General features: G+C 42.2%; 1 pseudogene; it reads left to right on the plus strand.

Annotated features, from left to right (window-relative positions):
* The first annotated feature begins 31846 nt into the window (after window positions 1-31846).
* Window positions 31847-31945, plus strand: LOC140628925 (U6 spliceosomal RNA; annotated as a pseudogene).
* The last annotated feature ends 112234 nt before the right edge of the window (window positions 31946-144179 follow it).

The raw sequence follows: 144179 nt of genomic DNA on the forward strand, positions 1-144179 counted from the left end.
TCCTTCTAGAACTGACAGGTGCTCCCCAACCAGCCCGTCTTCTAGGAGGAGAAAGACAGAACAGACCCTGAAAGACAGAATTTCTCTCTGGGTCTGATTTCATGTGAGCTTATTGCATTGCAGGATGGTCCTGTGTCCAAAAAGCATGACGGTGCATCTCATCTTTGGTGAAACAGTCACATCATGGGTCTGCCTCTCCACAGACCACAGCCGTTTGACCACAAAGATCGTTTTATTCCTACTCATCCTCCAGTCTGCTGTTGGACACCTAAGAGCAGACTCCAGATAAGTCTGTGTCATGACGCTAGATGTAGAGAGAATTCCTGCACCGAGCAGAAGCATTGGTGTTTGCTCCCATGGGGGAAAAAAAGCTCTACTTGTCTCAGCTACTTCTCTCAGACTCGCAGAGGTCTACAGGTATTAGACACCAAAGATTTAAAGGCTTCTATCATAGACTCCACCTGTATAACTGAGTGGTCTCCATTTAATCTTCTGAGTGTTACAACTCAACCCTCCTTTGATCCAACCCAGAGCTCATTCACTCCAGATCTCTGGGGTAAAAAAACAAAAACAAAAACAAAACAACAACAACAACAAAAAAACAAATAAAACTAGTTCCTTAGAAGTCTCCTAAAATGGTGCCAAGACCAATGGACGGGAGGAGGGGAGGAAGCATGCATTTGCACATCTGAAAGGCAAAGGTAACAAAACAGCAGACATGAGATGCACAAAGGTTTTCCTTGTCTTTGGGGTGGGCTCATCTTCCTGATAGAAGATGCTGTGCTCACAGCGAATCATATCATGGGCACAACGTAGGGTTGGCCATTGCGATGGGGAAACTCTAGCAAATGTTTGGGATATTAGTGAATTCCCTGCAAGCATCTTGCATGCGGGAAGGCCTCACCCATACAGGGACACCCAACATCTAGCCGGACGGATGTTCTCAGTCATAAAAAGGCAGTTATTGCTTGTGCTGATTTCATTATTGTGAATCGCTATACCCTACATATTACGAGTTACAAGTCTAGCTTAAAACCCAAGATGATCATTTTTGAAAATGCTCATGTGTGTATAAAGTAGCCTTTTCAAATGTGCAGAAAGAAACACATTTAAGGTAAACCTCTGGTGGTGCGTCCTTCCATCCATCAAACCATTTTTATGTGGTGGGAAGTCAAGGCTCCAATTTGGTTGTTCAAATTTGAACTTCCGCAGGCTGAATTTGTGCGAAGCAGCTAAAATCTAAACAATTAAACAAGACAGTCGATAACAAGGATATTCGTGTGTCCCTTAGAAGACAGCTAATGTGGCATGGACACCATCCCATTGGCATGTCAAGGCTCCTCATAATTATGGAAGCCAATAAAAGGCAAATTGATGGATAAATTTTGTAATTAAATAAAAGGAGAAATTAAAGAAATTAAAATAGATCGGGCACATTGGTCTTCATTACATTCGCAGCCAATAAATCTTCACATGATCGGAGGACAATAGGGAGACCTTGAATAGTGAGATAGTGCCACCAAGAAAAATCCTCACGTGGGTTTTCCGAAGGTGAGTGTCCTGCCTCTCCCACTTCCTCGAATGCTAAAAGCACAAATGTCTGGTCTTTGAAATGAAACCCTTTAGACATTTAAGTCTTGCCATTTCTAAAGGATGGAATAGAAATTTAAATGTAAACATCCAAACCAGACAGCCGCATAAAGAAATTGCCAGATATATCCGTCATGTTCTGCAGAAAAACTGACCTTGAAGGTTCAATGGGATGATGTCAAAAAAAAAAAAAAAAAAACAGAGGAGGGATGCAACATATTATACAATTTTATGCATATAATGATTGGATGTCATTTAGGGATCCTGTTTGGGATTCAGACAGAACAACTCTACACATCGTGGGTATCACTTGGGGGAATTTGAATATGTCCTCAATAATACAAGGAGTGAGTACAATTTACTGTAAATGGAAAGGTGGATATTATTGAATGAAAAACAGAGATCTCAAAACAGAATGGGTGGTATGATCCTCTTTTGGTAAAAAGACATTTATACATAATGAGACCATCTGCAGGGATACTCACTACATTGCTACTTGTAGTAATCCCTGGATGGTATTAAAATTATGTTTTTGTTTCTATATTTTTACCATACTTTTACATTTCCATAAGTAATAGGCACTGATTTTTATAATAAAATGATATTCAACTTTTTTTTAAATGACCAGCATTAGGGATACCTGGGTGGCTCAGGGGTTGAGCATCTGCCTTTGAGTCAGGTCGTGACCCCAGGGTCCTGGGATCAAGTCCCATATCTCCCTCTGCCTGTGTCTGACTCTCTCTCTCTCTGTGTCTCTCATGAATAAATAAATAAAATATTTTTAAAAAGTGACCAGCATTAGATCAGAGAACCCTACACAGGCAGCAGGTGCCATGGACTACACACAGGTTAACAGCTGGGGAGCAGTAGAGGTTTCCAGATGTACTTCACATTTTCCTTTTGGCAGTTTTTAAAAATGCACTTTCCAAACAAACAAAAAAAAATGTGCTTTCCTGCTATGACAACTCAGGCTCGATTTTTCAGTTATTCCCCCTGAATTTAATTCTATCAGCTCTTATAAAAACAGTGCATTTCCACTTGCAATACAGAGCTGTTCTTTGAACATAATGAGCTTGAAAGGCATGGGTCCACTTATATGTGTTTTTTTTTTCTATAAGTACAGTCCAGTCTTGTAAATGTGTTTTCTCTTCCTTATGATTTTCTTACTGATTTTTTTTCTCTAGCTTACTTTAAGAATTCAGTATGTACTCCACAGAACAGAGTATCTGTGAATGAACAGTATATGCTCTCATTAAGGCTACTGGTCAACTGTAGGTGATTAGTAGTTAGGTTTTGGGGAGAGTCAAAACTCATATTCATATTTTAAACTGTGTGGGGGGATTAACACCCCAAATCCTCACATTGTTCAAGGGTCAACCGTATTACTTCTCGTGTTTAGACATTTTATTTTATTTTTTATTTTTTTTAAAGATTTTATTTATCCATTCATGACAGACACAGAATGAGAAGCAGAGACACAGGCAGAGGGAGAAGCAGGCTCCATGCAGGAAGCCCGATGTGGGACTTGATCCCAGGTCTCCAGGATCACACCCTGGGCTGAAGGCAGGCGCTAAACTGCTAAGCCACCCAGGGATCCCGTGTTTAGACATTTTAGAATAGGCGAGAAGCAATTCTTCATATATCTGTGCTAAGGCACAGCTCTGAGTGAAGGTGTCATAAGAAGACCCTTCCTAAACTAAAAATGCCCTAGATATCATGCTTGGTACCTTAGTTTTACCCCTAAAAGCAGTGATATTATAAAATTCCAGCCCCATGAGATCTGTTGTGGGTCTTTAGAATCTTTCTAATTATAATCATATATATTTTGTAATTTATTTATTTTTTTTGCCAGTTATTGTAACCCCTAACAAAAAGTTTAACAGCCGGTCAATTGAAGATCACATTACATCTAATCCTAACCACCAAAGAATATTAGATATTATAATTATTTCCATTTTAGGGACAAAGAAAAATAGGTGCAAAGCATTTACCTAATTCACTCAGAGACTCATAACTCATAATTAATGGTCCTAGCATTTGAACCCAGGGAATCTGACCTCCATGTGTATACATGGCCTTGACTGATGCCGATAATTTTCATCCTGTGGTTTTGTTTGTGAAAATTGGGAGGCTACACTTGTCCTTCTCTTTCAACACTATCCAAACCTCATTTCTGGCTATCTCAGAAATACCCCCCACCTTGAACAGCCACCTCCATCCCATCCTGAGCAGGACCAGCAAAAGTGGGTGGACCGAGCTCCTACTTGCAAGATGTGGCACCAGAAGAAAACTAAACCCCGATCCAGGTGGGCTGCTTACCGGTGGTGTTGGCTCTTCAGATGTTTCCTGAGAAAGGCAGGACCAGAACTGTCAGTGACAGACCGATGCCGGGGGCACCAGAGCAGGGACACGGGATGCAGAGTGGCAGGTGGAGAAAGGAGAAGGATTCCTGAGCTCTCCTGATATTGTGGTGGGAATGCTTTATACCTTTCCAGAACCTTCACCCTGGGTCACGTCAACTCACTTGATACAGCAACAGCAGGGTTTCAAGATACTTGACTCCAATCTTGAAACGAGTTCGACTGTGGGTAAAATGCCATCAAAGAGCATCGCCTACTACTACGGAGAAAGCTTTCATGACGGATGAGCCAAACTTCATTGCCTATTTTTCAGCCACCACCCTGATCACTCAGCAGGCGCGACATCTGGGCAAGACCCTCTGCCTCCAAAAAGACTTTGCTAAAAGCTCGGATGGTAGTTAGCATTTTTTTTTTTTTTTAGCAGTGACATTTTTTAATTAAGGTGCGCACATTGTATTTTTAGACACAGTGCTACTGCACAGTTAATGGACTACAGCACAGTGGAGACATCGCTTTCATATGCGCGGGGAAACCAAACGATTCATGTATCTCCCTTTATGGCAACATTCGCATTAGTGCCTTTGTCTGGAACTGACCCCAAAATATCTTCAAGCCATTGCCTGTACTTGGTCTAGGAGTGGCCCACAAACACTCCCAAAGTCGTCAAACTCTAAGCATTTTGTAGGGTTTTCTTCCAAATCCGTCTCAACAACCCTCTTACCGGCAGACCGAATTCATTATTCTCCTGTCTCTTCTTGTGCAAGACCCCAGCCCTGCATTGCCCTAGATTTGGCTTCTCTGTGCTCGTGTAATCTGTACTCTGGAGACTCCTTAAGAAAATCTGAACTTGGGGCACCTGGGTGGCCCAGTCGGTTGAGCATCTGACTTGGTTTAGTTGTGATCTCAGGGTCATGAGATCAGCATGGAGTGTGCTTGAGAGTGTCTTGTCGTCTCCCTCTGTCCCTCCCACTCATGCTCTCTCTCTCTTAAATAAATAAATACATCTTTAAAAAAAAATCGTTATCACCCAGACTGAGATATAACGACAGAAGCACGTCCACCTACCTTAGCTGCCCTTCAGTGCGACCATGTCAGCTTCTGTTTGGACATCTTCTCTCTTGCCCCACCTCCTACACGTTCCTTCAAACCCCATGTAGTAGCCTCTCCCTAGGATGCTTCACATTCAGCGACATTCCACCCTGCCACGTGCACTTGTTAGAATTGGTTCAATGGTAGATTATGTTCCACAATCCGAGGTCGACCCGGAGATTCAACGTTCCCAACAGATTCTCCATGATGACGCCGTCATGCCCAACTATTTTCCTCGAACTTGTCTCCTTCTTCAGGAATTTCCACACGTCTGACATGAACCCAGCATCTCTCCACCTAAACCGACGTGGCACCTATATGCTCCCCTTGTGTCCATGCACCCATCAGTCCCCCAAGCTGGAAATACCAGCATCATCACACGCCTCTCTCCTCACATCCATCAGCTCCCCACACTCTGCTGATTACAACTTCTAAAATTTCCCAAAAATTGTCCCTCCTCCCCACTATTGTGTTGTCCACTCTCAGCCCCCACCCTCCGTTAACCAGACTATTACAAAGCCGTCTACAGGGGTCTCTGCCCGCAGGTTAACGTCTTCAGACCTGTGCTCCATTCAATTGTAGATGAGTGTGATTATTTAACTCCTTTAGGGATCCCTGGGTGGCACAGCGGTTTAGTGCCTGCCTTTGGCCCAGGGCGCGATCCTGGAGACCCAGGATCGAATCCCACGTCAGGCTCCTGGTGCATGAAGCCTGCTTCTCCCTCTGCCTATGTCTCTGCCTCTCTCTCTCACTGTGTGCCTATCATAAATAAATAAAATTTTAAAAAAATAAATAAATAAATAAACACTTCACTATCCGCCCATCACCTGGAGGATACAAACAAGCTAATTAACACACTAAGTGCAGCTGTGCTGCCCTCATTTCCTGGACTCACTGCTTCTTACTTGACGCTCTGGCCCCTTTGCCCTCCAGGTGTGTTCCCGCTGGAGCAGCACCAACTGCAGCAGGGGGCTCGTTAGCAATGCACAACCAAGGATCCGCCCCGGACCCGCAGAATCAGACTGGGCGCTGGATGGAAGCCCCAGGAGACTTGACAGCATGACCCTGTTAAGAGGCTCCACCCTGGGGGGCCCAGGTGGTTAAACGTCTATCTTCAGCTCAGGTTGTGATCCCAGGGTCCTGGGATCGAGCCCCACATTGGGCTCCTCGCCTCTCCCACTTTTACCCCTCTCCTCCCCCATGTGTTTCCTCTCAAACAAATAAATAAGATCCTTAAAAAAAAAAAAAAAAAAAAAAAGCTCCATCCTAATACTCCATTTCCAAACCTACAGACTCTTCCAGGAGATGCTAATCAATTAATAAAGCAATCAATCCACTTCATTCATTTTTCAGGAGGGGGATAAAAAACGGTTCTGCCTTAGTCCTTAACGTTTTGAGATCAATAAAGCAATTTCTGTTTGTTTCCTTCTTGTGTTTCATGAATTCTCATGCTGATGATTCTTTTGCTGTCTGACACTGTTTACCTCACTTTGCTTTTATTTCCTCAAAACAGCAGCCCCTTAATGGATCGGGAAGTCATTTGTTTCTGCATTATTGCATTTCTTTTTTAAAATTTTTTATTTAAATTCAACATTGCTAACATACCATGCATTATTAGTTTCAGGGGCAGAATTGAGTGCTTCAGCTGTTGTAGATAACATTATTTGTAAAGGTTTTCACCTCTCTGTCTCTTCAATTATATTCTGTGTCCTTTTAAACAAGTTCAGTGGAGTGCTAATCCATTTATTTTTATTAATGTTTGTTTTTTTACCAAAGATACTTAAGCTATGGATTTCCCGGTGAGTTTCCTCTTTTTAGTTGTGAACACAATCTCACAGAGAAACGCGTCCTTTCCCATCCTACGTCCCTCACCTGGGCTATCTCGCTCATCACTGCTAGTGTCCCACCTCCTAATTTCATCCGTCACACCCTCTTGTTGGTAATTTCACCTTTTTTCTGTCCACCTGCTTGCTTTTCCAGAGCAACAATACACATAAGTTTCTTCCAACTTGAAAAAGTTTTGCTCAGCTCATCTAATTATAATATCATCCCTTTTCTTTTTTTTAGATTATTTATTTATTTATTCATGAGAGACACAGAGAGAGAGGCAGGGACAGAAGCAGGCCCCATGCAAAGAGCCTGATATGGGACTCGATCCCGCGTCTCCAGGATCACGCCCTGGGCTGAAGGTGGCGCTAACCGCTGAGCCACCCGGGCTGCCCAATCGTCCCTTTTCTTAAAAACCATACCAAATAATATAACACAGGGTGGTGAGACCCAACTGGAATTTACTTTTTTTTTTTAAGATATTATTTATTTGGGCATCATGTGGTTATGAATGTAATGCAGTTAGATTATATCAAAACAGATAACTGATCCCAGCTGGTCCCAGTGGTAGACCAGAACCCCCACAGCATAATTCCATCATGACTGTTCTAGAGCATGGACTCTCCATCCTGGCATTCCGGACATTTGGGACCAGATATTTCTCCATTGTGAGGGGGCTGGGCTGTGCAGTCTAGGAAGCTCAGCAGCACCCATGGTCCCCACCCAGTTATTGCCAGTCGCACCCCCACACCCATGCGATACCAGAATGTCCCCAAATATTGCCAACTACTGGCCAAAAAGCCCTCAGTTTAGAACCACTGGTCTAGCTATTATAGTCACAAAATACCTCTATTTGTGCTATCGAGTCTTGGTGAAAAAATGTGAATTCCACATGAGGAAATGAATCATAAACTACATTCTGGGATTATACCAGACTCTGCTGAAAGTAACCAGAGGAGGGAATTTAAAGACCCTGCCCTGCAGGAGACCTCCGGAGAGCATTGTCAGGTTCTTCCCCGGATAATATGAAGGGATACCGCATCTGTTAAAGAGCAATAAATACACAGCAGATCTCTTTCAAAGTTGCATTTTTTACTGGAGAAATAGGAATTCATAGTATATCTTGATTTAAGAGTACATGTCAGCATTTTAGTAGGGCATTAAATTCTTCAAAGGTAGTGTTTTAAAGGCTCGCGGTTTTTCAGATCAGCTTGGATGCGGACATTGCTCCAGCACGGAGCTATTTGAATACTGCTATCCAATTAGAGCTACTTGAAATTTGTGCTTTTTCACCCACAAATAAAGTGTGTGACCAGGGACAAATTTATCACCACAGCATCCAAGACACCACTTTTTTTTTTTTTTTTTTTTTGCCCAAAGGGTGGGGAAAAAAGCCATGAAGTTAAAATGACAGAAACGCAACAGCTTTAGGTAACTGACCAGAAACACTTTCTAGGACCTACGACTGATTATGGGAAGCCGTCGTATATATAAAGAATAGTGCAATCCACTAATATCCACAAGCCATATATAATACTTAAAAATATATTTTTATATTTTTATTTTATATTTTATATTACATAAAAATAAGCTGGTTTTCTCTAGTGACCATTAGAGTGTCATCAAAGAATACGATTCTTTCCAATTGGGTCATGAATCTCTACTTTTGATCCACACTTGGCCTCCTTTGGGGAAAACGTAACAGCCAAAAATGTCTTGGCTACCGTGTACGAGTGTGTGCATGTGTTCTTGTCTTCCGATGAGCGAATAATCTGATTCTCTGGGTCTTTCCCCCCAGGTATCATGGGTCTATTAAGCTGTTAAATGCTTCCTGTGAACCTCACCTGGTTCCTTTTATGATGACCTTTTACTGCCATCCTCGTATTACACTGAATGCTGCATCACATTTTCCGTTGCAATTTTCGCTCTTGCGTCGTCTCCGTCTTCCTGTGAAGCGTCTATGAGTCTATCACGCTGCCTTTGAAGAGGAGCCCCCCGCTCCCATGTGGCACACTCGCAGATGCTAACACGCCAGTGGGTCCCTCCAGGAATGCACCGTTTACCTGAAATTCAAACCTAACTGGGCATCCTGTTCCATGGTGGGTGCCATTTTGCTTTTACTTTCTTCCCAAATGATAAAGTCTTTGGAACGTATCTTCTTACTTGTGAGTGACTTTGACCAACACGGAGGTCGGAGGTTTGCAGCCATTTGGAGGTTTCGCTGTGGAACAGACGGGTGAGTTGTCGGGACCCCCGTGAACGGGCAGGAGATGCAGTTATTGACACAATTTGAAGGCAGGTGCGGGATCTGAGGACCCGCCACTAATCATCCCACTGGTAACTGCCCACATGTAGGGCTAGCTCTCCTTCTGTTCTTCTTTTCTTTTTTTTTTCCTCCCTCTGTTCTTAAAGACAGGAGCGAATTTATGAGACCATAACTTACCTCCGTTTTAGGAATAACATCTTAGTGATCTGATTCACTGCACCGGGCTTCATAAAGTTGCAACGTATCTGTTAGAAGAATCTGTCATATTCTGGAAAAAGCTCCAACTCCAAAGGATCAACTATGACAGCCATATGTGCTGCCCACAGGGACTTTGATTTAAGTCTTCCTGTTGAGTCAAGGTGTCCCATATCCACGGACTTAACCTGAAGCCAAAATGACAGCGTCGAAGTATTAAACACTGAATAGGATTAAAAAGCACACTGCAGATGCCCGTGGGTGGAATTCTGCTTCACGTGCGTTTCTCTTCAACATGAACAAAAAGTACTTATGATGTAGTCACAGTGTGGTTTCACACACACACAGAGTTTTGTATTGTACGGCATTTACCCACTGTGATCTATTTTTACAATAAAGCCTCCGTTTCGGTTAGGAAAATAAGGCTTAGGTGCTCACTGTCCAATAAATCTGTCAGGTTATTTATAAAGAAAACCAAATCTAATTACTCATTCTTGCTACTTTAAGCTGTATATTGCTGGTATGAAAAATATAGACACACCAGCTTTAGGAGGAAGATACTTCTCCTTGAATATATGTTCAATTTACACTCGAGATTAATTTTAAAATATGCATCTTTACATACTCACTATGGCATATTTTAATTCACAAGGAAAATTACCTAGGGAAAGATCTTTAGAAATAAGGTTTATTTTATGGCTTTCATCATCATTTGAACTAATAAAGGATAGAAGCTCATATTTCACTTTGCAGCCTCTAAGCATTAATGGAGCATCTTGGGAATTTCCTTGATAATAAATACTAAAAGTGTATCCTCTCCTACTTTACAAAAGCACAGCATGGCTACAACACTTGAATGAGATACCTCTGGCAGATGCATTCATAGCAGGAAAAATCACCTCTTTTCAGAGTTCAGAGAACAAAAATCAGTGGTGATGGTTATTTTTATACAGTAGCACTTTGTTTTTAGCACATTTTCATATTTTGCCCCGTGGTTTTACGCCCAGCAAGAACGGCCTGTCTCCCCTGCCTTGTTATGAAACGCCACACAACACAAGCATCCTCCTTTTCAGAAATACCACTACTTTTGTTTCATTTGTTTAATTGCTTTAATTTCCCCCCGCCTGGTCCAGTGCACGAGTGTATTCTCTTGAACGTCATTACGTCATTCAAGCATTGAACAATGACAGGATTTTGAATGAAACTAGCCGGATCAGAGAAAGGAAATGTTCCGTGCTGCAGAACACAAGCGTGGACCATCAGAAGCCACCAGAGATGCAGAGGTCATTAAGGGTGCCCCCTGACACAGCCTTTTCTGCTCATCAGCCCGGCCTTCTCGGGAAAGTGGTGAGGGATCTGACCGCTAGACCCAACTCTGGTTTGCAAACTGTTGACCATCGCCTTCAAACAAAACCAACACACGACACCCACCAAAGCGTTCCTGAGTGTTCCTTTTACTGGTGAACTGTGGGCCATAGGTGTGGGGCCAGCATCAGGGCAGGACACCCCTAACTCAAACCACATCCTCAACATGTCATCACTCAAAGAGGTGAGCTTGATGACTTGGTGCCGTTAGCTGTCCTTTTCTTCTTTTTTCACATTATTTATTTTGAACCATAGTTTCACATTTTAAAATATCAATACATGACTATTAGAAGTGTTATTTGAATTTTTAAGTGAGATTGTTGTTTTTTTTTTAAAGAAACTTGAAAACATCTGGTATTTTGTTTCTTTTTTTTTTTTTAAGAATTTATTTATTCATTTGACAGAGAGAGAGAGAGAGAGTGCACAAGCAGGGGGAATAGTAGAGGCAGAGGGAGAGGGAGAAGCAGGCTCTCCACTAAGCAGGGAGCCCGATGTGGGGTTGATCCCAGGACCTGAGCCGAAGACAGATGCTCAACCAATTGAGGCATCCAGGTGCCTCTGGCATTTTCAATATAATAAAAGAAAAGAAAAACAGGGAAGCGTAAATTTGCCTGAATAAGTTGCCCAAATAAATGATTGAAATGAATCAATAAGTTGTTACTCAGCAGGCACATTTTTTAGGGATATTTCTTCTATTAGAGTTTTCCATTCATTCCATTTCCACTGTATTATGCAACATTATTCTGAGGCTGAATTTCTTTATTAGTTTAGATCCACTGGTGAAATGTTACAAATAAAAATGCACAGATCTTTCCTTTTTCAGACTTTATGGCCACCCATTTGCACGAGTTCCATCAGATAGAATAATGCACACGCTTGTGGAATTGCTGAGTAGCCATGCAAGTTAGCCACCCAATCACACACTAGACCCCAATTACAGAGCATCGTAGGGGAAGGGAGATGCATGTGGGTTGCAGAAATCACAGCAGGCAGATGTTGAGGGAACATGTTCAAAGATAGACAGGATTTAAATGAGGGTGAGGAAGGGGCAAAGTCATTACAGTTACAGAGAGGAGAGTGGTTTCCAATCAGGGAACAGACCACACAAAAGAACGGTCTCCAGGGATAGAAGGTAACGTGGCAAATGCAAGTCCCACTCACTATAGAAAAGTCACCTGGCTTTGCCTTTTGTGGCCACAACGCTGCTTCTCAATTATTTGTAGTTATCATAATTTATATTCATAATAAAACAATATACCATTATTAGTGATTATTCTATATTATAAGATAGATGTTATTATGAATGTTTATAATAATTTATTATCAAGCCATTGCTTATCTTTTTGTGTATATAATGTCTTAATCCCTTAAGAACGTTTTAGATTTCTGTATGGGGAAGCCTTAGGTCACTCACAATTTTACAGCAGAATACTGATAAAAAGCTTCTTAAATTTTTGAATGGATAAGTGGGAACAGAGATGAAATCATCATCATGAGCATCACCGTAGCCACCATTACCATCATCACCACCATTGCCATCATCGCCATCATCGCCATCCCCGTCATCATCATCCTGATAATCATCATACATCACCACCACCATCACCAACACAGTCACCGCCATCTCTGTTACCACCATCATCTCCATCGCTACCATCACCACTATCATCACCACCATCACCATCACCATCACCACCACCATCATCACCATCATCATCATCACAGATGAGGCGGTTCTGTTTTGTGGAAAGGAAACACGACACAGTGTGTCGTGTGACCTGAGTCACTCGGTAGGAGGGAACAGATTCCAGTTAAAGGTAGAAGCGTTCCATTTTAACTTCCCTTTAGCCACGAGCATTGTTGAGTACTTTCCACGTGCAAAGTCCAAAGAAATAAAGGTTCTTCCAAAAAAAAAAAATAGTAATAAAGCAGACACAGATCCTTATGCTTGGGAGTTCATGTGAATCAATTGCACGTGTTTTTCTGTGTATTTTATGCATTATTCTCTTCATAGACAACATTTGAGCCTTTCATCTGCTCTAAAACTTCCAAGAGATCATCTGCGAAATGTTGCCTTTTACTTTTCTGCGAGTCTGCCGCCTGGTGTTATCAGGAGGAGCTACCCAGTGGCAGCACAGGCTTATGTCATTGCCAACAAATGACTCTTGACACTAGGTAATTAGATTAGGACCAACAGGCTGGAAGATGAAGGCCACCAGATTCCTGGGGCAGAAGAGCACACTTTATTTTATAGCAACTGAAGATTCTCCAGCAGAAATAACCCGAGGCGGGGTGTTAGAAAGTGCTGCAGAGGAGATTCATCAAACTGGTAAAGCATAATTAGACCGCTCAGTCCTTTTCCCCAGCAGCGGGGTTCTCAAGGGGATCTGAGAACTCCAAGCAGAGCATTCTTTCCAAGTAACAGATTAGTTTAGCAAACGTCAGTATTTAACACTGTCTCCCTTTTGTGGATGAAATGAGGTGGAAAGTATGTAATTAACAATAAATGGGAACAATGTGGGCGTCTCAACCACATTGTTCTGGATCTCGCAGTTTCCCCTAAAGACACACAGGTAAAACCATATTGAATAGTCTCAGAATGCAAAACCTCATGTCACTCTCAAGGCCACAGATCCCGGTGGAGGCATTTGTAAATTCATGAGGAATTAAATGAGAACAGCAAGCAGTTCCTCAAACAGGGGCAATGTGTGTTCCTCGGGTAGGGGCGCCAGAAGAAATGTTGCAAGGCCTATATTTATGCTAAATAATTATTCCGTCTTTATCTGAAATTCAGATTTAACTGGGTGTGCTAGTATTTTGATTTGCTAAACATGGCCACGTTATCTTTGTTGGGACGCTTATAGTTTTAGCTGTCAAGATTCAGGGTGGCAGGTGCTACTGGCATCAAATAGGGCATTACTAAACACCCCACAATGCACAGGACAGCCCCACCACCACACAGAATGATCCAGTCCCAAACCATCAGGAGTGCTTGCACTGCAAGAGCCTGATCTCCCGTCTTCTCTGCCCTATGTGAGATTTAGAAATGAGTAACGCAAACTCTAGACTCCTTTTTTTTTTTTTCCAGTTTAGGTGCTCAGACTAACCCAGGAGGTCAATATGATTTTGTGCATTGCCCTCCACAGGCACTCAAAACACTTTTCCAAAAACAAATAGTAATAACAGATAATTTGCAGTCAAAATGCATATGGTGGGCAGCCCGGATGGCTCAGCGGTTTAGCGCCACCTTCAGCCCAGGGTCTAATCCTGGAGACCCGGGATCGAGTCCCATGTTGGGCTCCCTGCATGGAGCCTGCTTCTCCCTCTGCCTCTCTCTCTCTCTTTCTCTGTGTGTCTCTCTCTCATGAATAAATAAATGAAATATTTTTAAAAATGCATATGGTACCCACTTTTTGGGAAATTGGCCTACTCGAATACAAAGTAACACAAAAGCAAAGCCCGTTTGGAGGGGGTATTTGTATATCTTCCTGAGACATACGGTGCAATCGATACAGACCAAACATAAGGCACAATTGCTGAACAGTTAAGGTCAATTTAATGACACAGATGTGCCTTCCACATAAGAAACCTAGCCCTGCTCATCAAACCCGATCATGGGGCTACCTCGGTGGATCCTAGCACCGCAAACTGGCTGCTTGAGGAGGATGAGTGAAAAATGGACGAGTTCTCTTTCAAGTCTGTTTTCACCATGAAAAGTAGCACTCAATATTTTCCACTTTCTTCCTCAAGTTCAAGTATTTTGACGCAAAATTGGAAAATCCAGATCTCTTCTCCCAAGGAGATGAGCATCCGTAGAGCAAACATGGGACCGCCTGCATGGAGAAAGGGAATGCCGATGATCCTCCCAGACCCCAAGGTACAGTTTAGGAGATCACTCTTATTTTCTACCACCCAGAGGACACCCTAATTCAAATGTCCTAAATGCATGACTTACCTTTCCTTGCCAGCTCACCAGTGGTGACACTGGTGCCAATGTAGGTCACCACCACGCACTGTCCACACCAGAAGTATCTTGGAATCATCCCCGAATCTGCTCCTTATGCAGACATCCTATGGGCTGGCACATCCTGTCAATGCCACTTGGTAAATTCTTCTCGACCTTGTGCATTTCCCATGACCCTGGGACCACACCCCCTCCCATGCTTCATCCCCATTATGCAACCGTAATGTTGCAAAGCTCAAAAGAAATAGGTGGATACAAAGAATGCACCCTGGCTCTTCCTACTATCCTGTCTCCCTTCCAAACCAGTTAACAGTGTGTATGCACACTCAGCATCCCCAAACCATAAGCAGACCACATCCCTCTCAAGTGAAACATCTCCACATCACTTGGCCTGTGAATGCTCCATGCTTTCCTTATCTGTGTCTCTGAACACCTGCCGCTGCCATGTCAGGATTCCCACACTACCTGCCTGCCATCATTCCTCTCCTCTCACATGAAGCCATAGTGGACACACCTGTGCTCTGCGAACAGATGGTGTTTCATTATGAACGTAGCTGATAGCTTAGTGATAGCTTCATCTTGGGAATGCAAACTGGTGCAGACACTCTGAAAAACAGTATGGAGGTTCCTCAAAAATTTAATATGCAGCTACCCTACAACCCACAAATTGCACTACTTGGTATTTATTCAAGGGATACAAACATAGTGATTCGAAGAGGCACCTGCACCACCATGTTCATAGCAGCAGTGTCCACAGTAGCCAAACTATGGAAAAAGCTCAGATATCCATCGACAGATGAATGGATAAAAAAGATGTGGTCTATACACAATGGATTATTACTCAGCCATCAGAAAGGATGAAGTCTTTCCATTTGCAATGACATAGATGGAACTAGAGGGTATGATGCTAAGAGAAATAAGTCATTCGGAAAAAGACAATTATATGATTTCACTCATGTGTGGAATTTAACACACAAATAGATGAACATTGGAGAAGGGAATAAAAAATAAAATAAGATGAAATTAGAGACGGATATAACCATAAGAGACTCTGAACTCCAGGAAACAAATAGGGTTGCTGGAGGGGAGGGGGGATGAGGGAACTGGGTGACGGACATGAAGGAGGGCACGTGATGTGATGAGCACTGGGTGTTATAGGCAACTGATGAGTCACTAAGTTCTACCCCTGAAGCTAATGATACACTGTACATTAGGTCCTATAGTCGGGCAAACATTCCCTGACCCACTGGACTGGATCGAGAGCCCTCTGCCATCCCCACCGAATATAGTGTGAAGATGGAGTTCTCATTGTCTCTCTAGACAGCAACGTTTCTGACAACTGAGACTGTCACTCTTACTGACCCCTCTCACCAGCTCCCCCTCGAGTATATGAGAAACCTAGACGCAGTTTCCCTCAGCAATCCGCCTGTGCCTCAAGTCTTCTGAATAATGGCAGTATACATAAAAGCAAAATGAGTTCTGCCCATATGGCCACATTGGGAACGCAGAGCTGTATCGCCGTCAATGGCAAATGCTTCCCATTTCAAACACAGCTCCGAAATTGTTTTGCCCGAAATACTTGACTGTGCTGTCACTTTGGTGTCATGTTTCACTTGCACAGAAAGAGTCTAGAATCAAGAAAGGTTAAAAAAAAATCAGTTAAAACTTTCTATACTAAGCTCCTCATTCATACTTTGAAGTGAGTAAGAGTGTGGTATATGGAGGTGATACCCTAGGATTGATTCACTTCTAATTTGTTGAAGACTAAGTCCCCTATGGGATGATGAACCACATCGGACGCTTTCACCTGATTTTGCTCCGAAAATGAGAGCAGTGGAAAAGATCTTTTCTGGCCCATTGCCCACTTATGTCTTCGAAAATTGTGCATAAAATGGAAAAGGTTAAATCACTCCTTCAATTAACCAATGAATTAATCAATCAACAAGTATCAACTCCTTTAATAAGATTAAATACAGAGATTGACTTTGTCATATTGTCCCGTAACGACTTTGGGTGTGTAATTTGTTGAGTGCATTGAGGAACATCTAATTATAGGACACAACTTGCCATTGGGGACCATACAAAATAACTAGGCTTTCTCAGCCTTGGTGCGGTGATATTTTGATTCCTGTGATGCTTTGCTGTGCATGTGTGCTGTGTATTGTAGAACCTTTACCAGGACCCCAGACCTCTACCCACTACAGGCCAGTAGCTTCCAACCCAAAATCATTCCCAGACTTTGCTAAGTGTCCCACGAGGGACAAAACCATTCCCAAGTGTTGAACCACCTCAGTATAACTTAAATAAATCCGACTACATTTTTTTCCCACCATATTTTAAGCCACGTGCTAAGCATTAAAAATAAGAAGAGTAAGTAAATGAATGAATAAATGAGCAAACACACAAATAATCTGTACCTGCAACATATCTCACAGTGTAAGAGGGAGGTCGATGAGGCGCATAGACAATGAGGGAGTGGTGTGTGCATTTGTAGCAATCAAGTCAGAGACAGGACAAAGGCAAGAAAGATTGCACAGGAATGGATGAAGAAACATAAGAAAAAAACTTCCCAGAGATGGCAACACATATTCAGTGTTTTGATGGATGAGTAAGAGTTCGCCTGGCACCATGGAGGAGCATAGGTATATGCTGAAGGCATGATAAGCATATTACCCATGAGCCGGCAACCAGTTAGAGAAAATACCGTGCTGAGGATAACAAGATTGAAATGTGCAAATTGTGGATACCAGTAATTTCCATAATGTTATTTGACACAAAATCGTACAAACCGCAAGGAGCCTAAGAATTCAAAGAAAGTAATAAAGCAGTAGGCGCATCCAGGCCACAGTTCCAAAGGGGCGTAAGACCCTACGCCCTGATCTTCACTTTCAAATATGAAATGAAAGGCTTCGACCGTGTGTTTGTTTCGGATGGTTTCATAAGCACGTGGGCACCACTGAGCACAGGTGGTCAGTCTACAGTTAAGAATATTTCTGAGCACCCACTGGATGCAGAATGTTGGCTAACAGACCTGAGGAAATGCAGAAAAATCCAGCCTGTGTGGCATCAGGGCACCTTGAGTCGTGCTCAGGCTCCGGACCATGGCCTGTGTCCCGCCTGGACCTGCCTGCTGGACACGCACAACCCTGGGACCCGCCCACACTGACAGAACCGGGGCATCTGCATGTGAGGCCGCGGACTGTGCAGGGTAAAGTCTTCGCCGCGTCCATTCTTGCATTCCCCCGACGTCTGAGAACCGCTAATCGGCTCTCCTGCTCAGAGGAATCTGCCATTTAAATATTTACAGTTGTAATCGGACTAAGTTATGATATGCAGAAAGTACGTACAAAACCAAGACATACGTGTCACCCTGGGGTTTCCCCAGTGGGAAGGGAGGGCGGGTTTTATACAAACAGAATGAGGACACATGACATGAATGGAGAACCACCCGCCCCAAAGTGATGGTGAATACATTAAAATAACTCTTGAAACCCAGATTCTATCCATCATGTGATGTTTCTTCTTACAGCTCATATATTGTTTTATTGACTAAAAGAGATGAGATCTAAGTGGAGATTGGCGATCTTACAGGTGGAGTCGGCATAGCGTTTTTTTTTTGTTTTTTTTGTTTTTTTTTGCATAGCGTTTTAAAAAATGAAAGAAAACACTCGCCGATTTGTATTTCCACAATGATGTCTGAGATTGCTAAAAATACAGCAAAGGGTTGCAGGAGCTTTCCAACGTGCTTTTCCTTCTGGAGAGGAACCATATGACGAACCCATTAAACGCCTGTGCGTTGACTGGGAGGCCACCGCGCTGTGCAAAGCTTTGGCTCCTTGCTGAATGCAGCAGGGCTTTCACCGACGGACAGTAATGGCCTGTGACCAACCTAGTAGCAAGCAAAGGTGTAGCAGGAAGACAGAGCAATGGCCCGAAGGAAGAGAAACTGCAGGAAGGAAGTGGCATTCTATTGCAGAATGAGAGGAGGGGGCTGTACGGGTGCACAGGTTACGGATCGATTCCATGCTCAAAGATGCCGTCGTTCCCTCCCCTGGAGACTTTCAGGGCATGCTGTGACGTTGGCTGCTATGGTTCATACCTGTGCTCCTTTGCACGTTTGCTTCTACCTGCCCTGGAGAGGCCTGGGACGTGACTTCCCAACTCCAGCTGGGGACAACTGCCAGCCAATGCTTAACTGGTGTCGAGGTGGACTAGCTCACCTCCAGGTGCTCTGGGTGAGAAATACCTTTCTGGGGATTTCCGAAGCCTCCCTGAGATCCCACAGGAGAGGATCCCTCACTTCCACATCTGTCCTATCCTATATCCTCTAGTCTCTTACGGGTTCTTCTTGAGGGACCTGATCCATTACCCTGACACAAGAATACTCAACTCACATTCTGATGCTAGAGAATACGCAATAGACAAATGACACTTGCGAAAAAAGTATTTAGGACATGTGATGCTGTAAATTCTATGGACAAATGCTATTTGCAAAAAAAAAAAAATATTTAGGGCACGCGATGCTTTAAATTCTATGGACAAGTGCTATTTGCAAAAATATTTAGGGTAGGGGCACCTGTGTCGCTCAGAGGGTTAAGCATCTGCCTTCAGCTCAGGTCATGATCTCAGGGTCCGGGGATTGAGCCCCACATTGGGCTCCCTGCTCAGCAGGGATTCTGCTTCTTCCTCTCTGCACCCCCTGCTCATGCTCTCTCTCTCAAATAAATAAATAAATAAAATATTTTAAAAAATACTTAGTGTACACGATGCTTTAAGTTCTATGGACAAATGCTATTTGCAAAAAGATTTAGGGTAAACAATGCTTTAAAATCTATAGATAAATGTTATTTGCAAAAATATTTAGGGTAGGGCCACATGGGTGGTTTTATTTTTTTGCAGGAGAGTTTAATGAAGACTTTGGGTGACATCTATGTAAGGAATTCCCCCTTCTTTATCGTCACTGAGGGTTCTTGGGGTAAAGCCTACCCTGTCTGATGTTCATACCAGTTCTCTGCTTCCCCGAGATTAATATGAGCATCGCAGATCCTTTGTATGGTTTTCTTTTAATCCCTTCTGAGATTATATTTACATTTTACTTATTGGGGGAAAGAATGCTGTTGGTTCTTCCTGTCCTGTATATCCCGTCTGACAACCTCTGTGTCGTAACTGGAGTACTAGGTCCTCTACCGCAAAGCAAATATAAGTTTAAGTCTATCATCTGACTAAATGTTTTCTATTCATCTTACATTTCCTACCCCGCCCCATCTTTGCCTTCTCTAGGATGACTGGACTTTTTTAGTTTGTTTTATCTCCCCACTTGCATATTAGTTCTACATTTGACTTTTGAAATCATTTCTGATTTCTCTACCAACGCCACTTTCGTGACCCAAGCTCTTCCCAAAAGCATCGTCTCTAAAAACCATCACATTAAAGGTTGGGATTTCAATATACGGATTTCAGAGGGACACAAATACTCATTCCAAAGCAGTTGAGGATTGGCAAATAGACATATGGATCATCTGAACAAAACAGAGTCCAGAAGTAAATCCACAGAGGTAGAGCCAATTGATTTTCAACAGGGTTACTTAAGGTTATCCAATGGGGAAAAAGAAAAGAGACTTTCCATTAAATCTTTCCTAGTTGTGATGAAACATCTAAATATACACATGCATCTTGACCCTTAGACCACAAATCCTCAAAGTAACTCAAAACTGATCTTCTGCATAAACATAACTAAAACCACAAAACTCCCAGAAGACACCATAGGAAATCTTGTTGACCTCATGATATGCAATGATTTCTCAGGACATAAACAACACAAACCATTAAAAAAAAAAACTGAAATAGTGGAATTCATCAAGACTTAAGGCTTCTCATTTTCTGTAGTTACCATTAAGGTAATGGAAAGGAGGACTCAGATTGCAGACTATTTCAGTGCATAACTGGCATAAAGGATGTGTAGTCCGAATGTATGACCAACATACAACTCAAGAAATCCAAAATTGAATTTCTTTAAACACAGGCAAATACGTTTGAAGAGCCACTTCATGAAATAGGTCATGTCAATGACCAATGAGTACATTAAATGATGCTCAACATCGGTAGATACCAGGAAAATGCAAATTAAAATGACAATTATATACCACTAGACCATTGGAAAGTCTAAAGTCAAGAAACAAATCTGAAGATATCAAGTGTTGGTGAGGATGTGGAGCAACTGAACGTCTTATAGTTTGGGAGTACAATGGGTTGGGGAAGCATTTGACAATTTCTTATGAAATTACCCATTCCTATACTGGATAACCTAGTTCGGTAACTCAGACTAAAAATTCCTAAGAGACATGAAAACATGTGTCCACACGAAGACTTGAACACAAGCATCTGTACCAGCTTCGTCCAGAACACCCCCAGTCTGCACTCTGTTCCTAGAATCATCTATTAATTATCGAACAATAAAAAGGAACATATGCTCACACAGACTATCTGGGACGGGTCTGGCTTCACTTCTGACATTTGACCCATGAGAACCTTCAGACCTGACTACACCCTACTTCCTACTTCCACCCACGCCTACTTCCACCCACGTCTAGGCAAACTCATGAGAACATCCTTCTGCACGTTCTCTGGTACCAGCAGGTAGTTTGAACCATGCAAACCCCAGCCCATGCTGGCTAACAGCAATTTAAAAAACCTTCAAAGTCAGGGGGTACCTGGCTGACTCAGTTGGTAGAGCATGTGAGTCTTGATACTGGGGTCATGAGTTCAAGCCCCACATTGGGTGAAGAGCTTCTGTAAAAGAAAAAAAAAAAAAAGAATAATAAACCCTTTTGAAAAATCCAAAGTCACCATCCCTGCCATTGCTTCAACTGTTCTGCACCAGCTTGTGTGCCCTCTCCCTTCTGCTCTCGTTATAAAAGTCTCATAATGTGAATAATATATTCTTTTGTACCCTCTTGGTGCATATGGTATCATTACTTTAGATATCCTAACCAATTATTTTATTGGGGTAGGAGGTGTTGATTGTACCATCTGCATGGCACCGACAGGACACATCTTAAAACATAACTCTAAGAAAAATAAATCCAGGGGGAGAAAAACAGAATATAAAGTACATAATCCCTGCCTATTAAAATCTAAAAAACAACTACGTGCAAAATTAGATACCAAAAAAAGCATATCCGTTGCTGCCAGGGAGCTGTAGGGAGGGTGGAAGGGAATTGATTTCAAAGAGACACAAGAGAACACTTCACAGTGATAGAAACACTATGTATTTTGGGTTGTTTAAGTGATTAAACTTGGATAAACATTTGTCAAAACACGTCAAACTGTTCACTTTAAGAGGGTGCATTTTGTTATATGTGAATTATACTTTAAAGAAGTTGAGTCTGTTTTGTTTTTAAGGAAAGTGTTAAAATAAACTTCAGAGCTTGATGCTTGTGAAGAATACTTGTAGACGCGGATGTGGAAAACGTGGTTCAACGAGAGGTGAATCAACAGGTTGCCAAATAGCACTGATGATCCAGGTTAGCTTATGGAGCAGGAGCTGATGAGCAAAAATGTTTACCCAGCACTGCCTTTTTTTTTTTTTTTTGCGTTTTCTCCAAAGCGATGAATGGAAAAAGTAATGGTTTTGCTAAGATTGAGGATCAGCAAGGAATTGCCTGGAGGATGACATGGCTCTGGTGTGCTTGCTGAAGGACGTTAAAAGGGTTTGTAGGATACCCCGATCAGAAAACACAACGTCGCAAAGGCAGCTGAGAGACTGGGCTGTTTGGAAAATTTATAGCATAACCCGAGGAATAAAGATTTTCTTTGGGAGGTATCCAGGTGGTATTCACCCCATGAAGAAGAACAGAATTTAAGGTAGCAGCATCGTATTGTGATAGAAGCACATTAAACTGAAGAGTACCATGGCCCTGTTGTTCATGTGTGTGCCCTCACCAACAAGAACAGGAGACAGGAGAGATCGTCATGGGCTTGGGGGCGATAGTGCCACTTGACATTAGCTTTGCAAATTTAGGTGGCGTTGGGTAGAATGGAAGGAGCCTTGGGTAGGAAGCATGGAGGGCAGTCTGACCAGCAGGTGTTCAGGTTTGCTAATATGCATGATTAAATTCGTTTTCTATACCTCATAACAAATGGCCACAAACTTAGAGCCTTCAAACAACCCCAATCTATTGTCTTCCAGTTTCTGGGAGTCAGGAGTCCAGGCATAGCTTATCTGGGCCCTCAGCAAAGCTGAGATCCATGGATGAGGTCTCATTTGTAGGGGCCCTAGTGGGGGAGGGTCCGCTAGCAAACCCTGTTGACAGAATTTGCTTCCAATGCAGCCGTAGGACGCAGAGCAGTTGCATCTTCAAAGCCAGCAAAGACAACAAGATCCTATAGACAGTTTGCTAATAAGATGGAGTCTGGTAGAGTAGGTCATAATGATGGGAGCGACATCTCCTCACTTTTGCCACATTCCCTTGGCAAGAAAATGGTTAGAAGCAAGTTGCAATCCTACCCTCGTTCAAGGGGAGGGGTTCTCCAAAGGCATGAACACCAAGAGGTGGAGATCATGGGGGCCACCATAGCCTGGGCACCCCCACCACCCAAGAGTTCAGCATGAAATCCTTTAGGAGGTCGCCACTCCTCAAAGTCCAGTCGCTCAGAGAAGAGTGACTTTAATTCAACAGAAGGCTCCTCCTGAGAATCTCCTTCCGTCCCCGATGTGCAGTCTTGTGGAGGCCAGAGCCTGCCTCGGTTGAGAATCATGATCAGGGCTTCACACACACCGCCCTCTTACCGGGACACACGAGGCCTGGTTTGTTCAAACAAGGTCTTCAGCAATGAGCGTTTGCATAATCATCTTCACGGCCCGTACCCCCTGCTGGGTCCTGTGTGCCCTTAGAATGGTCAAGAAGTCAACAGGATTCCAAACCTCTTGTCTGTAGGCTCTGAGGGGGTTGAATTTGCTTCCTGGGCTCCCGGGGAAACCCCGGACTTGATGAGTCGCACACGCCGTGGGGAGCTGACTAGTTGTGTAGTCACTGTTGATCTGTGTGGCTTTGCTTCATCATGCAAACTGCCCCCCCCCCCGTGTGGTGGGGAGAAGTCCAAAAGCCACGCTAAAATATCAATATTGGATCCGCTGGGAATAAATAACAACAAGGCACATATATTTGTTTTTGCTTATAGTCCAGCTGAGCCCAGGGAGGCCAAGCTATGTAAAACAAAGGAAACAAAGAGGGACCATTGTGTCCTCCCCTACCCAGGCGCCGTTCTGCGAGGGCCCGCGAACATCCAGGCTCACCATGTGGATTCCATCTTGCTCCTAACATCCCACTTGGCCTCGTATTTGGAATCAAGTGCTTGGCAAATTGCCATATTGTTCGGTGTGGGTATAATGTTCCTGCTTCCCTTTCTTAAAGAGAGAAGGGGGGTGGGTGGGAATCCAACCATGAACTGTCCTTGAAGGGGAAGAAGTGTTTCCTTGTCCCTCCTCTGCAGCAAACGCACCCGTCCACTGGTGTTCTCATTAATATGTCACCCTACAGACGAAGGAAACAACATCTCCATTTCTGCGGCAAGGTAAACCCATCATGTTGTCATCCTGGGTAATCTTCTCATAATTTGATATCCCAATCAGCTCCAATCTGGGTATTTTATGGCCCATATGTGCCCGGTTCTGCCGCGGGAACTCTGATTTAATGCCGCGGCCGCTTCCACACAGCTCAAGAGAAACGGCGTCACGGGAAGAAAAATAGGGTATAGTCCAAACCCGCCTGCCATGCCCCATGCAGGAAAGGGCTCTGTGAAAATATGTTTTTTTTTTAATGTGCACATATCCGAGGGATGGCCCCAGGCCATTTCCAAGAAGTCTGATTCTCAACCAACTGTGCATCTTCCTTCTCTCCAGCCCGATTTCAAAAAGACACAGAATGCCATATTCTGACTTTGAAGCACACTTCTGAAAATTAACGAGGATGAGAAAAACCAACTTCAGGAATAGTATTTTGGTCTTAAGATCTTCTGACATCTTAACTCGATTAACTAGCTGAGGCCAAGGAGATAATTAGTTGAGCGCGAGGTCAGTCGCTTCTATGGAAGAAAAACCAGAACCCTCTGGGGCCTGAATGTGGATATAATTCCTATAATTTATTCACTCCAATTAAGCATTACCCATATGTCTTGTGCATGACAAATAAGACCTTGAATTCACTCTAGGAGCCATAAAGAAAGAGGGAAGGTCAGTAATAGATTTTCTTATCACCTCAGCAGCCGCCGGCATTTTCCCCCCAATAGGTAACATTTTCTCATTTGTTATTAGTGTCTCATTTGAAGCATAGCTGTAGGAAAGAGTCTTCTGTGCTCTGGATAAATGGAGCAGAACATGGATTCCATTACATGTTTTGAAGGTTTCTCCTGCATGATCCATCAAGCATCGTGTTTTTGTGTCATTACCGTTGACCCATGATGAAATGATGGATGTCCAAGACACACACTTGGGCAACACGGCAGACTCAGACGCATGCAGACCAATGAGGAAGGTTGGAGAAAGCCCAATCATGTTGTCTTCCTTCCGAGTCATGCAAGTGTGTCCTTCAGCCCCAGATGTGTTTAAAGCTGATTCCTGGATGTGTTGGACACACAAGAGGGGAAATATGGAACAGACCAGAAAAGCATCCTTAGAATAGCATCGAGCTAATGAGAATCAGCATGGCCAGGTCTCATGCTCAGTCACTGAAGGCAGCTCTTGCTAGACTGTGATGTCCCAAACTCACGTTGTCCATCTTGTCTCCAGGAACTCGTGAGTGAGTCTTGGAGGACACTAGGATAGAGCAGGACACCGCAAATGGGTCCTCCGTGCAAAATACCACAGGAGTCATTGGCATGAACAATCTCTAAGATTCAAGTGTCTCCACTGAGCCAGGACAATACTCATACTGGTAGAGAATAGGTCAGAAGAGAGATTCTCTTCAATTCTGCATGAACCATAGTGTAGCTTTGGCAGATTGAGGCTTCTGAAAAACCCAGCAGAATTCCCTCTCACCCAAGGACGTGCGTGCTCAAGTAGTCTGCAGTTGAGGCAGGGGGCCAGGGAAAGCCAGCTTGCTGCAGGTTCCGAAGGCAATACCACCCACAAGTAATTTTGCATAGAGAGTGGTTATGAGCTGTTCCTGAAGGATTAGTGCGTGAGGAACCTTGAAGTATCTCCTTTGACACATCCTCACACACCCTCTACGGGCGTCAGAGATAGTTTGGACATAGAGGAACTCCTGCAAACAAGCTATGGAAAGGCACTTGACCCCTGGTGATGAGAATCTGTTAAAAAAAAAAAAAAAAAAAAAAAGATCGTTAATATAATAGTGGAGCGTGGAAAACCTAACCACAATGAACTGGAGGAATTCTTCTCCTGAGCCGCTCAGCTTCGCTTGCAGGTGGAGAGGCAGCACAGTGTCATGATTACAGACGCACCGTGAACCCTCCACCTCAAACCGGTCGCTACCAACAGGTAGTACGCGTTAACATGGACATCGTTTGCGTAATGTTCTTAATTCATGCTACACCTTTTGGTATAAGAAAAAAAAAATCCTCAAGAGCACAGCTGACAAAACAAAAGACTCTGAAACCAAGGACATCACAACTCTAATTACAATCTGGGCGACATATGCGATGCTCCTATAATTCCGTAAATTGCATCTCCAGACCCCACAGCCTCTATATAACAAAATAATAAGGTTCGTCCTCTGTTATAATCCAGTCGGGCTTCACCGACAAAATAAATCTGATAACCTAGTTCATCAAATGAGTGCGAGGTCAACGTTGGTGCAAATTTAAATGACCTTTTAATTATTCATAATGTTAGATGCACTATTTAGAGGGGAGAAAAAAAAAACCTATCCACTGGGCAGAAGATTCGTTTGAGGTGAAACAAATAAGGCTAGCATTTAAGAACAGCATTACCGTATTGGCGCCAGCCTTCTCGTGCTGCACTCATTTGTTGGTGCCATACACAGTGGCGATTCCACATCATAATGCTGCCTATCCTTTATCAGGCACGTCGAACATAGGATTTGTTTGTGGTGCTAGAACGCTACATGAAATCAAAGAAGCAAGATCCCCACACATCAGAGGTGAGGACTTGTGATTTGATAGCTCACACGAAGAGTTGGAATCGCATTGCCTTACCTGGGGCTCAGCACTAAATCAAAAAGAAAGGTATTGTCACTTTCTTTCTTTCTTTTTTTCTTTCTTTCTTTCTTTCTTTCTTTCTTTCTTTCTTTCTTTCTTTCTTTTTCTTTCTTTCTTCCTTCTTTCTTCTTTCTGCAGTTGAGGTTTGCCTGAGTGGATTCATTCCAAGTTTGGGTAGATGTAGGGAATGGAATGTGAGTAGTTACTTCAGTTTGCTATTTCTCACCAATCTGTGGTGTATTGTCCCCAACTGGTGAGTGTAGGATCCTGAGAAGGAGCGCATATGGGAATGAAAAAGAATATCACACTCACGGTCGGTGATATGCCTGTGGTTTTTCCGTAGGTCATAGAACACAGACCTCTTAAAGACCCCATTTTGATTAAATGTTGCCATTGGACCGGAGCTCCACTGGGACAAGCCAGACAGAGAATATATATGGCAGGCCATCAATGACTCATGTCTTTATATATCTCTCCACTCTTATGCAGGTGGCACCTGTGAATTGCCTCAAACCAACAGAGCATGGCAATGACATGTCACCTGTATGATTGGGTTATGTGATACGGGACTCTGTCTTAGTCGTCTGAGTAAGAGGTTGTCCTACAGGCTTTGAAGAGTAAGCTACCGTGTTGGCAGCTGCACTTGGACACAACTATGCACCCGAGAATTGAGACACATCTTTAAGACCAACAGAAACCACAAAAATGGGCACCCAAAAAATTAATAATAAAAATTAAAATGTGGACCTCAGCAGTCCTTCAACCTCAAGGAGCTGAATTTTGCCAACACCCCCATAAGCTGGGAAGGAAACCCTGAAATCCAGGAAAAAACACACAGCCTGCATGACACCTCTATTGTAGGTCAGTAAAACTCCAAGTAGAGTACTCAATAATCCATACCCAGACATCTGACCCAGATTAGAATAAATGCATGATAAATGTTTGCTTTCTAGGCTGCTAAGTTTGTGGTGATTTGTTATGAAGCATGGCTAACTGATACAGAATTCTCTCTTTTTAAAAGATTTTATTGGGATCCCTGGGTGGCGCAGCGGTTTGGCGCCTGCCTTTGGCCCAGGGCGTGATCCTGGAGACCCGGGATCGAATCCCATGTCCGGATCCCGGTGCATGGAGCCTGCTTCTCCCTCAGCCTGTGTCTCTGCCTCTCTCTCTCTCTCTCTCTCTCTGTGTGACTATCATAAATAAATAAAAATTAAAAATAATAAAATGTTAAAAAAAAGATTTTATTTATTCATGAGAGACACACAGAAAGAGGCAGACACCTAGGCAGAGGGAGAAGCAGGCTCCCTAGAGGAAGCCCAATGTGGGACTCGATCCCAGGACCCCGGGATCATGCCCTGAGCCACCCAGATGTCCCCGATACAGAATTCTGAAGAAGGAAGTTAACCAGGACATGCCTCAATACCCCCAAAATATGTCATGTAGATGAATTTAATCCTGCTGCAAGTTCTAGTCATTAGTCTAAAAGCTCAAAAATTGAGACTGAATGCAGCATTCAGCAATGGAACGACATTAACCAAACTCATAAGGTGGATGAACGGCCCAGAAATGCTAATTGGCATTTTGTTTCATTTTTTCCCCTTTTCCTGTTTCTCTCTCTTCCCCACATGGGGAATAGAATAATCATACACACTAGAAAATCCACATGAGATTTCCACATAGAAATTTCCCATATGTGGGAAACCAAAGTATAATTAGAAGGTTGCTTTGCAGAACAGAACAAGTCAGGACGCACCTCCCAATATCCAATGACATCATGGTATCTCCTGTCCGGCTGTCACATCCAAGATGCACCATCAGCCATGGTGTCTGCCACTCTTAGAAAGTCCCCTCTCTCCTCCGCAACAGTTTGGTTGGATGCTGATGGGCTCTGCCCTGGGAATCTCCCGTCTCTGATTCCATCAGTGACAATTCCTTTACGCTTAGTAACGTAGCACAATGTAAGTTCAATTTTTATGTACCCCAAAACCAGTGTCTCAGGTGCATGTGCACATGGCTGCTCTGACCCCGTAAGTGTCAGCATTATACTTTAAAACAGAGACTGCTTTCTTCTTTTGTTTGTTTTCTTTCTCAACTTTTTCAAGAGCACCGACGAATTTCACCCAATACCACTTAGGCGCAACAAGTGAAGGGGGACTCTGGAGCTTCGAGAGAGGACACAGTCTGTTTAAGGCCACAGAGCTAGTAAGTAGATGAGCTGAAAACAAACACAACCCGGTGTACTCATGCCCTGTTGCCTACAGAGCCTGTCTGTTCCAAATCCCTGCACAATTCAGGACTGTGTTGGTGCCCACAGAGGGGCTGGATGCCCAGGGCCTGCCCTATTCCTCACTGTAAATCTGAGCTCCATAGAGTTGCAGAAAGATAGAAGCTGAGCCCACTGCTTGTTTCTCCCTAAAGTGTAAGGCACACATGGTTCACTCCCTAATTAGCAATGCTGCAAAGCCAGGAGCTCCCCGAGAGCTTCCTTTCAGCTGGCACAACCCTTCTCCTTCCCCCTGCAGGCAGACTTCCTTGGGGAGGGACAGCACAGGTTAACGATAGAGTTCTCAACAATATTCTGGTTTACAAAAATAACGCTGATCGTTTCCCAACACACACTCTGTTGCGGGGAGCACGCCAGTGTGTCCCATAAGAGACTATATTTCATTCTCACGGCCATTCTCAGGACATGGGTCTGCTGATCCTTGTTTTAATGGCACGTCACCTGAAGTTCAGAAAAGTTGTAACTTCAACAACCCCTAAACCACTTAGCTGGAGTATCAGTCGGGGTTCTCTAGAGAAACAGAACCAGTGAGATGTCTAGAGATGTATATACCATGGGGCTTTACGGTATGATACACGGTATGATACATGGAAGATACCATGGGGCTTTGCGGTATGATACGCGGTAGATACTGTGTTCCCTGGTATCTACCCAACAGAGCTGAAAACTTGCACCTACAGAAAAATCCCGCACATGGATGCTTATGGCAGCTTTGTTTATGGTTGCCGAAACTTGGTGGCAACCAAGATGCCCTTCAGGCGGCTGATGGATAAATAAATTGTGGTCCACTCAGGCAATGGGATATTATTCAGCACTAAAAAGAAGCAATCTATCAGCCCATGACAATACGTGCAGGAAATTAAAATGCGTTGGACTATGAAAAATATGTCAATCTGAAAATGCTACATACTCTATGATTCCAACTCCAGGACATTCTGGAAAAAGAGAAAACAATGGAGACAGTAAAAGGATCAAGAAGTGCCAGGGTTTGGGGAGAAGGAGGGATGAACAGGTGGAGCACAGAGGTGAAGGGCAGTGAAGACATTTTGTATGATACTAAAACAGATGGATCCATGTCATTGCACATTGGACCAAACCCAAAGTTGGACCCCAGGAATGTCCCTCATGTAAAGTATGTGCCTTGGGCGATGCCAGGGTGTCCATGTAGGTTCACTGATTGTAACAAATGCACCCCTCTGCTGATGGATGTTGATTTTTGGGGTGAGCAGAAGGTATATAGTAGGCTCTGTACACTCCTTTCATTTTACTGTGTCCTCAAAAAATAAAGCCCAAATAAGGCATCTGAGAATCAGAAGCCCTGCACACCTTGGTTACTTGTCAGTATCGAAAGGCTAAGTTTTTGGAATGGCAACTAGATCCCTGGCGACAAAATCGAGTGGGAGTGTCAGAAGTTCTGGAATTAAGAAACCCATGACCTTCATGGAGGTGCAATTGGAGAGAAAATTGCACCTGAGAAATACATAATAATGCTCAGGGAAAAGCAAGAGCATGATGCTGGCTCAGAATCCCCCTGGGAGCTTGGTTTTCACTTGGACACAGGTGCCAGCCATGCATATCCTGATTAGAAGAAACCAGACCCAGCCAACCTTAGGCACACATCCTGCTTCACGGGGTTTTTCTTGTCTCTGTCACTGTCCATTGATGAGCGCCGTCATCTGATAGCATCAGGAAGGTTCTGGGTGCAGAAATAGGTACTCCTCCTCGTTTTATTTTGTGATTGCAATTTCATTTTCTGACCATTATCATAGAATGTTCATGAAGACAGATTCTGGAGTGGATTTTAAATGAGTTTTGAGGGAATGATTGCATCTCTCAAAGTAGATTGTAATCGTTTTCATTGGAGCACCGTGTTAACACCATCAATATAGAATATAGGTTTCCACTGGCATCCAAAGTGCTTAGATTTGAAGGAGCATCCCTCAACCTCTTATCAAGAATTGTAAAAGAAAAACAGAGGCAGGTTGGTACTCGCAAAAACATTTTAGCCATGTAGCCAAGATCTGTATATTATAATGTTTAGGTCCCATCATGGGTTTGGATCTTCCATTAGTTCCGTCAAGAACAATCACTCCAACTACATAACAAAATCACTCCAACTACATAACAAAAAGGGGCTTAAGAATCAGAGAATTGCTGGCGTCCATGAACATGTTTGTAGTGAAGAACTGACCTGATCTAAGACAGATCTGGCCTTTTGGCTTCTGGACAGTGCCCCTCCCAAGAGTGCCCACCTTGGCCTCCCACCTTGGACCATGTGGTACAGTCTACAGTATGACTCATGTTGGGGGCTTTGGGCTGTGCCCCCTCGGTTCCAACCCGCATAGGAATTGGAGAACACAGGTATCGGTCCCGGCTCCCGGAGAAGCTGGAGACTCACGGTCAACCAGAGAGGCATTTAATGCAATACAACTTCAGAACCAAGTCTCAGGTGAGCTCCCCCAGTTGGTGATACTGTGCATGTGTTCTCACACATCATATCTGGAAGGACATAACGCTGTCCATGAGTCCACTGGGAGAAGATGACGGAAATCCTAAGTTGGGACCCCTCCAGCTTGCATAAGGTTCTATGAATCCTTCTGGAAAATTTCAAGAATGGGGGATGGTCTTTAAGGTTCACCTTGAAAGGCCCCCTTGAAGTTGCAATCCATGTCAGAGGTAAGGGCAGTTTGGGGGATATGTGCTTTATCCCTTCCCAGTTGGCATACCTCAAGCTCGTCTGGGCAGCAAATATGCTAAAATTGGAATAATACAGAGAAAATTCACATGGCCTTTGCCCAAGGAAGATCCAACTGGCAAAACTCAATTTCCAAAGAAATGTAAAAACAACAACAACAACAACAACATCAACAAACCCAAAACACTGTAGAGTGATGTGGGATTATGTTGCTCTTCAGTGGAATTATCCATCCCACAAGTGTGTATGCTCCATATATAAATGGTCAACAGTTGTATGAGCTGTATTGGTCATACAGCAATGCATCATCAGTATGCACACATCTGGACCATATCGTTTCAAGTATTACTATTTCCAGCTCATGGAAGAAGTTTACAGAAGCTCGGATGGTTCTGGCAACTCTTACAAGATGGCATAGGTCATGCAATGGGCCATATTCACAGGTCCAGGGGTTTCAGATTTGGACATCATTGGTGGACATCATTCTGCCTCCCACATGAAGCATTTTTGCTTTATTAAGACTTCCCTGAATATATCTGTATGTATATATACTGAAATACAATTTCCCCTCTTCAAATCCCTCTGTAAGGTCTCAGTGTCTTTAATCCTCTATTTATGTTGCCCGCAAACTCCACGTGTTCTGCTCAGGGGCTCCAAATGCAGCCAGTATTACGTGTTACGTCAAGAAACTTTCACAATAAGAAAAGTACCTATTTATTATGCCCTGCCTTGAAAACATTTTCCTAGAACTCAATCAATCAAACAAAAAATTAAGTTTCTCTTATCTTTCAGAAGCAAAAATACCCATCATTTATGGAAAATCTTAGCCAGAAATACATCAACATTCCACATATAATTTTAAAATAGATTGAGATTCCTTGTTTTATCTCCAGTTTTTATCGTGATTTTCCATGGGAATCAGGGGCAGCCTTAACTGACCTCTTATTTATTTATTTATTTATTTATTTATTATTTACTTACTTTTCTGACCTCTCCTTCAAAAAGCTCATTATGCACATCAATTTCCGTGCAATTTCTGACGGTGGTTGGTCTCCCTGAATTTCCTCCCTTGGTTCACTGTTGGGCTCCAGGAAGTCCCCCACAGACAACAGGGGTCTATAGAAGTGATGGAGTAGAGTTTAGATAGTCTGAGAAGTCCGTGGAGTTAGCAAAGCATGGTTTGCATTCCCTGCTACCTGGGCGTATTGCCTGCTGGGGAGAAAGGCACAATCCCCAGGGAAAATACTGTTTATCTCATCGTTTGTATCACTCTGCACAGGACACAGTTTTCAAAAGACACTTCCCGTCAGCTCATGGAGGCCACATCTCCAAAGCAATCTGTCGGTGTCCAGTTGTCATTTTCAGGGTATTCATTCCGGACAGAGTCCAGGATTCTGCACTCGAGAGCCACCATGAGCAGAAGCTGTCACCTTCCCATAAGAATCGGAACTATCGTCTTGCAGAAACGTGAAGTGTCACCATCATTAGTGTGGGCAGATGCGTTAGGAAAAGCGGTCCTGTCTAGACAGCAATCTCCTCCGGGAACTTCTTCTCCATTGTCACTACAGAAAAAGAACTAAACAAAACAACAAACAAACAAACAAACAAAACACCCACAAATGTCCAGAGACCCACAGCATGCAAACTCTCATTGAAAGCTTAAAACTTCAATTTTGGCAGGTATAGAAGTACTTTCACCGAAACTCATAAATACAAACCGAAAGCAGCCACAGGAATGAAAACCAGTGTGAAATGGATTCTACCTAGGAAAGGATGCTGGGTTAGGTTAAAGCAGTTTCAATGACGTGGATGCATCCCAACTTGGGATCCATCTGTGTGTGGTTAAAGTCAATCCAGACGTGTTAAGCAAGATATGCATTAACTCGCTAAATAACATATGCTGACCAATACTCATCATCTACTACAAAGAAGCAGAATATGCACAAAGGGAAAGGAAGACTGTCTCCCTTTTTGCTTGCAGAGAAACCAGCATTTCCTGGAGAAACATTTGGAGCCAATAGAGCCATGGATGCTTAGAACGTGGTAAAACCATCGATTCCATACCAGGCAGACAGCTGGTCTGACCACCTTTTCTCTCCCATTTGCAATAATACTAAGCTTTGAGTCTCAATACGATCCAAAATAAGAACACTGTGGTAATTTAGCTGGATTGCAGAGTAAAAATATTAATGCCACCCTCTGACCCCCAAAAAGGAGTCAAATCTGAAATACAACGATGATAGTCATTGGTGAAATAGGCATCCGAGACATTTTCTTTCATTACAGAGAACGGAATTAAGTAGTATTGATTGTCCCCTCTATGTGAACACTTAGATGCATAGGGATAGAAAGAGTATAAGCAATTGTAAGTTAGAATATCTTTCCATCATTATCTATACACTGTGAATAAAATAGAATAAATTGCACACATGCTACGAAGATGTGTGTCATTATCTCTTTACCTTTCGGTTCTGCCATATTTTGCGATGCATCAGATCCCTTAAAACAATATCAATCTATATCTTGAGCTATACCTGGATATTTAACATTTTCATTTGAAAGCGCATTACTGGAACAATTATAGTAAGAAGCACCCCTGCGGGTGCTGACAGTCCTGACCATAATCTTTTGCAATAAAAAAAGAAAAGAAATCGAATGCAAACATTTGTGAGGATAGTGCTTTATTTTATCTAAAATTCCCTGCCTGGCTAAACAATCAGGATGGTGATCCATTTTTATACAGTAAGCAGCTTTTTTTTTTGCTTGGGTCTTATTGCAATACAATTGACACATCACATTGTATACCTGTCAGGTGTTCAGTGGGGTGAGTTGATACAAGAATATGTTCCAACTGTTGGCGGGAATGCAAAGCGATGCAGCAGCTCTGGAAAACAGTATGGAGGTCCCTCAAAGTTTAAAAATAGAATTAACCTATGATCCAGCAATTGCACTGCTAGGTATTACCCAAAGGATACAAATGTAATGATCTGAAGGGGCATATGTGCCCCAATGTTCATAGCAGCAACGTTCAACTATGGAAAGAGTCCAGGTGTCCATGGACAGATGAATAGGTAAATAAGATGTGGTGTATATATACAGCTGAATATTACTCAGCCATCAGAAAGGATGAAATCTTGCCATTTGGAACTAGAGGGTATTATGCTAAGTGAAATAAGTCAGTTAGAGAAATACAACTATCATATAATTTCACTCATATGTGGAATTTAAGAAATAAAACAGCACAATATAGAGGAAAGGAAGGAAAAATAAAATAAGCTGAAATCAGAGAGGGAGACAAACTATAAGACACTCTTAACTCTGGGAACCTAATAGGGTTACTGGAGGGAAGGTGGGCGGGGAGATGGGGTAACTGGGTGACCGGCATGAGGAGAACACGTGATGAGATGAGCACTGGGTGTTGTATGCAACTGATGAATCACTAAATTCTATACCTGAAACTAATGATATACTATATGGTAACTAAATTTAATCTAAATTTTAAAAAGATTGGGAAGCCTCGATGGCTCAGCGGCCCAGGGTGTGATCCTGGAGACCGGGGAGTGAGTCCCACATCGGGCTCCCTGCAAGGTGCCTGCTTTTCCTTCTGCCTATGTCTCTGCCTCTCTCTCTCTCTCTGTGTGTCTCTCATGAATAAATAAATAAAATCTTTAAAAAAATTTTTTTAAAGATTTTTAAGAAGTATCTGTTGCAAAACAATTACCAGAATAAGATCAGCTAACACTCCCATCATCTCCCATGACAGTCCGTTTCTTTCCTTTTCCTTTCTTAATGAGAACATTTAAAATACAGACTCCAGGCAGCTTTCACATATATAACGTGGTATTTTTAAGTGCAGTCACCATGCTGTTCAGAAGATCCCCAGACTGTAGTGCGTCATCTCCTAGCTGGGAGTTAGTACTGCTTGTGGTGACTCTGCAGTGTCTGGATTGGATTCTTGGTCCCACTCTGTCTCTGGGCCACCATGCATGCCCCGGTCGGCTGTCACGGCCCTTGGGAGTTCTCCTCTGAGCTGGGGGCTGGGCAAAGTGTGCCCATCTGCTCATCTGTCTCCTTCCCTTCCAATAAAATGCCAAGTTTCCCTTCCCTGTGGGGCTGTCGGCCTACAAATGTCACCTGGTGACTTTGTGGAGAAGGAGTCCATAAGCCACGACAAACCAGTAAAATCAATAATTTTGGGTGAAATGACGTTTTCTTGAGCCCTTTAATTCCTACCAAAATTTTTTAACTTTCTCCATAGACAGCATAGAGTTCCTCTTATCCACCATTTTTCAATATATAAAATTGTTTTAAATAATTTAATTTTGCCTGTATGATAACAGTTCATTGTTATTTAAGGATTACAGAGGCCAGTTCTCCTTTATATGTATGCTTATCAATGCACTACCTGCTTCTGTGTTTTTTTAGGTCCTCGCCATCTATAATCAGACACAGTAATCACCTATATAATTATGTCACGGGACAAAGCAACGTCTTAATGTTACCTCTCAGAAGAAAGGACATTTTTCTGATATCTATAAATGCAGCATTATGTATTTCCAAGGGCTCTGCCAATTTTCATCATTTTGTCTCTAAGAAAGCAAGTGTAAACATATTAATAAAAACGCATTGCTCTATTAAATGCTCATCAGGCTTAATTAATTCTCATCAAAAATCTAAAAGAATTAAATGGACAGAAGAAGCGTGAAAAAATTATAAATCAATTAATAACTATTCATAGTCTTCCTCCAATATCTGCATTTGAGGAATTAGAAAGAAGCATAAGGAAAAAAAAATAAAGCCAATCATGAGGTTAACCAGAAATATTTCTTGGGTACAGGTGCACGTCTCATCCATGAGTCTGGTCCAAAAGTGGTTTTCCCATGACAAGTGGGAGCACGCAGGGATGGGCTGTGGGGTCCCCACGTGTGCTGCCTGTATTTAACAGGTGTGTCTCTTTCCAGAGGTAGGACTTAGATGAGTTCCTCATCTCCACGAGGTCCAGAGAGACTATAATAAAGAAAACTCCCCTAATGTGAACTTACAAAATGAATAATCTTCAAGATGAGATCAGAACCAGGCAATCAGTGCGTTCCAGTAATGATACTAGTGTCCTCTGGCAAAATTTAGAATCTTGGGACCATTATGGCCGCCATTTTACTTCTGAATATATGGCAAAAAGAAGTGAGAGCAAGAGAAAGGAAAATGCTATGATTTCACAAAACTGCGGTCCCTGGAGGAGTCACATCCATAGAGACAGAATGTGGGATAGAGGGTGTCAGGGGCTGCGGGAGAACAAGAGTTAGTGTTTGTTGAGGACAGAGCTTCAGTCTGTTAGGGTGGAAATGCTCGAGAGGTGGATGCACAATATTGTGAGTGTCCTTCACGTAACCCAACTGTATGCTTGAAAATGGTCAAAACGGTCACTTTTCCGAAATTTTTTTGAATCACAATTAAGAATAAAAAGATAAAGAAGCAAATTAACATAATAAATGATATAACGTATATATAACTACACAGAAATATAATGCAAACACTGAGTAACATTCAATGCAACATTCAAAGAAATTAAATTGTAAAATATAAAATTCAAAAAAAAATCCATGATAAAAACAGTATCACTATCTTTAATAATAAAAGTATCACTGTTATTGATTTTTCCAGGGGCTTTTGCTACAGTTATGACTCAGCACGGCTTCTTGTAAAAGCCCCCCTGTTGTCCAATAGCAGGTCAGCTTAGTTCTAGCTCAGCAGTTACCACATAGGGACAACTCTGTCCTCCAGGGGGCACTTAGCAATATCTGGGGACATCTTTGGTTGTGGCAAGGGTGCAACTGGCATGTGGTGGGTGGAGACCGGGGATGTTGCCCAATGTGCTACAGTGCACAGGGTGCCCCCATGTAACATAGAAAGATCCATCCCCGAATATCACTATTGCTGAGGTCACTCTTGTTGCCTTAGCTATCTGTCCATCCATCTATCCATCTGTCATATCTAGCTATCGATCTATCTATCCATCCATCGTATCGATCCATCCATGCCTATATCTATTTATCCATCTACCCATCAATCCAACATAACTATCATCTATCAATCTATCCATCATAAAGATCCATCCATCCTTATATCTATCTACCCATCCATCCATCCATGCATGCATGCATCCATCCATCCTTATGTCTGTCTATCCAGCCAGATAGCCAGCCCTCCATCTATGTCAATTATTTGCAGTTGAGGTGATTTTATCCCTACGGGACACTTGGCAAAGTCCAGAAACATTTCTGGTTGTCAAGCCTTAGCATGAGGTGCTCCTGCCATCTGGTGGGTGGAGACCAGAGATGCTGCTCAACACCTTACAGTGCCCAGGTCACCCCATATCAAACAGCCATCTAACACCAAATGCTCACAGTGCCAAGGTGAAGAACCTTGATTGGTTGACCACATTATACTCAAGAGTCCATTTCTACATCAGCCTCCTCAATCAGATTGGAGTCTCTGGCATGTTAGGTTCCTGTCTCATTAGTTTGCAGCCTCCATGCTTCCTCTCTGCTCTGCCTGGACCAGGGAGGCAGCTGTGGGGTCCTGAACGCTCCTTAGCAAATTGAAGTCGATCCTCGTGAAACAGAACTTGCCAGCGTCCCCTGAGCAAGGCCTCTAGCCCTCCACAGTCTCCACACAGACCATTCTAACCTGCAAAACCAATACCTACATTTGTTATTCCCATTCCCGCCCCCCCAAAAAAGAAAATAGATCTTGCCACCTAATGTCTATTCATGACAAACATTGTCTAGACTCCAAGAGGGAATGAGATCCACTGCATGCTCTTTGGCCGTTCCCCGCAGTGATCTACAGATAGAAAAGTTTCAAAGACTGATTTTGATGTCAATCTCTGTGAACCATCGACGACACAACCTTCATCCAGCCTTGCCGCCTCTATGCTCATCTTCATGGCGTTTATCATAAAGTTCAGTGTAAATGTTGCAAAAATGTCTCTCCCTGTATCTGGCTTCCCCTTTGTGAGGAGAAACACATGCATAGAGCAGTGTGCAGGCCAATTCTCTGCTTTAGAAAACATAGCTCAATGAAAGCAGAGAGAGGCATTCATCTTGAGATCCCAAGTGTCTATCACTGCCAGGCCTGTGATGGCTGATACTATTAGACCAGTGTCTGTTTCGTAACCCACAAATGGAAAAGATCGAGCTGCCAAAGTAACACGCAGACCACGGCCACTCGGCTCTCTCTTCTCAGGACGGCCAAATAGTCGGTTTATCAGTTATAAACATAACCCATAAACTTATTATCTCAAATTAAACTCTTGGCTTCTTATACCTGAGTAAATTGCAGCAAAAACCCATTACGCAGTGAACAATAAAAACTTCAGTTATATCTAATATCAAGGGAAAAAAGTGACATTGCAAAACATTGGTCGGAGATTTTAATTAGGTTTATATTTGGCTATAATTTTAAGCCAAGACAATTTACCTAGGCAATACTTACTGCCTTTGGGAACCCTTAATAGTGGACATAAAGCAGTTTATTTAGCATGGCTAATTTCTCAGAAGGGACAAACGATAAAATCGAGAAGAGCTCCAAAGAGTGCAACAAGCAATGTTAGGGGGCACCTCGGTGGTGTGCAGTCGGTGAAGCATCTGACTCTTGGTTTCCGCTCAGGTCATGATCTAAGGGTCATGAGATGGAGCTCAAGAGTCTGCTTGAGATTCTCTCTCCCTCTCCTTCTGTCCCTCCTGCTTGTGCTTTCTCTCTCTCTCTCTCTCTCTCTCTCTCTCTCTCTCTCTAATATAAATAAATAAATCTTTAAAAAAATAGTAATTTGACAATGCCAGCTGAAGCTCCTCAAAATGAGGAGCTATGCTTTGATTCTCATTAGAATATACAGCCTCTCTTTAGAAGTTAAGAATCGGCTTGGATTCATAAGCTCGTCGTTGAAAGCCCGATCCACACATCTTGCTGGGCGTGCAGCAGCCAGTGCACAAGGATGAATGGAGTCATCATCGTCAGCAGGTAAAGGATGAAGATAAAGAAAGTCAGTGGCTGAGCCACTCAAGAAACACTTCTGATTTGGATAAAATAGGTATTCAGGCTCTGCAGAGAAACAGCAATAATACGTACAGATAGTCGTAGAAAGGGATTTATTCTGGGAATTGACTCACATACTAATGGAGCCTGAGCAGTCCTCGATATGCTACCTATAAGCTGGAGACCCAGGGGTGCCGATGGTGTCAATTCCAGTCTGAGTTCAAAGGGCTGAGATCTGAGAAAGCCAACTGTGTAAGTCCCAGTCCAAGGGCAGGAGAAGATCGATGTCCAAGCTCAAGCCAACCAGCAGACAACAAATCCTCCCTTCTTCCACCATTTTTATTTTATCCATACCCTCAAAGACTTCGCCAAGGCCAAGGCCACTCACGCTGAGGAGGGCCATCCGCTCCACCAGGTCTGCCCATTGAAATGCTAATCTCATCCAGAAACACTCTCGGGGACACACCGAGAAATCGTGTTTGGCCAACTATCTGGGCGCCTCATGACCCAGACACATAAAATGAACCATCACAGCAACGTACCGAGAAAGCTATGCTCGGAGCCCCTGGCTGGCTCAGTGGGTAGAGCATGCAACGCTTGGTCTTAGGGTTGTGAATTCAAGCCCCACGTTGGGTATGGAGCTTACTTTAAAAAAAAAAAAAAAAAGGAACAGCTACACTCAATGTGGATGGAAACGGACACCCAAACCTTGAAATACATACGCAGTGCTCAGAGTTTCCAAACCTCAGTGCTATGACATTGCAAGACTCACAGTCCCTGGTGGTGGTGGCTGCCCTGTGCATTGCAGGGTGTAGAGCACCTTCCCGGGGTCCCCCGACTATATGGCAGGGGCAGCCCCACACACCCCTTTCATCCTAAGGGCAATTCAGCAGGATGACACTATGAGTGCTTAATTTTGTGCACCGTTTCTGAATGATTATGCAACCACTGCTTAATTGTTTCACAACCGTCCTGAGTAGGAAACCTGCCTGTTGACTCCTACAACTTCCTACAGAATGCTCCCCGTTTCAGTTCCCTGGGGCTCGAGACCACTTTGGATCCAAATCCCTGGCGTTTCTTCTTCTTCTTTTTTTTTTTTTTTCACCAACTCAGAGGTCTTCACCTGCTTGATCCCAGCTGATCAATCATGTTCCCATAATGGTGATAACGACAATCACTTTGCCAAGGACAGTGCTTTGCAGTCCCTGGGTTTCTACACCTGTGTTTGAGCATTGCAGGAAAATGGTGAAGAACGGAGTTTAGGGAAACCCAGAGAGAGAATGAACATGAGGCAGCACACTCACAGAGCAGCTTAGGAGAAAGATGGGATGGAAGCGCAAATCGTAATCTAAATAGGAGACCTTACAGGATTTGCCTTACCATTCGCTGTGGCTTCCAGAATCTTCCCTTCGCTTCAAGAAACAGAAGAGGAACACGTTCGGTTACGCAGCCTGCAGGTACGCGGCTTGCATTTCTCTTTCTAAACAGAATTCTTTTTGTCCATGGCTTCATTAAGGCACCCAAGGCTCTGCTGCTGGCTTGTAATCAATACTCTGGGTCAGTGTGAGATGAAATTCTCGTTGACTCATTTCTGGAGCAGCCACTTCAAGCGTGGTACTGGCTTCTAAAAGACTTTATAGAGGTTTGCTTCTGGTTTTATTTTGGTTTTCAAAGAAAAGGAGGAAGATGAAGGAGGAGGAGGAACAAGGGGATGAAGAGGAGAGGAGGGGGATGAAGGGGAGTGGGAGAAGGAGGAAACGGAGGAGGAGGTTGAAGGGGAGGAGGGAGAGGAGGCAATGAAGGGGGAGGAGGGGATCAGGAGGGATGAAGAAGAGGAGGAGGGGGAGGAGGTGGTGAAGGGGAGAGGAGGAGAAGGAGGGGAGTGGGGAAGGGGAGGAAGAGGAGGGAGAAGGGGGATGAAGGGTAGGAGGAGGGGGGAAAGGATGAAAAGGAGAGGACAGGAAGAGGGGGAGGAGGAGGGGGAGGAGAGGAGAAGGAGGGGGATGGGGAAGGGGAGGAAGAGGAGAGGGAAGAGGGATGAAGGGTAGGAGGAGGGGGAGGGAGAGGGATGAAGAGGAGGAAGAAGGGGGATGAAGAGCAGAGCAGGAAGATGAAGGGAAGCGGGAGAAGAGGAAAGGAAGGAGGAGGGTTGAAGGGGAGGAGGGAGAGGAGGTAATGAAGGGGAAGGAGGAAGACCAAGAGGGATGAAGAAGAGGAGGAGGGGGAGGAGGTGGTGAAGGGGAAGGAAGGAGAAGGAGGGGATGGGGAAGAGGAGGAAGAGGAGGGGAAAGGGGATGAAGGGTAGGAGGAAAGGGAGGAGGAGGAAGGGGAAGGGGGATGAAGGATAGGAGGAGGGGGGAGAGGATGAAGGGGAGAGGACAGGAGGAGGGGGAGGAGGAGAAGGGATGAAGGGCAGGGGTAGGGGGAGGGACAGGGATGAAGAGGAGGAAGAAGGGGGTGAAGGAGGAAAAGGAGAATGGGGAGGAGGGGGAGGAGGAGGAAAGGAAGATGGGGAGGAAGGAGAGGAGGAAGAGAGGGGAATAAAAAGGAGAGGGAGAGGGAGAAGGAGGAGGGGGAGGAGGATGAGGAGGGAAGGATGAAGGAGAGGAGGAAGATGGGGGGAGGAGGGGAAGGAGAAGGAGGGGAAGGGGGAAGAGGACCGCGGATTCTTCATGCGAGTTTCCTCTACCAGCTACCGCAATGTTGGCCGCGTGTGGACGTATTGTCCGTCATCTCAGTGACACCTTGCTGACCCTGGTGGGCGGGTCCCCAATTCCTAGACCGTGCACCTGGCTGTGCCTGGGGTGGGGGGCTGGGGGAGGAGGGCGAGCATGTGTTGCAGCGGGCTGGTTGGAAGAGTCGGAGGGTGTTGCAGGGGCCAGAGGGCCTGAGCCACGTCCCCAGGACATCAGAGGAGGAGCTCTGGGTGACGGGTGGGGACGGGCGGCCACACTCACCTCCGTGACAGGCTCTAAAGCACTCACAGCGGGTCGTGGGCCGGATCCAGCCCCCCTGCCCTCGCCACTCACTGCCGGGGAGCTGGGGTGCTTCTGCTGGGACATGGCATTTGTAAGTCAGGCCTGCCTTTCAGGGCGTCCACACAAGACTAGCATTGCCCACCCCCCGCACCACCACCTATGGATCAGACGTGAGGATGCACTTATTTCATAGTCATTCAAAGGTCTTTTGGGGGAAATGCAAACTGTACAGTGGTCACCTGCTTCTGCAGACCTGGATGGTTAAGCTTCCCAACCTGCTTTTGCAGTCAGGCGCACGATATGAAAGAGATCCTGTCCTGATTCTCTTGGGGGAAATTTTTAGAACTGCACCCTTGGGCCGCTGGACAGCTCCCCCTGGGGCTCTTCCTCAGGTTCTCTTGTGACCTCATCACGTTGTCGTGTAATTGCACCCCATAAACCAGGCGCGGAAAGCGTGCCTAAAATCTCTTCCACGGGGACGAGGAAGAGGAGCCTTAGCATGCCCTTGGCTTCCTTCTCGCCTTCGGTCTCTGCGGCCGACTGTTCTGTGCTGGACAAATGTCACCCAGCCCATGGGGAGCAGCTGGCCCTCCCAGGCTGGAGCGCTCTCTATTATTTAAGATCACTCCAAGATTGTCTTTTCACCTGCCATCTTCCGGTGAGAATCCTCAAAGCCGAACCTGAAAAGAACAGCTGCCAGCCTCTGTTCACCAGGGAGCATCATTGGTGAAGTGACTTTTAGCTTCCTCCAACGGGACCCCGACCGGGAGCCTCTGATATCACAATAGCACAAATGTGGGCTTGCTGAGAATTTTCAAAGTCGCCTCTCCCCGGCAGCACAGTGACCAATCCACCAAGGAGGGAGGGAGGAGAAACCAGAACAACAAAAGCAAACCCTGCGTCAAAATCACTTACAGAGTGAGTGATGCCTTTATGCTGCGTTGCTAATCCTGAACAATGGTTTGGGGCGATATAAAACTACGTGATTATTTGTTCAGGATTCCATTTCAAGTGGAAATGAAAACGTCTTTCATGAATTCAAGCAAATGGGACCCTCCAATGGCTCCCACATGGGGGACATTATCAAGCTGGTTGGACTCTTTGGTATAATCCGGTGCTTCAAGACAGATAGGAAATTAATCCTACGAGAAGCCACTGGGGTGGAAAGGAGGGTTATGTGTGCAGGGTGACAAGGGCACTTCAGTAGGGAGACCTCATCGCAGCGTGAAGGATCGGAAGACTTTCCCCAGAATAAGTGGCGTCTGTTCCAAAACCAAAAGGAACGTCCAGAAGACGGTCAGGAGAAGGCTCCGAGAGAACTTGGTAGAAGAAATAGGTGCCTAGAGGCATGAGACAAGCAAACCCTGGGAGTTTGGTGTGGTTGGAGCATGTGAAAACGGGACATGCAACCACTCAGACACATCAAGATCCACCCTCCTAAAGCTATCAAGAGACCGTCGATAAAGATTATGAATTATTCCGTTGGCCGTATCGAGCTTCCAGACACAGGCTCACAGCATGGAGACCACAGTCGGACTTGTGCATCTTAGGGCGATGGCCATGCATCCAGTTGGCACCATTGATAAGATGGCGTTGAGCAGATGAGCAGAACATTCAGGCTGCCTTTTCCTGCATTTACTCTTTTTCTCTACATCTCTCTGAAAGAAAAAACAAAGAAAGAGAGAGAGAAAGAGAGGAAAGAAAGAAAGAAAGAAAGAAAGAAAGAAAGAAAGAAAGAGCCAAACCCAACTATTTAACGATAATGTTAAACAATATATCAAGCAGTGCCCTGTCGGGGAAAGTGCAAAGGGCGCTGTTGGTATTTCTACAACAGGTGATGCAATCGTGACATCTCAAGATGCATTTCTTCCAAAGCTGGCGAGCCATCTCGCTTTGTAAGACTTTTTATATAGAAACCACCTCGCGTCGAGCCTCATGTGGTGTGATGCTAGCATCTATCTGAAGTTTTGACACCACGTAGAGTAGGCAAAGCGGCACAATCCAAGAGGAGTAAACTCAGACATTCTGGTTTTTGAAATGTCAGATTTTAAAGAAGTAGGGGAAAAAAGCCAAGTGACACCCACAGACTTCCAACCCCTGACTCGCTTTGTAGGAATCACTGTGCGCCAAACAAGAAAAGGCCTGTTGATATTTACCCTATTTCTTAACGGTTTAGATACTGCTCCATGGACCACAACCCAGCAAGTGCAGACTGGGGAGCTTATACCCTGCTCTGCCAAACACCGATGAGATTTGACCCTCTGACAAAGTAACTGGGGTTGTTTATGGAACTGGATTTCATCTCCAGGGGCTGCTCACCAGGTATGTCTGCCCGACTACCTGATGGGGATGCAAAGACACCAAACACAGGGAGTCAGGTGTCCACGTTGCATTGACTTTATCAGGGAAAGTTTGATCTTCTCTGATACAAGGATGCCACATTGGGATCCACTAAAAATAATAAAATAGATATGGCCAAAAGAAGTGAAACCTGGGGCACCCGGATAGTTCCGTGGTTGAGCGTCTGCCTTTGGCTCATGGCATGCGTTTGCCTTTGGCTCATGGCATGATCCTGGGGTGCTGGGATTGAATCGCACATTGGGCTCCCTGCAGGGAGCCTGCTTCTCCTCCACCCTGTGTCCCTCTCTCTGTGTCTCTCATGAATAAATAAATAAAATCTTAAAAAAATAAAAAAGAAGTAAAACAAGATACTCCAATACATGTGCACAATCAGCAGTGTGATTTAGAGTCATCAAAAAAGTGGAAATGACTCAGTGCCCGTCAACGGATGGTTGGATAAAGAAAATGCAGTATTGGGATCCCTGGGTGGTGCAGCGGTTTGGCGCCTGCCTTTGGCCCAGGGCGCGATCCTGGAGACCCAGGATCGAATCCCACATCGGGCTCCTGGTGCATGGAGCCTGCTTCTCTCTTTGCCTGTGTCTCTGCCTCTCTCTCTCTCTGTCTGTGACTTAAATAAATAAATAATAAATTAAAAAATATATATATATAAAAAAAAAGAAAATGCGGTATGTCCACACTGGAATATCATTCCCCAAATAAAAAGGAGTGACGCATTGACATGTGTTATGACAAGGGTGGGCCTTGAAAACATGATGCTCGATGAAGGGAGCTCGACACAAAGGACCACGTCGTGTTATTCTATTTATGTAAAATGTCCAGAATCCACAAATCCAGAGAGATGGAAAGTAGACCAGTGTTTGCCAGGGACTGAGAGCAATGACTCCTTAATGGGTATGGGCTCGAGTTTGAGGAGATAAAAATATTTTGAAACTACATAGACACACAGGTTGCCCAACTTTATGGATGTATGAAACACCACTGGGTTGTGTATTTAAATGGCTAATTATACGTTATATAATACACGTTATATAATATACGTACGTATATGCGTAATTATACGTTTCAGCATACGTTATGCTGAAATTCACCCCATGACACCTATAGCGTGAATCCCTAAATTCCTTTCAGCCCCAAACATCTGGGACGATGTAAAGTTATACCGTTGACCGTGGCCAAGCTATTTAAATTCACCTCTCCGACCTCAGAGAAGATGGTAATCGTAGTAAGACGCTGAAGAAAGTAGTACAAGTGACTGACCGAAGTCAATCGCCCAAGGAGGATCCTACTGCAGAGCCTTGCTGCGCAAAGTGAGTTCTGGGACCAGTTGACACCCCACAGCAGATGCGAGCTGCGGAATCTCAAGCTCTGCCCCAAACGCCCTGATTCAGAACCTGCACTTTCACGAGATCCCCAGATGGTAGCAGGTGCATTAACAGGTGTTCATTTGACAAGTGTTGGTCTACATGCATTTGGTGTATCGGCTCTGCTAAGGATTCACAAGGGAGATGCTCACACGTAGAGTTGATTCATCGTTTCATAATTATTTTTCTGCTCTAATTTAATTCCCTCGATAACCTTCTTCTATCGTTGTCTTATGACTTCTTAAGGTGTAAACAAACTCTTGTGGAGGACGTATGTTACTCCTGAAATACATAGAGCCCCTGATCAACACTAAGGCAAATCCAATGAGAGTGAATATCTTTCCTGATAACTGTACATTTCATTCATGGCGGAGAGATTGTACATCCTCTCACGAAATATAGAGGTAGATAGACAAATAAATGGGTAGACGGACAGGTAGATGGGCAAATAGAGTATATCCGCACGGAGGAAATATCTTTTTTTTTTTTTTTATCCTGTGTTAACTCATCTTCAACGTTTGTTTACATCATTCAAAACAGTCTTTTTAATTCACAAAAGAATTACTTGAATGTCGTTTGACGCCGTCTCCCAAATAATTAACTGATTTAATTTCCTTTTTGCTTTCCCTCTGCATTCTAAAAAACGTTCGGTACCATTTCCTTGAGAGGGAAATTCACTAATAAGCTTTACATTTCTTAGCATCAAGCGAAAGTGAAGACAACAAAAACCAGGGACGTATTCAATCTTTGATGTTGAGGAAATGCTCTCCTAGAACGCTCAGAGAGGATGAGGCTATGAATAATGGAAATGCTACATAAAACCCTCTCTCACACACTTTGCAACCAGGCGTGATGAGACCCTTTCTTACCCAGCTCTACAAACTGCAAAATGAAATTGACAATGAGAAGAGGAGACCTGTGGGAGTCTGAGAAATTAGGTGCTGATGTCTTGACCTAAAATGGATTACCACCCATTTTGGAAACCAATATGGCACCATCTACTGGGTTCAAAGAGGCATCTGCAGTCCAGGCATTGTGAGGGCTTCAGGAGATACCGGTGAGACTTTTTCACCAAAAACACTATGTGTACTGAGATAACAGGAAGAACACAAATTTCCATCAATGCCCAGACAGACAAAGATGTCGTGTAGACTGTTGAATTGGGTTCCCTGTATGGGGTTTCCTATCACCTAACAATGTGGCTTTGCGTGAACAAACACTTTGCACAGGAAAGGTGAGTTTCATTCTCACAGAGAATTATTCTATGTCTATAAACTCAAAGGCACAAAATACTATGTTGTGTGTTGATACACAGGCACGGGGTTACACTCTAAATAAGCTAAGGTGATTAAAAATTTGAGCTCAGTAGACTGCCTCCTTCTGTAGGCGAAGAGAAGCTAATGGAAACAGGAAGTCAAACATAAGAGCATTATTCTCTTTAAAAATGGTCACCGGAAAAAAAAAATGGTGACTGGTTCATGGATGTCCCATGTATCTTGAAACGCTGTATTTATATTTTATAAAGTGTTCTTGTCTATCTGGGTACACAATTTTCAAATGTCCATCAAAATAAAACAGAGAGAATCTAGAGTACTTGGAAATTCAACAGAGACTAAATAATTCTTTTGAATATATTCATAAAATTCAGCTGCCTACCAGAATATAAGAGAAATTGCAATGCATCTTTTTTATATTTTATTTATTTATTTCAGAGAGAGAGCAAGTGGCAGAGGAGAAGCAGGCAGAGGGAGAGAGAAGTAGGCTCCCTGCTGAGCAAGAAGCCCGATGCAGGACTCGATCCCAGGACCCTGGGATCATGACCTGAGCCTAAGGTAGATGCTTCACTGACTGAGCCCCTCAATGCATTTAATATAATCAAGAACATAAAAATTCCCTCTCTGATCGCAGCAAGTAAATGAGACAGCAGCAAGAAAAAACATATTTTTTAAAGCAGATTGTACATTTGGAATACAAAAAAAGAAATATAAAAATATATATTTAACAAAATATGCTATTGTAATTAATCCTTGGTGTGCAAAGAAAATCAGTGGTCAATTTCTGCTCACAAAAGAAGCTACTTGAAACACTGATGGTTTTACCTGTCTATTTTTCTAGTGGTCGGCAGGTAGGGCTGGTTTCAGATGGGCAGTCTTCCTTTGGGTTCCTCAGGGGCCTGCCACCATTTGGCTGGGGGGCAGGATGAAGTCACGGTGCAGGATTCTTCTCAACTGGTCTCAGACCCCAAGCAGACGAAAGAGGGAGCTGCAAGGTCTCTGCCCAGGGCTTCCACTTGGCTTAACGGCTAACAATTTCTTGGTCAAAGTAAATTGTGGGGCAAGACCAGATTCAAGGAGATGAAGAAATCAAATCCATCCCTCAGTGGAAAGAGGATCACAGTGAAAAAGGGAATAACACTTGGAATGGGAGGAATTTCTGGCTAGATTTTTGCTGTCTGCTCCATCAAACAGAGGTTTAATTACCACATATTTATATATTGAGGATGCTCTGGTAATAGAGAAATTTGGGGATAGATGTAGATTGAGATAGAGAAGTATAGATGTAGACACATGGGTTGATAGATTGATAGATCAATAGATCAATCAATAGATGGATGGATAGATGGGTGGATAGAAAGATGGATGGTTGTATAGATGGATGGGTTTATAGATGGATGTATAGATGGATGGATGGATAGAAGGATGGATAGATGATAGAAAGAAAGATGATGTATGGTTAGATGATGGATGAATACATGAATGGGTGGATAGATGGATGTATGGATAGATGATAGATGAATCGATAGATGGATGATAGATAGATGATGATAGATAGATAGATAGATAGATAGATAGATGATAGATAGATGATAGATCTCCCAAAAGATATATAAATTCATAGACATCGATTAGTTTTTTGAAGTAACTTAAAAGTTCAGTTACAGAAATCAGTAACAGAACACTAGAGGAATCCCCCCAAAGTTTAAGGAAAACAATAAAAATCAGAAGAAAAACTAACGAAGTAGAAATGAAGCATATCACAGGGAGAAATCAGTACATCCTCATATCCCTACAAGCAAGTTTATCTTAATCAAGCGGATGGAATAAATGAAAATCCTAAGCCCCACCCCGAACGTGGTTCATGTGGGATGTTGGTGGCACAGTCAGGCCGACTTGGTTTGATCCCACAGCAGCTCAGACGCGTCGCGGTCCAAGCTTGCTGCATCGACGTGAGGGTCACCCACCGAATGCGACTTTTAAAACCATGGGCCTGCAGGAGACCACCCAGAAGCACTGAACAGAGAAAGGAAAGAGAATCCCCCTTAAGTTGCTTTGCAAACACGCCTCGATGATGCATCCCCTGGCTCCCCTTCCTCCAGAATCTCCTACAGTCGCAGTAATTGTTATTTGAGATTAAATATCCTTAGTAATCAGTATTTTATTCCAACCTCAAAGTCATCCACAGATCACCTGCAAGGTTTCTTCAGGGCAGGGTGACATAATATTTTTCAGTGACCATTACTCCAGGAGCTGATTAAGCACAATTCTCCCCTTAATTTTGCAACTCAGCATTTAAGCTCTGTCTGAAGACCTTTATCACTCCAGCTGTGGCTAAAATGCATATTTCACAATTCACAGCAAAACCTAGAGCTAGAAGCCAAAGGCTGGCCTACCTCAAATAAAAGAAAGTGGCTTCTGAGAAAAAAAAAAAAGAAAAAAACAATACTTAAAGTCATAGGAGAAAAAATCAAAATGCAGATCTCATGCTGTCAGAGAGGTGACCCTGCTTCAGCGACTGTCTTTAGATACACAGGATGTTCAATCAACGTTATTTTCCTTTGAAAACATTTCTGTCCTAAGACAGATGTAGGAATATTTTTCAATCATCTCTTGAAGTTCCAAGTATTTCCCACATTTATTCCAACCTTCAAGAGACTCCGTGTGCATATTACACCCTCTGTACTGTCAGATTTGGATTTGACCGTCTGCTTCTTTAAGATTTAATTTAATTTTTAAAATTAAATTATATTGAAAGAAAATTAAATTAAAGAACAACAGCAAAAACATACAGCATGCACAATGCAAGAGTGTAAAATTTTCCAAGGACTGATAGGAGGCAACTGTCCCCAGCTCGTATGTACAACCAGGTCTGTTGGAACCGTGATTCTCCTGGTCCACCAAAGATATAAGACCTATTTTGCATTTCAATTGCATTGACTCCACAGCCCATCTCAATTTTTTATTATGTTTTTTTCCCCCAAACGTCCTTCTGACTGTGAGAGAATATTCATTATCATGTTTGGCAGCATTTTAATAAAAAAACAAAAAGTTTGAGATGGAGGTCGGAAGAAGAGCCAAAATATTCTTGTATTTTGTGCTTGAATTGTGATGTTCCTTCTAATAAGTGGAGATTTTTTCATTCTGTTTTTTTTTTTTAGTAATAATCATATGAAATTTACAAACCCTAAATCCATAGATTTAGATCAATGGTTCTCAATTAAGAGTTCTTTTTGACAATCCTCTGAAATATGAGGGTTTACATCTGGAAACTTGTTTGAGTATCTGAGATCGAAAGTCTGTGAAAAGCCACTGGCATTTAATGGGCAGAGGCCAGGGATGCCGCTAACATCCCACAGGCACTGAACAACCCCACCTCAAAGAATTACTTATTCCCATCTCTCAACAGCGCCGAGGCTCAAAAGCTCTGGCTCAGTAAGAGAAAAATAAAATTTTGCACCAAAAAAAAAAAAAGGTGAACAATTTAAGTACCAATGACAGTAAGATCGGTTCCCCACTTTGCTTACAACCTGATTGTGCACCATTTTTACAGTAGTTTCTCAACGGCTTAAAATACTTGTGCATGTGGATGACCACATAGTAGACAAGTGGATTTAAACTGACTTTATGAAACAATGAAGCAGAAAACAGGTAGAACACATGAGAACAGGAGGTGAGTCAGTATGAAGCTATGTTCTGAGCATCATGCATGATGGGATGGGAGCATATAGTGATTGGCTTTTATTAACCTAAAGAAAAATGTGTCCAGGAGCCTTGAAAACACCACGCAAGGTACAGGAAGTCGAGAACAAAACACCACACAGTATGTAACTCCATTTATGCAAAGTGTCCACAATAGGATGCCCAGAGGAACAGAAGGCAGACTGCAGGTGGCCAGGTGTTGGGGCAGGTTGGGGGACGGAGCGTGAAGAGGTCACGGTCTCCTTCTGGGGTGATGAAAATGTCCTGCAGCTAGGTCACAATGCGAGGCTGCGCAATGTTGGGAATGTATTAAATGGACCTGAATCATTCCCTTTAAAATGATGACTCTTATGTTTTATGTATTTTATCCCAATTAAAAAAAAAGAATTAATTTGAATGAGTGCTGTTTACCAGGGGCTGGGATGTGGGGGAATGGGGAGATGTTGCCCAAAGGTCACACACTTGAGGTTAGAAAACGAGTACGGTCTGGAGATCCAATGCACAACATTGTGATGATCGTTACCAATGCTTCAAAGTCGCTAAGAGACTAGATCTTAAATATTTTTCAAGACACGCACACAAATGGCAACGATGTAACATGGCAGAGGTGTCACCTAGCACTGCGGTGGTGATCATATTCAAACATATAAGTGTATCCATGGGGCGCCCGGGTGGCTCAGTGGTTGAGCGTCTGCCTTCAGCTCAGGGCATGATCCTGGGGTCCTAGGATCGAGTCCCGCATCCAGCTCGCTGCTCAGCGTGGAGTCTGATTCTCCCTCTGCCCCTGCTCATGTTCTCTCTCTCTCTCTCTCTCAAATAACTACATAAAATCTTTTTAAGACAAAGAAGCAAAAAAAAAAAAAAAAAGTAAGTGTATCCAATCAACACATTGGACCCCTTACACTGATGCAATCTCTGTGTCAATTATATCTCAATAAAAATTTTGCAATACGTTAAACAGCACACATGAGTAAATAAGTTATGTGAGAAAAGATTATAAGCGTACACACATGCACACAGGCAAAGATTTCTTCTAGTTTACCAAAAGTGAGACACTACATTGTTTCACTTGAGAGCAATCTGCTACCATCTCACAATGTACTATGCGGAAAGAACCACACAAAGGACATCTTGTTGCTATTTTAGCAAAGGAACTGAATATTTCTCAAGTGCATGCTTCTTGTATAGATCGATTTGTTGAGATCATAGCTCTTGTGGCGATGTTCAGGGATGTTTAACATTTTCATCTTGTGTTTTCATTATTTAAGCTCTCATTTGCCGAGATGCGCCTATAGGCTAAAAAGAAGATTATGTGACATGTTTGATCAGAGTTATCTTTTTAAATTTATTTTTTATTTTTTTAAAAATATTTCATTTATTTATCCATGAGAGACACACAGAGAGAGGCAGAGACACAGGTAGAGGGAGAAGCAGGCTCCCTGCGAGACTTGATCCTGGGACTCTGGGATCATGCCCTGAGCCCAAGGCAGATGCTCAACCACTGAACCACCCACGTGCCCTTTCTTTCTTTCTTTCTTTCTTTCTTTCTTTCTTTCTTTCTTTCTTTCTTTCTTTCTTTCTTTCCTTCTTTCTTCTTTCTTTCTTCTTTCTTTCTTTCTTTCTTTCTTTCTTTCTTTCTTTCTTTTTTTTTGTCTTTTTTTTTCCCCAGGTGCCCTTTCTAGAAAAAAAAATTAAATTATACGGGATCATTAGTTTCAGATGTATTTTCAATAATTCATCAGCTGTGTATAACACCCAGTGCTTATCACAAGAATTATCTTATAGAACCCCTGTGTTCTGTTGGTCCAAGTCTCCCAAAATGCTAGCAAAGGCGGATTGATCCTTTGCACATATATTGGGAGAACTCTAGAGAGGAAAAATGGGGAGAAAGCCAGAGAAGGCTTGACATGACAGTGATATGGATCTGACCCTATGAAGGAGATGGTGGGGTTGGGGAGGAAGTGAGGACAGGTGGAGACAGCAGTGTGAGTGTCCTGATGTTTCTCCAAGACTGCTGGGGAGTCGTCCAGCCAAAACCATCTGTCAGAGGATGCCTCGTCTCCCTGCATGGTCCTCACCTCACTTGTCACTGAGTTGGAGCAATCAGAGGATGTGTGACTTCCCAGCAAACAGAGGTTGGGCTCAGGAATGAGGTAGCTTGATCATCAATGACACTCCTGCCACCAGTCTCAGACAGGCACATCCAGGATTGAAGATGTGGTCTTCTTTGGGATAATCTTTAAAGTTTTGGGATAGTCAGCATTCCGGCATTTCCATGATTTATTTAAATATTCTCCCGTGGACGGAGACAGAGCGCTTGCCTTCCTTACCAACAGTCCTGAAAAAGAGACACCATCTTGGAGCTGATGAAGCTTTCCATCCCACCTCTCAACACAGAGGGGGATCTTGTATGGCATTCTCGAGGCCAGTGTCTGCAAGATGATGGTGAAGAGGCGACGACTTACAGGAGAGCCAGGGATAGTCCATCCTCTGGATTCATGACCCAAGTAACCCATCCTCTCCTCCAGGGGCGTCCTTGGGAATAATGTCCCATCTGGAGGACTGCTTTCTTGAGGAAATTATGATTAAGACAATGACGAAGTAAGGTCAACACGGGTGTGGGAGGGGACAGATGCTGGACCCCCTTGGGTCAAGCCTCAAAAATTGGGGCAGGAGTCACACACTGCCCCAGTGGGCCCTGGGCTCGCTCCCCCCTTCTCCATGCAGAAGAACACGATGCATTCGTCAAAATCGGTGCGTTCCTTTATACGCACCACGAGCTCCAGGGAGCTTTTCTTAGCACTTGCAACCTGCGAACCAAAGCATGAAGACAAATTGTTCTTAATAAACGTGTACCCCAGACATTGTAACAATCCACTTTAAGCCACAGTAGAATTATTTTTAGGACTTAAAGGGGCTTAATTCTGAATAAACCACATGTTATGGGAAAATATATATATATCTCATAAGGTAACTCTCTTTATAATAATATTTTAACTGAAATTAAGTGGAACTAAATGCTTGATTTATTTTTAGGGAATGTATTTGTGTTCGGTACCCCCATCTCATTCCACACGGATTTCAGACGGCTCATTAGTTGGTTGATAACCAATTCTGTGCATGAAGGCACACACATGATTTCTGGAGGTGAAATCATTGATACCTTTCTCTTCATTCAGAATCGGTGTCATGTAAGCACACATTGTATGAGCAATGTGTAAAAAATAAGGCAAAGAAAATCAATGACTGTGTTTCTACATTGCAGAATTGAAATTTCAATTTACATTTGGCATTCTTTTAGAAAGTAAAAAGCTTTTGGGGGGAAACTCTGGCAATTCCCACCTGAGCTAAGAAGACCCATAGGAAATAGTGGGGGTTTTTTCCCCCTCTCAAGTCTTGAGGTATCAGCTTCTACAAAGACCCTGCATTATGTGGCATTGATGGACAAAACAGTCCACACGAAGTTGCCATAACCCAAAGGTAGTGATGAAACTCAGGGGAAGGTCAGCAAGCACACAGCCTTCCCTACAGGTGGATCTCTCTCCTGCAATGGCATCTTGCACAGAATAAGAGAGACAATTCTTTATATCAGGGCAACAGGGGATCCATGAAGGCACTGGAGAGAGGTCCTGGTGGACCAATCCAACCTCTATGGAGACAGGACCTGAACCTCTGTCATCAAAGAAGATGGGGAGATGGAGTGGCTTGAGGCACTGGACATCATGTCTTTGTAGAACCCACTTGAATTATGCAGCATCTTAAAAATCCCATTAAGGGCAGCCCGGGTGGCTCAGTGGTTTAGCACCGCCTTCAGCCCAAGGCCTGATCCTGGAGACTGGGGATCGAGTCCCACATCAGGCTCCCTGCATGGAACTTGCTTCCCCCTCTGCCTGTGTCTCTGCCCCTCTCTCTCTCTCTCTCTGTCTCTCATGAATAAATAAAAATAAAATCTTTTTAAAAATCCCATTAAGACATCGCATATTCTTGCATATTCTTTTGTCATCTATTAATTGACCGGACAAGCATAGATTCATTTCTGGGCTCTCTATTCTTTCCCTTGGTCTCCGCTTCTACACCAGAAACGAATACAACACTGTATGTTGATTATACTTCAATAATAATAATAATAATAAAGAAACAAAATCCCATTAAGACAACCCACACTCCTTTGTTTTTACGTTTAAATACTTTGCCCAAAGTGTCACCAGCAAAGATCGGAAGGCTGGTCTCTGCCTCACTCTGAAGACTGTCTCCTTTTCCGACACCTCATCTCCCTGCCAGCTGCCCAGTGTTAGGTAAGCAGACATTATCAAGAGTCCCCTGAACACCTGTGTAGAATAAGAAAGGTCCTCATGCCTGTGGAATCCGAGGAAAAGTGAAAAATACCGAAAGGTTCCAAAACAAATGCAGTAACTCAACAAGGTCACAATTTTGAGTTCACCTAAGAAGGTTGTCTTTTCCTATTCCCGGTGCACGGGAGCAACGTTGGCTGCAGATTGTCTGACATACATCATCAAGTCCACCAAGATAAGAACTTTTATGCAAAATTGCCCATTTGTCTTCATTTCCATCTTTAAAAGTGCATCCACGGAGCAGATGCATCCATAGCTTAAAAATTACTTCATGGTGACATGAATAGAAAACCGTAATGCCTCATTTAATTAGCAACAGAATTAAAATGCGGGAATGCACCAGAACAAAGCTAAGTGTTTCTCAAGTGAAGGGTCCAAGTTTCAATTTAAAAAAAAAAACAAAACCCTATAGAAATCCCTCTTTTGCCAAATGTTATCATTATCATGCATTTGCCCCACTGGAGTTAGATATCTACATTCTCATGAAATGACTTATTGTCCACACAACGTCTTATCACGCAAAATTTTCCAGAAAAAATTAATGTGGTGCCGAAGGCTTTGCAATATACGGAAAATAGATGGGGGAAATAAGTGGGATATTGCATTAGGGTTCTCCAGAGAAGCAGACCCATAGGGTGGGTGTGTAAACCCAGAGAGAGGAGGATACATGTGGAGAGAAGCATGGAATGGATCCCTCCCCTCAGCCCTCAGAAGGAACCCCACAGTGCCACACTTTCATGTCAGAAGTAAGACCTGCAGGAGTGTCGGGCAAGGCCCTTTAGTGTGGCCCTCTGTTATGACAACCCTAGTCAACTACTACTTCTGAGTAGAAAATTAGAAGACTCAAGATTACAGGCATCTTTATGGTTTATGCTCACCTCCAGATTGGTCTGATTAAAGCAATAATGGAACATATGTCACAAATTTGCTTTTGAAAGAAAAGGAAACAAGCCTGGCAACCATTTTCATTCTATTTCTCTCATGAGCCCATTCCTTTGGCTTCTGGATGCCATCTACTCCCCGTGTCCTCCCGTGCTCTTCTCTCCGTGTCCTCATCTCTTCTTATCCGGAGACAGGCCCTATTGGAGTAAGGTGCATCCTAATTATCTTATTTTTCCTTTAATTACCTCTTAAAGACCATATATCCAAATACAGTTACATTCTGAATTACCGGGAGTTAGAATTTGAAGGTATGCATTTGTGGGGGCCGCCAATCAGGCCGTATGATAACCTGATCCTCAGCTACCCAAATCATACCACTGGAGAGTGACACGTAAATCTCCACAAGCCCCAGAAAGGAAACCCTACAGCACCTTAGGTATATCCATGGAGAATAATAAATATGGCAGATCCTCCCTATGGGCAGAACAAAAATAGTTGCATTTAGGGAATGAGGCTGAGCTCCCCTTTCTTGGAGAATGAATCCCATAAGGTGGGTCTCCATACATGATCTCCGTGTTCCCCTTTCCCAAATGTTTCTTTATACTAAAGTTGTCATGTTTTCCCTCTGCTTACTAGGCTTTGGGTGAGTTGAGGTTGAACAAACGTTGCTTGGCCATGGGTTGCCAGGACACGTGGAGGAATTGCTCAACCCCAGGGGGTCTGAAGTCGGAGCTGCATGAAGAGCCCAGATATGCATGAGCAGTCTGGCCCATGCTCTTGTTTTCAGGCATCGAGAACCCCCAGCCCCGCTTTGGGAACTAACACTTCCCTATGTAATCTACGGTTGTCCACCAAACCTCTCCCTTCCACCCCTTCCGATGAGCCAATGACCCAGCCTTGGCGAAATATCTCACTTTGTCCTGGGACACTTGGGGGAGACAACAGAGCTCGACTGGCAAAACGGAACATCGTTGGGGTCGCCTAGAAGACTTGTTACAACACAGACTGGTGGACTCCACGCCCACAGGTTCTGATTTTGTAGGTTGAGGGTGGGACCCAAGCATTTGCACGTCTAACATGTTCCCAAACTGATCTCCATGCCTCTGGTTCAGAGGTGACACTTTGGAAACCACTGTACCAGGTCACATTAGGATCAAAATTCTTCCATGGATAACTGAGAGAGAACAACAAAAAAAAAGGAAGATGCTTTATTAGTTTCTTCCCATTGGCAATGTGAACACGGGCTCTACACGACCATCTTCTCTGGGGCGAGGAGAAACTCTGCGTGCCACTTGAACTAGTCTGGGAAGGACGGAAAGCCAGAACATGGGGAAAGAATCAGAGCGTCGACTGTACCATTTGAGCCATTCTATGCAGGTATGTCTGGTCCAAACCTAAACCAGCCAAAAGCAAATGCTTCCACTTTTATTTTAAGCTGATAGAAGTTTGATCTCTGTCCCTTGCGGCAGAAAGGGACTTTATGAGTCTGACAAGTCTTTTAAAGGGATAGAAAAAAATTAAATAGATAAGGTACTAATACAAAAGGGCATTTTATGCACAAAAATCTGTTAAGATAGTTGACTCAAAACCATGCCAGTAAAAGGATGCTAAGACATTGACTTGCAAGGGTCATGGGATTTGCATGCGATGAATACACCACCTCATTCCCATGCTGTGTGGTTGATGTTGTTTGTTGGGAGCGGGTGGAAACAAAAACTACATGGCAGATGTAAGACTGCAAAAACCCCCAGTAATTTCCTTTTTTTTTTAAAAAAAAAAAAAAAAAAGCTTGAGTTTTCTCCCACTACATTTTACTACATGTAAATAAAAGAATACTAACATTTAGCAAATGTTCACCTCCTTTCCTTCTCCTCAATCAATCATGCATCAAAACAAGAGTAGAAAAATGCAGCACACATCACAAAAGCAGCCAAAAAACAGAAAAAAAACAAAAACAAAAACAAAATGGCACATGGCATATAAGGTTAAAAAAAAACCCTAATTCTATTTGAAGCGATTATCTACATGTTCATTTTGCTGGGTGGATTTTTAAATAACACGTTTTTTTTTTTTTGTTTGTTTTATTTTGTTTTTTTTTTTTTTTTTTTTTTTAGCAAGAAGGAAGCTGGATACTGAATTTTTATACAAAATAAAGTCTGCCAATCATGACACGTTTTATGAGATAATAATTCAAGAGTGGGATTGGGTGTCATATAATTTTGAGCTTACATGCCTACTTGGGCACTTTAATAGGTATATGATTCTGAACTTTATTTTCCTTATCTGTGAAGTGGAGAAAAAGTCATCTCCAGCTGACAGAGTTGCCCTGGAGGAGTAGGTGATGGAGCTGAAGCTTAGTAACACAATGATCTAGAAGCTACTATAATGCTCACACACACACACACACACACACACATTAAATAATAGTAATCATCCACATTGTTGAAATGATTGATGGTCTTGAAAGACAACACAATATCACAAAGACGGTCTGGATTGTTTCTCATCTCCCTGGAGGAGAGGGAATTAGCTCTGGCCCTTGGCGACCTTCTCAGTCTCTGAGCACGATAGAAAGTTACCCCCTAACTGGGAGGAGTTCTAAACTTCTCTATTTAGGTGGACATTTCTTACAGTGCATTGACGGAAACCGTTGACGTGTTTATCGTAGATGATACAGCTTCGTGCAATGAGGTGAAGGATCATCAGCGTTACCTCAACATGACCCTTCCCCTGCGTATGACAGCAACAAAGGTTGTCACAATGTCTAGAAGGCGATAATAGGTATAGTCATCTGCAATATAATTATAATTTTATTTATATTCATAATCTCCATCAATCAGTAGATTGTAGGCATGGCCAACATCAATGTCATAGTGTCATGTCATTTTTGGATGGAGTGGTTAGGACTCTGATACGGTGATAAAGCCTTATGGGGTCAAATTCTGGCCCGTGCCTTATTTAACCCACCTGTGCCTCCATTTCTCAGTCTGTAAAATGGGGATAATACCTTTGGCCCAGAAGCATATGATGATAAAATTAACTGCATGCTCACATCAATGGCTGACGCATCATAAATACTCAATAAGCCTGGAATGTGTTATAATTTTGCCACAGCCCCCTGGATGGTTTGCTTCAATTATCTAGAATCTTTGTATGACAAAGAGAAGCAGATGAGCCTCTAAGGTTGTGAATACACACGAGTTGGGATGGGGCAGCTCTTCATCCTTTTCTGAGAACAATCGCTGTACCTGTGATGGCTTCCAACAACACAAAGGTATGCTCCTACAGTTCTGGGGCTTGCAAGTGTGCCATCGATTTCCCTGGGCTAAAATCCACCTGTTCCTTCTGGAGACTCTAGAGGGGAATCTACATTCTGGCCTCTTCCAGCTTCTGGAGGCACCCGCATTCCACGGGTTGTGGCCCATCATCTATCTTCAAGCCAGCGATGCCCTTCCCACACGGTGTCACTTTTATCAACTCTAAGGACCCCCTGTCATTACCATTAGAGATCACCGGAGAATCCAAGATCATCTCCTCATGTCAAGGTCTTGAACTTAATCACATGTGCAGAGTCCCTTTTGTCATCTGAGGTGCTAGGGATTAGGAGGTGAACATCCCTAATATTGGGGGTGGGGGCCTGTTATTCTGTGTCCTTGAGTGTGGACTCAAAAGGTAGTCACCCCACATACGTTTGCTGTTATTTCAATGCTTACCATGTACCACACTAGGGCGAGGACCTTTATATATATTATCTTATCTCTTACTCCTACTCTGAGGCATGAGGAACCTGAAGCTAGGACGGATTCTCCAAATTGTTTTCTTTTTTTTTTTTTAAAGTCTCCAAGTTCACAAGGGATGATGCAACAAGACCAAAGTATGGATTCTGGTCTCCCCACTAAAAAAAAAAAAAGGGGGGGGCTCTGATCTGCTCAGCTGTCATACCCCTCACTCACAGCACTACAGCTTCCACAGGGTCCTTCAGATTTAGGACATCTTCCTAAGGAATCCTCACTCCTCAAGTCCTGCAGAGGGCCATGTTGAATTTATGTCCTGGGTAGTCTATCCTGGATGCCCCGAGGCTGGGCCGATCTCAAGAGCAAGAGTCCCCACGCCAGAAAAGTCTCTGACTAAAGGCGAGACCTTCCGAAGTGAAGTAAAACATCTCACTTTATTTAATTAAGATGCACCACTTGATTACTGTCTAGCCATTTAATAATTTTGTTTTTGCCATTAAATGGATTTTTACTTCCATGTAATTGCTTTAATTTGTTTTGCAATACGCTTTCAGACACATCAATAATGCCTTCAGCCAGAACAAACGCTCGGACTCCTAAATCAAGTCAACGCAGACCTAATGTGACAATGCTTTTCCTTCACTACCAAATGAAGAAAGTAACTTGGGAGAGATTTGTCAAAACCATAAATAAGTCTTCAGGGGGGGAAAAAAAGCATAAACGGCAGCCAGAGGAGTGGCAAATTTCCAATATACTTTCTTAATTTTAGGCTACCCATGCTAATACATACCCTCAGGTGATAGAAACCTCATTCCTGGTTTGATGTTGGTGGTTTGAAAAACAAAATAAACTGAAGAAAAATGATCCCATCCCATCCTGAATCGTGCACATCACTCAGAGAATAAGCACAGAAAAAAATCACAGGTTCTCTGATTCTTCTATTAGCTGAAAAACTACTAATTGAGAATAATTCATACCTGCTCTTCTAGGAAAATCCACATAATGGGGTTTTTTTTTTTGAGTCTGAAAACCCATTTATGCATCGATTGAAATATATATTCATAATTATTGAGTATATATTTTGTGCCAACCCCTGTTTGGGAAATAAAGCTGAAATTATTATTTTTTTTAAATTTAAATTCGATTTAACCTACATTCACTGTGCTATTAGTTTCAGAGGTAATTTAGTGATTTCATCAGTTGTGCATATAACACCCAGGTGCTCATTCCATCACATGTCCTTCTTCACGCCCGTCACCCAGTTACCCCATCACCTTACCCATGAAGCTGCAATTAATCAAGCTCATGGCTTCATGAAGCTTCTTTTCTACCATGAGAGTCAGAGTGTAGATGGAGACGGGGGCAGATTACAAATGTGTCACGTAGAGACAGAGAGGACACAGGCAAACAATAAAACAGAGACACAAGATTACACGATAATCCAGGCACACTTCTCCACGTTGGAGAAACTCACAGTAACCAAATTCAACCACACACACCTCTGCCTTTACCCCTTCCTGCAGGGGTGACTCTCCTAATCCTCTCCCGATTCCAGCTGAGTTCTTCCTCTGCCGTTTTCCCCCCAGGATTTCATATTCAGAACGAAGCAGAAAATCCAAATGTCTCCCTAATGCCTTCTCATTGTCTTTGACATCAGAACACCATCCTTTTCTTTTTCCAGACAAAATGGTGGTCAGAGTTTGAGTCTTCATCGTTGCCTTCCTTCCGTCCACTTCTTCCACACACACACACACACACACACACACACACATTGACATTAGATCATCTCTAAAGTATGATCGTTTAGAGCACAAAAAGCTACCTGATATTTGGGTTCACCCTCAACACTGACCTATCTCCATTTTCCACTTGAGACAGGTGCGGGTTGCTTCGAACCCCATTCCCAGGTGCAGAATTGAGAATCTGGAGAAGGGACACTCTCCTGGCAGCACAGAACTAGCGAGTGCAAAGCGGGGACCCAAATCTGCTTCTCCCATAGTTAATGTCTTCCAGAAAGTTTCCACCAACTGTCTCTTACTGACACAGCAAGAAGGACACACTAGACCAGTGATTTTATCTGGTGGGCCTCCAATAGTGAGTCCATGTAATTTAGGGCTGCTTACATCCTGGGGAAATGATAGGAACTAAACCAAAGGCTTATATGCAGAAAGTATATGTTTTAAACACTTAAACGAAAAAAAACACAAAACAAAAAACAAAAATAGTAAATACTTAAATGACTGCCTTCGAACTGAGCGCCCACCTAAAAGGAGCATAAACTAGCCACGTGATCCCAACGCAAAGTGGTAGAAAATAATGCTCTTCCTCTTCCTTCTTCTGCTCTGCAAGTTCAAAGAAGAAGAAATGGAGGACACAATTATATATATAGAAAAAGTTGTTCAGTTTGGATTCCTTTCATTAGGAGGGTGTGAGAACATCTGGGTGCTTGGGCGGCCTTTATCTTTAGCACTTCTCTATAAAAAATAGATGAGTTTCCTAGGGCCATCAAAATGAATGACCACAAATTGGATGTCTTAAAGCAAAAAGAAATTTGCTTTGTCTTCCAGCTCTGGAGAGCAGAGTCTAGAGATCCAGGTGAGGCCGGGCTGTGCTCCCTCCAGAGCCTTCAGGGAGGGTCCTTTCTGCCTCTTCCAACTTCTAGAGTTCCAGGTGTCCATCCCATGTCCCCCTCCATCTTCAGATGGCTTCTCCTCTGCGTTTCGTCTTCTATTTTAAAGATCCACGTCATGTTGGATTAGTGCCCACCCTAATGACCTCATTTGAACCCATCTGCAAAAATCCTATTTCCAAATAATGCTACATTCACAGATACCTGGTGTTAGGACTTCAACATATCTTTTGGGGAACTCAATTCAATCCATAAAAAAAGATAAGAAGAAACTGAGAGACACAGAAGCGTTGAATAGATGGTCCATTGAAAATGTCCTAGAAGTAAAAAGAAAAATAGAAATTGGACACCTTCCTGGGTCATGTGTTCAGTTTTACAGCTGTGGGTCACATCCCAGACTCTCTGCACCCAGCGTTTAAACCTCCAGAGGTTGTGTAGACCCAAGAAAGAGTTCGATTAGCAAGGGACGTGGGCCATTGCATTCCAGAAGCACCTGCCAGAATGAGGACACAAGTCTCCAGTCGCGGACATAGACGTGAGCTATGTGGATAGGACCACCATGTCCCCAGCTGCCTCCAGGCCAGCGGGAGCTCAAAACAGCTCCCTACGCAGCACACAACGAGGAGAAAGCTGAGACCACTCACTCTCTCTCCTCCCCACTTGGGCCATCCCTCCAGCTGTCACACAAAAGCTACCCTGAAGAAGAACACAAGGAGAAGAAACCCGAGACACAGAGTCAAGATGCATGCCATTTTGGAATCAGGCTGAGATTCTGAGCTCAACCACACCTGCAGCTCCTAAGGATGACCAGCACAGTTCCAAAACACTAAAGATCGGGGCTGTTCTTGGGCTATGTGTGCAGTGTGAGCACATGCACATGCATAATGAATGGATGTCAGGAGATGTCGCCCTTGCTGCCCTTCCAGGGACTCACTAGTTCCTCTTCCTTGGATGCCACTTGTACACTTCTCTATATTGAATGTGACTTTCTACAAAGGACTTTTATTTTTTTTTTTAGATTTTATTTATTTATTCATATGAGACACAGATTGAGACAGAGACACAGGCAGAGGGAGAAGCAGGCTCCATGCAGGGAGCCCGACGTGAGACTCGATCCTGGGTCTCCAGGATCACGCCCTGGGCTGAAGGCCGTGCTAAACCGCTGAGCCACCCGGGCTGCCCAGGACTTCTACTTAAAGAGCTCTCAATAATGCATCCCTTTGACATGCACAGGAATGAAATCACTCGCACCCTCAGAGCTCAAAGAGAAACTAATGATGGTTTGGATTTCTGCATCCGTGTCCTGATGGGAGATCAACTGGATCTCCCGTCATCAATTTATCAAGGTTTTCAGTGTTTCTTCCACTGAAACATTTGTAAATGATAATTGCCTGCAATCGTTCTGCCATGCAAGATTTGTGAATAATTATTCTGTGTACTTGTTACACTGTAAGAGCAAGGGCTTTATACCTGCAACCTCGCGATTCCGAAACGTTATCACACGGACCGAAAGACCAAAATACGTTTTACGATTTCATCTCCCAGTTGCAGCGTACAAAACAGTTATGGTTTGTTTTACTTTTTTGAACTTGTTTACCTTTCACTTTGTTTATATACTTATTAAATAACACACTGTGGCCTTAAAAGGTACACATAAGAAACACTTCAAATGCACCTACAATGACTGTATATTTTGCTCGATGTCCAAAAACTTATTAAACAATATGCCTTTCAGTCCTGAGGCAAAGAAGAGCTTGACAAATTTATTAACAAACACAAGTTCATTAAAATGATCCTGTGGCTACATAATTTATGAAGTAATTAATTCTGATTTAAACAATTATTTACTTGAAACTCAAATTTGCTCTGAAACCCAAAGTAATGTTTCGTTGGCACCACATAATAAAGTTCTTATGTAATTACTAATTAGTCTCAAGCATGACAAATGTTTTAATTAAAATCTCCGAAACAGTTAAGCATTTAGCACTTTTTTCCCGCTGTTCTCCCACTTTATTTGCTTCAGATTCACTGTTTAATGGTCCCCGAGAGCCCACACATAACACGGACACCCGTTCACCAGTGGCATGATTTTTCTGGTATTTATGCCATTTGAGGAAGAGAAAGGAATATTTTGCAAACTGTGTTTGAAGCCTGCAAGAAGGGTTGAGAAGCTCCCTGAGTTCCAGAAAGGCACGTTGCACTTTGCCATTATTGCTCAAGAACGCCCAATAGGTGATCTCCAGTGCAGTGAGGCGGCCAGAGCCACTGAGAACTTGTCTTGGAGAGCAGCTAACTCTTCTTTTCCACAAGTTTTATCTATTTATTTCAGAGAGAGCACAAGCACGAACAGGGGCAGAGGGAGAGGGAGAAGCAGTCGCCTCACCGAGCAGGAAACCTGATGACGACGTGGGGCTGGATCCCGGGAGCCCAAGATCATGACCTGAGCTGAAGGCAGATGCTCAACCGACTGAGCCCCCAGGTGCCCTGGAGAGCATCTAACTCTTGCATTCCCCGTCAAGACCTAGACCCACCAAGTCTTGCATGATGTGGAAAGTCTCTGCTCACCACATCTGGGCTGGTTGGGGAGTAGGGGGCCACCAAGGGTCCTTAGCTATTTGAGAGAGTCTGCGTCCATGAGGTGTGTCAATGACAGACTCATGAAGGCTCCAAACGCCAACAAGGGCACTCCGACTGGTGAACTGGTGGTCTATGGGCATAAACGATGTGCCTATTGGGTCCTCGTTAAACACCAACCCAACCCCAGTGGAGACCAAACACCCACCCATGCAGCCGGCCAGATACCCCCTCTTATTCCCTGGTCTTCTTCATCCCTCCCAACCCCCCAGCTCCCCAGTTTAGTTGCACTGCTCGTCTTGGCTGTTTTCATTTTTCTTTTCCTTTTTGACTTCTTTTTTTCCCCCCCAACTTGAAAATGAACAACATAAGGCACTAGTTATTCTGGTCTGTGTGATTTCACTGTGTTTTGTCAGGACACCTGTCTAGCCATCGCAACGCACATGAAAAAAAAAGGGTGGTAAGCATATATCTAAATTGCAGTATTCACAGGGAAAAGACTAGCATGTGCTCGGGTTGTTTGGGGCTTTTTCTTTCTTGGTTTCTTAACTCACTGATAGAGATGCTGTTTCCGAACGATTATCTCAACATCAAGTTTCACATTTTAGGCAATTTGCTATACACAGCAAAATTGTGTTGCTTGGTTTTTTCCATGTTTTTCCCCACCCACCCACCAGTTTCTCCCTTGATGCATATGTAATTTCCTTGAAAAAAAAAAAAAAGCAACGCCTGTTCATTCCATGCAATGATGCTCTCTGTTTCTGGGGGCAGGACGACACTAGAGCCCTGCTGCCTTGGAGATTTAGGAACACCTGCTGGTGAGCTCAGGCTCCCATTTAACCCTTGATGTGCCACATGTCACTTTGACCTGGTCCCGCTCCATAGCGTACGCTGCTAGTGGCCTTCGGTAGCTCCTCTGGAGTTAGTAATCTATTTCCTGGAATCTTAGGCTTTTGTAAATGTTCGAATGGGTAACTACAACAAAAAAAAGGAAACTTTAGACTTTTTCACAGCTGTCACTTCAAAATTTAGGGATGACCTGTTAAAAAAGTAATGATCAATGAAGCAGAGAACTCATGTTTCCAGGGCATAGAGGAAAGAGCCAATAACACCCAAACTCTACTTAAGCACTGATTTTTTTTTTTCAACATCTAAGTATACCTTTGGAGTTTAATTTTATCACATATTGACTGTCTCAATGAGTGCCCCAACCCCATTAACTGGTTTATTTACTGTCTGCTATCTCTGCTGTTTATAGAATTGGCCTACAGATAAGAACTCAGGAGGAAGGAAAACAATCAATACAATTATAAATTCTGCCTCTGAGACACACACACATACAGGCTTCCACCTTCTGTGGGAACACAGTTGATAGACTTCACAGTGACTCCAAGGTGTTGCTCATGGAATGAAAAATTCTCCCGGTATTCATTCACCCTCACCTGTCACAGATCCCTGAATGTGATTGAACTCACGTTCTTCTAGGGTATTGATAAGCAAACGTGATGTACTGATATATCAAGAATGCGGTACAATCCAGAGGCCGTAAGTTTGTGTTTTGATCACGGCAAGTGTTCCTTTGTGTTGGATTCAGAGCTTGAGTGGCGAGAAGCCTCCATATCTCCTTTGATCATAAAAACCTCCTGCCTATGGATTCCATCTGTGTCCTTTTCTACCTTATATACCTGTGCCATCCTCCCCTTCTCCACCTTCTTGGCCACCAGGATGCTTCTGCCTTCATCAGCTCATTTATTTCTTCTCTTCTTTGCTCTGCGGTTGCACACAGTCCATACTGACTTTAAAATGGTGACACTGAACATTTCCATTTGTTTCCCATCGTCTTTTCTTCTTTGAAAATAATTCCCTCCCCACAAATAGATTTGTTGTCATTAATATGATTTTCATCCCTTATATGTTGAATGTTTTTTGTTTTTGCTAACATAGCTCATGTGCAGAGTGAATGCACTGCATGCTAGGTCTAAGGGACTCCCTGTGTTGTGTCAACATGACAGTGGTAGCATTAGCTGTAGCTTTATTTGTCACATGGGAAGACAGATTTGTTTCCTTGCTTTTTAAAAAACACAGTAGTAACCTCTGCTTTAATAAGTCCTAGCTGCTCTTTTAACATTGGGTAAGTGATATGAGTCTTTTCCAGTAAATGACTACGCCAGTAAACACCAAGCGGGTGTTTTGGAAACTGAACATAATTCTTGATTTGTTTTTTATCTATCTATCTATCTATCTATCTATCTATCTATCTATCTATCATCTATCATCTATCTATCTCTCCATCTGTCCATCCATCCATCCATCCATCCATCCTAATCATCATGTTTGTCTATCATCTATCTATCATCTATCTATCTATCTATCTATCTATCTATCTATCTATCTATCTATCAATTATTCTATCCATCCATAAAATCATCATGTTTATCATCTATTCATCCAATAATCCTATCAATGTATCTATGTATCTATGTATCTATCTATCCATCTATCCATCCATCCATCCATCTATCCATCCATCCACCCACTCACCTACCCATCTGTCTCCCTGTCTATCATATCTATCTATGTACCTGTCTATCATCTATCTATCTAATCTATGTATTTTTGGTTTGCTCATCTATTTAGATTTGGGGAAGAGAAAGTTTCTGCAATTGTGGGTCTCAAGCACCAATTCTCCTAACAATCCCCTGGATGTCTCATTAGGTTTTGCCTCTCTTTACCCATATTTTCATGATTTGTGCTTCTTTCATGTCTGGAAAAGGAGGAGGAGAAGCAGGAGAAAGAGGAGGAGGAGAAAAGAGAAGGAGGAAAAAACATTAGGAGGAAGACAAGGAAAAAGAGATGGAATTAAATGGATACTATAATAGTAGAAGAATAGCCAATGTCAGATTTAATGTGTAAAATTAATAAAAATGGAATTTAATCTAAATTTTCCCCAAACTCCTGGAGAAGGACATGCTTTTCTCCCTACTGTGTGCTCATGTATTTTAAACTGATTCCCATAAGTCTAGGAAGAGTTAAGATTCACTAGTCTTTCCTTTTGTTCTTTGCCCCCAACTCATTCACTGGAGATTTTTAGTCCTTGCCCAACAAATTCATCTACATGTCCCGGAGGAAATTAGAGCTTTAATTAAGCTTACAAGAGCCTGCAGTCCTATAAAAACTAAATAATTAAAAGATCTTCAGAACCAGAGGCAGCAAGGATGCGATTTTATGAACACGCACCTGTCCATTTTGCAGAGCCAACATAAGGTGTTCATGTTCTACAGGGAACAGGTTTATCCTGAGAAAGGGAGAAAGAACAGAGAAGCTTCTAGATAATGGTCATCACTAATTACTAAGATCTTCTAAGATAAATCTCTCATAACAGTTAATCACATCTATCACCTGTGAATGTGTCTGATGCTGATCCGGTAACAACCCCAAAGTAAAGAAAACACAGACTCAGCATTTCAACCCCTCCTTGGCTTTGACCTCCTGTTGTTCTTGTTCTGTCTTCACCAAATCTCTGCAGAGGGCCCCATGGCTCTGTAGGTCCAACCAGCTGGCCGTGAACATGAAATGCACATGCTCATCTTTTTGTGATTCTGGCCTCCTGACTTAACAGAGAAATAATCTCTCAGTTTGACCTCTTGCATGCACATACGCCAAGCCCTTTCATCAAACCACTCCAGACATTCACGCCTATTATTCACAACTGTTTTCAACAACTCTGAAATACAGAGGCATCCACTGGGGTCTTTGAAAATGTGTAACCAAATCAAGAACACAAAGGGATACTTTACAAAATATTATTCAATAACCTATTTCTTCAAATGGGGCTTTTCATGAGTAGAAAGAGGAAGATGAGTGAACAGGTGTATATAGATCATTGGATACCACCAGTTCAGCTACATATGTATCGCCAGGTGTCCCTTAACCTAGACCAGATCCAGCTCATTCTGATGACCCATCTCTGACCATTTAGCCACTGCACACCCTTCACCCAGGATTGATTTACCAGTCACTTCCTTCCGTCCTGAGACAGATTACCAAAAATAATTATTTGTAGATAGATAGTCTTGTGGATGGCCTTAATAGGTAGGTGCTTGTCACAATATTCCAAATTTTAAGCATTGTACCTCAATTCCAAAACGCCCTACACAGAGTGTGACTATCTTATGGCAGCTGAGCCATAAAAACACATTTTTTAAAAACTTAGAACATGAGATAGAAAACATCCTGGTTTCATGTGCTTATCGTGTTGCTTTGAATTTGAGGCAGTGACAGAAAAGGACTACGAGTATTGAGGACTTGGTTCCCATCATGGTTTTATTATACTGCCATCTGGAATGGGAATATTGTGTGATGACTAACATGTCATCTGCCTGGGATAATGCAACTGGCATTTCCAATTTAGACAAAAGGGCTCTTCTCTTACACAAAAGACTAATTCTGACAGATAAGTTATGAACGAGAGGTACGTTTCGTTCACATTCACAAACACTATAAAACTGATAACAAACATCACTGAAGGTTACCCGAATTACAGAGGTTATAAAATTAACCCTTAAGCAACATGAGTTCAAATTTTTACGTAATAAATATTTTTTAAAATAAATACAGTGCACTAGTGGAAATGTATTTTCTCTTCATGATTTTTTTAAGTCACTTTTTCTTCTCTCTACCTTACTTTATTGTAAGAATATAGTACCCAATTCTCACATGAGAATGGTTTGATTGACTATTTATATTATTGGTAAGGTTTACATTATTGCTAAGACTGACATTTCCAAGTAGGCTATGAGTAGTTAAGTTTTTGGGGAGTCAAAATTTATATGAATTTTTGATGCATAGTAGGTTGGCATCCCTAATCCCTACATTGTCCAAGCCTCAGCTGTATATTTATACTCTATATGAAAAAGGGAATCCTTTCCAAATAGAATCTTTCCTCATGTAAGGCTACCCCATGTGATCTTTTGTAGAAAAATACGAATTTCTTGGGGTGCCTGGGAGACACAGTCGGTGAAGCATCTGTTTTCAGCCCTGCATTGGGCTCCCTGCCCAAAGGGGGTGTCTGCTTCTCTCTCTCCCTCTGCCTCTCCACCTGCTTGTGCTCTCCCTCTCTCTTGTCAAACAAATAAATAAAATCTTTTTTAAAAAAAGAAAGAAAAATACCAATTTCTTGACCACAGTACTTTGAGAGGGCAATGAATAAAATTGAAACAAAAGTGATGAATATAAATGTAAATTTTGAAGCCAATCTTCAAAATACTATGTCCGAGAATTATTTTTTAAAACACAAAAGCCCGGGATCCCTGGGTGGCGCAGCGATTTGGCGCCTGCCTTTGGCCCGGGGCGTGATCCTGGAGACCTGGGATCGAATCCCACGTCGGGCTCCCGGTGCATGGAGCCTGCTTCTCCCTCTGCCTATGTCTCTGCCTCTCTCTCTCTCTCTCTCTGTGTGACTATCATAAATAAATAAAAATTTAAAAAAATGAAACACAAAAGCCCAGCATCCACCTATGGAAAACAGGAAGCAAAGTTTAAGTAATCCCTAGCTCTCAATGGGCGCTGACCGATGGGGATAAAAGTAGGGACACACTCTCACTTTGACTCACCATCTGGACTTGCAATAATATGTAAACCACATTAAATATCAAAAGTTCATGGAAAAAAATGTAAAGCAATTGACAAGACTATCTAAAATTCTAACATGGCATCACTTCATGCATAGTGCTGACATTGCAACAAGCATTGAATTGGACCCTATGAGGTGGGTTCTCTTGCTCACCAGACTGGAAGCTTTAAGAGGGCAGAGCTGGGTCTCATGGAATCATTGTTTTATCCCCAGCAAATCATTGAATTGTACCTGACTCAAAAGTTGCTCTTGAAATATTTATTGTAGTCGACATAAAATCCGAATTATATAGAATTAACCACTTCATTTTATTTTTTTAAAGATCTTATATTTATTCATGAGAGACACAGAGAGAGAGAGAGGCAGAGACACAGACAGAGGAGCAGCAGGCTCCATGCAGGGAGCCCGACGCGGGACTCGATTCCGGGTCTCCAGGATCATGCTCTGGGCTGAAGGCAAGCACCAAACAGCTGAGCCACCCAGAAATCCCCTGGAATTAAGCATTTTAAGGTGAACCATCTAGAGGCATTTAGGATCTTCATAATCTTGGCCAACCATCGTCACCAGCTCCAAGATATTTTCATTACCCCAAGAGGAAACTTCATACCCTATTAATTACTCACTCTCCATTCTTTCGTCTCCACAACCCCTGGCAATCATTGATCTACTTTGTGTTTCTATAGATTTAACCACTTTAGATATTTTGCATACATGGAATCATATAATATGGGACCTTTTGTGTCTGACATTTAACTGAGCATAAAGTTCCGAAGATTCATTCATAGTATATAGCAGGTATTAATTCTCCATTCCTTTTTAAGGCAGAAGAATATCCCACCATATGGATAGACCACAGTTTATTTACCCATTCATCCATTAATGAATATTTGGATCCTTTCCATCTTTCAGCTGCTATAACTAGTGTGTCTATGAATATTTGTCTCCAAGAATTGGTTTTGAACTCTCCCAACGTATTGACTCGTTAGGTAAACAAGATATACCCATTAGACTGTCATTTCCAAGAGCGTATTTATCAAAATATTACCCTGGTAACCATTTTCCATGATTAAACGATTTATTACTTAAATTTACTTTGAAGTATGTTGCACATTATGTCCTCCTTCTCGGGGATTTTCAACACACATTCCGAGAGTGGGGCATTTTACAGAGAGTCTGCAGAGAAAACGTTATAATGTTGTCAAGCCCATTGCTTCCCAAACTCATTTGTTCGGACTCACCCACGTTTCCTTACTGTAGTTCTTATTAGCAATCTGTTGAATCCAATTTATGTGTCATGCAACCCAGTAAACTGGAACGAGAAAGCCAATGTTTGTCCTTCTTAATTACATAACATGTCCAGTAACTGCCCAGGGTGCCTATGAGATTTTTCCTCCCCCTCAGAAACTTTGCCTTTATGTTTTGAATGAAAAAGGAACTTATGCAAAAGGCTGTGTCAGTGTTGACTTCCAGGAACCGTGGAATAACACTGTCTTCCAAGGATAGAGGACCCAGGGTAGAAAGTTTGAAAAATGAGTTGGAACTAGAGCCAATGCTTAGTTAACTTTTATTGGAAATATCAGTGATTTCAAAGGTTGGGATGAATACGGTTAGTTGTGGAAGTATGGCGGGGGGGGGATATTCGCAGAGAGAAGAGGCCACAGCAATGCTCAGCAGATGCGCCCTGCTGAACTCAGCAGGCCTTTCTAGTGTCTCTCCGTGTGCTGGCTAGGCATGGGTACTGCACGCAGGGGAGAATAAGACGTTCCTGGTTTCCATGGAGCTTGCAACGTCTCCTCTCCCCTTAATGCTCATGACAAACAGCTGCATGAATAGCTGGGAGTAGCTATTATCTTCCCTACAGCAAATTCATCCAAACACATTAGGAAGCGAAAACTTTTTTGTTAATTTCCAGCAAAAGCTTATCTAGCTATGTAAAGTTAAAATTGTCTTATTGATAGGCTACAAATGAAATTCACTAGAACAAAGGGGTTATTTAAAATAACAAAATTGCAGTGCGAGGCATTAGAGATTTGCAGATTGAACCAGACGCAATCCCTACATCCCTTGCCAGGGCTGACAGGGTCAGGAAAGGGTGTTAAACGCCATTAAGAAAATTTGATTTAATGATGTGCTAGGAGATCTAATAATGAGATTTTTTTCAAAAACATATTAGATTTCAATTTGCAGATAACTCCCTGAATATCACTTATCCTACAAAATCAGCCTGATTATGCTGTCAGAGTTGTTTGGATTCTTGCTCTCAAGATACATTTTAAAATAAAATACATGCATTTCTGTGTATATATGTACATGTAATACATGTGTATATATAATAGATAGATATTCTTTCTATTTCTAATTTTCCCTAACTTTCAACTTTCTCTTTTTCTGAGGAATTCTCATGACAGATATGGATATATTGAAATATATATGATATATTTGTATACTTTTAATATATTATCCATATAAATATATATGATATATAGATATATAATGAGATCATATTAACTGGCTTGTAAATGCCAAGACAAATTTCTTGTTGAAACCTGGAAGGATGCTAACAAGGCAGGGTTACATTCATTTACTTATTTATTTATTTATTTTGTTTATTTTGAGAAAGAGAGAGAAGGAGAACATGGGCCAAGGGTAGAAGCAGAGGGAGAGTCTCTTTCAAGCAGACTCCCCGCTGAGCGTGGAGCCCCACATGGGGCTCGATCCCACAACCCATGAGATCCTGACTGAGCTGCAATCAAGAGTTGGATGCTTAGCCAACTGAGCCATCCAGGCACCTCCGGGGTTACACCTATATCCTTCTTCTCTTAATGAGAACCCACTGATACAGTGTGCCATGAAATCCACTCTATTCTCCCTGTTGTGAGCCGGTGTTGTATTGGAAGGGAGCTACCATCCTCTCTGCCTAAAACCTAGCAGACTACTAGAAGTCTCCTACTGAAATGAATCAAAGCCCCTTGGCAAGTCATGGCTGGCTTGGATTCCTCTCTCATGTAGATCTCGTACAGAGACACGCACATGTGGACAAAGATGGGTGTCACATTCAGAAAGTCGGCAGACCGCTATGAACAACAGAGATGCCGAGCCAATTCAAGGAACAACATGAATCGTGCAAAAATCAGCCTGTATCACACACACGGGCGATGCTGATTCTCTGGGCACTGAGATGAAGAAGCGAGATAGTCTTTCCATTGGTATAGAAAGCAAACCATCATCTGTGTGCACCTTTGCTGTCATGACTTAACTGACGCAAAACAGATAGTCTCAAAGGACAGTGGTGGTTTGATGAGGGCTCCAGAAGAGGAGGCATAATGACCTTGCCGGCGGTCACTGTACCTTAGGTAGTGATTCATTTCTGAGCAAAACACTTTGAAATTTAAAAAAAAAAAATTATGAAAGGCAAATGACCATGTGACCATTGCATTAAAAAAAAGCACTCTGCCAATATTTAGTTCAAGAAGAAAAGATATATACAAGTCACTCTTCTCAAACATAAGAAAGATGACTTAAATGGAGCAAGATTTGGTTTGGGATACTTCAGGAAGAGGAATTAAAACTAGCCCCAAAGTAAATAAGTAGACATTCAAACCATTACAGAGAAGTATAAACAATAAGCTAAAGAACAAAAAAAAAAAAAAATTGCAGGGAGCACCTGAGTGGCTCAGTGTTGAGCATCAGCCTTTGGCTCACATTGTGATCCTGGGGTCTCGGGATTGAGTCCCACATGGGGCTCTGCCCAGGGAGCCTGCTTCTCCCTCTGCCTGTGTCTCTGCCTCTCTCTGTGTGTCTCTCATGAATAAATAAATAAAATCTTAAAAAAAAAAAAAAAGGATATGCTTCTTGGAGGGCATGCTCCATTTCTTACAACATTTGGAACTGGCAACATTCCAAACGGCTCACTCCATTGTGCATAGAATACTTAAATTTAGTGGGTATCCAGTGACTCATTAATGAACTAGCCAGGCGCTCAATATTATATGCAGACTTTAAACCAGGGCTTCCCAACCTCAGAAATATTGACATTTGGGGTTGGAAACTTCTGTGTTGCGGAAGGTCCCTTTTGCTTTCATCTACTTACCCAATCGACATCAGATAAGCTGTTGATATTCCGGCCTGTGAGTGTCCAAAGATTGGTCACAAGTTCAAAGATCCTGTATGAGTTTTAAAGGAATTGGAAACACTTCACCCTTTTGTGTGTGTGTGTGTGAGTGTGTGTGTGTGTGTGTTGTGAATCCAGTAATAATATTAGATGGATGCTGGAGGTTGGCTAAATATATGTTAAAGAGACACGTGCACAGACAACATACGTTCTTGCAGACATAAGGTGCTTTACTGCAGACCACGCCTTCCATTCCTGAGGCCTTCTGCAGTGTACAAGTCACATTTTCCTCATCTCACTGAATCTTTGTTACCACCGTGTCTGAGCAGATATAACTCTTTATTTCCGAGACAACGCCATGGAAGCCAAGAGAAGTTAACTGCCATGTCCAAATTCCCAGGTAGAGAGAGATGAAGCCAAGATCTAAATGGAGATATTTTGACTTCCAGCTCCATGCTCTTTCTCCTCTAGGAAATGTGTTTATTTGAGTCTCAGTGATTCAATTTGAAAACCATTGATGTATACAGCAAATCCTGAACTAGAAAGCTTTTATAAAATGGATTTTTGCAGCCTTTGCTCAAACGCCAATAACGTTTCTGCTTTGCAAATTTAAGAATATGCCCTGTGTTCCTCACCATTACTACCTTTGCTTCTTTTAAAATTTAAACAGCTTTGATTTTGTCGAGTTAAGAGAAAGACAAACAAGAGTGGTGAGATACAGCGGCCCTAAAGTACAAAATGAATAATAAATAACACGGTGAGAATAACTAAACGCCCCTCTACTTCAGTCCCAGTTTAGAACATGCTGCGGTATCTTAAAAGTTCAGAATGTAAATGATTCAAGATAAAAAAAAAAAAAAAGAGTCACATCTTTTGGGACTTCAACCAGTTTCTATTATTATAGCATTAGAACTTAATAGGCTTCCCTGGATGGTGATTCTCAAACCCTCCATTTCTTGGTGTCTGTCTTTCTCACTGTGGAGAGCAGAGAAGAGGCACACATATGTTTACCCCTGATGACCTATTATTTTGGGGAGATAGCCCCTCATATTTTGTAATATCAGAATCTAAGCACCCTACTTACACTTCTAGTCCTTAAAACCCAGTGACCACAATGTGTCAATTTTTTGGCTCGAAGGTAGAGCTTATCAAAAAAGGGAAGTGAAGCATGAATTCCCTGTACATACTCAAGGCTGGCTGGCATAAATACCATGACACCTGGATCTTCCTTTGAAGGAAAGATGGAAGCCGTCGAGAGGCGCCCCTTGCACAGAAAAGATGCAAGTCAGTCAGGCATCACGGAATGACTCTCTGGTTTGGGAACAAAGTCTTCTTAAATCAGGACATTTTTGGGTTTTATTTAATTGAATATTCTGGAATGATTTTTGTATTCTTGTACTCAGGCTGCCTTAACAAAGTATCACAGACCAGGGAAATTAAATAACAGGTATTTGTTGATCCCAGTCCTGGAGGCTGGGAGTCTGAGGTCCAGGCAAAGCCAAGGCTGGTCCCCCTGAGGGCTCTCTCCTGGATGTGTAGACCCCGTGCTCTCCCCGTGTCCTCAAGTGGCATCCCTTTGTGCGTGTCTGTATCCTCATCCCCTCTTCTTATAAGGACCTCAGTCCTACAGGATTAAGGCTCACTTTAATGATCTCATCTTACCTTAATCCCCTTTTTAAAGATCCCACCTCCAAAACAGCCACATCTGAGGTCCTGGGAGTACAATTTATGGATTTGAGGAGCACACAATTCAGTCCATAGCAATTTCTCATCATAAACTCAAGAAAATATGTATATACTCTGGTGGGTACTCACTATAACATAGAGGCACCATTCGAGAAGGTTTGTTAAGTCAACAACAAAGGGATTCAAGTTTCTCTGTTTTCAGTCAAATGAGGAGAAATGACAAGGAATCAAATCTCACGCATCTTCCAAAGATCTCTGATGCAATCTTCTCAAATCATCTTGCCTTCCAGCTGTTGTTGAGCTAAGATCTGTCCTCTGGAATTCATGATGTTTTATGAGTCTTTCAGAAAGTATCGACATGTCTGTAGTTTTAAAAAGGTGGTCTTGGAACAAGACACGATCTCCAATTTACCATCCTCTGACCATCGTCCTGCAGCTTTTAGTTTTGAGAATTTTGCAAAGATGATATGCAGAGCCATTTTTTTGTATACGTATTTCCACAATTTCATATTCTTTCTCATACAATCTCATCAATCATTCAGTGCCTGTAAACACATTATGTTAAAAAGTATCACGTATTTTATGTTTTTATATACTGTGTTTCTGAGAAAATTTTCTTTTCTAGTAAGAGAAGATCAGCCTAATGAAATTGAAACTCAAAAAGATACAAGGAAATGAAACCACTTAGCACAGAACACCTCCATTGATTGTACTAAGAGCTTCTTGAGAAATGTCACGGTTGTACCGGCGGCTTTAATTACCGTCTCTATCAATCATGTCATATTCCTGCAGGAAGTCGGATGTAAAATATTAAAGATATTCCAAAACACTTAAAATGTTAAATCTTTACAGTAATTTCTCAGCACAGAAGTAACAGCCCCATTTTGAAGACGAGCATGGCGGCACTTGCCTGCAGTTTCACAAAAGCTGCAAACTGTTACAGGTGCATGACCCCTCCCTAGCAGACAGCTGTCCTTCCCCACTCAAACCCCCTTCATCTCACCTTCAGTTCGAGCATGCCCATACCTGCCATCATTCATTTTCACATGGCCAACGGCCCGTGAAACCAGAGTTCAAGAGTATATTGCAGATGGCCTCCAGACCTTCAATGGTGGAGCCAAGAGGAGTCTGTCCTTTCTCAAAGCCAGAGGGAAGCTGCCTTGGCCTGGTCTTCGGTTATCCTTTTGGAGGAAGAAAAGTGTCCCAGAGCCAAATCAACAAATCGATACAAGGTAGCCTAGAACTCCTGAAAAAAAGAAACAGCACAACGAGACCACCACCCGGAACGTGAGATGCCCACCAGCACTTAGACACACGTGCTATTCCCCGGAGAACAAACAATCCATCAGTCCTTGGTTATCTGGTGGGTTCTACTTCTGTTGCTTGGTGCCTTAGAGCTTAGCTATCTTGGCTGTGCCCCATCTTATGCTTCACTTGTCCTGCTAGGAAAGGGCAAATTTCTATCTGCTCTTGACCATCATAGCAAACATTCAACTGATGTGTGTTGAATGAAGAAATGAAGGATTATAAGAGATTTCTCCAAAGCAGAAAAGGCAGCACATTTGCATGAATTTCTTGTGGATGCTATAACAAACTACTACTAACATGGTGGCTTAAAACAACAGTTTTTTATGCACTTAGAGTAATAGAGGCGGGAAGACTCACTAGTCTAAAATCCAAGTGTCAGCAAACCTAGTTGCTTCTGGAGGCTGTAGGGGGAATCCCTTTCCTGGCCTCTGTACACTGTATATGTGATGTTTTATATTACATTATCGTGTGTTATATGTTGTATAATATATAATACATAGGTTTTAGAGCACATGGTCACAGCTTAAATACTCGGTTTTCTAACATTTAGAATAATAAATAAGAAAAAGCCTATATGTTATACATTTTATATTACATGTTATATTATATTAGAGATATGTTATATTATACTATGTTATATTAGAGATATTGTATCTTACATTAGAGATATATTATAGATAGTATGTCTTACAGTAGAGATGCATATTATACTATATTATATTGTATTAGAGATACACTGTTATAAACGTTTATATTTGCATACATAAAAGTAATATATAAATATATTATATCTAATGTAGTATCATATACATAAAATTTAAATTTATATCTTTAACTTATCGCATTTATATATAATTATATACCTATAGAATTTTCTATGTAGTATGCAAAAATATATATACACATAGATATATATATTGCATATATAATGTATATGTACTTGTACATGTAATCTATATTTTTATGTATTTATAGCTGTATAAATATAAAATTTTACGTATAGTATATTCAATATGCATATATGTGTGTCTACATACATACATATATGTACACGTATGTGTATTTACATATACATATATAACAGAGTGGCTAGCTTTGTGCACTGGTAAAAATTTGAACTGCAAGTCCGACAAATCCTGCTTCTGCCCCTCACTAGATGTGGGAACCGGAGAAATCTCTTGAATCTCACTCAATGTTCTTGGGCATTTGAAACACAGGACGGAACTTTTATGTTGTAAAAGGAGGATAAAAAGCACAGATGATCAGTTTGAATTAAACGGAATGCCAAACACCTCCTTATAAATAATAGTTTAGGCCATCTGACACCTGTCAAGGCTGACGGGAGCAATTAAATGTAGAGAAAAGTGAAATTTACCTGAGACTGCACGGTGCTCAGATCAAAGACACGACGTTAATCTTTATTCTTTGAAAACCAGACTCAACAACCTTCTGAAGGAAAAATAATGAAACCTGAGAGGGACCAGGAATAATTTTGTCCCTGGGTCCCTGTTCACCCAGGTGCATTTCTGCACGGGGCACACAAGAGAAAAGACATCTAATTTTCTAGGTGAGGTGGGACCTCCCTTTACATGGGAAGCAGCATGCTTCCTTCTCTGGTTTCTATGACATGGACCCAACACAGCACCTGATGCTTCGACAATTGATAAACACGCATTGATAGAGCAAACCCGACAATTGATAAACACGCATTGATAGAGCAAACCCAGCATAGAGCAGAGGGAGAGAGCAGGATACTCAAATGGCAGAGAGAGCAGGGTCCCAATGGCCAATGCCGGGAAACTCCCCTGTACCACAGCATCTACCTCTGCTCATACATCCCCCTCCCTCAGGCCAACTTAGCCCACCCTAAAGATTTCTGTGTGCACAGTGCTAGATGATAAAGCACAGGACTGTCACAACCTGACACTCACCCTGCAATTAGGCAGGCGTCAGGCAGTGCACAAGGATGCCCGCTACCTGCCATGCTTGACTCTTTTCCCCACAGCCCGAGCATGCCCTTCTTGCTACCTGGCTACAGAGAGTGAGCAACACAGAGAGTGAGCGACCTCTTCCCTGCAGAGAGGGAAAACCTCTCTGAATCTCTACATTTCCAAACCAGGGAAACAACCGATCGTGTATGCTTCCCTGTGGTTCCTTTTAAAAATCATAGTTTGCCAAGACATGAAGGCAACCCAGGTAAACCAAATTCACAAAAGCCAGATGAAAAGAAACAGAAACTTTTTTAATAATGAAAGGAAATTAAATCAAAGCTACCGTTTACCCATTTTACATCCTCTGCAAGAATTTAAGAGACATTGTCTCTTTTGGTGAAAAGCCAAGTAATTAGTGACTGCAATCCTGTGTTGGTTTTTTTTTTTTTTTTTAAGAAAAAGAAAATGTGGTGTTCTTGATTGTTAACATGCATAAGCTGGGACCCAGGATTCTGCTTCTAGGGCTCATTCTGTAAAGTCAGGAGAATCAGCTTTATGCCACAACACAGAGATGAAGGAAGGCAACCCCACACATACAGTGAACCCCAGTAAAGCCTCTGTGCCTTTGTTCCCCTTCCGCTCAATCTGTATGATTCTTATTTCTTCTTAGGGTTGAGCTTAATTATATTACTTCCAGACAGTCCATCACATATCCAGAGTCCAGGATCCGCCCCCCAAATTACGTGCTATTACAAGGACTCTGTGAAACTAAATCACAGAAACGTTGACATTAAATTGTCTCCCTCAGACGTGTAAGTTTCTTTGCTACTCTGATATGTTTGCTAATGAAGCAAATTTTATTTTCAATAAAATCTCATTTTAATTTCATTATTCAACAAAATGGCTATAGATGTTATCATGTGAGTATTGATATTTAAAATGCAGCTGGTGCAGCCACTCTGGAAAACAGTGTGGAAGTTCCTCAAAAAGTTGAAAATATAGTTATTCTATGTCCCAGCAACTATACTACTAGGGATTTACCCCAAAGATGCAAATGTAATGATCCTAAGGGGCACCTGCACCCCAATGTTCACAGCAGCAATGTCCACAATAACCAAATTATGGAAAGAGCCCAGATGCTCATTGACAGATGAATGGATAAAGAAGATGTGGTCTATATATACAATGGACTATTACTCAGCCATCAGAGTATGAAATCTTGCCATTTGCAATGATTTGGATGGAACTAGAGGATATTATGCTGAACAAAATAAGTCAATCAGAGAAAGACAAATACCATATGAGTTCACTGATGTGTGGAATTTAAGAAACAAAACAGGATTATAGGGGAAGGGAAGGAAAAATAAAAGGAGATGAAAACAGAGAGGAAGACAAATCATAAGAGATTCTTAACTCCAGGAAACAAATAGGGTTGCTGGAGGGGAGGTGGATGGGGAGATGGGGTAACTGGGTGATGGGCATGAAGGAGCACACATGACGAGATGAACACTGGGTGTTACATGCAACTGATGAATCACTAGATCCTACCTCTGAAACTAATGATACACTGTATGTTAACTAATCGAATTTAAATTAAACTTTTAAAAAATAGAAAATAAAATACAGCTGTGTTTTTTAAACATCCTTTGAAGGGTACAATTTATGTATTTATCCGACCTTTCTGTAGTTTTCAGAACTCAGTTCTAAAAGAAAATCCCACAATACTGATGCTTTTCTGCATCCTGCAAAAACAACAACAACAAAAAAATGACTTATTGGCCTTTTCAAACAGCTATGTTTTGGTTGCACTAACATATTTCAAAGAGGCAGTTTGTGGCAAACAACAGATTCCCTGTGACAGCTGACCTCTGGGAAGTTTTTCCGACGTCTCAGACTCAGTCCTGGCAGCTGATGAGAAGGTCAGAAAAGCACATCATAACATCGCCGACGCCGAGGGTTTGTAGTATTTCTGTGATCCCTTTAGGAGGACTCTACTTCCCGTTGTGATACCAAATGCCCCATCTTGTGGGGGAGAATATGAAAACGCCAATCTGAATGGACCCGTGTAAGCAAACAGAGCTCTTCTGCAATAAGTGCTGAGGTCTGAGCTGGAAGCCCACAGCCCGTCTGCAAATGGTGTGCAGGAGAAATCAGAGATTGCCATTAGGCACGGTGCTTGTCAGTCCTCCATCTCGATTCTGTTAGTGGGGGCGACACGGGCTTTGTCACAGTGAGGGCGTGGGTGCCTGGGAACACGGTAGGAGAAATTCATCCAACAGATGCATCATATTCTCGCTCTGGGAGCCACACAAAACGCCCTGATAGAGACTCTGTTGGTTTCCTGGGGTTGTTCTAACAAAGAGCCAGGAACTGACTGTTTCAGAACCATGAGAATTCATCCTCCTCCAGCTCTGGAGACCAGAAGTCTGAGATCCAAGTGGGACAGGACCACTGAGACCCAGACAGGACAGGGCTGCTAAGACCCAGGCAGGGCAGGGCTGTGCTTCCTCCCAAGGCTCCAGGGGAAGGTCCTTCCTCTCTCTTCCAGTTCCCGGGGCTCCAGGCCTCCTTGGGATTATGGCCACATCCTTCCATCTCTGCCTCTGTGTTCACGTAGGTCCTCCTCTGTGTCTGTCTCTCTTCTCCTGTCTCTTCCAAGGACCCCTGTCATTGGATTTGGGGTCTAATCCAAGATGACCTCATCTTGAGATCCTTAACCACATCTGGAAAGACCCTATTTCCAAGTAAGTTGTCACTTACAGGTTCTGGGTTTCTCGGGGGAGCCATCATTCAACCCTGTCCATAGACCAAGACCTAGAGCATAGCTGTCTAGAAGTATCCCTGCCCCTCATTTCCTCTGTGAGCTTGGGCCTACACCACCCAGTTTCCAAGATCTATTTTCTTTGCCAAATTATGAGACTCAGGCCAACTGATGTCCACACTTCTTTCCAGATGCACAATTTAATTTCCTTTCTGTGTTCCCACTGAAACCTTAGAGTGACCATCTAAAAAAAAAATGGTGATTGGAAGTAACTTATTATAAGCCTAAATTGGCAATAGTTGGAGATACATGCCACATCTGTTCAGGTGAGAAAGACGTGTGAACATTCACCAGCACAGACTCATCCTATTTCAAAACAAACACCACGTATTTCAAGGCAATAACTTAAGATTCCCCAAAAGAAATTAACCAGTAATCAATGTAGACTAATAGGCCCACCTACCTATTGGCTTCTGCTGTGACACCCCTGCCTCAGTTTGTACCTCTGTGTAACAGACCCAACTCCTTTATTTTCTTCATGGGAACGTTCTATGAAGAAATGTGGAAGGTTCTCTGTAGAGGAACATATAGTGCGCACATATGTGTAATATTTATACGTTTTTTGTTTGTTTGTTATACATGTACGTTTTTGATGGTTAATTTTACTTGTCAACTTGACCAGCCAGGGGGAGTGCCCACATTAAACACTACTTCCAACTGTGTCCATGAGGGTGTTTGTGGATGAGGTTGGCGTTTGAATCAGTAGACAGACTAAAGCGGATTTCCTTCCTCAGTGTGGACCATGTGGAGAAAGGAGAATTTGCACCCCCTCTTCTTCTTTTCTGCCTCACTGTTGAGCTGAGATATATCATCTTATCTTCTTCTGCCTTTGAACTCAGATTAGCACCAGTAGTCCCCTGGTTCTCAGGCCTTTGGACTTGGACTGAATGATACCACCAGACTTCCCAGGTCTACAGCTTGCAGAGAGTGGACTGTGGGATTCCTCAGCTGAAGAATTAGCTCAGTTCCTCATAATTAATGTCTGTCTCTCCCTCTCCCTCTCCTCCCGACTCATGTACATAGACTCACTGATATAAATCATGTCCTAGAGTATTCTTTTCACATCAATACATCCCATACACATAAACCACGTGTCCACAGGCCTCCTAAATTGGAGGCATGGTCTTTACAGAGCTTCCCATAAAATTCCTCCCCATTTGCCCAAGGCCATCTTAGCACACATCTCCGGCAGCAGTCAACGATGGGCATCTTCCTGCTTCATTTTCCACTCTGCCTCCTGTGCTGTGTTCAAGTGTTAATCATACTCGGTACCCAGACTCATGTCCTCATCAATCCCTCAGGCCTTAGCCGAAAACCTCAGACCACATCAGCCACTTTCTCCTCTGAATTCTTACAATGCTTATATCCACACCAGTAAATTGGCACATAGATATAAATGAGCGTTGTTCACTTATTTAAATAAGTCTTGTGGATATCTTTGGTCCCTTTTATTTGGGGCAGCATCAAAATCTTATCCCTTATACCCCAACACAGCAAAGAGTGCAGATGGTGGTGGTGGGGATCAGTACATCAGTTGGAGATCTAACCTAGTGGCAATTAGGTCTTCAAAATAATCACTGAAATGTCAGACAGTCCTGATACTTAAAGTCTAACCCTATATCATTCCATTTCATGCATGCTTTGTCACTCAATTGGGAACATTCCCATGGGAAATTAACTAAACCTGTTTATTTTGAAATTTGAGACTTGGAAAATCCAGAGTTCTATTTTTTTTTATGCTATGAGAGGTTTACCATCAAAATTCTTCTGTCTGTACACACCAATAAGCTATTTCTTATAATTACAAAAATGTCTAATTCACTATTCTATGATTCTCCCCATTTCTTCCATGATAAGTTACACTTTCAAAAGCATGCTTATATCCCTCATCACATACATTTGATTATTTTCTTAGAGACTAGAGCTTCCCAAATCTTATGGTATCAAACCAGAACCTAACACAACACCTACTGATGACAGAAACACAAGCGTTTTATTTAAATCATTAAGTATTCTTTTCGGGAAAAAAAACCCCACAAAAACACTAAACGAGAAAGAGGAGAAAGAGAGGGACACCTGGGTGGCTCATCGGTTGAGCATTTGCCTTTGGCTCAGGGTGTGATCCTGGAGATCCAGAATCTAGTCCCACATCAGGTTCCTTGCAGGGAACCTGCTTCTCCCTCTGCCTGTGTCTCTGCCTCTCTCTCTCTTTCTGTGTCTCTCATGAATAAATAAATAAAATCTTTAAAAAATAAATGGGAAAGAGAATTACAAATATCCTATATGACCCTGTGATACTGAAATCTAGATTTAACACCTGTGAAATTTCAAGGAAATCTACTCTCAAAGAAGTGGCATTCAAGCAGGTATCTTATTCATTCAGCATTTGTCAGATCCTAAAAATGAATGAGACATGAGATAGATCCCTTTTGAATTATTGGGAACAGCCAAAAGTACCCTATAGAGCTCAACCCCTAATTAGAATGAGTATTCCTGGGGAAACGGGAAGAAAGGTGTTTGTGTGGACCATTGTTCCAGGATTATGACGCAAAACCAAGGGAGAAATACAGAAATAAAGGCAGGATCCTATACAGAAAATGAAAGGACACGTATAAAAGCCATCTAGCTCTCTAGATATAATAATAGCTCATGGGTTTGAGAACAGCCACACTATCTGTCTGATCTGAATGAGCAGTGATGGAGAATGTGCTTTTCTCACTCAATTATATGGGATTACTGGATAGGTTTGACAAAGTGTGGCTTCTTTCTCCCTTGGTGTACACTGTTGAGTACCGACTGCTGTCCTAGGGATGACCTTCTAATATTCTCTTGTACTGGGGTGCGTGGAAAGTCAAAATTACCCTGAGTAATTAAGCCAGAGCAAAGACTCCTCCAGGATGACTTGAAACCCAATCACCGGTGAAATGCCAGGTGATGATGACTGTTTTTTTTCTTCCTCTTGTGACAAACTTTTTCACTCATACTCTTGCTAGAATCAAGCTTCCTCATTGTCTCCCTGGAATGATTGTTGAAACACTCAGAAGTGTAGGGAAATGGAGACCCCCAAAATACTCCAAGAGGCAGATCATGGGGTCAAACACCACTCTGGGGTCAAGCGAGACAACGTGGGAATTGCCATCCCAGGATTGGCCCCCGTTGAGCTCATTCTTTATCTTAACCAGAACCACTTCCACTACTGAGGTGATGTCCAGGCAGGGCAGGGTTGAAGGCATGAGGAACCAGGGTCAGCAATCCTATGTGGCCCTACATAGCCCTGTGAACCCAAAGGAGACCAGAGACTCACACAGACTCTCTACTTTCTGCAATTTCATTGTAAAACAGCTAGATGTTCAAGTCCAAGAGGAGGATGCTCTTTCAAAGCATCAAGGCTCAGGGTTGAATCAGAGAAAAATCTGAGGCCCATGGGTTTCATCCAAAGCACTGAAGGCCTATGTCTCATGCATGTGCTATTACAAGGACCTTTTGTAGTTATATTGGTGCTCCATGTCTTGATTTTAATATTTTGGTTATTTGAGAGTATATCCTTATTCCAGGAAATACATTGAAGTATTTGGGGGTAAGATGATACTGTCTTCTACCTACTATCAGATGGTTCAGAATAAAGTGTGTGGGTGTGTGTATATACACATAAAAAGCTGATACGATTTTGGTGATACCCATCTCATGTAACATCTCAGTACATTTTATTTTGGGAGACCACCCTATTTTATTTATATGGACAATGTTCATGTTGTGTGGGATGCCTTGACGTCTAGCAATATTGCATCCACCAGGAACCTAGAATTCTCTGAGCACCCTGGACCTACAAGGCCAACCCCGTGCTTATGGGGTCTTGGTCTTTCCAGTTTCAGGAAGAATTTTTGCACAAGTACAGAGGCTCCACCCTAAAGAATATTTTAGCCCGTACATGAACACAAATTACTGCTCTTAACATTGGTGATATGCATTTGAGCAATTCAGTATTAAAGGAGAAAGGACGATAGAAGAACTCTATTAAAACGAGTCTTTAATAATAAATGCCGTTCTCTTAAAGAGAGAAACTTCATTATGTTTCCATCATGACTGTTTAAAGAGAAATCATTTTAAATATAAATTTCTAATTTCCCCCACGGTTCTGTTTCCTAATATTGTATCCCTTTGTGAAATAGCCTTCAGCTATCTGTTTTTTTTTTCCCCTGTTTCAATTCTGTGGGTAAAGGTAACCATGTTCATCCAGAGAAAGTTTCAATCCCTAGATAATGAGCCTGTAGCTTTCACCATACACAAAATAACATAGCTGATGGCTAATTTTGTTTTTTTCCAAACGCAGTTAATTTTTTTTTTTTTTTTGAGTCATTGGGAAGAATTTCCAGGGAAAGTTTCAAAGAGCTCTGAGTGCATTAAAAAGTAAAATTTCAAAACCAGTTTCTACATAATCAGAAGATCTTTAATACATCAAATCATGCTGTCTTATTCTCTACAAGGTTGCTTTTCTTATAAAAAAAGAAAAAGAAAATGCTTTGGATATTGAACTATCTAAATTCCAAGAAATGGAGTACAGATTGCCAAATTTTTGCTGTTTTAGAGATTATCATTTTGTACAGGGTTTCAGCCTGTAGAGAAAGTCATGTTTTATGCTCTTTCTCACCTATAAAACTTTAGAAATTAGCCTTTCTGCTCATTTCCCAATACATCTGTCCAAGCTGTCATGGATAAAATATCCATCTGACTTTGAAGTTTGGCCCTAGGTCCTGGACTTACAGGACGGGCGAGGCATAATTTAAATAACCAGACGCAGGCTTCATAAAAGATGGAAGAGCCACAGGCTTGTCCTCCTCCTCAATTTGTTGGTGTCGCCTGAAGCCACAATGCCTTTGATGCTGACATTTGCCCTCTCGCTTCCTTTTTCCTTCTTCCAACTTTCTGGCAACTCTTGCAAAATAACTCTGCTGAGCCCCATATATATATATATACATATATATATATATATATATATATATTTTTTTTTTTTTTTCCCCAGAAAGTAAGGCAGTTTCAATCAGGACAATGACACAACCAGAACAGTGGAGGTGGTGCAAATGTGACCCTCTGCACCCCTGCCTGTGAATGAATTCCCTTTGTCCCCTCAACCCAACACTCTTCAGCACAGATGTGGGCTGTTCCCCTTGTGTTTTAAAAGAGGTGAATAAAAAGATGCTCTTGTTTCCATATGTAGAACCCAGATGCCCATTGACAGATGACTGAATAGAGAAGATGTGGTATATACAGACAATGGAATACTACTCAGCCATCAAAACTGACATCTTGCCATTTGCAACGGCTTGGATGGAACTACAGGGTATTATGCTGAGTGAAACAAGTCAGTCAGAGAAAGACAATTATGATTTCACACATATGTGGAATTTAAGACACAAAACAGAAGAGCATAAGGAAAGGAAAGGAAAAATAAAACAAGATGAAATCATACAGGGAGACAAACTATAAGAGACTCGTAACTCCAGGAAACAAATAAAATTGCTGAAGGGGAGGTTGGTGGAGAGATGGGGTTACTGAGTGATGGGCATGAAGGAGGGCATGTGATGTAATGAGCACTGGATGTTCTACGCAACTAATGAGTCACCAAATTCTACCCCTGAAACTAATAATATATGTTAATTAAATTGAATTTAAACAATTTCTTTAAGTTGCTCTTGTTCCTCCTAAGAGATCCAGATGCTCAAAATATCCTCACCCCCCCATCAAAGTTGCCGCTGGGGGAGCAAACCCCAGTGAAACTGAAGAAATATCTCATGAATCCAAAAGAACATGAAACCCAGCCCGTAAAGATTCCCAGGAAAGGAATTGAACAGCAGGCACTGCAAAATACAAGTTTGTACCTTGAAAAGGTGAAAACGGTAAATGCCTGGGGTTAATTGAGGAAGAAACGAAAAACAAAATGAGGAGAAATTGGCTTCATGTGGGAAAAATGTTCCTGGGGAGGTGGGAGGTGGGAGAAATGAAAAAAAAAAATCCCTTTCCTGGAATTGGATACACAATTAATACAGCCCTCTTTTTATTTGGCAATAGAGACAGCCAGACTATTATTTTCTTCAATTCTAAGCCTTTTTCAAATGGAAATTGAAGCTCCCTTGAAGGTATTAATAGCCAACAGTAGGAAATATATAGAATATGTACGGTCTCTCTATTTGCAAAATCTGAATTAAACTTCCTTTTACTATTCTTGGAAGACTCATGAGAAGGACTTGTAGGGTTTACGGAAAGTGAGGTTTTATGAAGTGGTTCAGATTCTCACTCCCCATGGAAAATGGTGGCTTACAATATGGTTTTACTCCTTTTTTAATCTGGGGATGCACACAATCTGCTAGGAAGAGACAAGGAAGAGGACACTGGCCTCTGCCTGCCTGCAATGCCTGCCAGGACTCATTTGGAATTAGGGTAGATCACACCACCCAGGGCATATTCAAATGCAAATGTAGAGATTTTGGAATCTGAAACCCCAAGGCTCATGGAAGATTCCAGATAGCATATAAATACCTCTTTACAAGCCATTTTACAAGCAGTTTTATTTTGCGTTGGGGAAGCCAAGCCCTTTTACATGGCTCATTCAAATTCTGATTTAAACTCAGAACCGTCATATTGTGGTTGTTGCAATCGTAATGGTTTAAACCACTGGGGTTTCTGTGAAGGTCTGAGATCAACATAGGTTGGGGGGGGGGGGGTCAATGCAGCGTCCTTGTTCTGTGTGTGTGTGTGTATGTGTGTGTAACCTGGCCATTATCCTGAGGCCTCCAGGTGTGCTCCCCGGTTGGGGGGGGGGGGGGTGTCTGCAGGTGTGTTCCCAAAGGAGGTCCCCAGGTATGCTCCCAGGGGAGATCACCAGGTGTGTTCCCAGGGGAGGTCTCAGGTCTGTTCCCAGGGGAGGTCCCCAGGTGTGCTCCCACAGGAGATCCCCAGGTGTGCTCCAGGGATAGGGGTGCTGCAGGTGTGTTCCTAGGGAGGTTCTCCAGGTGTGCTCCCAAAGGAGGTTCCCAAGTGTGTTCCCGGGGGAGGTCCCAAGTGTGTTCCCATAGGTGGTCCCCAGGTGTGCTCCCATAGGTGGTCCCCAGGTGTGCTCCCAAAGGAGGTCCCCAGGTGTGCTCTCAGGGTAGAGGGTCTCTGTGATCAAGTGGTACCGGGTAACGAAAAACAGGAACTCCTGAGAAAATCATGAGCCCCAAATCCCAAAATCAGCGTTCCAGATCTGCAGCGAGAAGCAAAGCAGTCCCTGTGAGCAAAATGAGGTCTGGTCCACTTTCCCTGGACGACTGAGGGACGTGGGCAAGCAGATCCGCACACTTGCGCCGTCACAGAGGAAAAGGTCAGTTGGCGTGTTATGTATCGGTCAGATTCTCATAAAATAAAGCTCCCACAAGCAACAGTACTTCTCATTCTAAACAATGTACTTCTCCGTGAGTACTTCTGCAATTCCACCTGCCCGTAAGCACTGGTTCTGTGTATGCCACGGAATTGTTGAGTGATCATAATATCTGACGATGTAATTGAACGCTTTTAACGTGCGGAGGCCGCTGTACGAACTGGCTGTATTATGTAATTTAACTCACGTGAATTCTTTGATCTAACAGACAGGCTAGTTTTCTCCAGCTGTCTATACGTCTTTTTACATTTTGGGTGTGTTTGTAAGTGCTGTGGATTTAAAATCGGCGTCGTATGGAAGGGGAGCTAATTCAACAGGGCTTTTTGAAATTGTTTGTCATCCATGGGTCTCCCATTCTTGACTTTGTCTCCTTCTGTTATTTTCAAATACCGGCCTTAGGTCTCAGAAGTTGATTTCACTTCTTTGGACTAGATTCTTTCTAAGCCAACAACAGCTCCCATGGTTCCCACATCTCTCATTTCCTGACAATCAGCCTTTCCCCCCATCCTTGTTGAAATCATTCAAGCATTATTTAGCTCATCCACTTGAATAAATGATCATGCAATCATTGCCGGATGTTAGGTCTTCAGAGCTGTCTGTCTGACACAGTAACTTGTTTGAGCCCAAAGGCCACCTACTGATGAGTGGTGTCTGGCGTTGATAGATGCTCGGGGAATGGAACCCATTACCCCAAGAGCTCAGATTCTGCATTGTGCGATAAGAATACACACCACAAATCCCTCCTTTGTCTTCAGATCAAATTGTAAATGTGAGTCCATAGGTATCTCCCTCTGTGTGCACTTGTCCTCCTATAATAAATCAAAGCAGCAATTCATGCACATTAGTTGGATATTAGAGCCAAAGGAAAGATGGTTTCTGTGAATCCGCCTTTCTGTGGCTAAGCTTGAGATCAATCAAGTGAGTCATGTAATACAAAGGGAAAGAACGAGGATAGATATAAAATTGTTTGCTACCACCGTGGGTGAGCGATGATAAAAGGAAATATCGAGGAGCACCTGTTTCTTCCAAGGGGGTGGGGGAGAGATCTACTGAGGTCACTTGGAGCTTCACTAAGGGAAGGGACGGAGACAGCAGAGTGCAGGCCACCTGGCAAGCTGAAGACATCAGCACCAGTTACAAAGCATGGCAGTGACTTTCCATTGGTTGTTTGCTCGGTTAGTGTCTTGCCACCTTACCAACAAACTACCTGGTTGATTTTATCAAAAGAATCTCAGCATTATCACTTGCATATTCATGCTTTTATATATAAATGGAGCATCCACAACAGAATTCAAATAAGAAGTAAATTTTTTTTGTTTTAAAACATGGGAGTTTGGGGGACACTTGTTACCGCAGCTTAACTCAGCCTAGGCTAACAGATACAGAATTTAATACATAGAACTTATACAGTGAAATTCTGATCCCCCAAAGAAGGCACTTGAAGAAATACATTAATTTTTTTTTCTTATTTCAAGGCATAAATAGGATCTTCCACTAGTTTAAAACCCCACTGTTCAGAAGTACTGGAAATGCTACCGTCTCCCCTTAAATTACACACACAGAGACACACACACGATGAGTAAAAACTGCCTGGCAATAATCATTTCTGCCAATCTGCAATTTCTTAAGCGAAGTGGTGTTGAATGTACATATGATTAAATGGAGCAATGATGCATTCAACAGCCAATAATCCACATAAAATCAATATTGAGTTTGCCTGGGGGCAGGGGGTTAAAATCACCACCATGCTTATCCATGTGGATTAAGTGAGTCTCGGAGTAATAAAAATATAACAAGACTCTTAACCATTCCTCTGGGTCTACAAATTGATATATGCCTAAATATTTAAAAAAAAAAAAAAAAACAGGAGCAAACTCACCACCTATTACCCAAGTGCAAAAGATCAGTAAATAGATTGCATTCCTTATGTCAAAGGACGTCTGGATGGGAGTGAATCGTGATGAGGATAAGGTCAGGGATTTTATCTCTATTTACCTACTCACCTCAACCACGCATATAATATTCAAGACGTCAAAAGGAGAATATATTCTTATCAGAATGAATGCATTTGATTCACAAAAATAAGGAAGTGACTCCAACCTCATGAGATCGTCAAGAAAATTAAACTTAGAAGACATGAAGAATGCCTTATATTATAAAGCACTCTAGAAAATGCTATTGCAAGTCTTTGTCCTTGAGTTCAGGGACTCGTTAAACAGTTTTGCCTTCACAGAGCCCAATAAGCAATTTGGTTACGTCTTTCATAAACCAGGAAAATTTATCTACTCAAAACATAGACTCTCAACATAAATTGAGAGATGAGAAAATAGAGCAAAGAACTTCCCGCCAATTCCTCACCATCGCTCCTTTGGTGACCGGGGTTATGAGAGACACACCACCACCGAACGTGCTCATCGTTTTTCATTCATTATTTGCGGCTGCAAGAAAGCCGGGTCTTCGGACAATGAGCTCTGTGCAGCACACAGATCAGAAGTTTCTCTTTATCGGACAGCTAACTAAAGTGTCATTTTATTTATTTTTTAAGAGATTCTATTTCAGAGAGAGTAGAGAGTACAAGTGGGGATATGGGCAGATGGAGAAGCAGACTCCTTACTGAGCAGGGAGCCTGACGTGAGACTAGATCCCAGGACTCTGAGATCATGACCTGAGCCAAAGTTAGACGCTTCAGTGACGGAACCGCCCAGGTGCCCTTAAACTGTGATTTCGAGCCCTGCGACAGGCTCCCTGCCCAGCAGAGAGTCTGCTTCTCCCTCTCCTTGTTCACACTCTTTATCTCTGTTGCTATCTCTTTCACTCTCTCTCTCTCTCAAATAAATATAATAAAAAAAAAAAACTCTGGACACCATCTTTAAATTTCCAGCTACTTGGAGATGGTGGATGAGCTGTGACGTCACCTTGAGGTGACTGCATCACCTTGAAAGCCCATCGTTACATTTTCGTCCTTCCCTACAACACCCCTAGGCTTGCACTTAAATACAGATGTGGAAACCCTTCCCTCACCTGTGAAATGCTTATGTTTTCCCCCAGAGAAGCTCCTCCTGGCCAGTTGCTGTGCCGGAACTGTTGTGATGTGTACACAACTTATCTGCATGCCAGGGCATGAACGCAAACCTACTCAAGACCAATAACGAGGGTGCAATCTACTTTTTTTGTATTGATTTGAATAAATATTTCAGATCCATTAACATGTGTCTATCATTTTGTCTGGCTTTTATGTACTTTTACATAAAGAAGATGTATATTTTTCAACATCTCTCAGCTTCCCAAATTATGCATTTCTTGTGCTGGCTTTGACATTTTCTCAATGACTTAAATTTCCATCTATTTTTCTTTCCCCATAAACTTTCCTGTGAGTATTGGGAGAAAAAAATTAAACGTAGGTCCAAAATTCATTGGCCTTATGGAAAGCCATTTGTACAATCCTTTGTCCTCACTTCGTATTGTAAATATTAAAGCGTTGATCCTCCAACTTCTAAGGACATTGACCTTGGTTCTTATTCAAATAATTCAAACAGCTGAAGAGGCTATAGGATCTGCAAACTCATTTTCAAAGGGCCAAGAATTGGGGCGCTTGGGTGGCTCAGTGGTTGAGCATCTGCCTTCTGCTCAGATCGTGACCCCAAGGTCCCGGGATTGAGTCCCCCATCAGGCTCCCTGCGAGGAGGCTTCTTCTCCCTCTGCCTGTGTCTCGCCTCTTTCTCTGTGTGTGTCTCTCATGAATAAATAAATAAAATCTTTAAAAGCAAACAAACAAAACAACAACGACAACAACAACAACAACAAAAACAAAGGGCCAAGAATTGCCAGGCACAGATGGGTGACAACAGAAGGAAAAGCAATCATCGCTAACACAGCAGCTCGTAGCTTCCAGCCTGGCAGGTGCATGGTACCCTCACCTGCCTGGCTTTCTGAATCTCCACAGGTGGACACGCACACGGGAAGCCCTAAAACCGAGACATACGGCCATCCCATGCCCCTCCTGTCTGTCTCCAGAGAAGCTGCAGTGCCCAAGAAAGGCATTAGCATGCATTCTTGACAACGGACCAAGGCTTTGCTCTATCAATGGATTTGCTCCACCACAGTTTCTAAAAGCCTTGGACAAATATTTCCAAAAGGAAAACCATCCATCCGTAGCGAGTGGGTTCTTCTCTAAAACCTAATTAGAGCCATTTACCCAGATTTCTCTTATATTATTGGACAAATGACATTCTAAAGAGCCGCTACCCGCAACCTGCACATCAGCCAACGGGAAATTATATTTGGATTGTATTAAGAGTCTGGAGTGGATCATCCACCTGCAATTTTCACAAAGTTCTGTTGAGCTTTTTTGGAGAGTCCTCCTACTTGGAGTTGACACTGCCAGCATCCTGAAGGATGCTCCTTTTTTTTTTCCCCCCTGTATTTCTCTTGGACGTCCCAATTTAAATGCAAGCCTGTGGACTTTACAAGGAATGAAGGGATTCAGACAAATCCAATTGGGCTGCGGACCCTCTTGAGTGTAAACATGTTGATACAGCTTGGCCAGAGGTATTAGGGCTCTCAAATATTGTAACGAGACTCTAGCCCACAATAATCTAAAATGTCAACTGTGTAAGAGGCCAGCTCTCCTCTGAAGCCTGCACACTGGCAGGAAACCAAGGCTCCCTGAGCTCCTCACAGCTCTGTGTGCATTAAACGTGCTCAGCAAACAGCGTTTCCTTTGCTACGCTCGGAAGCCTCTTAAAGATAAAGATGTATTAGAAGCCAGATTGGGGTCAATGGGCTAAAAATTGGGGACGAGCTACATGGGAGGGTTTCGCAAGCCACCACGCCTTCTTGTGCGCTTGCTTCAAGTTGCCGTGTCTTATTGCTTGACTCATGAGAGGGATAGCGTCCCTGGGCCTCTGAGATCGCCGCCGACGGGGTTGGCTTCTGGGGTGAGATGCAAGATGAAAAGACGCCTTTCTTCATGGAACGGTTGCTCCCCCCCTAATGCTCCCTCTGCATGCTCAGAATCCCAATTACAGGTCCGAAGCCTGATGAATCGACTTCAAGAATATTAATTTAATGCTTGAAATGCCAGCAAATAGAGTGCGGGTATTATTTGAGGCACAGTTTCCTGGAGTCTCCGTTGGAGAGATTGTGCTTAAAGGCCGGCTCTCAATGGAAAGGCGCCTTGGGAACCGAAGCCAAGTGCAGCGCTGAGCCGCAGAACAAAGTGAGCTGGGTTAATCCAACCTTTCAAAGCTCAGCCAGACGCTAAATGGTTGCGTTAGATAGAAGAAGCAAGCGAAGGGTGGGGCGATCGAGACGCTAGGAAATACTGAGGGCCGTCTCAGCGATTTCAGGAAGCTTCTGCAAAACCGAGTTCTGCTTTACTTTTGCTCTTGTTAGGAGAGAGATTTGTATTGCAAGGGGCTCTCCGATTAGAATGCAGACCATTGAGTTGTACCACAGCGGAATATACGTGTCACTAGAGAGGAAAGTATTTCCCTTCACACAGAGGCATTTACAGGCGCTCACAGTCTCCGATCCTTAGCTTAGACCTTCCTGCTTGGCGGTTTTGTCTGCCCAATGCTTCTTTTCTCAGAAGACTCCATGCTAACTTAGACCCCGAGACTTTTTATACTGTAACCTTCCCTCTGCCATCTGCGTCCTGAGCTGGTCCCAAATGACTCGAGTGTTCTCATGAGGGTTCCAGATCCCCTTGCCAATGCCCTAAGATTATTGTGCACTGAGACACAAAATAACCGATTCTTTCCCAGTTGACAGTTAAGGACCCTGCATGTACTTGCAATGAGCACAAACGTGCACAGGTGCCAATGTATGCACACGTACACCTGTCCTAGGGGCTGCCAGGATGCCAGTGGTTGAGCTTCCTGGTCGAATCTCCTTGATGTAATATCACATTCCATGTCCTACATGTATATGCGTCATCTGCATCCCTTGTCTCCATTTTATCTTCCTCAACTTGCTATTTCAAGAGCGTTTTACCCTGGAAAAGTTACAGCACAGTGGTATTGGTCAAAGAACTTCACATTTGCTAACAGATTCTACAAGCATTATTGTTGCCGCCTATAACAAAATGAAAGCAGGTACATGTGCATGGCCGCACCTTATCTATTTTCTCAGTGCTGTTGGTTCATCCCATGGGTCCCTTCCCATAATGCGAACCATTGAGGGGCAGGCTGCACCAGATGTCCCCAACATGACACTCACATTCAATGATCTGCAAGGAGGACTCCCAGAGATTAGAAGAGCTGTCACACTTGTGGTCGTGTTCTATTACAGTGAAATGATACAGATGAAAATCAGCGTCCAAAGCACATAGAGAAGAATCCGGGAGAAACCAGACACCATCTTCCAGTTCTCTTCTCGCCAACACACAGGATGTGTGACAACATATATGGAGTGTGGTCAACGAGGGAAGATCATCTGAGCCTTGGTGTTCCATTTTTGGTGACCTTACTTTGACCGACCCGTTACTCATCCTTTAATTTTCTCCCCCACAGTTTAAACTGACAAAGGGTGGCCCAGGTCCTGAGCCAAAGAAAAGTATGGGCTCAACATAGATGGCGTGGTTAAACTACCCCACAGGGCCAAAGCCCTCAGGTACGCAAAGGCACTCTTATTAGGCAGGATACCCCTTGAGTCATCGGTTTTCTCTCAAGTGCCCGTCAAGAACCAGCTCTGTCCTTGGCATAGGCAGGGTGGGAAGACCCCAGATCTGCTGAGTTAACCCTTTACTGTGCCTGCAAGGATGACCCAAGCATTTGGAACTCCTAGAATCTGTTCAAATCCACAGAAAACAATCAAGCTTTCCAACTGCGACTTCTAGTTCTTTCAACTCCATGACTGAACACTTGGAAGACACAAAATACTCAAAGACCGTTCAAGCTCATCTATTCATTTCCACTGACTTCTCTCCCTCCACACCCCCCTCTCCAGATCTGTGCTCTGAAGTCAAGGAATTTCAAAAGTACTTATGACCATACAACCTTGTCTTGTATGATAAGTGATTGGAATTAGAGACAATGAACCCTCAAAAAAACCCCAAAAACTCACTACAGGCAGAGTTTGGGATAAATCTGTATTATAATGGATTGACTTTAGGATTTTTAAAAAAAGATTTTATTTATTCATTAGAGATACAGAGAGAGAGAGAGAGGAGAGAGAGAGAGGCAGAGACACAGGCAGAGGGAGAGGCAGGCTCCATGCAGGGAGCCCGATGTGGGACTCGATCCCAGGACTCCGGGATCCAAGGCAGAAGCTCAACCACTGAGCCACCCAGATGCCTCCTGTCTTTAGGATTCTTTAACTACTGAGCTAACACAGAACTAATCTGGCCCATGGAAGACTATCATGCCCAAGAAACCCTATAACATCTTATTCAAAATAGCAGTTGGGGAAACTCAATCATAAAACCATCCAGTTTACAGGAGTTTATTGTATAAAACCATATTTTAATGCCTCCATTGTTCCTCAGAAGAGAGTCTTCTCTATTGCTTAAAAATATCAAAGTACAACTCCTACAGGGAGTTTTCTCCCTATGCCCTATTGGGGCAATCAAAACTAGTGATGCATTTTATTGCATTGCTGCTTCTTGAAGATACACATGTTTTACTGTCACATTTCATAGAGATCCCCTGCTGGAGATGTTAAAAAAAAATCGAGATCTAATAAAGTTTAGCAATGAGCCTTTCTGAAATAGATGAGAGTTAAAAAATTAAAAACGGGAGAGAGGAGAGTGACATGAGCTTTGACTTTCCAACAGTCCATTTCAAATCGAACTCAGAGAAAGAGAATGGCAAATAAATGCGTTCTTGCCTTTCACTCTTGGGACACCCCTTCCCTGCCAACCAAAGGCAAACCCGTTGTTGGAACGCCCCAGGGTTGAAATCTAAGGAAGTTGATTGGCACATCTTTGGTGTCATATCCTCAGATGAAGACACAGGAAAAGTCCACAGTGTTTATAGATTGGAGGTGCGTGTATTCACCCAACAATCCATTCTGAGCAGACCTGGTATAGGGTAACTTCTGCAGGTAGGAGTGAGCACAAGAAAATCACTGTCACTCGGTCCCTTTCCTCAAGCAGCCCACGTACTGGGGGGAAGAATGAAGTCAGTCTTGGAAGAAAGACAAGGACAATAAAGTGGGTGCCAATATATTAAAAAGATTACATGCCATACTGAATGAGTTGTCATGAACAACTGGTCCAACAGTAGAGGTGGCCTTGGAATATAGTTTCAATGATGACACCTGGTTTAATCCCTTTGACAGACAATATGGGTTAATGATCAGTTCCCTGCTAAGGTGCAACGTCCCGAGAAGAAAAATGAGAAAGAAGTGTACTATGTCTTAATAAATAAAATACATTTGGGTAGAGTGTGAGTTTCTCATTGTTGCTGTTAATAAATGATCATAAACCAAGGGTTTAACACAACACAGATTCATCCTCCACCAGCTCTGGAGACCAGACGTCTGAGGTTCAGGGGGTGCTGGACCACTGAGATCCAGAGGCTGGGGTGGGGGGTGGTCCTTCCTGCCTCTTCTAGCTTCTGGGGCTCCAGGTGTCCCTGGGCTGGTGGCCACATACCTCCTGTCTCTGCACCTGTCCTCACATGGACTTCTCTTCTGTGTCTGTGTCTCCATGTCTCCTCTTCTGTCCCTTCTAAAGACACCTGTCATTGCATTTAGGGCCACCCTCATCCAGGACAAGCTCATCTCAAATCTTTCACTCATCACATCTGCAAAGACTGATTTCCAAACAAGTTCCCGCTTGGAGGCTCCAGATATTATGACAGGGACATATGTGTTTTTGGAGGCCACCATCCAACCATTACATGTGGGGACAATGTCATATTCTCCTTTGTGTCTTGTTCCTCACTCACTGATTCAGCCCATGTCCACTGACTGCCCAGTGGCTAGGGATAAAGGATGAGTGAGTAGAAATACCAACTCTGTCTCCCTGCAGCTTACAGTTGACACAGGAAGGTTGACACTGGGGATATAATCACACAAATAAACACAGGATTACCAGCGGTGAAAGATGCTACAAAGGAAAATTCACGCCACACCATAAGAATGCAGAGAAAGGGACCCAACCGGGACTTCAGAGTCTTTCTCTAAGAAACTGTCATTGGTGTTCAGATCTATCACAAGACAACAAAGTCACTAGACAAAGAAATGCAGGATCGGGGGGTGGGGGTTGGGAGGAACATGTTGAGATGCCCTTTGCAGGAAGGGAGTTTGATGCTTTTGAGGATCCAGAGGAGGAGGACAGAGAGGCTAACAGGCATTAAGTAAGATAATAGGGCAGAAGGAAAGCCCCTTCTCCCTAAGCTGGCCACACCCATGCTTTTTCCAAGTCTTGTATCCTCATATCCCCAGGATTAAACAATAATTTTGAGCAGGATATAAACTGTGAGACGGTCCCCAAACTCTGTAAGCAAGAATCAGGAAGGTAATTAAATGCAAGGAAAGATGATATCATTGCATTAATATCATGTTGAACCTTTGAAGATTAGTTCTATTGGTGGGGCAGCGTAATCTAAGGAGGGATCTCAAAGGATCCTATTTCTATGTTGCCATGAATTGGACATATGATCTTGGGCATATGGCCACTTAACTGCCATGTACTCAGTTTTATCCAGTTCTTAGCTGTGGGCACGGTTTCCCCCAAGAGATGTTAGTTGTATCTGCAAAGCGGAAGGGATGCTCCCTGCATGTGGTGGGTGGACACCAGAGACACTGTTCAATGCCCTACAGTGCCCAGGATGACCCCCCTCTTCTGAGAGCCACCCAGCCCCAGATGTCCACAGTGCCGAGGGTCAGACACCCTGCCTTAAAGAGGTGAGGATGTTATCTTACACCTGCCTCTCCATGCCTGCAAGGTGACACATAACAATGTCTATGCAAAAAATATGTTGCAAAACACAAGGACTACAAGACAGTGGCCACATGACATGTGTAAGCCACTGATATGCCATATATTTTTTTGATATGTAACCTAACTGCTGAGTCTAATTTACCTAAAGGAACTAAACCAATCCCGGTGCTTTCTGCCTCCCCAAAATTGCTATGTGGATAAAGCCATGGAGAACACTTGAGAAAGTTCTCTGGAAATGTAAACATGAGGTAATAGTGCCTTTGCTGCCTGGCGTCGTCATTATCGTAAGATCAGAGGATCACATCCACATTTCAAATGCTTCTTGGCTGGTATCAGAAGCTAATTTTTATTTTTTATTTTTTTAAGATTTTATTTGTTTATTCATGAGAGACACAGAGAGAGAGAGAGAGAGACAGAGACACAGGCAGAGGGAGAAGCAGGCTTCATGCAGGGAGCCCGATGTGGGACTCGATCCCGGGTCTCCAGGATCACACCCCAGGCCGAAGGTGACGCTAAACCACTGAGCCACCAGGGCTGCCCCAGAAGCCAATTTTTAAACATCAGAGAATTGAAAGCAAACCTTGGCATTCTGCAATGCATGTTGACTGACTTCCCGGGCATTTGACCACATTAACACCTGTGTCACTTGACCTCTCTGGGCCTCATCTTCTTCCTAGAATCTCCCTAAAATCTTGTAAAATGAAGATTAGGAAGGTACTTATTTCCCAGGGTTGTTGTAAGGACTAACGATGAAACGGGCATCAGGTGTTTAGGATCATGCAAACACACTACAAAGTCCTAGACCCTGATTCACAATTATCATTCAGCAGGTAAGAGAACGTGACACTTGTCAGGAATGATTCTGCACGTCGGACTTATTTTTTTTAATTTTTATTTATTTATGATAGTCACAGAGAGAGAGAGAGAGAGAGAGAGGCAGAGACACAGGCAGAGGAAGAAGCAGGCTCCATGCACCGGGAGCCCGATGTGGGATTCGATCTCGGGTCTCCAGGATCACGCCCTGGGCCAGAGGGAGGCGCCAAACTGCTGCGCCACCCAGGGATCCCTGCACGTCGGACTTATTAAGAATAAGTGATACTCAAGAAAAAAAGAGTAAGTGATACTCATAATACTTATAATACAATATGTCATAGGTAATCATAAAATACATTGCAAAAAATATTTAAATAATTGTTAACAAGCCACCACATAATTCGCTGCCAATGACTTAGTATGCAGAAATTATAATCACAGTAAATGATACGTCTTCAAGGGTGCTAAGATATAGATATACGGTGCTAAAGAATAAGTGATACTTGTCATGATGCAATTTCACATAACCCATGAGTAAATGAACATAGAGCATGCATAGTATTCAATGTACATAATGTCGTAACGACATGCTAATAATTCCTTGCAAACGACTCATTACAAATAAGCGATATTTATAAAAATACATAGGAATACAATAGCAAAATGTAATAATGTTTCATAAATACATAACACAGTATATAAATAAGATACAATGATCAAAGTGACATAATATATAACAATGTATTACATAGCATAATATGGAGGCACCTGGCTGACTTCGTTGGTAGAGCGTGCAACTCTTGATCTTGGGGTTGTCGTTTCAAGCCCTACGCTGGGTGTAGAGATTATTTAAAAATAAAACCCTATTTCAGCTCAGGCCATGATCTCAGGGTGGTGAAATCGAGCCCCATGTCTGTCTCTGCAGTCAATTTGGAGTCCACTTGTCTCTTTCCCTTTGCTCATGCTCTCTCTCTCAAATAAATAAATAAATAAATAAATAAATAAATAAATAATAAATAAATAAAATCTTTAAATATATATATATCATGATTGTCTTAACTTATTAAAATTGGTGGCACTTACAATATAACATGTAAGAGTAAACTGTATAATATACAATAATCAAATGATACTATATATAAAATATGACATAATATGAAATATAATTCAGTGCAAGACACTTAATAAAATAAATGATACTTAGAGTACGCATTACAGTAAAATATATAAAGTAAACTGACTTATTAGTGCACATTGTACAGTACATAAATAATAATAGGCAATAATGTACTTTGTGCATCTGGCTTATTAAGAATAAGTCTACAAAGTAGGTCCATTAATTTAAAAGGATGTGGATTCCTTCCCTATTAACTATACATTTTCTGTGGGTGGCGTTTTATGTCCTCTTTCGTTGACACATTTTAGAAAAGCTTCAACACATGACCTGAGGGCTACAGCTGCCACCGTCGGTAAAGCTCCTAAACATACCCTGGCGGTGTCCTCTGGAGCACAGGAAACATACAGCCTGACCCTGGCGGGAACCCGTGCCCCACGTGCCCCATCCTGGCAAAACTCAAATGGCTTTCTTTTCCTTCTGGGACAATACTCTCGATGGATCTTGACAGGGAAGGCTGCACCTGGCTGGCCAGGAGGGGTCCTCCTAGAATTGACCTCATAACAAACAGGTATCCTAGGTGTTTGGATGAAGAAAGATGCCGTGCTGGCTGGGGAACCCACCAAGGTATCCGGGGACATGAGCACAAGCCGGCCTCCCTTCAGCCTGTGTCCAAGTGGAGGCTGTTGGGATCTCCATGACCATAGATTGAAGCAAGGTCTTTGGTTGATGTCCTACTGTGTCCCTCTTCTCTGTTTCCTCCAGGACATCATCCAGTCAAACTGGGGTATTTTTCAAGAGGCAGCACATTGCCAGGGTTGTCCCACATCCCCCAAAACAGTGGTGTTTCCATGTGCTCAACGCTATTGTCTTGACCATGGGCTCGGGCAGTGCTGGTTTTGAGTGATGATAGCAGTCCGGTGGCTCTAATTGGGGGACCACCCCGGGAGTAACAACCCTAGGCTCCTCCTCCAGCTAAAATCCCAAAGTGCATGGTATTCAACAGCGTCAAACCCGCAGTCCTGGGGGGTCCACTGTGGCCTGGCAAAGTCGTGGATTGGAGCCATCCTTCTGCATAGACAGGCCCTATGCTTGGATGACTATTTCTCCCCTTTCAAAACCATCGTGGGGATGAATAATTTATGTTGCTCCCTGTCTGGACTTCCTGCTCTATCTTAACACCTCCTGACAAGGCAACCCCACAGGACTGGAGACCTCCTTTCCGAACAACGTGCAAACTTGCCATGCCCCGCAGGTGAGTTCACTGGCGATGCTAGTTTGGGAGCACCTGCCGTGTCCTGTCTCACACATCAGTCAAGGCTCACCCAACAACACGTGCTTCCCAGCCTGCGTTTCCCTTCTCTCACTCCTGCCACTGGCTCTTCACTTCTCAGTCAAGAGGAAAACTCAGCATTTTCTTCCAGGCAATTCCAGGATACCAGAAGTGGGACATCAAAAGCAAGCATTCAGTCATGCTCTCTTGGGTGTCCATCAACAATATGACCCACTGTTGCCCCATCTCTGACCTCTCCCCATCCCACAGGCATCCCCTGCCTGCCCAAATGTCATTTAGGAGATTGTGGCTCACAGTAGAACTCTACTGGATTCTTGGTCCTGGACGTAGGAACCATATCTGAGATGCTGCTAGATGTTCAATGTAGAGAGCGTAGAGACACGGAGGGCAGGAGAGATTGCTCAGGTGGCTTGCTTGCCCGTCCAGAGGTCCAGAGGCACCTTACCCTGCTCACCATAGACACAGCTGGAGAGCGGTTCTACCCTCTGCAGGCAGCCTCTTCCCTCTTTCCAGTGCCCCAGGGGTCAAAGCCTACCACCTCTGGTCCAACAATCCAATGATCCCCCCACTCAGCCTGATGGATGACCACCACGCCTCATCCTGACCGCATCAGCCACCAGCCACTGCACTGGCTGCTGATTAAAATGACCAAAGTTGCCCTCCTCACACCTTTCCGAGATCCTCCTGTGCTTGCCGAGTCCGAAGATCTTGAATACTCAAGACTCACCTGCTTGCTCCTATGAACCCTTGTAACATCAAAGAACAAAAAGGCCAATTCTCAATGTTCTAGTTCCTACCCTTGAACGGAAGACTTACCCAGAAGCCCATCATGGTGCCTTAACAGAGCTGGGTTTGCAAAACTGGGTGCCTGGTGTCGGATGTGGACCACAAGTCATTCCATTTTCCATTGTCTCCTTCTCCTATGGCTGCTCATCAGAGGGAGCAAGCATCTACCACATGGAGGACCACCAATGCTTATTTTTAAATTCAAAATATTTTCATTATCTTCCCGGCACCTGTAAGCATCTGAGTATATCCAAATCCTGCAATACTCTCAAATCCCTACATTTCATTATTTCAGTGCATTTTCTATTTTTATATTTTTCAATGCATTTTCAAATATGATGCAGCAGTACAGGCTTTGGGCAAATGTTAAATAATGGAATCGTGTCATACAATAACCAGTCTGTAAAATGACCACATGCCACAGTACAAGACCTCATAGAATCATTGAAATAACATTGAAATAAATTTGGCCTGACTGTATGTTTTTGGAACATGAGCAAAGTGGGAGATGCTTATAATCTACTGAAATGTCCGGAGTTTATTAATCGCCTCTCACATTTAATGAATGCCCGCATCAACCAAGCTCAATGTTTTCCCACGCCTTCTCACTGTCTCCTGTACACAAATGATTTTAAAAATCTCCTAAAACACAAATGATTTAAAAAATATCTCGTGCTCATCTATTGTTTGCTTTTTTCCAATGAGTTGTTATACCTCTGATTACACTTGTCAACACGGCAAAGATCAAAATCCCATGTAAAGAAACTCGAGATGTTAAATGGTACAAAGCACATATTTCTTATGACCTTAATCAGGGTTCATACATGTATATTACACCAAAAAAAAAAAAAAAGTCTAAAGACATTTGCTTGGAAAAGTGATAATGAAGAAGAAAAGTTTGGAGGACACTTGGTTAAGCATCAGCTCAAGTCATGATCCTGAGATGGAGCCCTGGGTCGGGCTCCCAGGGAGCCTGCTTCTCCCTCTCCCTCTGCCTGCAGCTCCCCCTGCTTGTGCTCTCTCTCTCTCTCTCTCTTTGGCAAATGCATAAATAAAATCTTTAATAACAGAAAAAGATACAAAAATTTGAGAAACATTGTTCTAGACAGAAACCACTCCATAAATCCCGCCAGCAACTATTGTCCCCATTTGCCAACCCCAATTCAATGATTCTCTTGCAGGAACGTGGAACTACGTTAAAGCCATGGAGGTTGCAGACCGCACCATGAAAAACGGAAACAGCAAAGCCACCGATTTCCAAAATTAGACAAGTTATGCTGTGCCACTCGGTGCTGTTGACAGCTTGTAGCTTCCATGAGTTTAAATCGATCTCGATACGAATGTAGCAGGATTGTTCCTTCCGTGGGTATAAAGAATAAATACACGAGTTTGTGTGTTTTGGGCTACGGATCTGCTGTGTTCACATTCACATTACCAACCACACTTGTGGACTCTGTTCTTATTCCCATTATAATTAAGACCACGGAAAACTGGGATCATCATTTAATGCATCATTTGCTATGCAAATTGTTTTTCACGGAGAGTTGTTTGCTCTGACCTTTCTCGGAGTTACGATTTCAAAGGCCTGGTCATTTTGATTCTTCGCCTTTCAGGATGCTGTGAAAGTATCTGAGCCCTGAAATCTCCTAAGGATAAAAATATTAGAGGGGGTCGCCCTGTGACCATATTTATTTAAACTCTGCTCTCTTTCATCAGAGAAGGCAGGAGCTCGTGCTCGCCAGAGAAGAGAAAGGACGCTCAGCCGAGGAATGGTCACCTCTGGGCTTCATGTTCATCTGGACCAGTCGCCTCCAAACCTTTTGGATCACAGATTACCCGAATGAGAGCAAACACCCCAATATTTGACTTTGGCTCTGCCTATCGAATGGCACATATGCATCTCTCCAAATGGATCATGCATGTGGTGAAATGAACTCCCAACCCAGAAATTTGAAAAGAATGAAACGAGAGATATTTTTTTCTATCTTTAGGGAGCTATAATTGGCCTATTACGTCGTATATGTCCGAGTTGTCCAGTGTTGGTGCTTTGACACGACATATATGCTGTGAAATAATCAGTAGCATGAGGCGAACACCCCCATCCTCCCCTGCAGCTGCTTCGTGTGTGTGTGGTGAGAAAATTTCAGATCTATTCTCCTTTAGGAGGTTTCAAGTATACGTACAGCGTTGCCAACCGCAGTCATCGTATTATAGGTACCTGATGCATTAGATCCTGGAACTCCCTCATCTTACACCGGGATTTTGTGCTCTTTGACCTATGTCTCCCGTTTCCTCCACCCCAGGCCCTGGCAACCACTATTCTTGCTCTCTTTTCTGCAAGGAAATGAATAATATTTTAAAATTATTCACTGAACTGAATCCATGGGCATAGTGAGTGCATTAGTTTTCATCTATATGTTATTGTGTTTATAATCATAATTTCTCAACTTAAAGATATGAATAGAAAGAGCAATTTTTTTTTAAATTTTTAAAAATTTATTTATGATAGTCACACAGAGAGAGAGAGAGGCAGAGACACAGGCAGAGGGAGAAGCAGGCTCAATGCACCGGGAGCCCGACGTAGGATTCGATCCCGGGTCTCCATGATCGCGCCCTGGGCCAAAGGCAGGCGCTAAACCACTGCGCCACCCAGGGATCCCAGAAAGAGAAATTTTAATTAACAGGTGTTATTCTGTATGTTAGTAAATTGAACACCAATAAAAAAAATAAAAAATAAATAAAATAAAATTAAAAAAAAAAAAAAAAAGAAAAGGGAAGAACACATATAGTCTGAGAATACAGAAGAGAACCAAAGAGAGAGGAGAGGGTAAAGCATACTTTCAAGTTAATACCCAATTATGAATGTATGTTCCCATTTACCTTAACCTATAACCATCAATAAGTGCCTCTAGATGTTTTCTATATAATAAATACATATTTGAATATGCTAAAAAAAAAAACAGATTTAATTAATATATTTTAAGTTAATTTTAATTAATATATTTTAATAAATTTAATTAATACATTAACTAATACATGATATTAATTGAAATTATATATTATTTTTATATATCACCATATTATGTATTCTTTTTGTACTATTATATATTCTTTATTATTATGTTATATCTAATTCATAAAATTATATATTATTTATATATTTATATAATATATTGATTAAAATTATATATTATTTATGTAAAATACAATATATTATATATGATTAATATAGTAAGGCATAAATTTATATATTAATGTATATTAAAGGTATATATTAATATATATTTGCCATTGTCAGAGAGTTCTAAGAAAATTAATATTGATCCCTATTTATGATTTATTTTGATTGCCCAAATATGATACCCAAGAGTTTGCAAAAACCTTTCATGCACCTGTGGGAGGAAACTAATACTCACAGGTGCAGAATGCAATTTCCAATTGCTTTCCAAACTCTTCTTTGAGGCTCACCCAACTGCAAGAAGCTTAAGGCAGGTAAACATTTATTAACCAAATCCTTCCAGTGGGCTTTGTTCCAAATAAGATAAGACGATCTGTGTCATGTAGATGAAAAAATAAATCTTGTCCAGGATTAGGACGCTGTTGGTTAGAGCAAAGCACCACAGAGTAGGTAGCTTAGAGTCACAGGAATCCATCCTCCCCCAGCTCTGGAGACCCTAGTCTGAGCTGCAGGTGGGCAGGGCTGTGCTCCCTCCTGAGGCTCCGGGGAGGGACTCTCCTGCCTCTTCCAGCGTCTGGGGCTCCCGGTGTCCCCGGGCTGGTGGCCGCGTCCCTCCCGTCTCCGCCTCCATCCTCACGGGGCTTCTCCTCTGTGTCTGTGTCTCCTCTTCCATCTCTTACAAGGACCCCTGTCATTGGACATAGGGCCAACCTCATCCAGGGTGACCTTGTCTTGATCCTTACATTAATTGCATCTTTATGTTTGCCATGACAAAAGTGGAAGACAACATTAACAAAAAACCCCTAAACATTCATCAAAATGAGGGATAAAATAATGAGTAAGCATTAATGCACCAGCATCCCAGAAAGCAATAATGGGGGTCACCTGGGTGGTTCAGTGGTTGAGCATCTGCCTTTGGCTCAAGGCATGACCCCTGGGTCCTGGGACTGAGTCCTACATCAGGGTCCCCACATAGAGCCTGCTTCTCCCTCTGCCTGTGTCTCTGCCTCTCTCTGCATCTCCCATGAATAAATAAATAAAATCTTTTTTAAAAATGAAAAAGAAAGAAAGCAACAAGAAGAGTTGCAGGCAGCATGTGCTGTATGGCATAGCAGCACCAGTAAACATCAAATTATGAAATTGAGTACAAAAAGCACCCCAATTACTAAATGCTACGGATCCTGGGATGCAATTGGTATAAAGCTTGCAACATGAAAAAAAATCAATTCCGTTGCTGTTTATGAATGCATCCCTTTGTGAGTAAACATTAAAATCTGAGAAAGGTAAACAGCACCATACTTCTGGAAAAGGGTGGAATTGAGATGAGGTACAAGAAATACAGGGCACAGAGCTCCTGGTTTTTTAACATTTTATGTCTCGTTTAAAAAAAAACTCATGAAAACAAAGCAAAATTATACGTACTTCTCTATGCCTGGATATTTAGGACATTTATATGCTATTACACCATGTCTCATATATATATTCTATATCATATATGTATCCTATCATATGTAATCCTAAATATATCATATATATTACCTAGATACCATAAACAATAATAAAGATAATATATTTGTTAGCCTTTCTGTGTCTTTCTATATTGCAATTTCATAGTAATGGTTGATAAATGAAAGTTGCAAATTTTTTTTCAATGAAAAGAGAGCATTAGCAAGTCTTTTTTTTTTTTTTTTTTTTTTTTTTAGCAAGTGTTGAAGGGAAAACAGAGTGAGAGAATTTGAAGGGAATGCCCAAATGTGGTGTACGGAAAGAAATTCTTGACTCAGATGGGAAACCGGAACTCAACGAAAAGAGGAATTCACTCATCTCCAAAGGCAAGAAGGAAGCCAGGATCCTTGTAAGCATTGAGGGACGGGGAGAGGTGCCTCTGGAGCTAGCACAGCCCTGAGTCCTTGCACTCATCAGCAAAGGAGGCTCAGCCCAAAGAAAGATCAATATCACTTACAGGGCAGCCACCCAGCAGATCTAAACTTTGACAAGATACAGGATAAAGACTTTAGGTTGGGTGGCCGGCCAGAGCGCAGAGGGAGATCCCAGAATATATAAGGCACACGGACAGGAAAGCCTAATTGACCCTTCCAGCCTTCCAACAGACCAACAAAACGTGTCCAGTTCAAACAATCCGACTTGCCCAAATTATCTGCTATACTACCTGGAACCCAACCGATGAGTTTGAGGCATGACTTGACTGTATCAGATCTGCAGCCCCATTGGTCATCTTTGTATTCTGTAGGAGGCAAATCTCCATCTGCGGGAAGGTCAATGCAATGACTCTTGGATCAGCAGGAGCCAAGTAGATACAGAGCTTATCTCCCTCCCGTCTCCTGGCTCCTGTGTGTGTTCTGAAAAACTCCATTGAAGCTCCTATCATGGGCCGTCTGACCATATAAACATCAACGCCAACCACTGCAAAGACGCGTAGGAGCTCCTAATGTGTGGAAGCCACTGGAAGCCAATGAGGTCATGTTTTGACCTTGAACCCTGGCTAAATGTTCTGGATGACCCTGGAATATAAGTGCCGACAGAACACTTGAACCACACCTGAGAGTTTCTGTCTTAGTTGCACAGTGATGTATAAAGTATAGGAAACCACACAGAATACCTACTGATCAAAGGATCTCCAGCCCAGAAAGGCATAGCGAGGACAACAATCTGTACTTTATCCCACCTGTATAGCGAAATTAAATATTCACAAAAACATGGTTTTCTCCATACGATTTGATAAAGCACTAAGATGTTACCGATGTGGTTTTTTTTTTTTACATTTTTTAACTTAAATTCAATTTAGTTAACATATGATGTTGATATTAATTTCAGGGGTAGAATTTAACGATCCTTTGCTGGCTTTTTTAATGGCTCAATGAACTAATGTAGAAAGGACTTTTACAGAGATAGCGTAAAATTATATAAAATCACAAGTTTCACTTCTAAATATTTGGGGAGACAAAATCAAATACACTCCTTTGTGTCCCTACTATTTTGTTATTTTGATCCCAGTGGAATAGTTTATGGTGAACCACTGACTTGAAGTAGTTAGGTAAAAATTGCCCTACACAGCGGTAGGTGCCAACTACATTTTCAATGGGCAACTGATGCATTATGGGTAAAGGCATAGGGTGTATAGATTTGTTTTGGATATTTCTCAAGGTTTCTGATAACATCCTTGTAGGCAAGATGAAGAAATCTGAGTTAAATGATAATGCAAGTAGCCAAACCCCCTTATTCAAGAGTGTAGATTAGTCGATAAAATATGGATGAAGTTGATGAGTATTAATTAATTTGGTGATAAAGCCACTTGTCCATTTTGAGGGCACTTTTTTTTTTTAATTTTTATTTATTTATGATAGGCACACAGTGAGAGAGAGAGGCAGAGACACAGGCAGAGGGAGAAGCAGGCTCCACGCACCGGGAGCCCGACGTGGGATTCGATCCCGGGTCTCCAGGATCGCGCCCTGGGCCAAAGGCAGGCGCCAAACCGCTGCGCCACCCAGGGATCCCTTGAGGGCACTTTTTTTTCCCCAAACAGTATGTTATGATTTTCAGCATTTTTTTTTGAAAATCAAATTCTCAAAAGAAATACGATAAACTGGATGACTTAATAGTACAAGGAGGCTATGAAAGTAAAGGTCCTATCTATGCCTGCATTCTCAGAGTGCATTTCTGTTTTTTTTCAGAATGCTAAATATGGTTTTATTCGTGCTGTGCTGTCCCTGGTGCCAAGCGCAGGTGGAACATATAATGGATGTTGGAAAGACAGAATGGAAGATGGACAGATGGAAGGAAGGGAGATGGAAGGAAAGATGGAAGGAAGAAAAGAAACATGGAAGAGGGAAGGCATGAAGGATGGGAAGACCAAGAAAAAAAGGGGTATTATCCGTTGTGTATGACTTTTATTAGCCAATTTTTCATAAACTTCCCTTCGATCGATGTCACTGATAGTGATAACCTTTCGTGCCGCAACTCGAGAATATTTCATTGGTAGATGCTTGTATGAATTAAGGGGCATATCTGCATGATACAAAAATAATCTCTTCTATTTTTATGATTCGCCAAAAACCTTAATCTACCGGAACACGGTGGTGAAATACGATACCCTCCATCACTCAACCCCGCAAAAAAATATTTCAAGAAGCCAAAATAAGATTAGCCAAACTTCCCAGAAATTTATGTTTTCTACAGTCCTTCATCAGTAGCAGATTATTTGCGATGCTGTTTTGAGCATAATTCAACAAGAATCAGGGAGAGGCCATCAACATATTACATTCAAAATAAATAGCAGCTCCTGTCCCGCTCCAGACCTCCAGCTGCGTCCAATTGCACTCTAATGGATTATTAATTATGATGCTCTCTGCGTATTAATTGACACCATGGAAATATTTTTGTTGCCAAAGATTTGTTTGTAAAAGACCCGCAGTCTCTTGACCATGTGGCCAAATTCCGACAACAAACTTTCTGCATGTCCAAATCTTTTCTTCTATTTAATTAATGACTTAATTAATATATATTAATCAAATATCAGGTATTAAATATTCATGAAATCCTAATTATGATACTATATAAAATAAACACTGATTACATTAATAAATTAATTAAAGATGGTTACATCTTTTGTGGGAAGGACGTCCTCCTTTAACACTGGTTCCCAACATCATGTATCTCCTTGCAGGCTTTTAATGAGACAAAATGTGTCATTTGTGGAATTTGGTAGGAATCTCCCAGTGGTGAGGCCATTCTCCCGGAGAAAGTGGGAACCCCCAGGACATGGCACCTGTGTGAAGCAGAGACACTGCCCTTGAAAAGCCTAAGCTGTATCAGTGCTGAAGGTCGTTACAAAATTAAAGACTTTTTCTATTCCCTAAAGAGGTTCAAGAGTGTCATCAGAAGAGAATTGTTGGATCCTAATCTTCATGTGATTTTTTGTAATGACTCATTCCTTGGGTTGGATGCCATAGTGATCTGGTGCTTTGAGAGTCCCTTTTCTCAGAGCAAGATGTGTAACTATTGCAAAGAGCAACTTTTCAATGAATTCCATTATTTAGGTTGATGATCCAGAGCAGTGGCTTTCAAGGGGGATGATTTATCCCCCCATGGGAGATTTGGCAATATCCGGAGACATTTCCGGTTGTCACAGTTTGAGGGATTGGATTAAATGTAGTTTTTTAAAATGTAATTTTAAATAAAAACGAATATTGTCACCAAAACAAAAGAATTGGAGAGTTGGTAGTGGCATCTACAGAAAGGAACCCGGGATGCTAGTAGGAATCCTAGAACACACCGTACAGCCTCATACGATGAAGAGTGGTCTGCCCCAAAACATCAGTAGTGTCCGTGTTGAGAAACCCTGACTCAGAACTGGCATCTGCATTGGAGAGGGGTAATTTCTCTTTTTTAATATTATATTTTGGTTCATTAATTATTACAGTCAGACTTCTCTTATTGGGGAAGAATTTATAATGGGGAAGCCACATAAACCCAGCTCTCCTGGAGCGATTTCCTCCTTTGTGAAATGGGAATGACGGCATTTCTGTTAGAGAATGGAACTGTACTAATGAGCCATGGTAATGGGCACGGGGAGGGTATGTTTCTGATGTATAATTCATGTGCTTAAAAGGATAGTTATGTAATATAATATATCATGGTAATTTACCATGGAGCACTTCCATCCATCCAAATCTTAGAGCATAGAAATAAGACTCCTGAAGCACATTTTGAGTTTCAAACAAGCTCAGATGCCACCAGAAAATTGCCCTGTCTTTGAACGGATGCAAGAAGAAACCAGACAGCTCAACGGAATGAGTTAATTTAGAAGATTGCCGTGGTCGATCCACAAAATTATTAGTAATAAACTAACATAAATAAATGATACTATTAAATGCTATTAATTAAAAATAGTGAAATATGGTAACAAGATGTTTATTAACAAAGAAACACTATCTATGGGATGTAGGTCACAACTTCTTATGGCCCAAGGATTAGTTTACTCGATTAAGTCAATCGTGCTCGCTTCGGCAGCACATATACTCCAATTAAGTCAAGTTCCAAGTTCTTTCGTGTAATGGAGAGGAGCAGGTAAGCATCATCCTCAAACATGTGTTTTTCTTGTTTAAACTTAAACTTTCTGCGACTCTGTATTTATGGCCAAATTCTCAGTCCGGTTGCAAATGGATCCTCTCCCTTTTTGCTTTCACTGGATATTTGGAAAGAACAGAGCTAAACCTTGGGACTTGGTGAGCCCTTCGATTATTGTATAATTCCATTTGGGGAGACCCAAAAATGTAGCCTTAGGGAAAACAGATGGTCAGATGGCCTGCTCCTGGTATATGCACAACTTCTGCAAGGTATTCAAGCTAAACCTTATCAAGAGACCACGCTGAAGGGATTTTTGCAGATATAATCAAAATCCCAACTGCATTGAGTCTAAGATGGAGAGATTATGCAGTTGCACTAACCTGATCACATGAGATTTAAAGACAGAGAGTTTTCTCTGGCTCTTGGCAGAAGAGAAAGCCAGATACGTGAAGGATGACCAGCATTCGATGTGCTGGCTTGAATATGAGGAGATCACGTGAGAAGGAATATGGATCTCCTCTAGAGGCTGAGAGAGGTCCCCAGATGATAGCCAGAGAGCAAAAAGTACAGAGAGCTAAATCCTACGACTGTAAGGAATTCCACTCTGCCAACAGCAAGGACGAGCATGGAGGCGGGTGTTATTTCCCCAGAGCCTCTGGGTAAGAACTCAATCTAGCCAACGTCTTGATTTCAACCTTGTGGAACCAACCATGAGCAGATGGACCTCAACCATGCAACCATGCCCTGCTGGACTTCTCACCCACGGGACTCTGGGCCAATACATGGATGTAGCTTTAAGATGTGACATTTGGGACAATTTATTACCTAGTGTAGGAAATTAATACACATCCAATGTCACTATCCCGTGCATTACTCAATAAATATTAGGGGAATGACACTCCATTGTTCAAAAATTTCCAATGAGGCAAGGGGAGTCAAAACATCACCAAATTAGCAGGAAAATAGGGATCCCTGAGCGGCTCAGCGGGTTTAGTGCCTGCCTTCGGCCCAGGGCGTGATCCTGGAGACCCAGGATCGAGTCCCATGTCGGGCTCCCTGCATGGAGCCTGCATCTTCCTCTGCCTGTGTCTCTGCCTCTCTCGCTCTCTCTGTCTCTCATGAATAAATAAATAAAATCTTTTAAAAAATTAGCATGAAAATAGATCTCAATCGACAGTGCAACTATACAGAAGAAATGTCAGTGAGTGACAGCTGTTTCTGTAGGTTTTCAGCTATTTGCACACACAGAATTCACCCCTATTGGTACCACTGCAAGCAAAACAGTACCTCTTCCTCTAGAAACGCATTAACGTTCACAGTTCTGCCTCGAGTTCCCCCTGATAATCACTGTGCATGTAGCTGAACAAACTGTAGAGAACTTCATTCGTAATTATTAAGCATTTCGAGGGCAAGTCCCCGGGATGCAGTGTTCAGTGGACAGAGGCAAACTTCCAGCGCCAAGTGCTTCCATAAATCAAACAAATCCCAAGAGTCGGTGGCGTGGTAATGGAGAAACCGACGTGAATTACTGCTTAACAGGAATATTGAATCCTTAAATGAACTGTACACTCTCATTTTTAATAGGAGAAAGCAGTAGCCAGGCATAATAAAAATAATTGAAATGAGGGTCTGGATCCATTAATCTACGGAGAAGTGCCTTACAGAACAAGTGAGGCAGAAAAACAGCCCAATGTATGTGACAGCCCCCCGATAGATGTCATTTCTGCCTAATGGCCTCAGCCGCCATCAATAACACGGCGAGCGGTATGGACAATGGAGAACAAAAGTTTAAGACACATTCTTCCTAGGAGAAGGGCAGGATGAGGAATAGGAAGGTGATGGGTGGAGTGACCGTGCGTCTCCCATTGCTCTGTTGGGGTAAAGGAAATGGCATCTCACGTCTACGGAAAGACACATAATGAAGAGAGTGACAATAGGCCTCCTGGACGCTCTCCCCTTCCCTTGTCCCTTGTCCCCTCCGTCATTGATGCCGTGTGCAGCGTACGTGGGTCCGTCCCGGGAGAAGCACCTGGTATAGCCACAGCTGAGCCTTTCTCCCGAGGCCTCAGAAATACGTGTCCACCCGCCACCTTCGCAGCTTTACAGGCTCTCAGAAGGAGGCAGGCGCGTTTGCCCTCCTACAGACCACGCTGTTGCACACAACAGGTGGCAGGCACGTGCGTGTCCATGTCGCCCAACAGGAGCCCGAATGGGATCACCGGGCAAGGTCAGCATCTTCTGGGATATCCCACAGACCAGGCCATGAGTTCCATGGTCCATGACCCACAACTTCCATCGGTCTGATACACAACAAAGTGTCATTTGGTCCAGGGCTGTGTTTATATGACTGGATGATCATTCGGGGTGGTGACACCATCACATCTAGAGGGACAGGTATGTCAAAACAAAGCTATGTTTCCTGCGATTAGGTCTTAAAAGTGGAACTGTTGGCCACGCTGGGGCAGCTTTGGAAAACCAGTCACCAGCAAAGTGTAGAGCAGGCCCCGATTCCTCATACGACTTTGAAAATGTATCCCGATGCTGACGAACGGCCTTGCACGATGGGAAGACAACTGGTCTCAAATTGCCCAGAACCTACGCCGGCTGCTCCCAAACGCCTCTGGCTCTTGGGTCTGGGTCCCAGAGTTTGGCAACCAGCGCTCCAGACCCGTTTACAGGTGGACCTTCCCTGGGCACCTGACGTTCTCTGACGGTCCGCCCAGTGGACTCCTGCGCTTGCCATGGGTCCCAGCCTCTCTGCCTTCTCGTGGAGACGCTGGCCAACAAAGGCATCTCTGACTTTCAGGCTTGGCTTCCAGTTGGCGGTTTGTCCTCTCAGTCGCTTCCCCGTGGTGCAGGAGCCATGCTGGTCAGCACATCCCCGCAAGGCCATTTCTCCATAGCTACTATCTCCTCCCCTAAAGAGCACGGGGATCTCTGCTGTGTCACACCCCCTGCACCCGCACACCATCAGGACACATCGCCAGCAAGCTTTTACCCATGTGGGCCACCCACAGGACTCATGGAGATCTCGCTCCCAGCAGGTGGCAACTGACCTACCTTCTAGCCACCTTGTGGTCTCTGTATCTCAAACCTCTCCAGGTACCAACTCCCGCAGGTGGGCTTCTCCAGAAGCAGATGCTGATACGGATTTGTGGGCGCAGGATGTTTACGAGACATCGGGGCTCTAGAAGGAAAGCACGGCTGGTCAGAGAGAGACACACGCAGCAAACTGCAAAGCAGATCCCCCGCGGCTTCACGCACCTGAGCTCTGAAGCAAGCACCGACCACCTGAGTTGAACCCAACTGGCCAGTCCTTAGCCCAGATTCCATCGCTGGACACGCGTTCCCCCTGGGAAGGACGGGGCCCCCGGAAAGCTAACTCTGCACCAGACAGCGATCCTGGACAGCAAGATCGTCCATGAGGTGGCTCAGGGGCACAGATTTCTGTGTCCACGACAGGAGTGACTGTGTTTTACCCCTTGGTGAAGTCCGTACACTGCCCAGCCTGCGTCCAGGGGCATTTCTTGGGTGAACGAGTCAGCACACGAGCAACCGGTTACACACGTTGTGTGGGAGTGTTACTTTCAGAGTTAGAGTCCTGTGTTAGCAATTGTTTCCCTTTGCTTCTGCAAGATTTTACAGGACGTTAACCTGAGTATTGTTACGCAGTTCAATTTTCCACTATCTACCCCCAATGTGATTCATTAAATATTGCGTGTGGCGTAAAAGCTGCCCTGCAAAACTATCTTGAAGAGTTAATTCAGGGAACTGTCGGTAAAACAAAACGAAGCATGCAGTGGTGTATATTAAATATAATATATTATATATATAATTAAGGAATTTTGTTTCACAAATATATTCCTGGGAATTCACTCCTGTCATTTATTTTCGTTCTCGTTGAAATTTAAAGGGAAAAAAAGCATCCTACGAAGCTATCCCTTTTGATGTGACCTGTCCTTGAGCACTGCAGGCTCATTTAGTTACATCAGGTCCTTGGGCATCTGATACGAAAATCTTGATTAATCACACCAACCCACTAACGTCATCATACAAACAAAAATATATACTCAATTTAAAGTTTATTTTCCCTCAAAGGCCATGAGAGTGTCTTTAAAAATACCTGAAACCAGGCTTCCGAGTTGAAGAGTGGCGTGAGCTTCCACAGTCAATAGACATTTGGAGTTTAACCCCAGGGTCCTGAAAACGAAAATAGTGATCGGCCAAAAATACTCATTGCTGGGCCTCCACAAGCCACTGGGTAGGGATGTGCTTTGTGCGTTGTAGCAGCTGCCAAAGTGTGAGCACCCACCAGAGTCGGAATACTGGTTCTCCCGTCCCCAAATCTGCAAACTTTCACAACCCTTGTAGGAACGGAATCGTGATCTTCCCCTTGGTTTTGATTTAGCTGATGAATTCCTGGCTCTCACCCAAGCTTTCTGGATTTGTCTACCCAGAATCTGGAGCCTTATGATGGGGAAACCCACTGTGGTATGCAACGTAACCTGCTCTCAGAACGCTACCCCGATGTTTTCCTGTGAGCAACCAGCACCCCTATGTACTCGAGGCTGTGTGATTTTGTGTCTGTGTGTCTGTGATGGTCCACAGGACTTTTCAGCCTCCATAGACATGTTTACCTGTAATTGGTTCCGTTTCTTTGGAAAACCCTAATAATTTATAGATATGTATAATATTAGCAATTGTTATGATGTTATTGCAGATTATATAATTATGTGTCATGCTACATATTATAAACACATAATTTTATATATTAATATAATTGCATTATAATAATACTATAATAATCATATTATTGTATAATCATATTGTTGTATAATCATGAAAAGTGTTATTTGTTATATGTACATATTATAATATGCAATGTATCTTTTATTTTATTTATTTATATTTTGTAGGAATAATTATAAATTATTAATTATTATAATAAATTATATATGAGTATATGGCTAATAATTACCTATTGTATAATTATATAATTCTATTAAAATTAATATAATTATATATTATGTTATATATTATTATGATATATATTTAGCTATAATATATCATGAAAAGTGTTATTTGCTATATGTACATATTATAATATATAATGTATCTTTTATTTTATTTTTAAATATTTTGTAGGAATAATTATAAATTATTAATTATTATAACAAATTATATGTATGAGTATATGAGTAATAATTACCTATTATATAGTTATATAATTCTATTAATAATATAGTTATATATTATCATGATATATATTTAGCTATAATATATGATTGTATAATTAATTATAATTAAATTACTATAATAATTGTAATTGTATAACAATTGTATAATTGTATAATTTTGATTGTATAATTAATTATAATTAAATTACTATAATAATTGTAATTGTATAATTTTAATTGTATAATAATTTTAATTGTATAACACAATGTATAATATAATTAATCATATAAATTTTAGTTTATAGATTATATATTTTATGTATTACATAATAGTTCTAATTATATTCATAATATAATGTATGATTCTAGTAATTTATAATATGCCACGATTTTATGATAGCTGTAATGCAAAATCATTATAGTTGTGTAATATATGGTATAATTATTTATAATAATATATAACATGCATATTATATTATATATACAAAAATGATGTGTGACTTGGGAAGGGATATGTAGCAAATTGCAGAGGCAACAACCAACCAACCACTCCATGCCTATGAAGCTACGTCTTTTGCAATACTTCCCATAATGTGACCTTGCGGGTTAAATCCACCATTTGACACACTCCAGTGCACACTTGGACTAGGTGAGTCATTATTTTTATCCTATTCCAAGGTCTACTAATGACCGCGTGACCCTGTGCTGTTGCCATGAGATTCCATGCCTTGTCCAGTATTGCAGGAAGCTGGTGCTGGGAGACGTGTAAAACCTTTTGTAACTTTCCATAGTTTTGATATTTCCATTGGGCTATTATTTCTACTCTTCTCAGTTCTGAGTAAATGCTTCGTGTTTGCCGTGCTGGTCCACGACTCTCTAGGTGACGTGTTGTCTACAGGTGTCGCGTTGCGCATCTCATACTGCGTGGCTCGTATTACAGGGGTGGCAGGAACGAGAAAGAATCCTCCCGGAATCCTCCTGGAAAGGAAAGATCATACGTCCTCCCATCTAGTGACCTCGATGTGATCAAACACAACCCACTGCAGGCACAACACAGAAATGGGAGTGAGCAACCAAACAAATCCTGCCACCAGCCTGTGAGTTTGGAGAAGGGGAACCCTCACCCTCATACCTTCACCCGACAGTTACGTATCAAATCAGAAAGCAGATGGGGACCCATGGCCAGGAGGCTGACAGTCGTGAAAATGAATAGCTAAGGACAGAAACAGGAGAAGCAGAGAACACGGTCACCCAAGGAATTATTCAAAGGACGTCTAGAAGTGTTCGTCATCGCTGGGACAGCCTTCCTGGGTGCAGGTGCCCTGAGGACACGGCTGCACAGATGCCTCCTTCAATATTCCTAACGCTCTCATAACTACCAGGAATAGAAACAGCTGAAACAAGGGGGCTGGCTTCTCTCTAACAAGGAAGGACATTCCGAGCTCCCAGTGGCCAAATATGGGACAACTGGAGCAAGAAAAATGAATAATGATAGGAATGGATGCTACCCATAAAAAATGTAATACGTATGGTCCCATACTGGTATCAATAATTAACTGAATAAATAAATAAATGGCGGAGAAGGGACAGCCCTCCCTTACACCAGAAACCCAACTGATAAATGTAGAAGAAACGACAGAAGTAGAAAAATCACAATAATCATCACAGGAAAGGGTCGCGCACAGGGGCTAAAATAAGTAGGTCAACTGTAGGATGAGAAATGGGGTATCTGCACGATCCCAAAGTAACTAGCACAAACACTCATTAGCTAAATAGGGAAAAATGGCAGTTGCAATAGCAGCACCACCTTCACCAAAGGATCAGAATTAATAACACTCATAAAGAGATATATCAACACCGTTGATGATATAACACTCTGAAAAGGACCCAACATTACTTCTGTAGTATAGACATAATAATAATAATAATAATAAATATTTATTATTAACATATAACATAATACAATAAAGAATTATTTATATTATAAAGATAGAGTATGGCATATAAATTAATGTTTATATTAATAGAATATAATAAATTATTTATACTATAATATAGAGTATAATAATAAATTATTTATGATATAATATATAACACAGTAATACATTATTGTTTATAATGTAAAATATATTAGGTGCACCTGGGCGGCTCAGTTGGTTAAGCATCTATCTGCCTTCAGCTCAGGTCATGATCTTAGGGTCCTGGGGTCGAGTCCCACCTCAGGCTCTCTGCTCAGCAGACAGTCTGCTTCTCCCTCTGTGCCTTTCCCCACTCATGTTCTCTCTTGCTCTCTCAAATGAATCAATAAAATCTTAAAGGATACAGTCAACAAAACTAAAAGACAACCTACAGAATGGGAGAAGATACTTGCAAATGACGTATCAGATAAAGGGCTAGTTTCCAAGATCTATAAAGAACTTATTAAACTCAACAGCAAAGGAACCAACAATCCAATCATGAAATGGGCAAAAGACATGAACAGAAATCTCACAGAGGAAGACATAGACATGGCCAACATGCACATGAGAAAATGCTCTGCATCACTTGCCATCAGGGAAATACAAATCAAAACCACAATGAGATCCCACCTCACACCAGTGAGAATGGGGAAAATTAACAAGGCAGGAAACCACACATGTTGGAGAGGATGCGGAGGAAGGGGAACCCTCCTGCACTGTTGGTGGGAATGTGAACTGGTGCAACCACTCTGGAAAACTGTGTGGAGGTTCCTCAAACAGTTAAAAATAGACCTGCCCTACGACCCAGCAATTGCACTGCTGGGGATTTACCCCAAAGATACAAATGCAATGAAACACAGGGACACCTGCACCCCGATGTTTCTAGCAGCAATGTCCACAATAGCCAAACTGTGTCAGGAGCCTCGGTGTCCATCGAAAGATGAATGGATAAAGAAGCTGTGGTTTATGTATACAATGGAATATTCCTCAGCCATTAGAAATGACAAATACCCACCATTTGCTTCAACGTGGATGGAACTGGAGGGTATTATGCTGAATGAAGTAAATCAATCGGAGAAGGACAAACAGTGTATGTTCTCATTCATTTGGAGAATATAAATAATAGTGAAAGGGAATATAAGGGAAGGGAGAAGAAATGTGTGGGAAATATCAGAAAGGGAGACAGAACATAAAGACTCCTAAATATGGGAAACGAACTAGGGGTGATGGAAGGGGAGGAGGGCGGGGAGTGGAGGTGAATGGGTGACGGGCACTGAGGGGGGCACTTGATGGGATGAGCACTAGGTGTTATTCTGTATGTCGGCAAATTGAACACCAATAAAAAATTAATTTATTAAACTATATATTATAATATACAATACAATAAATTATTATTTATATCATATAACATAATTATAATATTATATTTTTATTTTATAAAATATTTTTATATTTTATATAATATATGATAGATCCTATTATATCATATAATTATATTATATTATATGATTTATTTTATAAAATAAAAATATATAATAATATGATTATATGATTATATAATATATGAATTATGTTATAAAATAAAAATACATAATAATATTATAATTATGTTATATGATATTATGATAATATATCATATAACAATAGATTTTATCATAATAAATATAATAAATTTTATTTATAACTATTTTATATACTATATATTGTTATCCTTCCTTAGCCAATTGGCAAGTGACAGGGGCATCTCTCTTCCAAAGGCACAAGTGGGGAGAGAGCCCACCAGAGGGATAACCATCCATCCAGCACCAGCCTGGAACCTTCTATTCCTTCTTTCAATAACCTTTTCATTGTCTGCACTTGGCCTGGGCTCACTGAAGTGGGTAGGAATTGAGAAAGGCAGGAAAGCACAAGCCAAGCTTCCCCAGCCAGGAAGGTGGAAAAAGAAGTGCCACCTCTTGGCCAAAGGTCTGCCCTTGGCTGGGCAGGGGAGGTGGGAGCCAGGTGTTAACTGACACACACAGAGGGATCGCTCCCAGCACCCCAAAACGTGCAAGTTCCCCGACAGAAGCATGTTGACAGTACTACCTCCGGCTGCAGGGGTCTGCAAATGGGTGCTGCAGCACCCCCTGGGTTCCCAGCGACCAGGCTGACGTGATAAACACCTTCACGCACCCCACACAATGTGTGAACCAAGCCATCTATGTTGATCACACTGTTCTTCCACGTTGCCATGTGAACACGTAGACAACTCCAGGAGCGTGGCAGCCAAACTTTGCCCGGCTGCATGTTTTAATCCTATATGGGAAGCAGGGCCATATGCCATGGCAATGCTCCGTCCCCACTTTGACAGCCTACCTGCTTGCTGTTCCGAATTAGAAGATCTGCATGATGCTGGAGGTTGAGTGGCTCCTCCACACTCAACCCAGCACTGACAAATCCTGACTCTTCCAAGGATGATCCTGCACTGTCTTCTACTATCCTAGATCCAAGGGCTAATTTTCCAGTTGGCCCATCCATACCAACCTGGGAGCTGGTGCAGAAAGACAGGTATCCTGCATTTCCACATACCACAATATTCCTGAAAGGTGCTGAAGGAAATTTGTCTCGATTAAGAAAATTGGGAAGTGAACGGCGAAAACATGTTCCTCTCGTGCCATGGAATGTCTCGGGAGTCCATTCCACAGAAGCAGCTGGGAACACTCCTCCTCAGCCTTACATCCCAGAGAACAATCAGGACTACAGGGCGTCACAGCTTCCCGAATGTGCTAACCCTGGAAGAAGCGAAGGGGGTGGAAAACACATACTGAACTCTGGTAATGAAGACACCAAGAATAAAGTTCTACGCAATCCACTCTTGGGCTGAGTTCCCACAGAAGCACATCCTGGAGACAATGATTTTTTTTTTTTTTTTGAGACAAGGATTTTATGACAAAGTGTTACTTAAGACATGAGCCCAGGAGACATCAGTAGGCCAGTATTTATGTTTCCTGGCGTTGCTGTAACAAAGGGCCACGAAATTAGTGGCGTAAAACAATAGGAGTTAGTTCATCTCCTCCAAGCTCTGAAGACCAGAAGTCTGAGACCCAGGTGGGGCAGGGCCATGATCCCTCCTGACGCTCGGGGAGTGTCCTTCCTGACTCTTCCAGCGTCTGGGGCTCCAGGTGTCCCTGGGCTGGTGGCCACATTCCTCCCATCTCTGTCTCCATCCTCAGGGGGCTCCTCTTGTGTGTCTGTGTCTCCTCTTCTCTTACAAGGACTCCTGTTGTTGGATTCAAGGCCACCCTCATCCAGGATCCTAATTAACTGCCTCAACAGAGACCCTATTTCTCTACAAGGTCTCATTCTGAGGTTCCAATGGGCACAGATTTTGAAGGACATAATTCAGCCCACCAGAAACAGTGTGCAATACGTTCCTTACAATGGGCGACCACCAAAAATGTTCAAAATCCCCAACTCAAAATGCCACTCTTGGGATCACGGCACTCCGTTCTTTCAAGGCTGTATCATCACAAGGTATCGTCCAGGATCCCACGTCCGTCTTCTAGTGGAAACGTTTGTTGAAGAGAAATTTGTACATTTAATAGATCTTCCACCTCCTTCTCCTATGTGTTCATCCTTTTCCCCAAAGTCATAGTCTTCACCAAAATAGTGCCTACAGGATGCTTCCCCTGTTCTGTGACTGTTTCTATATCTTCCATCATCAAGAAAAGACTCTTATGGCAGCAGCTCACGAAAGACACAATTTAGGACCTGTTGTTCTTGTGCTGATGTCTTCTACGGGGAGAGAAGCAGAGAAACACAGTATCCAGTGCCGATGGAAAAGGAGTCCCTAGAATTCCCTGTGCTTTTATTCACCTGACACTAAGGAGACAAATAGCCCAATAAAAAGAAACCATATTGGTTGTTTGCCCCCCTCCAACATCCCACTGTCACCGGCTTGATTGAATGGTTTGCAAGTCATCTACTCGCCCTTGGTGGAACCTCATCAAGGCAACTTGCAGATGGCAAACCGAAGGAAAAACACCTCAATGTGCAGATTCTTGAGTACACAGAGGCTCATCAACCATCTCTAAACCACGGAGCATCTTAACTGGGTGCCAGGGGTGTTGTGTTATGTAAGCATCGTCATCTTGCACTGCCTTCTACTTGGTCCTTGATGCTTAGAGACCTCAGTACACAAAGCACCTGAGATCAACTTGTCTTATTCATGGGTCTAGATTCTCCCTTTGGTAAACACACACATGCCAGCTTCTCTAGAAAACCAACGTGGTGACGTCTCCTGAGGGCTTCACCGATTCATACAGGGATGTTGGCCGAGTTGTCATTTACAAAAGCAAACTGAAGTGACAAATACTAACAGCAGAGAGCTAGTAGCCGGTGATCACGTGACCTCCCAAAAGGAGCTGGCTTCCTTCAAAGGACCCTCCTGTCACCCACTCTACCACTGGACAATCACCCAATAGGTCAGAAAATCCACACAAAATACACCACACTCTCCTTACAATAACCCTCCAGCTGTGCCTTCCCATCTGTACTTTGAAAAGAAGTAATTAAGTCTCCAAATTTTTAGAGTCAATGTGCTCATGATCCCCTGAGCTGAGATGCAAGCCCAGGCCGTCTGAACTTGACTTGCAATGTATTTTCTCGCAGGAAATTGCATGCAGTGTCAGTTTCCAGCCAAATTTTAATTCAAGTGCTACTTATTGAGAGCGAATGTTTGATTCCCAAATGACTCCCCACACCCCTCCTCTGGGTGGCATCCCCTATGCCCATCTCTTCAGTAATCCCTGTTTTCCCAGGGATGAAAAGTAGCATTAATTATAAAGGGAAATTAATAAAACTAAAAGGGATATACTCTGTAGGGAACAAATTGCAAATTGAAGCATTAATAAGGACAAAATTAAAATAAGTTTTAATCAACTATTCAGTGGCACCTACAGTTCCATGTCTCTTCAGTAATGTAGAGAATAATTGTGTGTATTTGGATATATATTATCATGTTGAAAATTTGCCCCCCAAAATAAGTACCTACACTTTTTTTTGAGAAATTAGAAGTTGTGTCAATGTATTAGATATTTTAGACCACTGATCATTTTGTTGTTGCCATACATTGATCCCGCCTCACTGCTCAAAGTCTAAGGAGGTATCCTTCTGTGACTGTCCTCATAAGCTATTCATTGGGAAAAATACTCAGACTAAGTGCATTGATGAAAGAATAGCACATGTTGATGAGGTCATTAAAGAAGAAATGGTGGCCATGACTCCACACCAAAGGATCATGGACAACACCAATTTACACTATTTGTGATGGAAATACCCTACCAGCACTGCTAGCACTGCAAGATTAAGGGGACCTCAGATCTACCTCAGTTGTTTTTTTAAACCTCAATGCTCCATTGATCCTTTTTATATTTTTGACAAATAACAGAGCCTGTGAAATATTTGCAGAGGGGAAAATAAACAACCAGCCTACACCTGGAGAAAGACAAGGACTGAGTTGTGGCAACAGAAGTTGCTGGTTCAGCCCTTTGTCTTGAGACATACCCAGTTACCGAAGGGGGCAACAACGTGCCTAATGTGCTCAGCTTTGGGGGTAAGGGAAATGCAGCTAGTTATTTTTAAATCATGCAGTGCACTTTTGTTAAAAATTCAACACATAGAGGAATCGGATACTTTAGAATAATAGTTTGCTCTGTAGGACTCTCACGGATCACGCACAGATCGAGAGTATTCCCACCAAGAGCAGCTCCATGCAAGGCACTCAACCATTTCTGTACCCACCTGTGAGCCCTCATCTTGTCACAGGTAATGGCCATCCTCCATCATGTTTTGTAGCTGTATTTTTATTTAAAAAAAAAAATAAATTCACATACAACGAATTCACATACAAAATTCACATACAATGTTTTTATCGGTTGGTCGTCATCCATTAAGATTGAAGTCTCCAAGTGACAAGCGGGATATCTTACATGATTTTCCTGATACAACTGGAAATTCCATTCCCAAGGGACAATAAGAGCCTGAAGACCAACTGGAAACCTTGTCTGCTGTTGGCGGGAATGCAAAAGGGCGCCTCTGCTGTGCAGCCTTTACTTTACACAATGTTGCCCTTTGCACCTGCAAACCATGGCTTCAGTAATTCTTTGGATGCTTCAACATCTTGCCAGTGGCATTAATTTATAGGACCCATGTAAAATGGGAAATGTCCATATTATATAAGAGAAAGGATAGATCTGCAATTAACTCAAGGAGAAGAAGCATTAGCAGACCATTTGACTCAATCATACATTCATCAAATCACAACCTGTGGACTGTGTTCAAAAACTGGAATCAGAAAAAGTATCATTCAAGATCACGCTGGAATTGTTGGAAATGCACCCTTTCAAAGTGTCTAAAAGATGAGCTGTCACTATGAATTATATATGGGTTATACATAATAATGCAATGATAACAGTACCTAACCTAATATATGTACACACATTTATATTGATTTTTAATTAATTAAATTATATTAATATGAATACATAATTAAACACAAATATATTTACATAAATTGCATAACTTATAGTGTATGTAATATATAACTATATAGCTGATATCTGGAGTATAAAAAATTATACTTATAATAATATAAGTACATTACAGTAGTGTGGTTATATTTTATATAAATATATGAATAGTAAATCTGTTTTGTTAATACAAATGTATACCAAAAAATAAATGTATTCATATGTTTTATTAATCATGTATTATGTGGAAAATATAATCTCATATATATGATACCTGTACGTACTATGATGCAATATTTATATTTTATATTATCTAATTTATAATAATATATGCACACTATATCCATAAAGTTATATATAGATATACAAGTAGCAAATATGTTTTATCAATTAAGTATATAAAAATTCAAACATGTTTACATAAAATATAATACAGGGTCATGAGATCGAGCCCCACGGCGGGCTTCATGCTCAGTGTGGAGCCTGCCTAAGGTTTTCTCTTTCTCCTTCTTCCTCTGCTCCTCCCCTGCTTCTCTAAAAAAAATTAATTACTTTTTTTTTAAAAAAGAGGAACCAGGCATGACTGATCAAAAACAGAAGACAATCTTCAATGCTGTTCCTTTCTCATTTTTGGGGACAGATATCCATATCCCTCCTTAGACGCGGATGAGGTCAAGAATAAAGCTGGGTTAATCACCACCCTTCCTCATCTCCTCATCATCTTGACAGCAGGTGCTGGTAGCCTCAACTGCCCAACACAGAGCAGGTGAACAGCTGGCCCAGGATGTCAAAGTTAAAGGGGATTAGCCTTCTCTGGGTAGTGAAGTTCTAAAGACCACTGGCCGATTAACCCTTTCGGTTTCCAGATGAGACACCCCATGCCTTTTTGTGCAGATCAAAATACCTCCCTAAACTCTGTAGTCAGCATTTTGAAGTAGATACCCCACTCTTTGGGAGACTCAAGGACACATCCTGGACATCTCCCTTAGAACATAAGTTCTAAGTTGGCATTGACCTGATAAAATTCTCAATCATGGTTCCCATGGAGGGAGAAGGCACGGTACGTTGGAACCAGCCCACCAATAATGCTCGAGAGGGACTTTGCCCCACAGCAGGTGATAAAAATTTACAAAAAGCTCTATCAGACTCTTCAGCATGAGAGGTGGGAGCAAGGTCCAAGTCACCAGTTATCTCAACTGTCATGTACAACCATCTCAGACATATTGTGTCACAAAGGAGAACACAGGGCAAGAGTTTTCTCACCCAGATTTCCTCCCACCAGGTCTTGCTTGGATGCCTCTGATAGGTAGGCATAGATTGTTTTGTCTTGTATGACTCTATATCACACCACACAACGACCCATTAAAGACATGGGTGCCATCTACATGTTGGTCTGGAACACCTCAACTCCTCCTTTCCCCCCATGACTATGCTTTGTTCTAGCTGAGCTCCTGCCTTTCCAAAGTACACCCATGAGACATATAATCCGGCTTTGACTGTCGTGCCCTATTTCTTTCTTGCCACCTGATACAATTTAACACCACCCAGGCCACCAGCTCTCCACCAAAGTGAATGTGATTTTGTTTGCAATGAGATCCACCAGTGCATTTGGCAGCTGTCTCCACCTCTGAGGTCTGGAAGTTGTTCCAAAGAAGCTAAACACCTCATACGAAAACAAAGGAAAAGTTTTGAGTTTCAAACCTATCCAGCTGGAATATGAAAGACAGACATAAAGGAGGAAAACAAAACAAAACAAAAAACTATGCACTAGCTCCTGTCTACCAGATGAAAAAAATCTGGGGGATTCTGAATTTCCAGCTACCGAGAGACAAAAAGCACAGGTGAAGTACAGTGAAATATGTTCCTTTTCATTCAAAAGAAATAAAGCCATCATCACAAAAGGTGAAGACCTCACACACCGTGTGTTGATGTTCAAAGCTTCTGCGCAGCATCATGAGTTTTTGGAAATCATATCGAGGGATTTTTGGTTGCCTCTGCTACCGTCACTTGCTGGGTCAAAATCAGGATCAATCTCTTATTAAGAGTTGCTCCAAAGCGTGCAAAATCACATTGCTAATTCCAGGCACGACACCGTGCAGCAGATCTCTAGAACTTACTCATCTGTTATGGGTGAAACCCTATGCCCACTGATCAACAACTCTCCTCTTGCCTTCATCATTATGGGGTTTTGTTTTGTTTTGTTTTTTTTTTTTGCTTCTATAAATTGAGCCATTTTAAAGACCTCATGTGAGTGCAACCAGGCAGCATTTTAAGCACTTAAAAGGTGGGTTATGAGGGTCCATCTCACGTTAATTGACTTCACCACCCAAAAATGGGGGATCCAAGCAAAAACATCAATAAAAAACAAACGTACATTCATTATGTTGATCGAAGTGAGATGGTGTCACAGATGTAGATGTCTGTCCAAACTCATCAAATGTGCATATCACATATTTGCACGCTTTTGCGTTGTATCGATTATACCTCAATAAAACTATGGGGAGAGCTCTAAAATAAATAAATAAATAAATAAATAAATAAATAAATAAATAAATAAATAAAAATAAAGCTACGGGGAGAGAAAAAAGAGGCTACTCAAATACCAAGAGAATTTTGCATGAAACATATAAGGATGAAAATCTTCAATGAAAACACAAACTGAGAAAAAAACAAAACCAAAAGCAAGAAGTATAGGCATATCCACCCGCTTGCCTGAGACCACATACCTGACCCGGGAGTTTTGAGCACTTGGCTAAGGAATTGTCTCCTATCAGGGGGGCTGATGCCAACCATGCAGCTCTCCGTGGGGTGGGGAATAGGGCGGCTGCATTTTGAGAGACAGGTGCATGCATTGTAGACTCCAATATGCAAACAGCTGGGGGCACAGAGTGCAGAACATTGAAAGCAATCAAAATGTGAACTGGAAGGTGGTGAACTGGTCTACCAGGGAACCTTGTTTCGTCTTCAGCGATGGGATCACCATGCACTTTTCTTTCCCACAGCTCCTTCTGGCACAGATGGACTCACACACGCTTCCCTTCTCTTCTCTCTGCGCTCCTTTGGCTCCATAAGAGCACCCGTCTGGCTTTATTTACCCCTGCAGCTAATGAGTGAACCCGAAAGTGCCCACAGAGCCCCACTGGGGAGGACGGGGGAGATGAATCAGGTTACTGACTCGACCACGTGCAACCTTTAAGTCATGAACAGGGTCTGTCTTCAGCTGAGCAGACCCAGGGCGCCATCCCCACGTGCAGCCCTGCACAGTGTGCTCCTCCAGGATAAGCGTAGCCCTCCTTTGCTCCCTGACCTGCTTGGCTTTCCTTTTAATGTTTCCGTTGAAATGGAAGGGAAGGCCTGCAGGGCTCCGAGGGCATTCATCTTCCGTGGGGCAACAGCCCCCTCTACCGCCCCCAACGCTTTCCCACTCACTGGAGCAGAAGAAGAGGCAACCACGCGGTGACCCGCTGGGCTTCTGAGCAGGTGGAGAAACCAGACACCCCTCAGACCACCCCGGACGCCCTGCAGGGCAGGGTGGGGCACGTGTCCAAATCCAAACCTCTTGTAGCATTTTCCAGTACCAAAGATTTGGCCATTTCGGTCCAGATATTAAACCTGCATTTCCTTATTAATGTCCATTATGCAATGTCTGACGTCTCTCCATAAGTCACAACTTTTCCTCTCCATGTTACGCTCAATATATTATAATGTTATTAGAATTACTCTTATAATATTCTATAATATAATAAAATTAATTTATTAGAATTTGTGAGAACTATAGAGTATTCTATAATAAAATACATTTATTAGAATTTGTGAGAATGATAGAATATTCTACAATATAATAAAATAGATTAATTAGAATTTGTGAGAATCATATAGTATCTATAATAAAATAATTAGAATTTGTGAAAATCATATAGTATTCTATGATATAATAAAAAACATTTATTAGAATTTGTGAGAAGCATATATTCCATAATATAATAAAATAAATTAATTAGAATTTGTGAAAATCATAATATTCTAATAATATTATTAGAATTAGTGAGAATCATATAGTATTCTTTAACGAAATAAATTAAAAAATAAAATAAGTTTATTAGAATTTGTGAGAATCATATAATATTCTATAATATAATCAAATAAATTTATTAGGATTTGTGAGAATCATATAATATTCTAAATAGCATTTAATCTTTTTTGAAGTAGTTGAGAACTTAGCTTGTGTGGCTCCTCTTCCTCCTTCTGGTGTTTATTCCACCTCTGAGGAAGATCATTATTTTATGCTCCCTGAATTTTTGCAGACTTGCAGTGTAAAACGTTTCTGTAGGTCCGAGAGTATTTGTGCATCCCACACAACGTCATGAAGCTACATTTTACTCTCCATTCCACCATCACACAACGAATAGTTGAAGAGGAAAACAATGCACATGAGTCCATTGATCGGGAAATGGCATTTTAAAAGAATTTGCAGATCACTCTTGGAGGCCAGCACCACGAATAAAACTTTCTGAGAGAGAGGCATCCTTCTAAGACAGGGAAGATAACATACCCAGAAACCTTGGGAGGAAATGAATGTATTTTTCATTGGGAGAGATGTGAGCTTCTGGGACTCAAAGGATGGACTCTAGCAGGCAGAGGTTATCTTATTTTTTAATTTTTTTCCTTAAGCTTATTTAACTAATCTCTACATCGAACATGGAGCTCGAACTCATAACTCTAAGGTAAGAGTTGCATGCTTAGTAGGTAGAATTTCCAAGATAAGTTCTATGATTCTTGCTACTTGGCAAGGAAGCCCTGTGAATACAATGGGCTGCTTGATCTCTTCATTATGTGCATTATATGCCAAAGGCTGGAGGGATTTTGGAAATGCCATTAGGGTCCCTAATGTGCTCACAGGGAGTTAATAAAAGGGAGATGCTCCTGGGTGGGCCTGGCCTAGTCAGTTGAGCCATCTTAAATTGGATCCAGACCTTCACCGAGGGAGATATTCAGAGTAAGAGAGATTGTCCCACTAGCCTTGAAAACCAAGCAGTCATGCCGTCAACTGTCTATGGAAGGGGCCATGAGGCAAGAACCCGAGGACAGCCTGTGAACTGAGTGGCACCCAGTCAACCCCTAACTAGGAAACAGACCCCAGTCTTCCAGCTCCAAGAAAAGGATTTTGCCAACAAGCTAAGGAAGCTTGACAGCAATATTTTCCATGGGTCGAGCCCTCAGGGAGAACACAGTCAGCCACCATGTTGACCCCAATGTTGCGAGATCTGAACCAGAGAACCCGTTAAAACATTCCAGACCCTCAACCCAGAGAAATGATGAGATCATAAACATATGTGATTTTCAGCTTCTGAATTAGCCATAATTTGCTACGGGGTGATAAGAGAAAACAGATACGAGGGATTAATATCTAAAATATATAAAGAACTCCTACCACTGAATAGAGAAAACAAGAAATGTGATTTAAAAACCTGCAGAAGGGCAGCCTGGGTGGCTCAGCAGTTTAGCGCTGCCTTTAGCCCTGGGTGTGATTCTGGAGACCCAGGATCAAGTCCCACATCGAGCTGCCTGCATGGAGCCTGCTTCTCCGTCTGCCTGTGTCTCTGCCACTCTCTCTCTCTGTGTGTGTGTCTCTCATGAATAAATAAATAATTTTTAAAAAATGGGCAGAAGACTGGAATAGATATTTCTCCAAAGCAGACAGGCAGATGGCCAACAGATGCTCACCATCACTCCTCACCCGGAAAATGGAAATCAGAACCACCTCACACCAGTCAAAATGGCTAAAATCAAAAAGACAAGAAATATCAGGTGTTGGGGAGCATGTAGAGAAAAGGGAACCCTGCTATACTGTTGGTGGGAATGCAAACAGGTGTGGCCACTCTGGAAAACAGTGTGGAGCCTCCCCAGAAAGTTAAACACACAAATACCATACAATCTAATAATCCCACCACTGGGTATATCTCCACAGGTGATAAGGATTCACAGGAAGAAGACAGGAATGACCAAGACAGCATCCAGCATACAGAAGGTCTTGAAAACCCAGAACAGGACTTGCCTGCTTGGTGGTCTATTGCATCACGTTCCAGAAACATTGCCTTCCCTATTTTCCCCCATGGTCACGTGTGCTCCAGACCCACCAGCTGTAAATCAGAAGTGCCTACAAGTTATTAGCTTATTAAGGAATATGAAAAAAAAAAAACACAAAAGAACCATCAGTAGAAGAGCTACCTATGGTGAAGTCCAGAAGGGCCCCAAACACGGGAGCTTCTGTCCTTGAGAACCTTGGAGGCACCACCTCTGGGCACCTGGATGTATTCTGGGTCAACCAGCCTGGATGCTCTCCAGATCCCATCCTGTCTTGAGGTTTTATGGAGGCTTCATCCTATAGCACATTGATGAAATCATTGACCATTGAGGGATTAACTCAATCTCCAGCCCTCTCCTCTCCCCTGAGAATTCCAACCCTCCAATCACCTGGTTGGTTCCCCTGGCAACCAGCCCCCATCCTTGACATCACAGAAGACACCCTTATGACTCTTCCTTAGGAAATCCCAAGGGTCTTAGCTCTGTGGCAGGACCTGGATGAGGAATAAATAGATATTTCTTATTCTAAATCACAATATCACACTGCTCGACTACTGAGATTTGAAAATATTTATTTGGGAGTGTCGTTTTTTTTCTAAGATTTTATTTATTTACTTGAGACAGAGTGAGAACACGAGCAGTGGGGAGGGGTGGAAGGACAAGCAGACTCCCCATTGAGCACGGAGCCTGACTCGGGGCTTGATCTCAGGACCCTGAGGTCATGCCCTGAACCAAAGGCAGACACTTAATGGACTGAGCAACCTATGTGTCCCTGGGGGTGTTCTTTTTAAAATCAGTGCCTCCATGTCCTTTGTATCAGACTGTAGCGTCTACATTTTCAGCGGATTTCATTGGATCTCAGATAATATCACTACGGAGGCTGGTCACCTATCGTGTAGGTTATAGCACGTCTCAAGGAGGTATTCATATATTCAGCTTGCTTAGTAGGAGGATGTGCCCATTACACTGACCCTCCCATCAATGCCTGTAGATCATGTCTTCGGTACATGACACTCGATGTTCACTGTTGCTTTGAGTCGCCAGGTCATTGGCTCCCAGAAGCACAACATCTGTTAACAAGCCAGGTGACCGATCTCAATGCGATAGAATGAATGTTTGTGTCTCCCTTAAAACCCATATATTAAAAACCTAATCCCTAAATCGATGGTATTAGGAAGTGGGGAGTTTGGGAGGTGATCAGACTAGTCATGGACTAGAACCCTCATCTGTGGGATAGGGCTCCCATGAAAGAGACCCCACAAGCTCCCTAGCCTCTTCCATCATGTGAGGACATAGTGAGAAGGCACAGGTCTGTGAACCCCAAAGAAGGCTCTGCAAACCCCAAATCTCCTGGTACCTTGATCTTGAACTTCCAGCCTCCTGAACTGTGAGGCATCGATGTCTGTTATTTATAAGCCACGCGACCTGTTGTATTTTTGTTTTAACAGCCGAAATGAAACTAAGACTGGTCACCCTCATTTATGCTAAGTGTCTTCATTCGTGTCTTCATTCAGAATTATAATATTGAGATGATGACCAAAAAAATAAAACATGCTTTTTCGGACAGATTGCACATCAGCAAATAGATATCATCCCATGAGCATGTTTTGCAGCGTGTTAAGCAAAATAAAAATGTAACATGGCGGCGTCTTTGTGAAATTATGACATTCTATTGCCCATGTGAGGACCACATGAGATGTTGCCAAGCCGCCGAGGAAAGGACACACAATGACCTGCCTCGCCCGGCAAAATTTTCAGAGATTAAACAAAGGGACGTCTCAAATGCTCTCCAAATAGAGGTCAGTCTTGTTATCCTTGCAAAGTAAAACCTAATTCTTTGATCTGCCGAAGTGCCCCCATGATACAACTCTACAACCTACCCACAAAGACAAAATACCCCCTCAACCTATTACCAGGATCTCTTTTGAGTCATTTATCGTGATTCTACATAGAAACTGTATGTAGGTTGGTGATTCAAGTATCTGGCAGGCTGCTCACTAATCAGGATGCTTGCGATCACTTTTTTTTTTTTTTTTTTTTTACTGTGAGTAATGAAATATATCAGTTGCACAGGGTTGAGGTCACATAATCAGAATTTCAACTCAACGTCATCGTCATCCTAAAGCAATACCCATTTCTCTGCTTTTTTCATCTATAGGCATCAGGGTTGGGTTTTTTTTTTCCCCCTACAACTCTATTAAGACTTTTATTTGATCTCTTATCTAATATTTTGACTCCTTGTTCATTCCTAACACTGTTTGCTGATGCCAGCTCTCTTGCTTATTCTTCCCAGATGTTTCTATTTTATTAGTAGTTGCAAAGAAAAAAAAATAACTTTGAGTGTAATTATCCACTTTTTTTGGTATTTCTTTCATGCTTGTTTTCACGTTTGCTGCTTTGCCTTTCACGCTTTTCTGTTCTTCGCTCATTTGAGTGGTTGTGCTTTTTTGATTCTGTTGTTTCCTATTGAAAAATTTCTTCAATGGAATATTGAGTGCATGAACATTGCATATTTTCTTTTCTAGAATATGCATTTAAAATTATATATTTCCTTCTTATGTAACTGTACCTGTTTGGGTCCATGGAACTTCCATGGGTTGTTATGCTAAATATTTTCTGAAATGTTTTGTAGTTTTATGTCTCACTAGTGATTTTATTTTATTTTATTTTATTTTATTTTATTTTATTTTATTTTGTTTTGTTTTATTTTATTTTATTTTATTTTATTTCTCTTTTTGCTTTCCAAATGTACAGGTAAGGAATCTTTTTATAAATTATTTCATTTTTTCATTTCAGTTAGAGAATATGATTTCAATTCATAGTACTTATCAGTTGTAAAAAAAATTGTTGGCGATCAACTCTGTGCTTATCTAATACAAATGTGTCAAAATGATTGGGAAAATGTGTATCTTCTGTGTTGAAATAAAGGTTCTCTGTCTCCTACCATTTGGTCAGTTTGTTAATTTTAATTATTCAGATCTCATACCATCCACCTCTATGCTTGAAATGAGCCTGAATTCTCTATGCGTTGGACTCACTAATGTTCACATTCTTCTAGTTTTTGGTCTGTTTGATGGATTTTAAGAGAAAGTGTTAAGTTTTCTCTTTGTCCTTGAGATTTCTCCATTTCTCCGTGTAATGTGACCCTCGTTCCATTCTATATTTATGGCTATGTTGTTAGATTCTGATCCGTTAAACATTATTGTATTTTCCTGATACATTGTTCCATTTTCTTCTTTAAGTAACAACTCTCAGGATCCACCATAATCATTTCTGCCTGGAAGTCTTTTCTTTTCTGTTACACTACGACCTCTCAGCCTTACTTTGGCTTTCCTTTTTCCTAATATTACTTTCACACTTTTGTGTTTTTGTGCTTCGATGGAGTCTCCTTGGATTTTTTTTTTATTTTTATTTTACTGTCTGATCACTTAGAAAAATCTGTCTCTTCTGAGGTAAGTTGAACTTTATTTATTTATTAATAATAATTACTGTTATTATTAATATTATTATTTATTTATTTATTTATTTATTAGTATGTCTGATATATTTGGGCTGATTTTCTCCTACTTATTTTGTATATTCCATTTAATATATTATTCCTTTTCTTCTTCTTTTTTTTTTTTTACCTCTGCTTGGATTAAGTTAAATATATTCTTATAGTCCCCCTCTCCTGATGTAAACATTATGCATTCTCTTTCTTTTTTTTAATGCATTCTCTATCATTTTGATATGAGATAGAGAATGATAGAGAATGCCTGAGAGAGAATTCTCCTATCAAAAATAGGAGAATAAAAAATAACATAGTATATCAACCATATCTCAATTATAAGTAAAACAAAATGAGAATCCATTGTTTCAAGGCCAAAGTCAAATAACACTTTGGTGACAAATCTGCATAGCCTTGAATTAAATTGCCCCCATCTGACAATGCCTGCCTCCTCTTCTTGGGTTTAAATATTCTTTTGTAACACATTGTTGGGAAGTTCCATGAAAATTCTGCACCACTTCTTTGTCGGTTTGCAAACGGATTCAATACAGTTTGAGTTTTCTTATCATCGTAATTAGTATGAAAGCCTAAAGGTTTCCCTAGATGGATCTTACCCCATGAGATTTCAACATGAATATTTGTTTGCCGTTTTGTGCTGAAACATGACACCACTTAAGACATCCTGACAGTAGTACATATTCCTATGTGGGGTTAGTTGCAAACGCCCTACCAGCCACACCCCTCCCTGTCCAAGTCCCCTGCGGTGGGACTGTCACTCTGAGCGGGCTTTCTGCAGCCAATTCCACACCATGAGGTGGTCCATGCAAGACCAGCAGAACCACCAGCCAAAACCAGCTCCTATTGTAAAACCAGAGATTCGCAAGCTGCAAAATAGTTATTAGTCTTAGCCACTGGTGTCAGGGGTGGGGTACTACCAGAAACACATGACTGATTCCCTGTTGCCACGTACCTGTAGACACAAATTTATCAAGGAACACTTAATACTAATTCAACATTGAAATATTTTATTTGCTTCTTTTCCTCCTATTTTGTGCTAACAATGGAATCCATTTCTGTGCAGGGAAATAGGCTCATTCACAGAACTTTATTTTTCTCTGTTGGATAAGTTTTATCAGCAATATAAAACTACAGTGACTGAGAAAATAAAGACCATAAAGCACTGCAGTTATCAACAGCCCTGCAAATCAATGTCCCTCCCATAGGCCACTTGGCCATCCCAAGGGTTTGTGAGGGCTTGGAAAGGAAATATAGACATGACCTTAACAAAACTAAAATGATCTTTCCTGATAACTTGTGACTTTCGGAAACATTCAGAATATCAGCTTTTTAAAAACATGCACGTATATAAAATTAATTAAAACAGGGCCAACTGGGATCCCTGGGTGGCGCAGCGGTTTGGCGCCTGCCTTAGGCCAAGGGCGCAATCCTGGAGGCCCAGGATCGAATCCCACATCAGGCTCCCGGTGCATGGAGCCTGCTTCTCCCTCTGCCTGTGTCTCTGCCTCTCTCTCTCTCTGTGACTATCATAAATAAATAAAAATTAAAAAAAAAAAAGAAAGAAAACAGGGCCAACTTATATCCATGACTAGATAGTAGGTGACTTAATTTTTTAAGATATTTGGTTTAGGGCAGCTCTGGTGGCTCAGCAGTTTAGCACCACCTTCGGCCCAGAGTGTGACCCTGGAGACCCGGGATGGAGACCCGGGATGGAGTCGCATATCAGGCTCCCTGCGAGGAGCCTGCTTCTCCCTCTGCCTGTGTCTCTGCCTCTCTGTGTGTGTGTGTGTGTGTGTGTGTGTGTGTGTGTCTTTCATGAATAAATAAATAAAAATTTAAAAAAATTAAAGGTATTTTGTTTAAAGATATTTTGAATGTCGAATACTTAATACTTATACTACTTAATACTTAAAATGCCTAATAATTACTTCATAACATAATTAATATCTAATAAAATACTTATAAATAAGAGTTGGAGTATTTGTGAACTTCGGTTCTTCAGTTTTGCCAAGGAGTGCCAGTACTAATAACAATTTGGGATTACAATAGAATTTATTACACTATTTTCTGAGTAGAATTTATATCCCCATCACAAGCCTGGTTAGATCAAGTGTTTCAATGTACTGAAGGAGGGTTCAGAACAAAATAATTTAACGTGCAGTACCTGGAGTCTATCTTAATAACAACTGTGTTAGAATATGTTTACCATATCCCTCTAAAATAGTCAAAGCAGCTTACTTTTTCCCTACTCACTTTTTAAAATTTTATTTAGCATGTCAGATAATTTTCTCTGCATCATCTTCTTCTTTTTTTATTTTTATTTTTATTTTTATTTTTATTTTATTTTTTATTTTTTTTGCATCATCTTCTTCAACTGATTCAGGGGCAAGATATTTTTTTTTGTTTCCTGTAATATTATTTTTATTCACAAAGCATTTCTGTCATGTCATAGCAAGAGCTAATGTTTGACTCCAGACTCTCAAGTCAGGAGAGATATATACACCTGCTCACCTAGGACCGAAGTCTCCACTGAATGTCACTTACTGGAGCCATGAAAAAAGCAACAGCAAATACAAAAGCCAGTAGAGAAGGAAGTCTGAGCTAACGCCATCTCCTGAACCCATTCATCAAAGAACACACTTGTGGCTCAGCTCTACTGCCCAAATCCACACAGAGAAAGACAAATAATGGTCCGTTGGCGCCTTTGGGAAGCTTACCCATCTCCCTAGCATCAACACATGGCAAAACCATTCATGTTGGATTCTCCTCCCCATTTGCCAGGATGCCATGTCTAGACCCTTGAATAGATTATGAAAGCAGCAGGATATTTGTGGAATCTAAGGCTCAGAGAGATAAAATTACCTTCACATATTAATAATCAGGGATTGGGTTCAGTAGATAAGGGGCAATAGCTGAGAATTTGCATTTCTCTTGGGATCTCTGGCCCTGCTGGTGATGTTGGCCTGGGGGCCATGCTCTGAGCATCTCTGGTCCAACCTTCCCCACAAAACAGGAATCCCAGGGTCCTACATTGTTAGCTTCCAACACCGTGTTTAGTAGATTTCAAACTCAGATGCCCAGGTAAAAGACAAAAGTTCTAAAACAATAAAAGACTCAGTACAAAATGTTCCCCTCCCATCTCCAGGGAGGCTGACATCCTACACTAAGCAATCTCTGGAAGAGAAATTCATAGACCTAAAACTTGGCCCAGCATTGGGAACAGGTCCATCCAAACAAGCTAAGGCTTTGCTCCTCAAACACAACTTTGCTCCTCAAACACAGGCAGTTCTCCACTTAGGATGGTTCCACTTTGATTTTTCTTTTTTCTTTTTTTTTTTTTAAAGATTTTATTTATTTATTCATGAAAGACAGAGAGAGAATGAGAGAGAGGCAGAGACAGAGGCAGAGGGAGCAGCAGGCTCCATGCAGGGAGCCTGACGTGGGACTCGATCCCAGGTCTCCAGGATCAGGCCCTGGGCTGAAGGCGGCGCTAAACCGCTGAGCCACCGGAGCTGCCCTCCACTTTGATTTTTCGACTTTATGGTGGTGTGAAAGCAGTCTGCCTTCATTAGAAACGTTACTGGAAATTTTGAATTGGATCTTTTCCCAAGCTAATGACATGTGGGATGATCCTCTCTCAAGGAAAATCAGAAAGCTGAATTCTACTACCCCAAATCATGCACAATGATTTAATAATGATGATGAGCTTGGCCACTAGACATAAGAGAATGTGAAAGACCCCCTAGTGATACAGTGTAAATCTCATGAATAAAAAGGTGTTCTCATCAGTGATGCGGTGTTGTTTCTTTAATGTTGCAATGATTTGAGATATTCAGAAATGCATTCTCAGAACATAGTATAAATTCAGCGCCTCCGTAACCACCTCTGTTCTCCTGTTGATGAGATTTGCTTAGGTAAAATGTGCCTTGCATGTCTACCGTTGACACCTTTCAAGAGCCTGATGAAGTGGGTTACCACTGCCATCTCCCCGTTTCAAATCAGAACTTAGGCCCGGAGGGCTGGATCTCATTTAAATTCATGAATTCAGCTTCCTGAGAAATCTTCATGCCTCAGCACTTTCTACCACCGATGGTGCACACGGTGACTACAGCCGCCGTGCAACGATCACCACCTTGTAGCTCCTTCATCTGCAAGGGTGCCCTCGCTCTACTTGCGATGCTTCTCGAAGCACCATCTTTTGGGCTTTTTCTATAAACGAATTTATCATTTACATCATGACATTCTCATTTCAGGAAAAGAAAGTGTCTCTGTTTTTTTTTTTTTTTTCTTCACATTGATGGATATTTTCTCAAGTGGAAATTTTTAAGAACCAGGAAAAGGAGCCCATGGCTATTGTCTTTCTGTGAAACATTCTCTGTTGATGGATGTTATTGCAAAGTCAGCATTCAGGGGACCGGGGCTTATTGTAACTGCCAGGCATCAGGTCATCCATCATTTAGAATCAATCCTATCTTTTTACCCTCTTCTGTGCTTAGAACCTCAGGGGAAGGGGATCTGCCTTGTTGGTAGGACGACAAAACCCTCTCCGCTCTGCTCAGAAACTGAGACGTGCCTCGCGAAGTCTTGGGGGCATGGCTGTCTCACTCCCTAATAAAGGAGGGGGACAAAATGAACTCTTAAAAGGTGTAAGAGTTTTTATGACACTCTTCATGAATTTCATGAGACAACCGATTTTAAATTTCATGAAAAATGATTTATAGTGTTGGGCTTTCTCCCTTAAATAATAAATCATTTAGCGTGGACTCTTGAGATTTCGAAATACCTTTTCCAGTGGCTTAAATGATGGTCTTTGGCTTCATCTCATGCCAGAGATGGGCCTGTGGTGAATAAATAAACTTGCTCTTCAAAGTAAATAGTTAGAAAGAGTCTAATTATTGCCCTGTGATGATCCACGCCTGGGGAAAATATTCTTAGAGGCAAACAGAAGAACTGTGCAATCCAAAGATGACACTATGGTGAATCTTCTGACATCTGGTCCCCTAATGAGGGGAAACAGTTCTTTAAGACAAAGAAAGACCCTTCCCAAAGGGCACACTGCATCTAATTTCTGCATAGTAAGGGGTTTTCTTTTCTATTTTTAATGGTGAATATAGTGGAATTGTGACAAGTCATCATTCAAGAACTAGGACAAGGAGAAAATATTAAGGCTTTGTATGTATGCCTCTTGTCTAAGAGTCTTTGAATGCTCTCTAAATTCAGAGAAAATGAGGGACCGATGACTCCCACACCACTACACCACAAATCGCTTCTTCCTTTTGGTCAAATATCCAGATATTGTCAGAGATGAGATTAGAGTCCCTGATCGTCCTTCTTACTCATTTATTTAGATGCCACATAAATCCAGCCATCTGAATTAGCACATTGTGAAGGAAAGCCAGGAACACAGGCTGCAAAGTAAAAACTTAATCATTGATCAAACATCTGTCTTTTTTTTTACACTTAGAGACTGTTTTGATGTGTAACCCATTTATATATATAACTTCATCTTTACAATGAGTCTGCAAAGTCAAAAAAAAAAAAAAAAAAAAGCTCATTTTCTTGTGACCCGAGTCTTTTGCAATGAATTAAAAACAAAACCATGTCTTGCAGTTTAGGAATTTCTAGGAAGCCAGAAAAAAAAAAATAGTATCACATAGCTTAGACCGAGTATCAACATATTTGTGCAAGAATAAGAAGGAAAAAAACCCCACAGAAATCATTTATCCAGAATAACACAAGTAAGAACTTTTGGGTAATGAACACAGAGGGGAGTAAGAATGTTTCTTGGATCCCCAAAGCAAAAATCAAAATAAACAAAATGACCCCTGATTCTCCAGCGCATTTCTCTTGAAAGATGGAGTGAAGACAATGTGGTGGTGTCTGCATTTTCCATTTGCAGGGGTGAACTGGATACGCAGATCGCAGAAATGGGTGTATTTTCAACTTCCACATCCAGACCCATGTGTTGGACCAGAGGGTGGCAGGCATAATGAGTTTTGCAAAGTGCCAGGTATGATACGCAAGTGACAACGTTGCACGTTCTAGAATACACTGGTATCTCGTTTAAATCTCTGCAGGTGTCCAAGCCAAGTATGTGGAGTCCTTCGAAATCACCTCCTCAGAGCTAATCACACACTCAGAGGTGCTGCTATTGATTCACATGCTTGGAAATTCCTTCCTTCTAGAAACATCTTCAGAGCCCAGAGCACAATCTTTCATGTCTGCACTGAGCTCACTTTCCTGTGACCCTGACTGTATTTCATGCATTATTAAGGCCATCCCCACAGAGATAAATCTCCATCCTCTCCAAAGTGATTTCGTTTTTTGGCAATATTTCAGGTCATTCTTCAACAAAGTTTACAACGCCCTTAGGAAATCCAAAAATAATTTTCCACAATACATTTGTTAACCAACGATATTACGGACCAGAAAAAAAATAAGATAGTAGGTATCGACATCGCCCTTTTATTCCCTGAATCTCAGTCCCAGGAGTAACAAAAAGTTCCTATAGAGCATTTTCAGGCTTTATCAGCAGACTGAAGAGACTGTCTCAGGACAGTGATGAAAAGCGTCAGGAAAACAAGTGATATTTGCACTGGGTGGATCAATATTTTGAGAAAAAAAAAACATTTAACCAGTTCACCCAGCTAACAAGTAGCTTTGGGAAGCTGACTGCTTTCTAAAAATGTTGAGTTGTCCCAAGATGCAAACAACAGCTGGAGACAGCCTGGTAAGCTAATGGCAGAGGAGGGACGTTTGGGGATGTTGTTGATGCTATTTGTGTTACACCAGCCAGAGCAGAAACAGGTTTTTGCCCAGGAGTGGACAGGGTCACCCCAGCCTAGAGGCTGGAATCCTTGGCTACTGCTGCTGGCTGGTGGCCATCATCACACAGGTCCTGACCACTTGAGCAAGAAGAGCCCCTAAACTCAACTGTGTGGGTGTGTTTGCTGCATAACAACATCCCACAAAGCGGGACAACACACAATTACTGGGAGACTCAATATACAAACGGACAATGGGCAGAGCATGTTTAAGAACAGAACCCGGCCCACGAGCTACCCAGGGGACCAGCCCTCATCTACGGGGACCAGCCCAGAAAGCCAGCCTGCTGTCTCCACATCAGTCATGCAAGGAGCCAGATGTCCGTCCCCATGACTATCCAAGGAATTAAACCATCACTTCTGGA

The sequence above is a fragment of the Canis lupus genome, chromosome X (assembly GCF_048164855.1).
Source record: "Canis lupus baileyi chromosome X, mCanLup2.hap1, whole genome shotgun sequence".
Classification (NCBI taxonomy): domain Eukaryota; kingdom Metazoa; phylum Chordata; class Mammalia; order Carnivora; family Canidae; genus Canis; species Canis lupus.